This window comes from Denticeps clupeoides, chromosome 11 (genome assembly GCF_900700375.1).
Source record: "Denticeps clupeoides chromosome 11, fDenClu1.1, whole genome shotgun sequence".
Lineage (NCBI taxonomy): Eukaryota > Metazoa > Chordata > Actinopteri > Clupeiformes > Denticipitidae > Denticeps > Denticeps clupeoides.
In genome coordinates, this window is record NC_041717.1 from 5,863,592 (window position 1) to 6,002,443 (window position 138,852).

Genomic DNA, 138,852 nt, shown 5'->3' on the forward strand with positions numbered 1-138,852 from the left:
TAAGGACCTAAAAGTAGCACAGTGTGATTCAAAGCCAGTGCCATGTAACACAAAAACAATTGTATTATAAGTGAAAGTGAAGTACTGCAGCACAGCACACAGTGACACAACGAAATGTGTCCTCTGCTTTTAATCATCACCCTTGGTGTGCAGTGGGCAGCCATAAAGCAGCAGTGTGTTGTGTTATTGTTGTGTATACAAGAAGGATGCAAACTTCCCCCCGGCCTCATTTGAACTCTGAATGTGTGAGGTGTTAAAAAATGTGGGTGGGGCAGCTGTTGGGGATTTCAAACTCCTTTCCAGTATCAATACAGAGAAATGGAGGAGAGTTTACTATCATGCACCTGAGCATGGAAAGAGTTGGGCCTAAATCAGCGGAGGAAGTACGTCAGGCCCAAGACAGGAAGTGAAGGGTGAAACCAAGACCACAACTCTGCCGGAAGCTGCAGTGGAACTAAAACCACAAATAATTCCTACAGCCACTTAGGGCCAAAGACTGAAGTAGTGATAGAAGAGGGCAGATCAAGCATATCCCATAATATTGTATAATGATTACAAAGATAATATTAGAAACAGATGGTGTAATTTAATGTCAATATCTATAACTGGAATTTATTGCATAAATAGCCACTTTTGCAATTTTTCTTATTTACCTCAGAATGGTGTATGCAATGTAATTTACATAGTATTGGCCAGTATTTACTGTATGTAAATAATATTTTCATGAATGTCAACATCAATATTATCAGAATGACATCTGAATGATGTCTTACAATTTCTTACAATTTAGTTTTGTTCAGTTTTGCTCACTTGAACAGACCCACTTAACGTCTTTGCTGTGAAAGTGTTGTCTTCAGAGATTGAAGTGAAAGTGAAGTGATTGTCATTGTGAAACACTGCAGCACAGCACATGGTGACACAACGAAACGTGTCCTCTGCTTCTAACCATCACCCTTGGTGAGCAGTGGGCAGCCATGACAGGCGCCCGGGGACCAGTGTGTGGGGACGCTGCTTTGCTCAGTGGCACCTCAGTGGACTGACTTGGTAGTGGGTCAGCCTTGGAGAAGAATATCGGCTACTGACCTGCAGCTTTCCTTCAAGCAGAACCTGGTATCGATACTCCCGATGTCTGGAAGAAAAGGCGTGGATTTGGAAGAGGCACTTTGATGTGCTGATGATCAATGTTGGGTGGCGGTTTCATTGACCCTTGGTGGTATCTCATCATTGCAGATTGTGCGGGGGGTCTTTGTTCCTTTGGTGGTTAAGCCTGCATTGGTTACCCTCCTTATGGCCCCTGTATGAACCCTACGAGATCATTGATCACTTGTTGGGCTTACGCTTTTGTTTGTTTTCTCAGACTTAAGCTGCCTAAGCAGTCCAAGTTTCCTCTTCAAGCTGTTTTCTCGTTTCTTTTGTGGTCTAGGGATTCTAAGAGATTCACCACTAGCATATCAAATAAATGTGAAAGGAATTTCACCTGAACTGGCTAAAAGTATATAGAGAGCAAAACTTTACTGCAGTTGAAGGGGCACTGGTTGGCTGTTCAGATTAGAAAATGAGTAATTAGTAGCTAACATCAATGCTGGGGCACAGTTTCACATCTGTTCACATGAACTCACTGTTTCAGTCTGTGTAAGAAATATATTGACAAAATGCTGCTGGGAATGTCAGCTATTTAAAGTAGTATTTTAAATACTATTTACCTTGACCATGAATGACATCACTCTGCAAACTATATAACACAACGCAGAACGGAACAAAGTAGGCCATTTTTTTTAATACCAAATCATCTCCCCAACACCCCTCTTATGAACCTCTTTGCTATGTTCTATCATAGTTTTAAATGTGAATTACAGCCATTTTTTTAAGAATTGCTAAATGTGTGATTTAACTTTTTCATTTATATTACAAGAAATCTCACATAGGAGTGATTCATGTATGTAAACCACACTAATGTCAACATTAGTGAAAGAAGGTAGTAGACATATGTCTGACTGGAATATGCTGGGTATAAAATTTGGGATGCAGGATAAATACGGCCATTCCCACCATCGTCTGGCCTTCACTCAGCAGTAATTGAAGTGAGTTGAGAATGACTGGCAAAGCTTTTAAGAAGTTATCTGCAGTAATGGCAACACCACCGCTCTGTACAAAAGTAAACAATTGGCCTCTGAAATATCATACTGTACTCTGTGTCTGTAAAATGCAAAATATTGGAATTTTACATTTAAGGCATTTATCAGATGCCCTTATCCAGAGCGACTTACAATCAGTAGTTTAGTGTCCTGCTCAGGGACACAATGGTAGTAAGTGGGGTTTGAACCTGGGTCTCCTGGTTCATGGGCGAGTGTCTAACCCACCAGGCTACCACCAGCCCAATTTAATAATCTTGCACTTTTTTGTAATGAGAGTAAAGATTTTTGAACTTGAAAATACAAATAGTCCTCGGGATTCAAACATTTGTGACAGGTGTAACTCTGACTTGGCAGTTTCATTATATAAAAAAGACATGCTCTGACACATCCCTTGATCACCTGTGAAAAATCCTTTAATTATTAAGATGCTTAATTTATTCAGACAATTGTAATTAAATTGTCACGTGCGGTAGCCTAACGGTAAACACAGAGTGAAGGGTTTACTTGGCCCGTTTTGAATTTGATGTTTTGTGGCAGAATACAGTGTGGGGCCCATGAAGAAATCTTCTAGGTTTGTTCTAGCCTTCAGCATGTTGAGCAGGGAGAGTTTCTCGGCCATCTGTCTCGTGCATGTCATCGGCGGAGACTGCTCAACACCGCTTCACAGCTCTCTGGGAGCAGCGAGATGGGAACAGGCTTCTGTCAGAGCCGCATGGAAAATGAAGCGGGCAACAAGTAGCTGAATGATCGCACACATCCGCTCTATAAAAAGGAATACGTTGTCACTGAAAACCGCCACGTGGAAAGTTGGCTGCTGGGGCCGCAGGTTGCCGTTGTTGAATGGACGGTTAAGATTTTGGAGAAAGATGAAGACTTTGGGGAACAATGTTGCACCATTAATTTATTTTTTATTTTTTTATAATAACTCTTTATCTTGTCTGAGTTCGTTTATGGACCCCACGTGCGTGTCATCAACCGAATTATGGAATGAATAAACTCTTCAGGAATGAAAACACATATTGATAGGGCCCAGTTGTTTTGCTTATGATTTAAATACAGCTACTTGGATTTGCCTCATGACCTGCTTTAATGCAAATCCTTTAGTCCATGTTTGTGTGAGCCCTGTATTATTGCAATAACAGGCATGTCACGACTGTAATATTTAATGGATCGCGGTTGTGTTACGTGTATGCCGTCATTGAGAAAAAGAAGAATAAACTGTCTCGAATTATATACCTTCCAGTGAGGAAAGATGTGTCCCTTGCCGGAGGCCATCATAACAACAAGGAAAAGCCACCGCTCTGGAAAAAAAAAAAAAAAACAATCATTTGAATACGCATCCATGTTGCCTTTGTGTTCTTTTTTTCCATGCTGAGTTGATAAGAATCGTGGGACGAGGCCAACCTTCCGCGGAATCCCTGCATGTAAACAGGGAGAATCCTGGTGGAGGTGATGTAACCAACTTTTCCATGCCTGTCCCTCGCACCCAGGGAAATATTGGCAAGACTAGGAAATGCAAATAGCGGCGGCCAGTCGGGGCGGGGGCACACGCAGGTGTTTTCCAGTCCCGGTAGGAAAGTGCGCTCCAAGCTACTAATCAGAGGGAATTCTCTCGTTCGTTTGCATCCCTAAAACAACAGCAACAGGGGTGAAAAGGAGCGAGTCAAATGGTCCCCGTGTACATTCGCGAATCCTTCCGAATCAGTACGTAATGTGCATTTTCTGGAATTTCCTTCTCTGCCTTCTCTTCTGGGAGGAAAGTGTCCGACTTTTTTAATCACAGGAAACAACAGTATTCACGTTTCAGTGATGAGAGTGATGCCTTCACCGCTCTTCATTTAACCGGGTTGGTTAATTACCACGAACATCTGTATGGGCTTTACACGTGATGTAAAAATAACACAGGCCCACACAGCGAGGCACACCTCCAAGGTCGTGGGGTCACGTCATCACACGATCTGACTCGTTTCTGGGAGGAGTGTAAATGCTCTCCCCGTGTTGCCGTGGAGTTCTTCCAGGTTCTCGGGTTTCCGCCCACCATCCAAAGGCACGCACTGTAGGCGGACTGGCCACTCTACATCATCCACAAGCATATCACTGCATATCATACCGTGGATGACTGTGTACGTGACAAGGGAATTTTGAATTCCATATGTGTCGGTGTGTGAGTGAATGGTGGCGACCCCGCCCTGTGCCTGATACATGGTTATGCAATGTGAGTGCGGGAGAACAAAATACATGCACCACATATACAATTTAATATTCATTGTCATATTTACAATATAATAATGAATCACTGATGGCTTTAAAATGAAATGATATGGCGTTATATTGGCATTGCACTGCACTCATACACAGTGTGCATACAGTACTGTAGATTGTGGTGAAGTAGAATGCGATTTTACTGTGGATAGTTGTATGAAACCAGACAAACCTCTGGCTCACCTACACGCATCGCTACCAAGTGCAGCGATGAGCCAGCGGAGTCTCCCTTCGAGGGTGTGTTTACTGAAGCCCCCCAAACTCTCAGCATGAATCAGTCCTTCACCCACACACACTATTTTCAGTTCATTAGGGGAGCCTTACTACTAATGCTGTTACACCATGCCTGTGTGAGTTTCCAGGCCGACTGCTGTCAGACAACACTTTTTTTTTTTTTAATTCTTCTCTTCCTCTGAGAGGTCGGACGCTGCCAGATCTACTAATACTAATGCATCGGGTGGAGCTGAAGTCTTAGGCCCTATGTGTTACTGTATATAAGAGCTAACTGTATATAAGATGAGAAACAATTACTGATATACATCAAGTTTTTGTGTGTGTGTGTGTGTGTGTGTGTGTGTGTGTGTGTGTGTATATGTCACTCAGAATATATACAGGGCAATGGTGGCCTAGTGGGTAAGGAAGCGGACTTGAAACCGAAGGTGGTCCCCGTCCGCTGTTGAGTGATGCAGAGGACACATTTCATGTGTCAATGGTGCAGTGGTGGCCTAGCGGTTAAGGAAGCGGCCCCGTAATCAGACGGTTAGAATCCCGACCCGCCAAGGTGCCACTGAGCAAAGCACCGTCCCCACACACTGCTCCCCGGGTGCCGGTCATGGCTGCCCACTGCTCACCAAGGGTGATGGTTAAAAGCAGAGGACACGTTTCCTTGTCACCGTGTGCTGTGCTGTGAATCACTTCACTTTCATTGTGCTCTGTATCACAACGACAAATGACGCTTTCACCTTCCTTTGCTTTCAAATGAAAATGCATGATTTTCACTGATACGAGGTTTTATAGGTTACACAAATCCTTACGACGGAGAACGTAGTCCAGCAGTTCCAGTCGGCGGTGCACTGCGGCCTAATCTCGGCGTACGTATTGCATCAACTTCCTCTGGCTGCTCATAGCATGCGCATGTTATTCTGGGTTTAAAGGGGTTGCCTTTTAAAGCGGCTGTTTCTGAGAGACTCCAGCCCAAAACCGGGATCATCCCGCTGGTCTTCTGGAGGCCACAGAGTTGGACTGGGACTGTTACCATGCAATGACGATATTAATAATAACCCACTTCTCTGGCTTTTAATGTAGTGATCTGTCGCTGCCAATCCAATACCCACGGTGCCTCACAGTTAAAGCGTCTTTCTTGAAGTTGTTGTTTTGCAGTGGGCCTGTAAAAGCAATTACAGGAAGTGTGTTTGCGCCGTTATTTAATTGCTCTAAATCCCCAGCAGTATTTGTAGCCGCAGACAACTCTTTTTTTTTTTTTTTTTTTTGGTTTCTTTCTAATCCGGGCCTGGCGTTGTCCCCTGTTTAAAGTGTCCCTTACAGAGAAGCAAACCCGAGGGCACGAGGGGCACATTTGTTTAATAAAAAAAGATGAGATATTTTCTCTCGGGACCCGTGACGTGTCGCCCCGCGGTTCCTTTAATGGCTGCGGGTTCCGATCGCTTTTCCACTGCGCCGCTTGCTTCACCGGAACCTCGCACACCAACCGGAGCGCGTGCGGGGCGGGGCCGGACGCGCGCCTTATTTGGAGTTTCCACTTGGGCGCCGCGGGCCAGAGCCGATCCCGCGGACTTACCGCGATATTTACACGCGATTAGCTCCGACGCGGACAAAAAAAAAAAAACGCACATTTTCCATAATTATCATCATTTATAAATCACGTCTCCAGACACTGGGTGCGCTGTAAACCTAGACGCAACAACCTGGGGGATTTAAAGAACTATTGATGAAGAAAAAAAAGTTTACATCGCGGTTGCCTGTTGCTAATAGATATATTTTTTTCATATTTAATCTATTTTTTTACATTTTTCCAGTGAGTGGATACCGGCCATCGTCATTAAACACACCGCGATCCATCAAAAGTAAGGAATAAACACGCGAGACGCGCCGCTCGCGAGAGTGTTCCTCCCGTGGACCGTTCCACTACGAGGAGCTTCCACATGTGACGTGGCCGCGGCGTCGCGCTTTGTGTGTCCATATATGGTCATCTACGTCACGCGCGCGCTCCGGCCCCCTATTTAACGCGGGCCGAGCGCTGGAGTTCCCTGGCCGGGCGACACAGCGACGCGGCGCCGCAGTCGTGCGCTCACCTGCACGCTAACACGCCACCATCATCACCACCACCATCATCATCAACAACAACAACAAGTTCAAAGGTCGCATTCATAAACTGACGAGTGACATCAGGCACCTTCATAAATAAGAAGAAGAAGAGTTCGTATTTTTCCTGTTTTTATTTTTTTTTTTATTATATATCTTTAAGCCGGAGGTTGGATACAACGTCGCACCGGACGGACTTTTTTTTTGGTATTTTCCTTTTTTTGCGCAGATCGGACCAGCGGGGACGAGACCGCGGTGCGCGGATCGCCGCTGCCGCCGCCGCCGCCTCCACTCCGCCGGTAAATGACCGACGGCGCGACTCTGCTATGACCGGCAAACTGGCGGAGAAGCTCCCTCTTACCATGAGCAGTCTAATAAACACAATTCCCGAGAGTCTTTACCCAGAAGAGGACATTCCCACGCCGATGAACATTTTCACCAACACGGATACTATTTCCCACTACTCCCAGATGAACACAGGTAAGCGCTCCGGTGATGGCGAGCCGCGTTGTACTGGGCACCTGTTCGCCTGGGAAAGTCATATTTGTGGGGTGTCGGGGGGTCACGGCGTGGCCTGTCACCACGTGATCGGAACGGGGAGAGGTCGTGGTCAGGGTCCCCGTGTGCGCGCTGCGCAAACTTCGGCCGGTCCAGGTACGCGCCGAAGTGAAATAATAATAATAATAATAGTAATGATGATAATAAAGAAAAAGAAATGTCCCGCGATTTCCCCATGCAAAACCCACGCAGCGCGCCGGGAAAATACGTACACAGATACGAACAGATTCATGTCATCGTGAAGAAATTATGTTAAGCCGAAATACGAGGGTTCAACTTTTTTATCATTTTTTTTATCTTTTGTCAGACCGATTAGAAACAGTGGAAGTGGAAATAATTAAATGACCGTGTTACGAGTTGGATGGAAATGCGCCACCCGTCCGCGTTCGCATTTATTCCGATTTCTCCCCGTCTCCAGTAACGTGGGAGCTGGAGATATGTGGCGGTAGAAAATGCCACCGACCGTAAATAATACTGACAAACTATACATTTGGACCCGCTGGCACGTGTTCAGTAAACGCAAAAAATAAAAATAAAAATCTGCATTTGCCAGCTGTAAAGGGAATTATCTGGTTTTAGCGCAGGACACTGCGGCCATCTGATTCTGATGTGGTGTATTTTTAAAAAGTAAAGTCATATTTACTCGTACATTCATGCAGAAACACATCAATTCTAAAAACATATATATATATATATATATATATAATGTATATTATCTATCTAAAATTAGGTTTCTTTGTGATCTTCGTTTCGTAAAACATCTAAATATCTAAAAACATCTTTTTTTTTTAAATCACACACATGTTTCTCTGTTACCCACCATTTCATACATTCCATGACGTGACACGATTTTAATAGTGTCAGTAAAAATAACTTTAATTTATCCACTTAAAGGCAATGATGTGTAGCTCCACGTGAAAATCATTATAATTAAATGTAATATTTTTTGGGACGTGCAGCGCCGTGCTTACAGGTTGTTCAAATTCAGCTCACCCTGTCTGGAAAATGAGCATCTACACAATGAAGGTGGCTGACAGCGTGCCATTTCACGTACAGAATGGACGAGAGCCCTGCCTGCAATTTTGGTTTTGTTTGTTTCGCAGTGCAGCCCACCACACATGGCTTTTTTTATGCAGTAAATGCATAAACAGACTGTAAAACCTGGCTGACTGGGATCATCTCTCCATCTCGATGTCTCATCAACGCATTTCACGCCACTGATACCTCAATCACATCGCCGACTGGGAAACATTAGGCAACTCCAGTAGCCCAGAGGTGGACTTGGCACGTGGCGCGAGACTACGGCGCCCAGTCGGGTTTTTAGAGGACGAAACGTGGACCACGGCGAGTGGTAGGCGGTAGTAGCCTAGTGGGTGACACACTCGCCTATGAACCAGAAGTCCCAGGTTCAAATCCCACTTACTACCATTGTGTCCCTGAGCAAGACACTTAACCCTGAGTGTCTCCAGGGGGGGGGCTGTCCCTGTAACTACTGACCGGTGGATAAGGGCGTCTGGTAAATGCTGCAAATGTAAATGTCGCCCCGCTGTGAAGAAATCCGGGGCTGCCGGTGCGGTGTGGCCGTCCTCCCGCGGGACGGGCTGTGGCCAGAGCGCTGGAGGGTGTTGAGGGACTTTGATTTACGCGAGCCTGTGGGAACGCGGGGAAGGAGAGGGAGACGGGGGGGAGGGGGGGTTCGAGCGAGAGGGAGCAGGAGCAGGAAAGGAGGGAATACTCGCTGTGCTCCTCCACTCGCTCCAGAAGTTTAGCTGTCAGAGATCAGATATGCTTATTCAATCAACTGAACGGAACCGTGCGCTCCTGCTTTCCGGAGTTTTCTGAGCGGAGTTGAGTTTGTGACAAAAACCAAGGGACTCAAGTTAAGGTCTTTTATTTGTTTGGTCATGGTTGTATTGTCATTTTCACGTTGCTGTTCTGGTCTGTTTGACTCTTCTGCTGATCGCCTCCGTATGGATTTCTCTCCCTTCTGTGCAGATAATATCATGGATTTGGGAATGGGAAGCGAGAAAGGATCGGCGGAGATTCAGTACGGGTCGGGCTTCCAGTCCAACCGCAGTGGCCAGACGGTTACCTACTTGGGGAAGTTCGCCTTCGACACCCCTGCGTCGGGTGGAATCAGCAGCTCTGGCTGGTGCTCCGACAACAACATCATCAGCCTGGTGAGTGCCGGGATCCTGGGCGTGTCTCCGTCGCCCGGCACCATCACCACGCAGACCTCTTCCTCCGGGGCCAGCATGGGCGGCCAGTCCTCAGACATGGAGCAGGTGTACCCCCCGCTCCCTCCATACTCCACCTGCAGCGAGATCTACCAGGACGGGGTGTCCTTCCACCACAGTCCGGCCACCACCACACCTCTGGCTTACCCGGGCAACGACTACCACACCACCGCCAAAGCCCCGATGGACGGTAACCTGTTCTCCATGATCCCAGACTACAACCTGTTCCACCACCAGGGCGACGTCGGCGTGATAGAACACAAACCGTTCCAGAGCATGGACCCAATCAGGGTGAACCCGCCGCCCATCACGCCGCTGGAGACCATCCGGGCCTTCAAGGACAAGCAGCAGATCCATCCCGGGTACATCGGCGGGCAGCAGCACGCCCCCCAGCACCACCAGCCCACGCAGACTTTAACCCTCAAGCCCATCCGGCCCAGAAAGTACCCCAACCGGCCCAGCAAGACGCCGGTGCACGAGCGGCCCCACGCCTGCCCCGCCGAGAACTGCGACCGCCGCTTCTCCCGCTCGGACGAGCTGACGCGCCACCTGCGCATCCACACGGGCCACAAGCCCTTCCAGTGCCGCATCTGCATGCGCTCCTTCAGCCGGAGCGACCACCTGACCACGCACATCCGCACGCACACGGGCGAGAAGCCCTTCTCCTGCGAGTTCTGCGGCCGCAAGTTCGCCCGCAGCGACGAGCGCAAGCGGCACGCCAAGGTGCACCTCAAACAGAAGGACAAGAAGCCCTCGGACAAGGGCAGCGGAGGGGCCCCGGCCAGCCACAGCTCGCCCCCGAGCTCGTGCGGCAGCGGCGGGGCCGCCAGCGGCAGCATCATGACTGTCACCACCTGCGCGTAGGGAAGGACTTGACCCGACTTCTTTCTCCGTCACCGTCCTTCCGTCTCCTTTTCTTTTACGTTCCAGATTGTATCCTTGCCTTTATTTTTTTAAGGTGATCTCGCGAGATCTTTTATCAGGGGCACGGGGCTTTGTTGAGGGGCGGGGGGCGGACCATGGCACTTCTTCACGAGACAAATGTTGCCCCCGAACTGCAAACTGCCTTTCGTTCTCAGAAAATGACCGGTCACGGGTGGAGCCCATGGTATTCCCGTCAGAGCAGTGAAATCATGCCAGATATAACGCATTGTAATCGTGCCACTGCTTTTGTTCGTTCGTCTGTTCGATTTCTGTGGATAGGTTATATAGCTTCTTTTCATTTTAGCATTTTGTCTTGGTTTTAGTTTTTTTTGGTTTTATTGCTCTTGAATGTGCCAAATATGTTGAAATACCACAGCCAAGTTATCACACTGATTTCTGGAATTGACATGGTCTGGAGAATTACTGTGTTTCGTATTTTGGACATCATTTATCAAGAAGCCTTCGGTCTGACAATACCGCCATATGAATAAGGTATTTTATTACTATATTATTTCACATTGCTGTCAGTGAGAGATGAATGCCTTTTAGAAAACACAGATTTTACCCGTGCAATAGCAACGATATTTGTGTATTGGTGCATGTGTATTTCGCACGTCAATATGAGTTTAGAATAAATCCAGTGGCCTTAAGCATTCCCAAACCGATCTGACAAGTGGTCTAGGCCAAAGTTTGCCATATTCTGAAGGTCTTTCTTATTCTTTTTTCCCTACTTCATGCCTGCATGCATCCAGCATCACTAGCACAGCGTGCACTGCTATTATGTGGTTGCACCAGCAACCATATAATGTTATTCACGGCCAGGTTCAACCAACAAAGGGGACAACTGCCCTGCGAATGAGACATTGTGAGCTGACATCTTCTGAGCAAAAGTATCTTTGTTGCTGTTTCTTGGGTCACCGATGTCAGTCAAATTCTATAAAAGCCTGATATTAATTCCCTGCTGGTTCCAATGATGCATATCGTGTCTCTGGTGAACATCTGTTGTACTGTCCACAGCCTGTTTTGACACAAGCCCCCGAAACCTGAGAGATCGCCTCCCGCCTAATGCTGCAGATTGACTGGGTTTTAGCTGGGTTTTAACTGGAGAACCATTGTTTGTGTTTGTGTTGACTGAAGCCTGCCAACCATATGAATGCCAATTGAGATGTTTTTTTTTGGGGGGGGGGAATGGAGAAAAAGCAACTCAGGTGTGGTGCACAACCTTTGAAATAACTTTCATTTGATATTTACTAGTTCATGTACTGAGGACACTTGGAGAGATTCTGAATATTATAATTAGACTGAGAATCATTTTTTTTGTTGTTGTTGTACAGAATAGACAGGTAAATTGCTTCTTTTTTTTTTTACTCAGAATGTAAAATACAATGTGTTCAGTATTACATTGTGTCTGTGTGTGTGTGTGTGTGTGTGTGTATGAATGCTGACGTGTCCATAAACACACTCACATTTTTACATTGACTGAATGTTTATGAAGAGGGTGTCCATTTCTTTTCTTTTTTTTGGAGAAAGTTGTCTCTGTACATAGTTTGACTATTACTTGTGAGTTTGTGTACAAGAGATGGAGCATTGAGGCAGTGTGACACATGCTATGTCCTCCATCATTTTCAAATATAATATAATTTGTGTTTTAAAAAATGCTTTGGGGACACACAAAATGATGTGTTTATAAGACAAATAAAAAAACACGTTATTTAAAAAGAAAGTCTTGTGGAATTTTGATTTCAGGTGTGGTGTCACAAATGCATCACTGTGCCACTACATTACGTCATTATGTCAAGTATTAGCACTTGAATGATGCTAGTTTTTAATATACATGTTTGATACTATTTTTTTTGTAATTATTGTTTATTTAATTTATATTTCTGAAATGGCGGAAACATTGTCCTCAATGCTCCAGTCCAACAACTGGCTGTGATTTAGACCCCACTGACCATGACCTGCGCCCCTATTGCGTGCTGATATAATTATTTTAAGAGCCAACTTGATCTGATTTAAATGTTGTCATTGTCGTGTGTTTTAGGGCTTTTAAACCCGGCTGCTTACTTGTCACCTCGGCGGCTCCGGCGCGGGAAAGTGTCTCAGGACGCGCGCGTTGAAGTCGCGGGGTTGCCAGTTGCGGCGACGGAATCAAGCCAACCCAGGCTTGCAAATAAAGGTTCAAAACGATAAAAAAAAAAAAAAAAAATCAATTCGAAAGCGTGGGCGTGTGTGGCGACTACGTGTTTGTTGTGTATCCAGTTCGGAGTTTGTATGAATAAATATTCACAGACAGAATGTATGCACGGACCGGCTTTAAACGCCAGCCTGGCGAGCGCTTGCCCAAGTAATCTCGCGAGATATCGCGGGACGTTTCTGGCGTTTCGGGGTTCATTTGGGGCCTAAAGCACCTGCGAGGACTTGTGTCGGTCTGCTGTCGTTTATTTTTCCTGCTTTTTCTTTTCTTCTCCGCTTTTTTCCCACCCTCCACCTTCCCCTGCATTCCCGAGGCCAACAGTCACCACCAACGTACAACCACTAATCCCCAATTTCGCAGCAAATTGAATTTCATCACCCTCCTCCCCAATACTGGTGTCTAATGAGAGCTAATGATAAGGTATAAACGCCTGTTAGTTTAGATAAAGAAGATTGAATGGGATGAAATTGCAGCGCTGGAGTCTATCCAAAATACTTTAATGGAAGAGAAAGGCAACGTTTATCTGGAGACTGAAACTCGCATCGTCCGTGTTTGTAGCACACATTGATCTCAGTGGGTGAAATGCTTCATCCGCAACAATATTGGAATTGGCCTACGGCAAAAGAGAGTTTTTTATTTTATCTTATTCTATGTAAGCATTGCCTAGCCGGATTTAATGCGAGGGGGGGTGGCCTTTAATGTCAATGCCGTGCACGTTAGCAAGCGTTTCCGTCCAAATCTCCTGCAGTAATTGAAGGAACAAAATCCTTCAACAGACAGGTTCGCCTCTCAGGTAGAAGGGGCGAACCTAATCTATATCAGCCAACACGAACGATCTCAAAGGATTTGGTGTTCACGCTAGTATGGCTCCTGGTTAGTTGTGTTTTGGCCAGTTTGGTCTGGAATGATGTCTTTATTTCTGAGGCTCGTACTCCGAGACGTGCGCAAAAACAGCTCCTGGCATCGTTTTATTTCTTTATTTATTCGCTCTCTTTCTCATTCTGCCAGGAAGGATCAGAAAGAAAGGCCAACTAGCGGTATTAAAAATAGCCTATAGGCTGCTCACATGGATCATATGGCCGGGCCCTGTAGAGCTGCTGCGAGCCTGTGCAAGTTCACATTTTTGATTTATGGAATTGAACGCGGTTTTGAGGAAAGCTGTGTTTAGCACGCCTGCTGAAAAGGTGGATAATGTCTTCAGAAAAGGAAGAGAAAAAAAAGATCTCTCTCTGGCACCCCAGAGCCTGTACTATGTAATTATAATATAAGCCTGGAGATACTATGATACTATGTGCACATTCTCACTGATGTAGCTCAGGGTTTAGCCCTCCTCGGGTTTTTTTTTTCTTTTTTTTTTTACAAAATTATAAATCTCAGTTTTAAATGAATGGGTGAATTCAAGCTGTCATCGGGTCTCTGAGAATTTCAATAGATCAACATCAGTATTGCACGCTCTAATATATATGCATTTAATGCGCCTCTATATATCTTTTTTGATCACTCTTTGAAGGTGAATGTAGAATGTTCCAGAATAGACTGGAAAAATCGGAAAACCAAATTATATGTTTCATAATAACAGTGATAGGTTATGAGAACAATAATTAGCATAATTTTTCAGCTCAGTGTGAAACGATTCCCTGCAAAGAAAAATGTCCATGCATTGAGGACTGTATTGTACTGTTCTATTCGAACTGAAAATTGCCTCCTGTACTTCAGCAATTTTCTGTCCCTAGGAGTTGTGGTTGGTTCTTTTATTATAAATCAATAGATCTATTCCCTGATATTTTTTTGATCTCCTGGCTCCATTAGAGTACTGCATTTAACAACAACAAAAAATTAGAATAGGCTAATGGCTGGGTACTTTTAGATTAAATGAAACTAAACGAACTAAGTATTCGTATGTGCTTGAATGAAACACAGAGCACAGAGTTGCTTTGTTAATTCCTAATTACTAGTGAAGAACTATGCTTGAAGGATGGAGAATATCAGTGTTTTTCTCGATATGCAATATCAAATCCTACTGTACTTATGGTGGCATGATATATGAAAAATCACCTGGAAAATGAGCAAATACCAAGCAGTGGGGTCATACAAGCTGTGAGTGACCAAGGCCCACGACTGTGTGTGCAAAGTTAGTGCATCTTTCAGAAACCATTGTGCTTTTTATAACTGTTGGGCTTTTTCTGTTGTGTGTGCATATTTGTACACGGGAGTGTGGGAGTCTGAGTTTTTCTTTCTTTCTTTCTTTCTTTTTTTTTTTTTGTTATTTTTGCAGAAAACGTGACAGTTCTCACCACACAGCTCTGCTCAACCTGACTGTTCACTGTTGGGCTTTGACCAGCAGCCAGTCTTGACAGCCTCATTTTTGCCAAATTGGGTCGCAGGCTTGGATGATTAGGAACAATATGTGCCGAAGACAGCACAGGAGCAGCCGCATGTAAATGTGACCTCAGTCAGCACTGCAGCTCATGCCTGGCCTGCTCTAGATGTCTGTGTTTGTTTAGTGTTCAGGTCATTTAACTCATAAAGTAAGAAAACCTGAGACTTCTGTGCACGCCCTTGGGCACCAATGGCAGGCAGCTCAACCTGTTAATTAGAAAAGATGACTGATTGAACTCACCAAGTTTTACATGAGAGGTAATTACTTGATGGCAGGTAAAGATGAAAAAGAAAGTGTTCTGTGCAAATTTGGCACAATATTGTTCCATTTGAAATGTATAGTTTTTTTCCTCCTGTTTGCATGTCTGCATGAGAATGTTTAGAACAACAATTCTAAAGCATTAACCATATGGATTCATGGTTGTGCTGGAATACTTTATTATGCATGAAAAATGACAATAAATACTGACAATTACACTGGCGTCATGAACAGGACAATTTGCATAGGGTAAACTTTGAGATTTTGGGATAAAAGGTTTTTGAAATATGACACGTCTTTTTACATTTTGTGGGTGTTTTTACATGTTTTTTTACTACCTTATAATAAGGTCCTAACAATTCTGAACATTGTTATGAAATATTACTATCCTTTTGTGGATGGAAAATGTGTTCCCCATGTTATTGAGTTGAATCTCTCAGTTGTTGTAATGCACTTGTTATTAAGCTGTAGAGCACTTGAATAAAAGAAATGAAACATTGTATTTGTGTACCATTTGCACTGTGATAAAACAAGAAATATAAGAAACTAAATATATTGTGTTGATAACAATCATCTCCGTGTCTTTTACTAAAACAAGCCTTTTCTACATTTTTCTACATGAAGTATGTTTATTTTAAGCCTACAGACATGAATCATTTCCCATATTCTGTGTTAGTCCTGTTAAACACTAGGCAAACAGACATCAATAATTGAATAATTATTTGAATGTAGTCCATAATAATAAAAAATAACATGTTTTATTTGATGAAAAACCCCTGTGGCTATCTAATGCATTAAGAGGATTGTGTGGCCTGCTACTTATTAAATATGGATGATCTATATTACAGTTTACATGTACATAGTGACATATATGTATATTTATATTTCAAGCTAGCAATACACTTTTTTTATACAACTGGGCACCCTAATTTATTACAGTTTACTCATGATTTATACCAGCGCTGATATCTAACATTATATTGCCTTGCATGCCATTATTAATGTCATTATTATTTATCAAACTACTAACAGAAGGCGCGCGTCAGCTCTCTGCGTTCCGTAGCCTCGCCTGTCTGGTTTAAATCCCTCTGACCTCTGACCCCCGGTGGAACTCCGCTGCTTCCTGAATTCTGCCCGGGTTCCCAGGAGCTGCTCAAGGCGATGCGTTTTGTGCAGAATTCGGCATTTCTCGAGTACCTGGGATAAAGTTGTTTTTCATAATGAGTTGGTACGTGTTTGCAGCTTTGTTATATGGAAATGCTTTAAAGCGGTACGCTTTTGTTTCTGTTTATTTACAGTTAGCAGCTGCTCGCTAGCTAGCTCACCAGTTAGCCTTATGCTAACAGCCTTGTCACTGACTGAGGCTAGTTTGTCTGAAGCTCTAAAGTTAATTTAACCTTTTTGATAGGGAGTAAAATATCTCACGCTTAATATACTTGTGAATATTATGCGTATCTGTGCTCAATCTTTTAGTTGTATCTGTTTTTCTATCGTAAAACTCTGCTTGTCGAGTCTGTGATTCGGTTCATCAAGGAATGAACTTTTTTCTTTTATGCGCCAAGCTGAGCCATTAGTGCATTTGATAATCGGGGCCGGAATATCAGATGTATGTGTAGATGTGGTATATCAGATGTATGTGGTCAGCACCACCAACTTGGTGCTATAATTCTTTTCATCTGTGTTTTGAAAGCCCTGTATACATGTATACGTGTACATAGGTGGCGTGTTATAATGTGGACATGGTGCTGCTTGATGCACCTCCTGATAATAACATAAAAACCCCTTGCTTTTACTTTTCATTTACAGATGGATTTATGTAAACCATTTTTATTTTCCTCATATGTAAATTGAAGTGATTGTCATTGTGAAACACTGCAGCACATCACACGTGTCCTCTGACAGGCGCCCGGGAGCAGTGTGTGGGGACGGTGCTTTGCTCAGTGGCACCTTGGCAGGTCGGGATTCAAACCGGCAACCTTCTGATAGTGGGTCTGTTTCCATACCCGCTAGGCCACTACTGGCCCATGTTATATGTAGCCATGTAAAGATTTTATGTGTCCACTGTTTAAAGTCGATGCGACCTTTTTCTTTATCAAAGCGTGGTGTTTATTCGGTGGCTGGATGGCTGATCTTCAGCTTTCAGTAACCATCCCCACCGCATTGTGGATGACATGCAGTGGCCTTGACCCCTGTCCTTCCATCACCAAAAAGTAATCATTTCGTCAGTGAGAACAATTGAAAGTTTGTGCCAAATCTAAAAGATTCCTATGGATTTTCTTTCGATATAAATGAAAGTGAAGTGATTGTGAAACAGTGCAGCACAGCACACGGTGACACAACGAAATGTGAGCAGTGGGCAGCCATGACAGGTGCCCGGGGACCAGTGTGTGGGGACGCTGCTTTGCTCAGTGCCACCTTGGTGGATCGGGATTTGAACCGGCAACCTTATGATTACTGGGCAGCAAAACTTTATAATGCCAGACAACAGTGTGCAATCTGTTTATTTTTCCACTTATTAATAAGCACTACCAATGGCTAGGATTGTGTTATGATACCAACATCTTATGTCCCAATAGTGATATATATAGTGTATATTACAATACAGTAGATTGTCTGTAAATTCCATTAATTCATGTGTATTGGAAAGGACACACATTTCAATAATATGCTCAAAAAGGAATACCACTTCATATGTGTTTTTGTTTTATTTATTATGAAATACCCAAAAAGCATGCCATGGACCTGTGAAGTAGGTGCTTCTGCCATTTTACTGTATTTACATCTCCAGACCAAATTAAATAATCGGACAGTTTGCAAGATTGTCATAGGACTCTTAAAATAAGCTTTCAACTGAATATTGGTTTCAATTCAAATGAGTATTTTGTTGTGGCACACAGGTTATGCATAGTGAATGAGTCAGTTTATGATTTTGGCAGACTGCAAATCTGCATCATTAGAAAATAATGGAAATGATTTGTGAAAATGAGTCAGCTTGCTAGGGACTTGCAGAGCTGAGATTCAGCAGATATTTCTTTTGTTGTTCAGCCGTGGTGACCACAGATTACTAGATCTGTGCAGTGCAGAAGATATGCTAAGTTGTCAATAGTCATTATGAACCTCCAACGACCTCATTCTTCCAATTAATGTTCTGTCCTGATGACATTATTTAGAACGAATCGCGTCATAGGGGACGGAAGGTCTGTATCAGACTTTTTGGCATTTTGCCGAACGCTTTCATTATTTCCATCTTCATTGAGAAGACACTGTATGAGATCCCCCATTTACAAGTGTAAAAAGTGACAAGCGAAAGGTTGAAGCTAGGCCAACGTCACAGCCCAGCAAGAGGCTCCGCAGACCGCTTCCATCAGCATGCACTGCTACCAATCCGCGGAACCAGTCAAAGGGCCCATTATGGATGGAGCTGACCGACAAATTCCACCAGGGCCCTTGCTATTGGCCTGTGACGCGGGCGCTTTGACTCAGGGGTCATGGTGACAACAATTGGCAACCCCATCTCCTGAAGCATGGCTCTGTGTTCCACAGTGATAAGATCCGCCTTTCTAACCGATAGCACACAACTAGAACTTCCGCTGGAGAACTGTCCGCTTTGCGTGACTCATTTCCGCCGTTCTGCTGCGTAATTGCTTTGGTTGGAAAGACTCAGGGCTTTGTTCCTGAAGAAACGCCTGCAAGCGGAGAATGATGTATATTCATGGTGGACTGGGTGTGTATGTTGGGGTGAGTGGAGGTCAGTGGCGCTGTGAAAAATCGTTTTGCATAATTCCCTATAAACCAGGGCTTGTCTCTGGCCTATAAGTCTCGTTCACAAATGATAACATGGTTTGTGTAAATAATGGTATAGTTTCTGAATTTCCAAAGAAATCTTTCAAAGTGCCAGTATATTTCTTAGGCTGTGAACATCTGACCTTTGTAAGTATTGCTTAAATACATATAGGGCAGAGTGTATAGGGTGTTGAATACTTCATTCATTTCTTTGACTGGTTTGTTTATGACGTGGTGCTGAGAGGACTAGAGATCACTTTTGCCAACTGCCAAGCAAACAAAGGAAAAATGGAGGCGAGTCCGATCATGTGTTGCCAGGTTGGGTGGTTTTGAATGTGATTATTTTGGGAAGAATTGCTTGTTGACAGTAGGTATTGAGAAACCAAATTCTTACTTGTGTTATGTAGTTACTACACAACTACACCATGAACCCGCCGAAGCCACATCTGGCTACACTGGGCATGGGCGGGGAGGGGGAGGCAGGCACACACCAAAGGCCAGTTTAGAGTCACCAATCCACCCAGTGTGCATGCCTCTGGGCGGTATAAGAGCATGCAAACTTCACACATGTAAAACCAGCGCTGGGCTTCAAACTCACAAAAAAGCCTCGGGGGTGTGAGGCCATGACGCTGGCCTCAGCGCCAGCGAGTGGCCCATGTTAAGTAGTCATGGCCGTTAAATCTGATCGTTTGAGCTGTTGTATGAGTTTTTTTTTTTTTTTTTTTGGTGTTTAGCAACAGTCGTGCATCTGGCCACACTGCACTACTTTTGTGTGTGTGTGTGTGTGTGTGTGTGTGTGTGTGTGTGTGTGTGTGTGAAATATTGAGGAATGGGGAAGTGTGACTGTCATTGCCATAGTCGTCTCCCATTTTAAACATAGTTTATAAAAATATAATTCAACTTCATTTTCTGAGTATCGGAATTAATGGCTGAGGGAGTAGTTATTTCCTCCTCTCCAAGATGGAGATTGCTAGTAGCAATGCTTTCTTGTTATAATTGACTCAAGTCAATTTGATTGTACTTTTACATTTATCTCCTTTATATATATATATATATATATATACACACAAATAGAATTCTACTTTCTTTCTTTCATACAATTTCATTGCCATCAGACCTTGTGGGTCCTCCCTCCTGCCTCCTATCACCTCTTTTACCGCAGCTGGCTGTTTACTTCATTCTGTACGCAATCCAAATTTTCTCTATGAACTCTTTTGACTTGTAGTGTGTGTGTGTGTGTGTGTGTTCATTCCTGTAGGAGCCGGCTTTGCCACATTCAAGTGCCTATCATTCATGCTTACATTGGCTGGGTAGGGCCACGTAGCCTGTATCTCCAACCACCGCCGGACCTCTGCTTTCTCACACATGCCTGTGCTTTGTACTGGGAAGCGGCTCTGTTCCTCTGATGTTCGGAGTCCCGTGTGGCCCTGCAAATGAGTTTTTCTGTCTGTAGTTCAGCGCAGGCTTCCACTGCAAAAAGCCAAGATGAGCTCACTGCTCAGTTCTTCAGCAGATGTTCGGGAGTGCGCTGACCATAAATGACCTTTACGCAGGGCCCTTTTGCTCTCGTCTTGGGTTTTTTTTTAGATGAAAAGTAAATCAGTTTGAATGTTTGGTCTTACTTGGCAACTCATTTAGATACTTTGGGACATCAGCGAAAGAACGGCATGAGCAGTTGATGCCTCACAGGCTTTGCTCATAGCTCTGACTTCACACACGTTTACCCAATTGGTTTATTTTAAGCCAAAAGGAAGATGACTTAGGTTCCTGAATTTGTGCCTGGGTTTCTCAGTGGCCATGATACATGGTCAGAACTGTAATTAAATGATTAAAAGGGGACTTTAATTGCACCTTACCTTCAGCTACCTGCCCTGGCTTTGGCCAGCCGGCGCCACGGGGTGACATTATGTCCAAGCATTTATAGCAGCAGCAGGCATGGCCTGTTCCATCTAATGTCTACATTTAACATGTTCCCTCATTCCAGCCAAAGATATTTCATTAAAATTGATGTTCCACCATTAGGCGTCGTCCTCAAGCTCCAGAAGCCGTCTAAAAAATAAGACGTGTTAAAAATGACGCAATGGTGCTTAAAAGTCCAGCCCGTTTAAACCAGAACACTTCCAGTAGAGAACAGCAGTAGGCTGACGCTCGACCTAGTGACCGTGTGGGAAGAAAAGCAATCTACGGATGTCATTTTAGGTAAAAGAAAGTTTGGGTGACTAGCTGATGAGTGACACACAAATATTTCCAAGGCCTGATGTCTCAGATTCTTCCAGTGTGATCGTATGAGGATATAAACAAAATATATCCTGCATTAATCGCCACACTTTTCGATTCAAATATTCAAAGTTACAAGTATTCTGTTCTATATTTATGCTAATCTATAAATATCTAAAACAACGTTTAAACGGTAGATGTGGTTAGAAATCGTGCAGTAGTCCTGCTTGAACGAAGCATCGGTTCGTTCGTGTTTATTTGAGTAGTGGTATGTGATTTTCTGTGTCAGGGCCATGAGATCAGGGCAGGCAGAGAGTGACCGCACTTGCGAGATGAGCGGGCGTCTGTAAAAATACATATCCCAGTGTGCGAAGGCACATCTCTGATGATTCCCACAGTCGAACCCCCTCTACCCATCAGCATTTCTCTGGACGCTGTTTCAACTCTTATCATTGTGGGCTGTAATATCAAACATAATTACATCATATTTTAATTATTTGAGTGATGCGATTAACTTGCAATAGCTAGTTAGAGATGCAGCCCCCCCTGGAGCATCTCAGGGCTTAGCGTCAGGGACACAGTGGTTGTCAGAGGGGGGTGAACCTGTGACTTTGCTGTCATTTCTGTGTGCGCGATGTGCCTCATTTTTTCTTTCTTTGTGAATTGGGAAGCTCTGTGAAGCACTAGAAATAAGGAGAGGTGGTGTGCGCAGACATGGACAACAATAAAACATTCAGAACTATGATGTTACAATATGCTGGAGATTGATTAAGTGGACAGTGGGAATTCCCTTAGGTCTATCTGAACTGTTCAGAAACCTGAGGTGATTTTCAGGGTTTTATTTAAAAAAACTAATATGACCATCTGATCTCTGACACTCCCTGTCTCTTTCCCACACTTATCACTCTGACGTGGTGAACAATGTATTTCTGATTAATAAGTTAATTTATCAATTGATGGCTATGGCTGATTGAACTAATTAATGCATTAGGATCAATTAAAGCCATTGACACATCTGCATCCTCACAAGGAGAACAGAGGCTCATGAAGGACCGGAACAGCAACACACTGGTCTCTGTCATGGTTTTAAATATACATTATAGTTAGCTTTACTATTCAGAAGTAACGAATTGATTGAAAACTGTGTGATTAATTAATTACATAAGTAAAAACCAATGAAAGTGTATCAAACCATTAGAAATGTGATAAAAAGAGAAAGAATTATTAGGCAATAGTCCCCTGACGTGATAGTTTCTTTCAATGAACTTTCCTTGGGGGGGAAAAGTTGTCACCCATTGCGTCAAGAAGTAAAAGAAACAATCGCGACACGCCTCCCTCCCTCTGTCAGCAGACTTGTGATTTACTGATTATAATTTGGCTTCAGCCTGAGTCACCAGCCGTGGAGCCGAGGAATTTCTTTTTTTTTTTTAGTCCATGGCTGTGTTGCTTTATCTGTGGTTTGAAATGGGTGATTTCATCTCCGTCAGGCATGGGCGAGATGGCAGCGGCCTTGAATACAGTACATTTTTAAGCTTGACTTGATAACAATTTGAGTTCATTTTTCTTTCATGCACTGTTAAATTAGAAATCCAGCCCACTGTGAGAATCATTTTTTTTTTTATTCCCCACCTTTTTGGGGGTGATAAATGGCCCTTTTTTTGGTGATAATGGAGATTAAGCCCATTTTCTACCCAAGCCACCCGTGAGTCGACACACCCTTTGATTGATCTGTCATCAGAGGCAACAAACAGTCGCTCGTACGCACGCCGCGCCTCTTCACACCCTCTCCCTTCCACCTCATTAGTGAAGCCACCTTGCTGGTGACACAGCTGCCGTCCCAGCGAGTCTGTCTGCAGTGGCCGTCCGTCAGACTCCGGGATATTATTAGTGTCACGTCAACGGCCGCGTGTTTTCCTCCTCGCCCGTTTCTCCGGCTCTTCGCGGTAATTAAGAAACAACTTGGCGCTGGGGACACGGTGTGAACGATTACTCCTGCTGCCTACTTTAAAGGGAACTATTTGATTGGAGAGCAGTAGGTTTCGGTATCTCGTTGCCCAACGCATGGTGTAACTGGAGCTCTAACCGTACAAGCAGGTCTGGGGAGAGCCATGGTGGTGTGTCGTCAACTGGCACGTATTGACAGATATGCAGCGTACGGGGTGGTACCCTGAAACCGATGACTAACTGAGGGCTTCCCCCGTCTTTTTGCCCTACGGCTTGGCCAAACATTTGCCAAACTTAACCCCCCCACGCATGCCCTTTAATATAATGAACTCCCTTTGTATTATGGTGTGAAAACGCGGAACCAGTCCAGGAGCATTATTTAGGACCGGAGGTGCCACTGTGCCGTCCTTTATAGGAAGGTGTCCATCTGTGCCAAGGAAGTGGTCCAGAGTTGATTGCAGAAGGGAGGAGGAAGACTTAAAATAACCTGAAAAATGACAGTGGAGACAGGTTTCTGGAGTCCACGCTCCTGGGTTTTGTCAGATTTTTTATTTATTTATATTTTTTGTTTAAGATCACTCACCGAAGCAAGAACATGTGTGGAGACCACACCGCCAACGTCCAACATGGTTTTATTATACATCGGTATTATAACCACACATGGGGCAGTGGGGGCAGCCACTTCTAATTACGATCACATCCGGCAGAAATTGTCTCCAGATGTGTGCAGCGGTGACAGGAAGTTGCTCAGTCTTGTCCACAATGATCAAGTAGATCCTCGAAACTTGATTGATAAGGGGATTGTCTCATGAGCATTAAGGTTTAGTGATTCTCATGAAAGTGACATTTGTCTCACAGGTCTCACAAGATTTTTGTGTATTTAAAATAAAAACTGTTGGAAGATTTTAGGGTCATTTTTCATTTTATTCAATGAAAATAATATATTGTTATAGTTTATTGCAATATCTTTATTCATGTTGGAAATCAGTGGTAGCTGGAAGCTGTTCATGAATTTAATATCTCCATAAATAAGAAATATGTTGAGATTTACAAACTACTGTTACTGTTATTTATTTGCACAGTTGGTAAACATGTATATATCACTGGTCACTTTTTAACACTTCATTTTTAGCTAAAATGTATATTTTGTGTCCTATTTATTTATATATTGTATTCCATGTGCCGCATCAGTTTTTTGTAGTCTATTTTTATGTTGCACTGTTTAAACTGGAGCCACGTCTTCTCGTCTCTCTGTATATCTGTACAATATATAGAAGAGATGACAATAAAGTTTACTTTGACTTACTTTGACTTTGAAATAGTGAAGGCCATTGTCAGCAGTGATAAGTCTAGAGTTCCAATGAAATGCAAATCTGTCACTTTAAGAGATTTATTGATTATTAGGAAATCATTTCATCAGATTTAGATTAGTTTAATATCTATTGCACCACCAAATGTGGCTTCAAATACATTATTATTTCTAACTTTTAAATTTTGCAATATTCTGTATTCAAATTCATTTTTTTTTTTTTTTTTTGTAAAATTAAAAAATACTGGAGGCATGTTAAAAGTAATAATACATTTAATTACTAAGTGGATGACATTGACACACAAACTCAAACTGAAAATGTATTGATTTGACGTGATTTATGTAAATGTTAAAGCTTTTAAAGTTTTTTTTTTTTTTTTTTTAAAGCTCTGGTTTGTTGGTCCCATCAGACTTACTTTCAGGACCTTGTTCATATTAAATATGAACAGGGTTGATGCCTGTTTAAACCATGTTTATCTTCATGTAGGTTTTCCTTACTTGCGAGATATTAATTTTTCTCTCTCTCTTTTTAACAATAGGTTATTCAAGCCTGGACAACCAAAGAAACAAATAGTTTCTAAAACGGTAAGTTTTTTTTTCTTCTTTGGTTTGAAAAACAAAAAGACATGTAATCTGATCCCCCCTTTTCCTTAAATCAAAGTATTTCTAAAACAAAGCTAAAACCGAGACTTTTCTGTCCATTGACTTGCTATTTGCGGGTTTGCACAGACTTGGTATTTTTACCCGTTTATTGAGGAAAGCTGTCTCGGTCTCAGTGTCAGGGAGCTTCGCTGCACTTTTTACTGTCTGTAGAAATGTTATGTTAGAAATGTGCCTTTCAAAATGACGTCCCTTTGCTGCCAATACAGCGGTCACACAGCAGTAAGGGTTTGGTGGCTTTGGATCTGTACTTGGGCCTGACCAGAGGACTTGCCACAGTCATCTTTTAAAGGCAACATGCAGACAAGAGACACTGGGCCGCTGACACATCGGTTACGAAAAGCACGGAGTTCGAAAACCTCATGGCCTTAAGGTTGACCCCGAACGCTCTCACCGAAAGTCCAGTCTCCCGCTGAGATTTTTCCAGATGCCTGGAGAAGAGCGGGTTCCGCTCTGTCGTCCGTCTCCCTGCCAGTGAGTGGGTGCCATCCTCTCCTGGCTGGGGTGTGACCACATCCCCTCTAATCTGTCTGTGGGTCCTTCAGACACGGCCCCGGAACTGTCCCCCGGCTTCCTGTTTCATCACAGGGCCCCCGGGCCCCGGTGAGTGGGCCGGCGAGTGGCCGGACGGGTGGCCCGCGCCAGCTCTCCCCACGGCAGCCTGGCAGCAGCGCTCGGCGCTGTTTGTTTGTTTCTCCCCGTTGCCCGCAGAACCTCAGGAAAGCAGACCCTGCCTCGGAAGCAGCGTGGCCCTCTGCAATTACTACAGCAGCCCTTCTGAGGGGGCTGGGGGGCGGGGCCTGGGTGAAGCAGGGGCTCTAAATGAGAACAGCGCTGAGCAAATTATAGGAGCTCGAAGGAAATGCCAACTGTGTATGGACATGGGGTCTGGGGACATTTCGTCTTTGTTTTGTGTTTATGAATTCATACAAGTATACAGACTTCAGAGAAAAGTTGAGGCTGAGCGGAATCTGGATCGTGTTTCTGGTTCTAAGAGAACCTGCAAATATGGGGCTCAAAAGTTCTTTCCTTTTCTTGTTCCGTCCCCATTCATTCTGTATGGTCACCCCTGACTCGACAACAGATTGAAAATACATAAGCGAGGATGTGGATGATGGTCCCCGCGATTTAACCTCCTTTTTGCTTCCAAATGCCCCCTCCCCTCGTAGGAGGTGGATTGAAACTGGAGCACTTTGCCCACGCGTTTCTCTCTTAAAACAGACCCTTGTCAAATGTTCTCATTTTTCTGTTGTCTGCATGTTCTCCCTTTTCACAGGTTGAAAGGGACTTTGAGCGAGAATACGACAAGCTCCAAAAGTAAGTTGACGCGTCTGATGCCGCCTTTTTTTGTTCCGTTTCTGGTGGTTTGTGTATCATTAGTTTCAGAGGAACGGACCATCTAGAAGAACAACACCTGTTTTAACAAAAACAAGAGCGTCCATTATAAATTCTCTTCCCCTTCGTCTTCTTTTCCATTTGAATTGCCGCCTTGTAGTGGGAGTGGTAGAAAGGTGGCCCTCGAGCAGAGACCCTCTGTTCATCCTTGACTGTGGGTGTTGTCAGTGAGCCTTTGGAACAAAAGGGGTAGTCCTTTAAAGGCATTGGCCGGGACCTTTCGAAGCGTCCCCTGCTGTGTGTCCTTGTAGTAGAATGAGTGGGCGCAGTGCGGCGCCGCGGAGTTGAGGTTCTGATGCGTAGGAGGCCCCGCAGACGGAGAACGATAACAATGGGGGCGGGGTGTTCTTTATGAATGGGTACATACGTATGTGCCGAAATCAGACGTGTATGGACAGCTCTGGCAAACACACCCATGATGATATCGGTTTTACTTGGCAGGCTTTTTTTTTTTTATTATTACTATTTCTATTCACCTTTAATAAATATGGTTGTATTCATGTACAACCATGTTAAATACATTGTAACTAATTAATCACACATAATGCTTTGAATGAATTGCAGTTAAACCTCAAGAATAAAGCTTTCTATAATGCATATTTAAAACTATGACAAGTGCGGAGACAGAAGGTGTGATAGGGAGATGATCTGGTCACCTTCCAGATATCAAAATAAAATGTAATGCAAATTGGTTTTCTGAATAGTTGAGTCGATAATGTGCCTAAAGACGCTGTGAATCGTAGGTCACATGGTACTGGAAATGGTACATGGTACATGGAGGAAGAATGCAGATAGACTTCCATATGCCTTAGTGACCATGTGCCTCCATTTGATAATAGTAGGTAGATACTTTGTTCCCATTAGGGTCAATAATGTCGATTTTTGTTTTTTCGCGTCATACGTCAGACTGTTCACAGGATGCTGCTTAATGCAGCTACTAATCTATAACAGCACTTAATGGACTAATTTTGTCATCACTTAAGTGTAGTGGTGTCTAGGCCAGGCTGGAGGAATGAAACAATAAAGTGGCAGCCTAGCCCAGGACAGGGAGCCGACAGGAGCGTCTTCCCTCAAATTCTTCCATTAGCACCTAGTGCAGCCACACTTCTTTCACCTGACACACTGGTAGACAATCCCGGCCTCATAACCTCCCCTTCTCGCCACGCCATGCACTGTTCTCGTGAAAAAAATATAGATCTTTTTTCATATTTGTGGTGGGGGAAGGTGAAGTGGGGCGTGGTTGGTGGCGGACCTGTCTGAATCGAGTCCCTCAGATGTGCAGTGACAGCCGTCTCAGGGGAGCTCCTAAACAGCAGCTCGTTTTCCCCTCTAATTGATATAATGAACGGCCTCCCTACACGATCCAGTCTCAGTTGTGCAGTAATTGCCGTTGTTAACACCCACGGTGCGAAAGTGGTGCGGGATCGAGAAAGACCATGCCAATCGGCCCGCCTTTCTACCCGGTCCATACATCGCACATTCTTTCCGGGTATGAATACATAATTGTGTTTGTTGTGATTTATACAAGATATTATTAAAATGTTACTAAACACTAATGCTTGTATCAGAATGTATGGGATTTTTTTTTTTTTATCCACCTCCTGCTCCATTTTTTTTTTGTTGTTGCTGATATCTGAGATGTGTTCTTAATTGTATCTGTCGTAATGAAGCTTGTCTGCATTTCGGGTGCCAAGTTGAATCTTGGTGTTGGCATGCTAATAAATCCTAGAAAGCTAGTTGGCATTAGCCAAACATATGCAGCACAAAACATGTCTGATTACAGCTGAATCTGGTTTTATAGCATTTCCAGAAAAATACCTGTTGTGGATAGGCAAAACCATTATGGTTACATCCAAAATTCATAATGTCTTTCTTTCATTGACAGGTTGGAAGACCAAACAAAAAAGCTACACAAAGATATGAAGAAAAGCACAGAAGCTGATATTGGTATGTCTGAAATAATATATTAATGATGCTGTCATTGCTGAACGTTTCAACTTAACGTCTGTTTTTTCAGGTTACACCTTTTGGTTGTTTTCTCAGTTATTGTACTGTCTCTTATTTCTGTTTAGATAAAAAAGCATTGTAATCACCATTTGTATTTGCACTTATCAATTCTAAAACGTATTCAGGTCAAATACTCAAATTATTATTACCATAATTCAGTAATTAATATGTTAGATTTGCCCTGCAAATCTGTTAAATGTCCATTTAAATTTGCCCAAGTGAAAGAAGTCTTTGGTAACGACATGTCCTGTTCAAAACCCCTCAGCGTCCACGTTCTTATGATTGACAGAACTGATAGCAGAGGGTCTCTTCATTTCCTTTGCTTTATGCGCCACAATATGGGCTGCCCTATTAAAGTAACAGAACTGTCATCTCTATCATCATAATTAATGGACGCCATCTGTTGCACAGGTCCGTCCTCCACCAACTGCTACCGTACGCAGTTTCCAGTTACGACATGCCAGCGCACCGAGCTGCGCTCACTTTCACAGAGCGATTCTTCACTTGTGCTTTTATAGAAGATGCATTTTAAAAAGTAACTTGAATAGACACTTCTGTACACATTACAGTTTTTAATGATGCCATCCAACTGAAGGATGAAATCTTTTCAGTTCCGACTAATCTGGACCTGAATGTATGTTGAAGCCAGCAGCTACATTTTTTAAAAATGTAGTTTTACAGCTTTTTTTTGAATAATTGCATTAGAGGTCATTTTTAGGTCATGTGTGATTCTCACCATCTCAGGTGGTTTACTGCTTTAAAAAAATGTGTGTGAGAGCAGCACTGTTCTGTCAATCAATAATCGACAGAATAAATACATTCATTAAAATGTGTGTGGATACATACTGTACTCTAATTGTCTTACTGTGCTGACCTCCCCAAAATACAAGCGTTTAGGCACTTTTAATTTTGGACAAAATATATATATATATATATATTCCAAACTGTCGACGTCTGTCTGTCTCCTTTTTAGTGCCAAGTTGCTTTGAGTGCCCCCCATACCCCCCATCCTTCTTCTTTGGAGTTTGATTCATTTTGTTGGTACAATTTTCATCTGATTAGCGTTGCATGCTAACCTGAAATGGCAGGAATGGCGTTTAATGGTAATTGGCTTTGGCACTGTTGACAGATTCACAGCGCTTTTGTGAATATTCATTTCCATCATCATACCCACCCATACGCTAATGTAGTCTTATAAACTTAGACTAAAAACTTTATTTTGACCCCCGCAGCTTACCTAGTCTTTCCTGCCACGAGGGTTTTAAATTTAAAAGGAAAATACTGCATTTAATTTTACATAAAATGTTTTATCATTAGCTTTTTGTCTGCCAGTGATTTAGCCCTTTTTATACAGCTCAGGATGTCTCTGACCTTCGTGACGCTTGCTTAAATAATCAGCGGACAGTATAATGGGATTTCTCCAACAGCACTACAGAATACGGAAAAGTATTAGTATTCCTTAGGATCCCATTAGGAATTCCAAATGTGGATTTAGAGAATTTCACTGAATCTTGAGTTTAGTTTCTCATCTCAGTCATGTCTGCTTGTCATCTGTTGCAGCCATGTCCAAGGCTGCGGTGAAGATCTCCACCGATCTGTTGAACAACCCGCTCTGCGAGCAGGACATGGCCTTCCTGGAAGCCATGACTGCCCTGGATACATCCATGAAGAGGATGGATGCCTTCAACCATGAGAAGGTGTGTTCTCTTCTGACTGATGACTCAAAGTTCCTCAAAAACCGCATCAGAATTCCTTAAAAAATCAGAACCGGAAAACATCTTTACTCATAAGTGTTCTCCCCCCGCCATGTTTTTTTGTTTCTTTTTAAGACGCAACCTTTACACCCTGCTGGTCCATTTGCTGCTCATCTGTGCTGGAGATGTATATCCGATGTGTTTGTGACTCATTCATGGTGTTTAAAATAACACGTTGTATGGAACGTCGTCTCTGCTCACTGTCACAGCCCATGTATAATGGGATCGGGGTGTTCCTTCCAGTCTTCTCCTAATCCTCTCAAGCCTCCTCTGTCTTCCCTTCCCGTCATGGTTTCTGGTTTTGTCATCTCTTTCTGCTCCCCATATTACTTTGCCATGTTTACTCTCTGTGTTTGATTAAAATCACTGCTGAAGGTAATTGCAAAGGGAATCATATTAGCATGAGTGCAGAGAGTATCTTCGGGGCATCGCGTCGTGCAACTTGTCTTTTCTTTTTGAGAAATGGAGTCGCTGGGGGAATTGCGCCAATCCAGGAAGAGAATGAAGAGGAGTCAGTCAGTCGTCTTTCTGTTTGTTCACAGCATAGAGCTGTGAGCGTCTTTGCTTAGGTTTACTTTAATTAATCGCACTCCGGTCTCAGCTGCCATTATCTGTTGTGCAGTGTTGCCGTTTCCAGATTTTGGACACAATTGCCCGCAGTGACGCTAAATATTGGTAAAAATGGGATTTTAAGCTTTCTGTTGATTTGTAGGAGTCACATAAGAGACCCACAATACATGGCCATCATTATAATGATTAGAATTCTACACAACGTACAAACTAAAGTCATCTATGATCTCAGGGATTTAAAGAGTCTGACCCTAAACTGCCACCATCCTTAAACAGACATGCTTTTCAGCCCGAGTTTCTTACTTGCTTGGATATAGAACGTGGATTTTTCAGTGTCAGCAACCTCGCGACCCGTGTCGTTACGGCATAACGTGATCGTGTTCAGGATTGGACCACCGTATGTACTCTGCGTGCATGCATTACCGTGTCAGTTGTAATTTTTTTTTACGTTCTGATTGTTTTTCTCCCTCTGAAGCTAGATGGTGCACGGGCGACAGAGAAAGGAATAAATGAACCTGAATCTGGAGCTGATCATAAGGTTTCGGGGTTCTTTGTGCCTAGCTTGTGACAAAGCGTCTATACTCATTGCTCACGATGACAAGAATAGCAGCAATTCCTTTTGTATGATCATATTGATGATGAATACCTATTTAGCAATTAGCTAAATAAGAAAGGTCAGTTGACCTGTTAATTCCAATATTACTCCTGAAGTGCTGCCATGTTGTTGTTGTCCAGTCTCTCCTCAACAAGACATTTTGCGGCTTTAAGCACGTTGTATTGACCACACATAGATGTACAACAGCCGTGTAAACGTTGTTTTTCTCCTTAGTCGCCGCTGAATTGGTCTCGTTGGGCAGATTGGGGATGAGTAACATTTTTCACAACAGGCTTTCCCTGCTCCTCGGTCCTCAGGCTCCTAATTGAAAATCTGGCCCGGCAGCTGAGGAGAGCGCTGGCTCGCCGTTCCTCCGCATTTAACAGAACGCTGCTGCACTCATGGAGAGGAAAAATGTGCTCGGCTTGAAGCCTCTTCCGAGCGCCGACTGCTGCAGAGCGCGGTGTGGCTCAGAGCCCCGAGGAGCCTGAAAACTCTCCGCCTGCCAACAGCTCGCGTTCACCCTCTCTGGCCCTCACCTCTGACAGGCCGGACGCAGGCGGCCCTCACAGCAGAGAAGTGAGCCGCTCTGGCCGGGCTCCGCTCGGGCAATTGGCAGATCTCGGTCTGGATTCGGATGTAAAGCGAAAGGTCAGATGCTGTAAACACACGTTGATGAGACGGACTGAGTGTGCTCACCCACCCCCAGCCCTTTTTCGACACTCCGTCTCCTCATTTCGTGGGGGGGAACAAAAGGTGTGCATTGTCTGGACGGTGTGTGGGAGGAGAGGTGCCAGCGAGCGCTTTAGATTTTAATGTGAGGCTTGGCACCTCTGCATTGGACCACGAGCCCACGCCCTTGCAGGTATGGGGGCGGATCTGTGAAGAATTGCATTAACATCCACTTTGGACCATTCAGTGCGTGCCACTCTGGGTCATCTGCATCTCATGGGACAACAGTTCAGTTGACTTTAGTCAGTTCAAATTCTTATTGTGGCTAATAGCTTTCAATAACAACCAGTGAGTGGCATTTGTGTTTTTGTCTTGGAATATTGTGTATTATCCAGTATACACAACCATTCAGAAGTTCTTATTCATTGGGTCATGTTGTGAATGGATCTGGTGGCTGGAAATGTTTGCTAATTATGGAATACCTGCAGACATCAGCAACAATTAGTCTCAAGTTCCAATGGAATTATGCTGTGCTCACTAGTGCAAGTCTGCTTAAAAATTTTCCACGTGAACACATTCCAACTTGGAGCTATGATCAGCTTATACGGTGTAGAGTCATGGGTGCATCAATCAAATGTAGGACAGCTACAAACACACGCATGCACAACATACTGAGGTCACATGATCAAAGTTCGAATTTACGCTTTTTTTTGTATAAGCCGATGACGTGACTAAAGTCTAAAAACTCGGCCGGAAAAAGGAGATCTGGTCACCGTAACTTAACGGTGCTGTGCTACCTCTACACAACTTACTTATCAACTCAGAGGTCCTGATCATGAAAATTTCACATAGCGAGATTATTTAACGTTAATACGAGTTAAATAAGCCTGTCTATGGTCACGTTCTTGATAAGAGAGAATTTCCTTCCAAAAATGGCCGTGATCGTTTCTGCGGAGCTGAATTTTGGTAATGCCTCTACTCTCCCTGGCTGTGCACCGGCCTGCGTTTGGCAGGGGACCGACTGACTAGCTGAGAGCGAAATAAAACCATGGCCGTCCAATCCAGCACCGCCGTGGCCAAAACAAGAGCCAATCACACCAACAGTGGCCACGATGATGATGATGATGATGATGATGATGAAATCATCAGCGTGTGCAGCGGTGCTTTTCCGTGCGCGTCTGCGCTCCTGCCGAGGCTGCGGGGCCTGCGGTAAGAGCCGGGGCCCGGCGGTTGGGAGGGTATCGATTTCTCGGCGTGCGAGGCGTGGGGTCTGAGTGTATTTTTGGGAGCTCGGGATGTCTGGATGCCCTCTGACCTGTGACTCACTCTGGCTGTTGCTGGAGCACAGGCCTCGGGCTCCGCCGGGCTCTGGAGGAAACCTTGCCGATTCCCGTCCTCGTCTTTCTTCTCGCTCTCCGTGCTTCCCATTTTCTCGCTCGTCCTCCCTCTCTCTCTCTCTCTCTCTCTCTCTTCCGAGGGGGTCAAGGGAACAGCATCCTCCCAGTATTTCCTTTTTTCTTGGTTTTTGTTCCCTTCCCTCTTCCCTCCCTGCCTGCGTGTGCTCACCTCGGTGACATCACATTTAACGCTGAACGCTCCTCCCGTTTCTTCGCCGACTCTAAACGATCGGCGCCTGAATTAACGCTGCTGTGTTTAAAACGTGAACCCCCCCCACCCCTCCCAACCCCACCCAATCTGCAGATGGTCAAATTATGCATAATGAGCTCCAAAATTCCCTTTGTCCCTGCTCCTTTGCTGATCTACCTCTGCAGTAATTAGAGAAGTGTTCATTAGCCGTGCGAGGTTGGAGCTGTCAGTTAGCATCGTTCACCCCGCGCTCGCAGCCGTACCGCTTCCCCACTCGCGTTGGGAAATGACAGAAGCTTCGTTATTAATTGTGTGGAAATTTGTGACTGCGAGGCTTGGTTTTGGAGCTGGAGGCCTTGGAGTGAGATGTTCATTTATTCATTTACTCCACGTTATCAGCCCAATTCCGTTTTCCCTTCTTTTAACCCCCCCCCCCCCCCCCCCCCCCCAACATCCTTCCCATATTCTCCCGTCAGCTCCATCAACGCTAAGAAGAACGCGGAGAATATAAACTGTTATTGTTAAAATGTTTGTTTGCAAAGAACTTTCATCTCGTAAGGCAGCCCACCCTCCGCAGCGTTTGAAACCCGGCCGGGGCACGGCTTTCATGTCCGTCCCCAGATGCATCCGTCCTTTTGTATCACGAGCTCGATGAATATTCAGGGCCGTCTCCTCGGGGCCTGCGTACAATAAAAGAGTCAACGTCACCAAAGTTTCTTCTTCTCCGCTGTACCCCCCCCCTCTCTTTTGTTGTGTGAAGAAGATTCTGAGTGGGGGGGCAATTGTTGTGCATGGGGTTATGGTAAATACTGCCACAAATGAGAAGACCAGGCTGGGAGGGGATTTTTTATTTTTTTTTTCTATTGATGAGTTTAATCGCTTTTGTCGTTCATCTTCGTTTCAGACGAGCTTCTTGATTTCAGAGTTTGTGCGTTTTAAACAGTAAATGTGCTGTGTTGTATTCTACAGGTGAACCAGATCCAGAAGACCGTAATTGACCCTCTAAAAAAGTAAGTTTTTATTTTTATTTAATTTTTTTTGGCCCTCTACCTGTTGACTGCATGCGCTAAACTGGTGTCTCCGTGGTGACAGGGACAGACACGTTTCCGCGCGGCAGGGTTAGACGGTGAATGGGAGCGGTGTGCGGCGTCGGGGCCGGCTGAGCGAGGCGGAGAGCCAGTGAGGGAGTGTGTCTGGAGGAAAGTTTGTTTGGCAGCGCACCACCCCACTCGCACCCGTGAGCGCTATTCCATTCCTGAGCCCGTCCCGTCCCACCAAACCCTCCGGGGAGGGGCCAGGAAGAGGAAGCAGGACCTTAACGAGCACTCGGAAGACGGGTGGGATCCGCACTCGCTGCCTCAGCCACTCCCTCCAGTGTGACTTCTGTGTGTGTGTGTGTGTGTGTGTGTGTGTGTGTGTGTGTGTGTGTGTGTGTGAGTGAGATTTATCTTCGGATGTCTGTACAAGTCCATTTATCAATCATATGATATGTCTGTGTTTTTTATACAGTGTGTGTGTGTGTGTGTGTGGATTTTACAGGATTTAAAATCCCCCTCCAGTTGCCTTCATGTGAACGGCACGGCATGGGTAGAGTTATGTCGCTCTGTGTGTGTACACATGCGCCTCGGCGCTGGTGGTGGACCAGTGACAGGATGGAATGGTTCTAATTTCCTCTTCCTGGTGGGCGTCAGGCGGACGTGTGGGCCGGCTCTGAATATGGCAGCAGGCCCAGGACTTCCTTTTAGCCAAAAGAAGCCCATTGGCTAAGGAGCTGGATCTGCTCGGGACAGGCAGTACAGAGAGGAGGACCGGCAGAGTTAATAACGCTCCCGCCGAATGGGGTGTGACAGACAGGAAAGTGACCTGGAAAATAATGTCATTTAAGACATCTGAAGAGGCCGGAGGGGAGAGTGTTGAATAACAGTCCTCCTTTAAGTAGTAAGTGTGGCTGTGTTAAGAGTCCCATTGTCCTTCCCGTCCATATGTACATATTCCAAAGTCAATTAACTGATCACACTTCAAGATACCTTGAGAAAAAAAAAAAAAAAAACAAATTCCATTAGTGCATCAGTATGCGCTTAAACCTGTACTTGCTCATTTCTTCCCTTCATACTTTATTTATTTAACTTTGTCACTTATTGGTTTTAATGTACGCTATAAGAAAGGGCGCTGAGCATTTAATGGACGAGACATCCTCAGATCTCTTAATGGAGATTCTCAATACAATTGTGTGTATGTGTGCGTGTGTCATCATGCATGTGTGGGTGTGTACGTACGCGCGTGTGTGTGCGCTCCCGAGTGCTTTTTGTTTACGCGTGTACGGTATTTTGTCTATGCCGCTGCAAAAACACTCTCTCAGTGCGTGGTGTTATCATGTGGATAACACCACACACACACACACACACACACACACACACACACACACACACACACACACACACACACACACACACACACACACACACACACACACTCGCCTCCTTTAAGAATTCTTTTCAGTTCGTGTGAGGTTTTTCTGTAGATTTTTCTGTACTTTATTGCCACTGACAGATGAGGCTTAATGTGTTTTTTAATTTGTGTAATGCTAAACCAGTCTGTACCGGCCAGCCTGCCCACACCTCCCTTCTCATGTGCAATAAATAAAGGTCATCGGGTGAAAAATCACTCCGGCAGGTTCTGGCGTTGAGATGCCATCAGAATTCTTCACCTTACGGTGTTTTTTTTTTTTTTTTTTTTTCCTTCTTCTTCTTCTTCATTCTTCTGTCTTTCTTGATCTGGTGTGTCTGGTTTCTGGCCTGAAAAGCAGCAGGCGTGTTACAGCAGTGCTTGTTGCCGCCGCCACCGCCACCTCTCCTGTAACAAAGGAGCCCGACAGGCACAGACAACACGAGTAGGTCAGAGGTCGATGCGTTTTCTTGGTGCTCTTTGAAACAGGATGGAAAGCGCCTCTGCTTCTGAAATGATCAATTCTGTGTAGATAATTAATCGAAGGATGCCGAGAGGCGTCCTAAAGCAGTGCTTTTATTTTAAGAGGGGCGGATCCCTGGTATTTTTTCCTGCTCGGGCTGCTGGTGGTGTGTGTCCAGACGAGGCCTCGGTTGACAGGGTCGTCTGTGGCCTGCCTGCCCAACCCGCTCATATAACACCACGTGCCCCCCCACTCCGCGCCGATGCTATTCCCGTCCTTCCGGCCGGCCGCCCACCACACCCAGACCTGAGACACCCGGCCCACGACCGGCCTGCTACTCCAGACGAGACCAACGCGAAATTACACCGCTGACCGGTCAGCGGCGGCCGGCACAGGGATGTCCAGGGAAAAGGACGAGCAGCCAGCGCTCGCGCAACCCCATCATTACAGGGATGTGCGGCGCGAGGAGGAAATGCCGTCGCATGTTCCCCCGTCGCGCCGTCATACGAGAGTGGATTTTTTGCAAAGTAAGACCGAAAGACACAGGGCAGGACCTGGCTGGACCTCGAATGAGTTCTCATGCTGGGTATTTTTAAGTCCCTCAATTCTAAAAAAAAAAAAAAAAAAAAATCCTGGAGGGTTTACTCGTTTGCAGTTTTAAATGGTGAAAAATGGAGACAGAAAGCGCTAGAATATTCTATGACATGGTAGAGGTGCTTGATTTGAACTTGCACTAATTTTCTTCATTAGATAACCAGATCCACCACCATTTTTCATTTTTTCAGCAGGTACCGTGCTCCTCCCACGTTTCATCCCAGGCTTTAGAACCATGGAATGCAGTTTTTTTTGTGTTGTGACTGTGGCCTTCCTTTAACGCAGCAGAGTGTTTACTAGACAGTGTTCAGATGTGTCTGATAGTTGGGACTGGTTTAATATTGTGTCTGTGTGGAGGGGGTTTTATGGCTTTGGGTTTATGGTTAGGTGGTTTGCCGGTTGACGTTGCCTGTGTGTTTTGAGACGTGTTTTACAGTGTCGTGGTTCAGGGCCACTTTTTTTTTTTTTGGTGGGGTTTACTCATGACCCGGTTATGTAACTCTCTGGCGCACACTGACTGGATGCTGCTCTACAGTGTGGGGCTGTTAGCATGGAGGAGGCATCAACCCCGCCACAACTGGGCCAAAGTGATTTTATAAACAGAGGGAGCGTGGGCCGTGGGGCAGGGCCCTCTGATGTTGCCACGCTGATACAGGGCCGCTCCCTCCACTACTTCCTGTGGGAAAACAATCCGTGGCTTGTCTGAGCAGCGAGCCTGGGTTATGTCCCCCCCCCACCCCTTTCTCTCAGCCTGGGTAAACTGTGATGTCATAGGCACTCCTCAAAGAGGGAACGTTGAAAAATGGCCGCCCACGGGACAAGGATGGGCTGTAAACAGTGCCATGGCGCAGGTCGGGTTTGGTTTTGTTGATCAGTACCCTGTTGATTAGTCACTGATTGGAAACAGCAGCCTTGTTGGGATGTTAAGGAAGCCCGGATATGGTTTGTCCTGTTGTGTGGACGTCTGGTTTATAATTTATAGTAGTAAAATGACATTTTTAAAAAATGAGTAGTTTGAAAATATCATTGATTAGTTTTTGATAGAAAACAGTTGAACATTAATATAGCACCTGACTAGATATTGTTCATGCTGTAAATGATGGTGGTATCTAGAAATGGCTGTTAATGACATACATTACTTGTAACTTTTTGTGTGACCATTCGTGTTTTTATATATATATATATATATTTGTTTGTTTGTTTGTTTGTTTGTTTGTTTGTTTTTTCCATTGTCATTTCTATATTTCTATTTGAGCCTACACAGTGTATAAGTCTGGATTTCTCCCCAAGTCAGTGTTTACATTTTGTGCATCTTTATTAGTTTTAGTCACAGGCACTGCTTTATTTAATTGAATAAGAATACAGAATAAAATAATCATTGACCTCTGATGTTGTGGTGTTTGATTTGGTGGGAGTGGATAATTGTTTTGTCATTAACATAGAGCCTACATTCAACCTGAACACTTAATACATTTTAGTGGGGATAAAAACAATCATCTTCTCTTGCTTGGAAGACAAGATGGAACAGAAATAACTTAGAACTAAATAACAAGTCCATTGTAATTATTACAAAGATTTAAACAGCATTGTGAACCTCAATCACAGCGTCTCAAATCAACCTGTTCAGTGTATTCATATGATAATGTAAGAAATGTAGTTATACAGCAATATGATTTTGGAAGCGTCTGCCCTATTTTATGATAATTTGGTTCTAATCAATATGCTGATGTATGTGTTTTGCCCTGAATTCATGATGTGATTTGCGCTACCTGCTTTCTGTTTGCTGCGTTCTTAAATTTCAGTTTGGATCAATAAATTACCTTCAAAATAAATATCTTCATTTCTGATAATCATGGCCCATGGGACTCTATAAGAGTGAACTGACTTCACGTGACATCACTGGCTCCCAATAAACACAAGCTCTTGAGCAGTGCGTTGGAACAAAGTCAGTCCCAGGATGAAGTACAGACTCCTGTTGCTAAGTTACGCGCGATTGTTTCCTATTTTTAGTACAGGTTTTTCACCCATAGATTATATTCAATCATTTTTTTTTTGTTGAAACAATAAAAAAATAAAAATTCAACATCTTTGGCAACTTGTGCTTATATAATTAAGTAATAGACATTCAATCTGCTTGTTAATTTATCAGGTCATAGAAATGGCTTAATGCCGTGAAGAAAAATGTGCTTTGAAAATATTGTTCAGATATTTTTCAGGGATCTTACCTTATTTTATATATACAAGATAAGAACAGGTCACCTTGTTGAGAAAAAGTGACATTTATTAATTCCTCATCTGATAATTTCAGCCTAATTTCTTTGCTTTGTTTTTAATATCGTCTCTCCTCTTCAGTGTTTTATTAAGCCATGTTTTCTGTGTGTGGTGTTCCTTTTTTACTTGGATCTTTCAAACTTTTACTTATTTATTTACTTACCTAACTTCAGGTGGTCTACTTTGTATTGTAGATCATATTTATGTTCACACATTGGGCTCAATCTAAGATGCATATGTACACAAAAAAAATCTCTTAAAAATGACATCACGCTGCATTACATGGAACGATTTTATGAGTTTTCTAGAGCTGTTTTGCCCTTGGGCAATATGTGCGTTGGGAACATTTGAAAATGTCATATAATTTACCGATCAGAATTCTTGAATATTATTCCTACGTGCTTGGTTTGATGATTTTGATGTCCATTGATGTCCAGAATAGGGTGGGGGAATAGGGTGTGTGAAAGCTGTCCATTATTCCCATAGGAAACACTAACCCTTTTAAACTTTAAATAAAGTTTATGTTTAGTTTGACAAAGGGCTGGGTTGGTTGTTTGGACTGCTCGCTAGTTATCTTGAGGAGGAACTTTCTTCATTCTATGTTTTTTATAATTGCTGTTACTTTAACGAACATTCTGTGTCGTATAGTGCAGCGTAACTTGATAGACATCAATTTGTTTGTTCCACAGGTACTCAAGTGTGTTCCCGAGCCTCAACATGGCAGTGAAGCGTCGTGAACAGGCCCTACAGGACTACAAGAGACTGCAGTCCAAACTGGAGAAGTACGAGGAGAAGGAGAAGACCGGCCCCAATGTGGTCAAGCTGCACCAGGTACGTATTTTCTGCCCTGGCCCATTGTGGGTTGTGTTTAGTGTCAGTTCCACTTGAATGTGAATCCAGCTGTTTGAAATTCGGGTTGGTCTGTTGTCCTATGCTGAATGTGACATCTGAAAATGAGCTTGTGCTGTGTTTTAAACATGTTCATTTGGTCTAAAAAATATGTATGTGTGTAAGCATTTTTTTAGACCGTAAAAAAAATTTAAATCTGCAGAAATGTGTAGTTGAACATGAGTGAAGCGTCTCGGGCGGCTAAATCACCATCATTACTCATCCTCTGTTGTGATGGAGGCCATTTTTTAAAAGACGAGCAACAAGTGAACGAGGCAGCAGTGCTGACTGGATAAGAACAAAAATAGTCGAGCACATGCACACATGTATGCTCCTTCACCCACGCCAGATCGGCAGTCTTCACTTCTGAAGTGCCTCTGGAGCACAAGCACAGCAAAATAATTGGGTTTCGTTCAGAATAACACACACACACACACACACACACACACACAAGGAGGGAAAAACCTGCCCATAAATATTTGTTCACTAAGATCTGTGTATCCAGGCCACATTCTGCACACATTTATACACTCACTCACACACACACACACTCTCATACACAAAGCTTACACTCAAACACACTCAGTCAAGTGCATACACACACATAGACAGTTGGCCACCCACACAAATTGAGAAAGTGAGCATTAGAGAATAAAGTATGGAGGACGTTTATAGCCATATGGAGGAGAAAACCGTGACTGAGTATTTAGAAGCAAGAACTGTGTCCACCATAAGTTAAATGTTCACCATCTCTCTCTTTATCTGCCCTCCGACTCATAATCGTTTCTGCAACGGTGCTAGTAGCCTAGTGGGTAACACACTCGCCTATGAACCAGAAGACCCAGGTTCAAATCCCACTTACTACCATTATGTCCCTGAGCAAGACACTTAACCCTGAATGTCTCCAGGGGGACTGTCCCTGTAACTACTGATTTGAAAGTTGCTCTGGATAAGGGCGTCTGATAAATGCTGTAAATGTAAAACATGCCACATCCTCTATTTTATTCAGCCCTACTCACACACACACACACACACACACACACACACAAACACAAACACACACTTCCCACATTTTTGTGTCAGTTTCACTCGCCCTCCTCAGCTGTTTCAACCATGTGTACCCACACACACTCACTCCAGTCCACTCTGACCAGCAGAATTTCAGCAGAGCTCATCTGCGTTCACAATCTTATACAAATGACTTGCTCTCCGAGGGCATGATCTGTAACTATCTGCATCACATGAGACATTTCAGCAAGAAAAATTGTGTGTTTTTTTTGTTTTGTTTTTGTTTTCTTTCCCTAGGCAAGAGAAGAGTTGCGTCCGGTGAAGGAAGACTTTGAAGTGAAGAACAAGCAGCTTCTGGATGAGATGCCCAAATTCTACAACAGCCGCATTGACTATTTCCAGCCAAGCTTTGAGGCTCTTATACGCGCACAGGTAAGCAGAGACCCTGGTACCTTAAACGGAGGAGGCTGCAGTGTTCTTTTTCATCAAAACAAATGAAACGTTATTTAAGACTAAAGCTTATTCTAACGAATGTTTTAACCTATAACTGAGACAAGTTGCCGTCAGTCATTTAATTTTTTTATTATTAGTCTGCAGGATGTTTTATAATATTACAGTAAATAAAATAAAAATAAATCAAATAAAATGTACATTTTTGTGTTCCCCCTGTGTTTGAGCAGCTAGGCGGGCGCATATCTCCATTTGAAAATAATGTAAATGTTTTAGAATTTTTCTGTGTAATTCTTGTGACCCACACAGGAAATAAAAACATTTATTTATTTATAGGTTACTATTATATAGATTAATCACAGTTTTTCACAGCCCTAAAACAAACATGATGTTGTTAAACTGATGGATATATTGATGTGTTGGGTATTTTGAAAAGTCTCTCTCATCTGTCGTGCCAGTCTGAGGTGGAGGAATCAGCAATCCTCAGGAGTCTCTACCTGTACCTATATTTAAAACTTTGTTTGTAGGCCAAGGTGTAGTGGTAATAACAGGAAATGTGTTGAGTGAGGTTGGGACCCGAGCCCAGTCGTCTGACTGTAACCTGCTCTGTGTGGGTGCCTGGGACCCTGCCACTACCTCCTCAGCACATGGAGCTGGAACAAGCCTCTAACGAGCTTTCGCCTGAGAGACGTCACAAGAGTGACCTCATGTCACATACAGGATGTGGGTTTTCTGGCGGCCAGGAGAAAGTTGTTGAGCCTGAAGACCAAGGATATGTGCTTGTTTTACACATACGATGTTTCTCCACTGTTAAATACGTTTTACAAGGTGTTTAAACAGGGCTTGGCAGGAAGCCTTAATATATAAATAATATTACGTTTGGGAATAACAAGGCATTCATGACATAATAATAACCAAATTATATAGCACCTAATCTAGATCATCATGTCATTGTGAGAAATTCATTATTATCCAGACTTACAAGTGATTGTGAGCAGCGGATCATCTGGACTTGGTGAGTAAGCCGGTCGGAGCGGAGCATGTGTCGCCGTACGGCCTGTGACTGGTCAGATGGAGGTAACGTGAGTCACTGCTGAGAATCGCTCCCTCCAGAGAGTTGGCTGGGCAAGGGGCTGGTTGACAGACTGTGGCCCTCAACACACCAGGCCTAATGGTGGGGCAGTGTGTGACGAGGGCAAAATCATGGCTGCCGTGGTGTAGCGAGTCACCAAAGGTCGTCTGTCTGTATGTCCGAATTCGAGTGAGTGAATGAAACGTCACCTGACTCAGCCAAGAACCAATCGAACAGCACCGGGCTCGTCAATGGCACAACGAAAACTGTCAAGATGAGTGAATGAGTTCATTAAACCAGTTAGAACATCTATCAATAAATATTACTCTAGCTATCATAATTCTAGATCGTGATAGGTTATTCCAGATAACCTACTGTGGTCTGCTAAAATTATGTCGTCACCTAATCCTATTTGTTTAGTAGGATTAAAGTGAGGTAACAGGAAAAGGAGAACGAGGAAGTGGGGCAATGCAAGTGAGAGTGGCCTGAGGATAAAAATGAAATGACTTTTTTTTCCACATTATTTAAGGATACTTCCTATCATCATCATCCAATATTAATAGAGAATAACGTTAGAAAGTTTTTTTGTTTAGAAAATAATTTAGCTTTATATGCATCTGCTTTGTTTAATGAAGTCAGGTTTAGTCTTAGAAACATTATAATACGTATTTTACATTGTCATTAAACACGGTCCCCACATAGACGTGGAATTAACTGCGCGTGTGACTCCTGCGGATTCCTCTCCCATTGAGCTGCTGTTATCTGTAGTGCAGAGAGGGAAAGAACGCTGCGCTTTGCCACCCACACACCTTAATCACACACCAGTGCTGCCTTTTGAGCTGCCAGCCTCCACCAGAGCCCCACACTCCACACGGCTACACGCCGCACAACATAGGAAATTGTGTACTATGCTGACCAGGATTCAGTCCAATTACAAGGGATTCTTTTTTTCTTCCTATATCCTTTGAATCTTACCTTGAGTGGCGTCCATCATCCAAAGGACCAGAGTCACTGAATGCTTTGTTATTCCCAAAGGCTCAGAGCTTCTGCATTTTAGTCCTTGTGTGAATGGTCTATCATCAGGACATGCAGCTCTGTGTGTGTGTTTGTGTGTGTGTGTGTGTGTGTGTTGTAGGCTATAGCTTGTAGAATGGTGAATCAAACCATCTCCTTAACCACAATGCAATGCGGTGTACACTGACTGAAAGTGCGGAAACAACCCAAGATAAATGGAGCGACAGTCCTCCCCCTTCCCTCCACATACACACAAACACACGTGTCTTACACCACACACACAAGCACATGGGGTGGCAAGACACCGAGGTCAAACTCAGGATCCCACATCTGCACGCTCTCTCTCTCTTTCTCTCACTCTCTCTCTCTCTCTCTCTCACACACACACACACACACACACACACACCTAAATCTTTGTGAGGCCGCTGTTATAAATATGCAGCATATGTGTTATAAATTAGTAACAAGCCTTTTGTAACTAAGCTTTTTATCCTCCCAATTTCAGAAAAATGTCCTTAGATTTTTTTTTTCCCTTGACATTTTGTCCATTCCTGGCCATGTGAGGACATCTGATACCCCTTAGATACAAGGACACACACACACACACACACACACACACACACACACACACACACACACACACACACTGCAGGCAGAATCAGTCTAAGACTTTGCTAGGATTTAGTCCTAACAGCTCAGGATCTGGTTATGCCTTTTTTCTACAGTGAGGTGTTCATGTAGAAGACAGTAAAATTCTGGCCTTTGAGTTTACGTTGAGGACAAGTCTTATACTTTGACTGATGAATAAATTCAATATTTTTTATTTTTATAACTACTTCATTATTTTCAGAATACTTTCAATTTGATCTAATATGATCTCTCAAGATTATGATTTTAAAACAATGATTTATTTATTTTTGTTATAGTGTGGGTAAATGTGAAGTGGGGGAGGGGTGTTTTATTCCTATTGCCGAGACCACAAAACTCAACTCTTAGAGAGAACATAATGATCATAAAGTGGTCCGACCCCTGATAGACCGGACAGGTCTGTTTTGTGTTTGTGTGTAAACACAGAAGAAACATCCATGGGTGTTTCCACTAACTTTTATATCAAATGTGCCATTTGAACTCCATTTATACTACAATAATCCAATATCTTGTAGACCTTTTGATGTGGTTGTGTACACACACAACACAACACAAAAACACACTCTGACCACACTCTGCTTAAGTGGTCAGTGTTATTTTAAGCCTGAATTTGTTTGTTTTGACCTTAGATCTGTGATTTGAACTGACAATTTTACAGTTATTTTTTAAAGACCGACACACACACACACACACACACACACACACACACACACGCACACACACACGCACGCGCACACACACACACACACACACACACACACACACACACACGCACGCACGCGCACACACACACACACACACACACACACACACACACACACACACACACACTGTTGGGTGCAGTGTGAATTTTTAAATTGTGACCACAAATAACAATTAATAAAACTATATGTTCATTGAACTAATTAGTTTCTTTAATAATAATAATTAGTACAAAGAAATGTATGAATGTAATGTATTAACTATCTGGGGTTGCCTAGCAACAAATCACCTAAGAACCTATTATCACTACATTAATATTGAGTATATGCAGTCACAGTTGTATTTTATTACTTTTACCTTTTAAATGAGTGTCATCCAGTCATATTTTATACCCCCCCCCACTTTGTTACTATGCATATAAGTGGTAAGTAGTAAATAAAATAATCTAGCTTTATTATACAGTGCTCAAAAACGAACACTTACACAACATGTAACTGTAACTCCCAAGTCAATAACACTTCTGTGAAATCGAACTGTCCACTTAGTGCTGTGGTAATTTCACTCTAGTGGCAGCATAAGACGAAGTCTACAAGGTAGTGCAGCTCATCCAGGATGGTACATCAATGTGAGTTTTGGCAAGAAAGTTTGCTGTGTCTGTCAGCACAGCATCCAGAGCATGGAGGTGCTACAAGGAGACAGGCCAGTACATCAGGAGACGTGGAGGAGGCCGTAGGAGGGCAGCAGGACCACTATCTCCGCCTTTGTGCAAGGCGTCCTGCAAAATGACCCCCAGCAGGCCACAAATGTACATGTGTCTCCTCAAACAGAGTCCATGAGGATGGTTCTGCTGCCTGCAACCTCCTCCAGCATGACTGGTTTGGCAGTGGGTCTGTAATGGTGGGGGGTGGCATTTTGGGCATTTCTTCATGTGCTTTCCAGAGGTTGCCTGACTGTCATTAGGTACCGAGATGAGATCCTCAGACCCCTTGTGAGACCATATGTTGGCCCTGGGTTCAGAGTGTTTCAGCAGTTCCTGCAAGACGAAAGCATTGATGCTATGGACTGGCCTGCCCGTTCCGCACGTCTGGGACATCATGTCTCGCTCCATCCACCAATATCCACGTTTCACCACAGACTGTCCAGGAGTTGGCAGATGTCTTTAGTCCAGGTCTGGGAGGAGATAACCTCATCAGGAGCATGTCCAGACATTGTAGGGAGGTCATACAGGCACATGGATCAGCCTGTAGTGTGTTTTTCCACTTTAATTTTGAGTGTGACTCCAATTCCAGACCTCCATGGATTGATAAATTTGATTTGCATCGATCATTTTTTGTCAGCACATTAAACTATGTAAACAGCAAATTATTTAATAAGAATATTTAATTCATTCAAATGAAGGATGTCTTAGCAGTGTATTACTTATCAATATAAAATTGCACCATTCAAAATATGGGCCTGTGCTCAGTATGTAGTTGCAGTTGATTGTTTTAGCTCCATTGTTCTTATGCAAACACACACAGTGGTGCCCCCTGCTCTCGCTCTCTCTCTCTCTCTCTCTCTCTCTCTCTCTCTCTCTCGCGCTCTCTAACTGTACTCCAAGCGCAGTTGCATGAATAAATATCGAAGTGTGTGTGTGGGTTTGGAGGGGCTGTATTTCCCAGTGCTCTCATTCTCGGCCCACTCCTCTGGAGCCTTGTAATGTGATTAAAGTGTATTAATCATCAAAGCAACTCTCCCGGGATCCTGACTCACGGGCCGGGGGAAGAGACAGGGGTGGGATGTGTCAAAAAAGCTTTCAGCCAACACTCGCTTTCTCTCGTGCAGATTGGAGGAGAAAAGGCAGGGTCACTACCCACTGAAGTGCACAGCCTCGTCTTCTCACTGCGTACGCTACGCTTCTGCTTTATTTCTTTTCAATTTTATTTCATTTTTTTTCTTTCCCCTCTTGGTTTATTTGAGTTTTGTCCTCAGCAGGTGTTAAAAAAAAAAGTTGTCATAAGTTTGAAACGAAACGCGTTCTCTGTGTGTGTGTGTGTGTGTTCCTCTCCTCGTTCTCAGGTGGTGTACTTCACAGAGATGTACAAGATCTTCAGCGACCTGACTGAGAAGATCGACCAGGCGGGGCTGACGGACGAGCAGCGGGAGCGGGAGAACGAGGCCAAGCTGAGTGAACTGCGCGCTCTCTCCATCGTAGCGGATGATTGAGAGATTTCTTTTCCCCCCTTCGTTCCTTCTTCAGCTGCTTCTGATTCACTGTAGGTCCTGATATTGTGTGAACCAATCATACTTGACGTCCAGTAGTTTTTAACTAATTTATTTACGTCTTTGTTTTAGTCTGTGACATTAAATTATTTTCTACGTCACGGTGACCTTGAAAAGCCATCAGCAGAGTAATGACGAAGCCAGGCCACGTCCTCCAGCCTTTTCATTTGAAAACTGGCTGAAGAGGGCAACAAGTAAATTGAGTCTGGATCAACGTCGCCTCACCGCTGTCTTGATGTGGCGATGAATCAGACTCTTCTCCCACAAGAAGGGGAGTCTGGATCATAAACGCCTTTTTTCGTCTTTAGCGGCTATTACAAGCATTAATATTTCCTTCTACATTTAGCGCCTGTAGGGAGCAGCCGCTGTATCAAATCGTGAAGAATGTACTAGTGCTTACTGTAAAAGGTTGACGTGGGAACGTGTCTGTAGCCGCCGCGTCACTCGGCCTGATTTCTGTTCTGGATCTCCAAGTTCAGGAAGCATCAGACCGGCGGGCCGCTTCTCACCCCGGCAGCTCAACAGCAGGCTCTTCTGGCACGAAAGGCGATGCTGCAGCGCCCTCTACTGACCATTTTAAACATTTTGCTATTTGTTTTATCATTTTCATATTTTCTATGTGATAAAGTGAATTTCTTTTTAATTCAGCCATAACAGAAGCCGATCATAGTTACACACCAGGACCAAGACCCCGTTTGTCCTATTGTGTAGTTTTCTTACACTGTTAATTGCCAACATTTTCATTGCAGAAATGTTGAACTGAAGATTGTGAAAATGTCGTGCCTTGAAGTGATGTTACAGCTTCCCTACATGTCAGAAAACTGACTCCAGAGTGTGTGTGTGTGTGTGGTTTGTTTATTCAAATAGCTGTTCCACTTCTGTCATGTTGTTAAGAACTTTTTCAATCTTGTAATAAAACTAAAATTACTTGAGTTTTGTTCTTTGTAGGTTTTTCTAGACCCTTTAACTACAGTTAAGCCAACTACACTATCACTTCCATCAGCTTCAACATTATTTTAATTGTATGAAAGAGAGACAATGCACAGAATTCAATACTAACTAGTGTCTTTAGTTCTGAGTTTATTTCAAGAAAGATAAAACGTGAACGATCAACATTTCTACACAATTGCTTATTAGTCATGTGAATGGATGTCTCAAGTCTTAAAAATTCTCATTATTTACAAGTTCACAGTTTTCACATCCACTGTGGATTACACAGGCTCTATAAATTACACCAGGGTAAAAACAGACTCATTCATTACAAAAGACAAAATAAAACTGAGGTACAAACTAAAACGGTGGAGAACAGACCCCCCCCCCCCCACCTCCAAAGTAGCTCTGTGATGTGGCTTAAGCTTCACACAGCGGCAGTAAAAGGTGTCTCATCCCATTAGAAGTAATCGGTTCACATCCATGGACCTTATGGATCCGAAAATCCTCCTAAAGGTTTTTCAGTAACTTATTTAGATATATGTGAAACAATCCAGTACCAGGCTGATGGGACGGGAGAGGGTGGCTGGCGAAAGTCCGGTTTACAGACGTCTAGTTCCAGCGTGCCAGGAAGTCTAAAATGGATCTGGCTAAAAACACTAAAGCAAAAAAAAAAAAAAAAAAAACTGGGGTGGAGGGTCTGTTATGACTCCAGCCAAACACAGATGAGATGGGAGGAGAGGAAAAACGTGCCAAATTAAAGCACCTATAGGGGTTTCCAGAAGCGATGTGCTGTTGTAAAAGACCCCGTCCTCTACGCTGCAGCCTTGCTGTACATAAGCGTGATCTGTGGCTGGAAGAACCTGCGGAGGTCGGCTCGGCGGCTCTTCAGGGTGGGGGTGAGGAGGCCGTTGCTGATGCTGAAGGGTTCCGGATGGAGGTGAATGTCTTTCACCTGAGCAGGGAGAGGTTCCACGTCAATATCACAACCACTGATCAGGTGTTCATGGGTAATTAATATTAATCAACTAGGCAAATGAGTTATTTACTGTTTCCTCCGTGCTTTTTGCCTACCTGTTCAAAAGATTTGAGCCCCGCCTGCTTCCCCACCAGAGTCATGTCCTCTAGCACGGCCTTCTTCACGTCCTACACAGAGCAACAGTTTCAGTTCGAGATGCTAATAATGATGAAACGGATCCAAAAACAACATTTTTACATATAATAAATTAATAAAAGTAGAATTTGAAATAAATTGTAAGTCAACTAACCGGGTTCTGACAGAGCTCCTCACAAGATCCCACAATCCCACGGTCTTTTGTCCAATCAGTGAACACCTCTGGATCTGGCACCACAATTCCAATCAGATGAGACTGGGGGGGGGGGGACGAAAAATCAGTTGTTACACAGAATCATGGAAACCATGCGGTTCTGCGATGTACACAACACCAGAATGATGCGCTGGCCAAATAATCATCATCACAGTATTAAACAAACCAGGATACTTTCTCTTACTGCTCCACCTACTGGACACAAATCTACAGGTCACGGGGGCCAAAAAAAAAAAATGTAAAAATGAATTACTTCCCATCTAATCAATCATTCATATTTAGTTTCTCATTAATGCACGTGCGCCCCTGTAATGGGGGAAATCCTCACAGCCATGTGGCGCGTGCGTCAGACGATGACTTGCTTTAAATCTACTGTAATCCACTCGCTGGCGTCTGCTGCGTCACTCACGATGAGCCACAAGCTTTCAGGCAAGACAATACTTTTATTATTTATAATTAAATCACTAATATGGCTTTGCCATTCACACAAATATATATGTTAAGCCAGATCATTTTGAAATGAACCAGGTTAATGTGATGCACTGTTATTTTAATTAATGTAAAGTGGTGCTTTATTAATGCATTGTTGTAATATTAATTAAAGGTTTTAATCTCATTATAAAAATGGTAAACTATACATTTCATTGACTATTTAAATATTTTCATCATTTCAACATTAACACCAAGATTCAAAATATGTAAACACATATATTTACACATGGAAATATTACTAGTTTTACTAATGACTAATATTACATTTTAATGTTATTAATTCATTTCTCAAACTTTTTTCACTTTTTCATTGAATTTGTAATTAGACTCAGCTAAATCAGCACTTGACAGAGTATTAAAGAAAAGTTCATGATGTAAAAGATAACAGACAGAATTATTAACATTGAGTTTTCACCGTATAACGTATGGCACATTTCTGCTTGGTGTGTGTGTGTGTGTGTGTGTGTGTGTGTGTGTGTGTGTGTTACCTGCAGACTGTCTCCATGTACAAACACCTGCAGCACAGGAACACTGCGCATGTAGACGTTCTCGATCTTCTCTGGAGCGATGTACTCGCCCTGGGACAGTTTAAAGATGTGCTTCTTCCTGTCGATGATACGGAGGGTCCCATTCTGATGGCAGGACAGGCATTTGGAATTATTACCTTGAGCATCACACATGCAGGTTATTTTACTGGTCAAGATATAAATAAAAAACTCTGAAATACGTACAAAAGTCACAGATGATGTCTGTATAAAGAATAGCACGTTCTTTATATTCTTGCGAATCCCATTTGAAACACAATTATTGTATTCCAATTATCGTCAAAAAAAACAAACTCGGTTTGGTGAGATTTGGTCGATCTAATAATTAGATCAGACGATGAAAAGGTTTGTTGGTCTGGAGATTCAACACCGAATTCTCCTGAGCTGTACACACCATTACATCTCAGAAGACAGACAGACAGACACTCACGGGAAGCCACTGTCCCACGTCCCCAGTGTGGAGCCACCCGTCGCCGTCCAGCGCCTCTGCGGTCCTCTCCTGGTCTCGGAGGTAGCCGCGGAACACACTGTGGCCCCGGATGCAGATCTGTGGTGAGGAGTGTAACAGTGAGGGGGTGCGGGGAGGTGCGGGAGAAACAGGACGTGTGTGCAGGGATCTACCTCTCCTTCTCCGTTCCTCGAATAGTAGCTCATCTCAGGAATATCTGACAGCTTCACCACGTTACACGGCAACGGCGCCCCAACATGACCTGGTCAAATCAACAACCATAACGGTGAACACAGTAAAGGACTGGGAAATGTTGGAAATGAACCATTTCATGTATGCATGTCACTGTGAATGTCACTGTAGTAAAAACACACATCTGATGTGTCTTCACCACATTACTAGAGACTATACACCAGTTACATTTGAAAAGTCCATTTGTTTGAGGGTGATATCATGCATCTGTCCATATGAACTAATGTGGTTCCTTTGTAATCATTTCTAGGGACTCTGTGAACCCAAATCCACAACCAGTCAAGACTAAAAAAACCCGCACTAACCTGCTGAAGTTCCCATGTAATACAGAGAGAATTAATGACGTCAAATAAACCAGTCATTATTTAAACTGTTCTCAACTTGTCCTTCGCTCACCAGCACTCCAGTCTCCGGGCATAGAGAAGGTGCAGCCAGCGGTGCATTCAGTCTGTCCATAACCTTCGAAAATCTACAGAGTGAGCAAAAGGAGCAGTCAACACACTGTGTGCTCTCACACACACACACACACACACACACACATTCCTACATCTAACAGGCAGAGCCTCTCACCAGGCAGCCCAGTGTGGCCCTCAGGAAGGACAGGACGGTGGGGGAGATGGGAGCTGAAGCAGTCAGGATGAATCGCAGCTTCCCTCCCATGCTGGCCTACAGAGGGAGGGATGAAGATCGGTATTATTATTCAAAACTAATAGAAAACCAGGACAGACAGCAGACGTCCTGCATTCCCAGTTACGTTCTTAGTACTTTTAACCAATTTAAAATGTTATTATATATGTACTCCAATCTGACGGAGCTGCACCCATGCAGCACTGGAAACCCAGAGGTGCTGCACCCCATGGGACTGACCTGAATCTTGTTGAACACCAGTCTGTCCCACAGGCTGTCATTGCGAACCACACCGCTGTTGAGCTCCGCCTGCTTCCTCCTCACCGCGTAGCGCAGGACCGCCCGACGTAGAGGAGACGTCACCGATCCCAGGATCTACAAATCACAGTTAAGCTACAATGCTAATACTGTAGGACTTCACACCGGGTCAGAGGTCGCCTGTGTCTCGCTGTGATTTTGCCGACCTTGTCGTAGATGCGGTTGAGTAAACGTGGAACCACCGGGAACAATGTGGGCTGCAGGGTCTTAATGTCGTCCATGAGCAGAGAGATGTCCCCCTGGTAGAAGCCCACACGAGCACCGTGGCAGAACATGGAGACCTGCGGGCACGCACACACACGCACACACACGCACACACCATCATGAACGGCTGTCAACACCTTTAACCCTTCACTGTGTGAGTAACATGTTGGCCACACAAAAAAAAAAAAAAAAAAAAAAAAATCATTCAGTCTTTTTCAAAACACCCGCAGGTAGTAATTTACCAAATTAAACATTTCAGCATTAACAGCATATAATGATAAAAATAAACCATCATCAATTTATAAGTTAAGAAATTTGTAATTAATTTCTCTGACTCACACATCCCACAAGTTTCACATTCTGTCCCAATAATCCCCCCCTCCAAACCCAATGAAAGCCGTGGAATATTTAGCAGTGAAGACGTTGTGATGTTTACCTGGATCATGCGCTCAAACATGTGAGCCAGAGGCAGGTAGGAGATGGAAACGTCCTCTTGACTAATTTCAAAGTAACCCTGGATGGGGAAGTGGAAAAAAAAAAAAAAAGTATCACGCTGTACTGTGAAAACAAGAATAATAAATGGAAAGACAGGAGGTGGTGTTGGTGGTGACTGATGGTGGTGAGGAAATGCTGCAGGAAGGACCAACCTCCAAGATCTTGATGACTGAGGAGGTGTTGGAGGCGATGTTGCCGTGGGTGATCATGGCCCCCTTGGGTTTTCCTGAAATAAGCATGTGCAGCCGGAGATGAACATCAAATCAAAAGCACTTCCTTCACCAAACGGTTCCCTCCGGCAGAAGCGCCACCAGGACACCGGTTCACCGTCCTTATAAAGCTTCAGCATAATTCCCACTCACTGTTATTTTCCAGCTATGGAGGCAGGAAAGGCGACTTCATCTTAATTTAAACCAGTTGATCTCAGACGAGCGTGAAGAGGATTTGCACAATGTGACGGCACCACACAGTCTCATGGCAGCACGTCAACAGAAACAGGAACAGACCAAAATATGAACTTTTCTGTCTCACTTCTGTCACTGGACCCTATTTAAACATCCGACTGAGAAAAAGACATCCAAATATGATCATAAGGAGGATCATAATAGACATTCATACAGATTTTGAATATAGAGGTCACCCTCAGGTTGTTTGGATCTAGACAGAGTGTTAGTCTGATTCTCAACCTGATCTTCATTAGGATTATGTGATCAACCAAAGGTGAAATTCTCTGAACAGCCTACAAGCACTGAGGCTCTTACAGTTGAGTTTTTATTTATTATCCACCTCACTTAAGCTTGTTCATACTTCAACAGAGAGGCGCTAATAATTAATAAATTATGTCTGTATGTATGTAGAGATACCCTGCAGACTCGTCTGGGTTTACGCTACCTGTAGTGCCACTGGTGAAACAGACCACTGCCAGGTCTTCTGGATTGGGTGGCTGGAGGCAGACAAGACGCGTTCAAGACAAATACATAACACAAACTCTAATCTCTAACTGGTTAAGAAAGAGAGTTTGGAGAAACCTACCACAGGAGCTTTAAGATTCAGTCTGCCCAGGTCCTGTAAGGCATGTAAAAAAATTGACCGATTTGCCCAAAACTGGTATTTAAAGCTTTATAGAGGAAATGGCCAGTCTGTAGTGAGGCTTTATGAGACCAGCAGAACCACAGCTCAGTCTTGAAATCTGTATCCAGATTTTATGTAGGACATGTCCCAGGCAAATGACTTTTTTTATACAAGTGCAAATATGAAGGCCACTCCAAATTTCATGTTTTTTTCCGTGAATGTAACAAACCATGATCTGGTCCAAGTGTAAAATCTCCACGTCGCAACTCTTCCCCTTGTCCACCAGGGCGGTGCTGAAGGGGTTAAAGAGCACCAGGCAGGACAGATGTGGCGCCACACCCTTCTCCTTGTGGGCCAGGAGTGACACGGCCTTTTCTTCTTTATCACAGAGCACCAGCGCCAGCTCGGCTGAGAGATAGACACAGAGGAAAAACAAAAAAATAATAAATTAAATTATTCACCTCACCCACATGAACAACAACACAAAATAAAAATCACCACAGTCCTGTCATCTATTTACAGATTTTAAGTTTAGTAACATGACTGGCAGTTAGTGTTTTTCCCCATTCCCCGTCAGCAGGAAAACAGCTCACGCCAATGTAGAAGCTACAGGGAACCGCTATTTATTTGGTTTCTTAGCTCAGCTACACAGGTCAAATGTAGATGTAGGTGTACTGTAAATCCTGAGGTCAACTTTGACCTTACACTAGTACAAACCTGATGGGAATGTGACACCTGAAGAATATATGTATGTAACAAACTGGTTATGAAAATAGAATTATTTGGGGGAACACATGGGTAAAGGTAGTAAATGTGAAGATGACAGATCAAGTCATTGTTTAGATTAAATATTTCACAGAAATTACAAACGCATTGATGGAAGAGGAGAGATCGCCACTCACCAAGGTTGAGTATGTGCACCATAGCCTCCTCTCCCAGGGTCTCATACAGCGGCACCACAGCCATGGAGAAGGTGTAGCAGGCCAACTCTGCAATAACCCACTGCGCCCAGTAGGGGGCGTCAATGCAACAGTGTTACACAGGAACTCCCACATGCACTGGTGTAGTCAGAGTGAAGGGATCAGACATGTGCAGCACCTCTGGCCTGTTCTGTGCGAAGATCCCCACAAACTGCTGGGAGTTTGGCTGACAGCCTTTGGCCCTGAGTCCAGACCCCAACACCTGCGCCTGCTCCTCCACCTGAGCCACCAGCCCACAGACACACACACACACACACACACAGACACAGAGATGAAGAATCAAGCTCTTATTTAGTCTTATTTAATTGTGGCAAATAATATCTCCATATTTACACTTAATGTTATGTGGCATACTACACTATTATTAGAGAAAGTTCACTCCTCTCATTTGTTATGTTTCACTGAGAAATACGAGAACTATTTGACCGCAATTGTTGGCAGCCCAGCGTTTAATACTTTGACAATTTATATAGCATGGCATCTGACACTTCACAGAATCTAATCTAGATCATCCAGGGTCCTGTGTACTCTCCTCTACACTCGGGTCAAGGAGATTGTGTTGGACATGACAGAACCTTGATTTTGTGATCAGTTAAACATTGCAAGGTTGATTGGGAATGGATTTTGGATCATTACTCTATTGGAAGATCCAACGACGACCCAGTTTTAGTTTATTGGCAGATTTAGATTAAAAATATTGGGGTACATGAGCACATCAGAACCTAGAATTTGGCACAAACACTTGGTAACCCCAGAATTATACCAGTTATTTATTATTGCCCTAATAGTAAGGCATTGAAGACGGTAACTACTTTACATCATTTATCAGACACCCTTATCCAGAGCGACTTACAATCAACAGGGACAGTCCCCCTAGGCACTAAAAAAAAGTATTTGGCAGCCACCAATTGTTGTTCCACTTAAAAAAAAAGTCTTTCATTATAAGTACACTTGAACTGTGAGACAGAATAAAAAAAAAAGGAAAACCATACAATAAGTATTTAGCACCTAAAAACAAGCAATAATTCTGTCCCTCACAGACCTGTTACTTCTCATCTATCCTTCACTCCTTACCTGTACTAATGGCATTTGTTTGAACTCATTATCTGTATAAGACACCGGTCCACAACTTCAAACAGTGAGACTCCAACATCCACCATGGCCAAGACCAGAGAGCTGATAGAAGGGCACCTTCTATCAGTGAGAGCATTGAAGATAATACGTGGCTGGATGTTCCAGCATGACAATTAACACACTGCCTGCGCAACAAAGGCATTACAGTCTCCAGACCTCAATCCAATATAGAATCTGTGCCCAGCAACAGCCCCAAAACATCACAGCTCTTGAGAAAATCTGCATGGTACAATAGGCCAAAATACCATCTACTGTGTGTAGAAAGACATACAGGACCTATAGCCTGTCTCTCACTGTTGAAGTGTATCTATGTTTTAAATTAGAGCTCTCTAATCTTTTGAAGTAGGACAACTTGCAGAATTGGTGGCCGCCAAATACATTTTCACCCCATTGTAAAGAGCAACACACTTTCTTTGCCATTTGGGTAGGGGTGGCCTAGAAGGCGAGGAAATGGACCCGCAATCGGAAGGTTGCCAGATCAAATCCCAAGGTGCCACTGAGCAAAGCACAGTCCCCACGCACTGCTCCCTCTTTGCATAAATATAAATTTGTTTGCAGTGTAATATGAACGTATAGAATGTTTTATAGAACAGGGTACTCTACGTCGTGTGTAGTTACACAAATCGTGCAGTTCTAATAAAGTACTTGGCTTCTCAAACCTGAGAAAAGGACCGCCTGTATTTGTGGAACCTGTAGTGCTATTGGTAGACTTACTTTTGAGAAACAATAATGGAATTAGTCCAGCATTAAAGTCAGCATTAAATTTTTACACCCCAAACAGGAATTATCATGACTATAAAATGTATTAACTTGAGATCATGAATTTAGTAAATTGTATGAGGAAGGCAGTGAGTCGTAAAGAGAGAGATTTGGGGTGAGGGCGCTAACAAGCTTTCTGCATCTCTGCTGGGTTGACTCTGTTTCTAAAATGGATGATATCTAATTGACTCTGTCGCACACTAGTGCAGGAAACTGACTCAATCACACCCAGTGTAAAATCTGCAGCCATTCTGCACATATTGTGCCTCACCTCTGTGTAGGAGATCCACTGGTAGGGCTCTCTGGGTTTCCTGAATCCGAGGCAAGGTCCATCACCTAGGTCATCACAAAATAAGCATGAATGAGAAGGTGTGTCCAAACTTTTGGCCTGTACTGTATGTATAAAGAAAAAAACATAACCCATGAATATCTTTAAGATTAATGCCGATGCTGTTCTTGCGTATCCATTAAATGATTTTATTTAAAAAATAGCTGCAAATTAATCAATGAACTCAAACTCTTTGCTGCACAGGATCACTGGTATTCAGTGTCTTATAGAAGTTTCTCCTCCTGTCTGATTCATGTCCGAATAGAACTAAGAAATTGCCGTTGCATAATGACAGGAAATTACACAAAAATATTCAATTTTAGTGTATCAACAAAAAACAGAGTTATACACAGCAGGTGCCCACTCTCAGACTTGCCTGCTATCCGCCGCCCCCTTTGAAACATGTCATAGATGGTCCTGGTGTCCTCATGGTAAAACTCTAGCAGGGTTTCATCCTTCAGAAGAGCTGAACGTCTACAGCTGGGGTCACCCTGAGATCAGGAAGAGCACAGAAAGTTAAACACAATCTAGAACCTTAATTTGTCTCCTTACAGACAGGCAGGCAAACATGAGCAGACGATCAGGAGGAATTTTGTGTTGGCTTTGGGTTGCTGCTGTTCTTGCGCATCCATTAAAGGATTTTATTCAAAAAAATAGCTGCAAATCAATGAACTCGAATTCTTTGCTGCAAAGGTTCACTGGTGTTCGGTGTCACATAACCAAGCAGAACGTTAACGTGCAAACCAGTTACGAGTGAGCTGTGTAACCTTGTGGTGTCCAGAAGCTGTTAGTCCACATTACAGTGGCCTACTGAACAGACTGGAAAGGACACATTACACGAAGATAAGTGAAATGTCGGCTAAATTTAACTGCAGTGATTAATCAATTGGATCAATCGATAAATAATGCAAACAATTGATTATCAATAAATATTTAACATAGTCCCTAATTTTAACTAATGCTGAAACATGATTCTTTGCTGTCAGAGGAGTGAAGGAAGAAATGGCCATTAAAAAACATCCTTTGTTAGTTCTGCTGTGGGTGGGTTAGGGTCAGGTGGGTAGGATACCTGCACAGGAATGGACTGGGCCTGCAGGTCACATGGCGGTGCGATGGGCCGGGGTCGTGTCACCAACCAGTAAGCCATCAGGGAGGCGAGAGCTCCGAGCCCCAGGACAGAGGAGGTGGCCAGTGAGAGGCTGGAGAGGGCAGGAACAGACGGGAGGAGGCTCCTCAGGTCCTCCAGCTCTGGAACCTTCACGCCATCGGCACCGGGCCGCAGGGAGCGCAACCACTCCTGAAAATGCATGGCTGGAGAGGGACACGGCAACTTTGTAGAAGATGAAAAACAGAAATAAAACTTTTCAAATAAAATTAAAAAAAAAAGATCTCAACCATCCATGTAACTCACCCTTCTACACAAGAGCAGAAAGCCGAGACCCAGAATCAAGACTGAACAACAGACAGAAAGAAACTTTGTGGACCAGATGGAAGTGAGTGAGAGGGAGACACACACACACACACACACACGCACACACACACACACACACGCACACGCACGCACACGCACGCACGCACCAGTACACAGCATTCATTGGGGCGATGCGAAGGGGAACCCCTGATTGGCTGAAGGAGAACAGGCGTGAGGTTACTCCCGGCCAGTCTCGACGAGTGTGTGCGCACACACACACACACACACACACACACACACACACACACACAGTCAGTAATAGAGAGTCGGAGAAAGAAGAATGAAAGGCGGATGTGGAGGACGGGAGAGAGGGAGCGATGGTGAGGGTACAGTCGGCGTGTTGCCGTGGCGAGATGGGGTGAGGGGGTGGTCCATCGAGTCGACCAACTCGCCACTGTCCGTGCCGAAGTGTGCGAGATAATAACAACACAACATTGATGTGTGTGTGTGTGTGTGTGTGTGTGTGTGTGTGTGTGTAAGATCCCAGCATTCCGGACGTTTACCAGCCCCGCGCCGTTCCCTCCTTCTCACACCGTCCCCCAACTCATCAAAGGACCATTCTGCCTCAACCCCCCCTTCCCCTGCCCTCAGTCAATGGAATTTGCCAAATAACCGCCACCCACCCCCCCACCTCCCACCCACTTCCTCTCCACCCCCCTCCTTCTTGTGAAAGTGCCGGGACTAAAGAGAGAGTGATGTCACCACCAGATCTGCTCGTTCCACCACCAGCGCGGTGACTTTGCTCGGTTCCACCACGTCACTTCTTCTCGTCCCCAAACAACCCCCAACACTTCACTAATGAAAGAACCCCCCCACCCCCCACCAAAAAAACCACTCTGAAGCTGGGACCAAACAGAGAGCAGAGCGAAGCGACAGACACGACAACAACGTTCAACCACGCTCAACCAGGAGGGAAAATAACCGCGGCTTCCAGCAACTTCCCCCAACCGCTCCTCCTCATTCACCATTCCCTCCACCTTCCCCACACACACACACACACACACACACACAAAACCATTCATAAAGAGCATTGTCACACACAGACAGGCACCATTGTGCGCCGCTGGCACTTACTCGCTAAACAGAGCACAAAGAAAAGGATGGAGACAGAGGCCATTACTCAGAAAGGAGGATAAATGAACTAAAGAGCAGCGGTGCACCTTCACACACACACACACACACACACACACACACTTTCAGGAGACACAAACTCTACTGAACACATCCAACCTGAGTGCTGAGTGAAATTCGAGAGTTGTTACAGGTAGTTTAATTGCCGGTATAATGATGATAAACCCACCAATGACAAATTCACGTGTGTTAACTCACAAAAATCCATACAACTGATATTGTGCAGCCTTAATATTCAACCAATACCTTACATCTATAATTAGTAAATGGCAACGAGGAGAAGCGTGTAATGGCTTCCCCCAAACAGGACCCCACGTTTAACAGCAGAGACGGTGATTGCCGACCCACCCAAGCCAAGATCGTAAACCATTTGAATCCAGATCCGGACCGTCTGGGATTCGAACTCACAGCCTCGGAGGCGTGAGGCCATACATGTAGAAATTGCCCAGCCCTCCGGTTACTAGGTTACTCCCTGATAAACGCATCTTTGCACCACTTGTGGTGTGTGTCAGGCAGAGGGCCTTGGTTGGGGCGGTGTTGGCAGGCCTGTGGTAAGGAGGGGACGCGGCTTTTGAAGTTTTTTTTTTTTTTTGGACTCCGGATCTCAGACAGACAGGGGTCACTTCAGAAAAACAACAGGTTTTGAGTAAGAGAGAGAGAGAGAGAGAGAGAGAGAGAGAAGTGAGTCACCTGACCAAAACCCTGCGGCCAGGTCACCGGATTATCCAAATCTCCCCAACAAAACAGCCTGAAGCAGCTATCTAAAAAAGACGCGTCAGCCAAAAGCTGCAAATTCTCTCAATGATGCCGAGACACGACCTTTAACCCTTTATAATATGGGAGAACACGTGCGGTATTGTCCCGACTCCTCGGGCAGAGTACCTCGTACCAATCGCATGTTCAGTCCACGCCCATTAATCGGGGAATAAATAATCTGAACTCTTCCACCATCAAAAACCAATCTGGAACATTGGGCGAGAGGTCAAGGGGCATGGACACTGGTTTAGGGGTCGTGCTAGCGACCCAGGCAAAGACCGAAATGCACTACTGTTCAGAAGTTTAACGTCATTTATTTGGTAGGACAATTGTTTGATGTTTTTTATAAAAATTCTCTTAATGACGGAATATCTGAACACATGCCAACACTGTATTTCATTGTACAGCGCGAGTCAGTCGGAATATTAATTATGATTCATCTTCAGCGAGAAACAGGTCGATTTTTTATAATATGTATATTGTGTGATAAATAATGCTGTTTTAGGGAATATTATACAAATTAAAGTTGATTCACTCAGAACATTCTGATTAATTATTTCCGGCACCACGCAGCTTCTGGTTCGTGTTCTGGCGCTGACAGGAGATGACTGGACGAAAGGTACAAACACGACTAAAATGTGACGCTTGGTAATTTCAGGTTGAGAAGCGTGCCGAGAAAGAGCCGATCGGTTAACCAGGAGGAATTCAGTTTGGCTCCCATCTCGGAAGCGCAGTCCAAAACGGGCGCTTATTTCAGCCTAATCCTCCAAAAACTCAAAGCGCCACAAACATACCGATCCATCATGGCGACAGAGCAGGACTTCAAACTACATCGTACAGCTGCAATTACAGCATTTACCACACGCCCTCGTCCATCCTCATCCTCAGTCAGTAGTTACAGGGACAGTCCCCCCCTGGAGACACTCGGGGGACACGATGGTAGTAAGTGGGGTTTGAACCTGGGACTTTGTGGTGCCAGCCTGTGGTCCTGACCTGCGAGATGTTAAGACGTCCTCGTCCAATCGCAGAATCTCAATTTCAGAGTTGAAATACGACCCACAGTGTTTGAACAGATAAAGTGGCAGCGAGATGAGAAAAGAGGAGAGTAAAAGGGCAACAGCACCAACCTGTATCTGATGCCCTTTCGGGGATCAGAAATGCACGGCGGGGGGGGGGGGGTGGTGGCACGCTGCGCCGCACAAGGTTACGAGTTGCACGATTTCCACACTATTTATATCCACGTATAACATGCAACACTGGGAACTTCATCAGACCTTCAGCCTCCTGTTTCCTTCACAGACACGCAAGAACGTTCCCCACAGCCAACCTGAAGGAGGGCAGGGACGCCAGGCCGGGACGTGGGGACTACGGGGTCAGCAGCGGAGAACGGTGACCTTTCAGCAGCACGAATCAACTAATAAAGCTCAGATGAACTCCACTAACGTTCTGACATGGTTCTAGGACTTGGTGAATCGTGCGTTAAGTTGTGAAAATCGTCATCTCGCAGGTCAGGACCACAGGCTGGTAGACGCCTGCTGGGTGAGACACTCACCTTTCAACCCGAAGACCACAAAGTCCCAGGTTCAAACCCCACTTACTACCATCATGTCCCTGAGCAAGACACTAAAACCCAGAGTGTCTCAAATCCAATCAAAGTTAATTAAAGCAGAAATGGCTGATGGGACCAGATGTGTTTATATACACACACCCCCCCCCACCCACACACACACACACACACACACACACACACACACACACACACTCTCTCTCTCTCTCTGCCTGTCTATGCAGGATAAACTGCACCCTGGCTGCCGTCCCGTCCTCAGCTGCGCATTCCTGGCGTCCCGGCCGCGTCGTCCCGGTGTCCCTTTACACCGAGTAAAACTGTCCGCGGGGACAGAACCCGGCTGTGCGTGGAGGACGCCTGCCTCAGTCCCCCACGTTCCACACCGAAGCTGAAAAAGCCCCAAGCCCACGGAAGCGGGTTCTGCAGCAAGTTGTCCTTTGCGTGTGAATGATGTGAACGCGGAGCACGAACTCTGTTAGTAGAGTAAAAAGTACTCGAACGCTCCGCAGCAGCCTCACCTGAGTCGACGCCCGGGACGGCCGCCTTCCTCTCGGTAACTTTCCCTCTGCGGCCCTGCGCGTCCCCGCGCGTCCCCGCGGCTGCTGGCCCCGCCCCCCGCGCAACGTGACGTCACACGACGTTCATATTTCAGGGAGGCCTATATATCTCATGCCTGGAGACCAGACTGTACACGATTTTATACACAAAATCTGCATTTCACAGATCATGTCCCAACAAGTCCCAACACTGTTCAACAATATTTAATACTGACAGTTCCAGTTTCATGATGAGAAGTTGCTGAAAATGTTACATGAAACGCGGTTCATCCTGGTTTTTACAAAGTTTGTAAGAACAGTTTTGTGCATTACAGGGTATCTTTACAAAGAGTACAAGACATTATAAGATCATGATACATGATTTTTTTGCTCGATCAGAAGTCTTTGTCCCAGTCTGACAGTTCATTTGTGGAGTTCTTGTGGTCAGCAGCGTGGGAGGTGGACTTGCTGTAGTCCAAGAAGTGACGGACCTAACGAGAAAAGAGGGGACGTATGAGAATGCGTGTCGTAATAAATGTGGAAGTAAGTGTCAAGGATTAGAATTGCATACAAAGTCTATCTTACACAGGGCGTGACTGGAGAGCTCAAAGCTTGCTTACGAAACGCCTCCCAGTCAAAACCTTCAAACCACCTGCAGCACATAACCGAGGCCTGAATAAAACAGGGTGATCAAAATTTCAAGTGACGCAGGTGAACAATTCCAGGTGTCTTACCTGTGTCTCTGGACATCCTTGACCCCGTTCCTCAGGTTTCCAAGTCTCTCTGAGGGGTTTTTCCTGAGAGGGTTCAAACAGATGAAGGTCACAATACGATGATAAGAACCAGAGGGCAGCTTTTCTGGGCTACCTTCTGACCAGAGGTGTGGATGAAGTTATGTTTAGGGTGCAGTTGTACCTGCAAAGCTTCCTAATAAGGTTTCCAGGTATCTTGCTGATGGATTTAGGGAACTCCGATGCATCCAGGCCCTGGAGGATGGCTGTGTAGGTTTTCATTTGGTCAGAGCCTGAAAATGGGGGACTGAGAGGCCAGAGGAAAAAATGTCTTTCTCACACTGTATCTTCCTGCTACATTTTGGTTTTACTGTAATACAGCAAAAAAAAAATTAACATTGCTACACCTAAAAATATTTTACACTGAAGTACAGTACAGGCCAAAGGTCTGGACACACCTTCTCATTCAATGTGTTTTCTTTATTTTCATGACCATTCTCACTGAAGGCACCAAAACTATGAATGAACACATGTGGAGTTATGTACTTAACAAAAAGTTGAGACCTGGCCTCCACAGTCACCGGACCTGAACCCAATCCAGATGGTTTGGGGTGAGCTGGACCAACAAGTGCTAAACACCTCTGGGAACTCCTTCAAGACTGTTGGAAAACCATTTCAGGTGACGACCTCTTGAAGCTAATCCAGAGAATGTCAAGAGTGTGCAAAGCAGTAATCAGTGCAAATAAACTAGTATATAAAACATGTTTTTTCACCTTTTCTTGTTAAGTACATAACTCCACATGTGTTCATTCATAGTTTTGATGCCTTCAGTGAGAATCTACTAATGTAAATGGTCATGAAAGTAAAGAAAACGCATTGAATGAGAAGGTGTGTCCAACCTTCTGGCCTGTACTGTATTTTGCACCCTTGGTTCTTAAATTGTGGTATGTGGCCCACCCTCTAGTGGTTCTCTGACACGATTGTTCATATTAACAGCTGCAGTGTCATTCTTTAAAGTGGTCGGAAGTCTAAGTAAATGGAATGTAAACCTGTTACTGTCCAAGGTGGCACTGTTACACACATTTGCTGGTGTCACACAGTTTCTAGTGAGATGGGGGAAGTGGCCTTGAGGCCTTTTTTGACTGACATCTGGCTGGTGTCATTTTGGAGACGGCAGACGTGTGCTGCCAGGGTGAGGAAGGTTGGCTACCATTTCCTTTTGGCAAACAAATTGAGGCCAAGATGAGGCTCCAAGGGTGGCAGATGGCTGCTAAATAATTTTGTCACCATGAGCATACAACCCTCTGCACAAGAAGGGTAGAAGATGTGCACATTCTTTCTGCTGGTGCTTTTAAGACGTGTATTCACTCCACAGCCTGGCTTCCAACGTCACATCTGCTCAACGCAGTGGGTAAAAACCGTCGCTATCTGCCTGCTATGACGCCGCGTGGGCCACCGCTATCTGATCTGTTCAATCAATCTTTTAATGATGGCTGATGAGGACGCTGACTGTGATCATTAATGCAGCCCTGCTCTGAGCCCACAGATGCACTAGATTCCTCCATAATTCCAGAATTTAATGAATGTAAGAAATCTTCTCAGGGATTACAGATACACAGACAAATACAGATATAAAAGTTTATCAAAGCTTTTAAGAAAATGACATCGCTGCTGAAGTTAATCTGTTGTATATCAGAATGTTCTGTTCTCGCTCTCATTAACAGCAATAGAAATTTCTGATGTCTGAAGAAAACGGCCAGTCGAAGCTGATTTGTGATGAACCCAAGCCATTGAAATTGGACAACTTGTGTTCTGTATGATGGCCTAAGATGCATTACCTGGAAAATGGCTTTTGTGACTGAACAGAACAAAATGGCTTTGCTTTACCAGAGGAGCAGCATGTTTTCGAGGGGAATTAGCCAGATCTGTCCTCAGAAGCCCCTTGTCTTTGTCCTTTTTTTAGAGATACAATGTGAAATTGAGCCGTGTTCCTGGAAACCTACTCACTAGTTCAGGGTGGTGGGAACTGAATCCTTTGGACTAAATGTTAACAATGAAAGGCACTAAAGCATTACATACATTTTAGATGTTATAATAAACCTGGCTTTCCAGCTTTCATTAAGCTCACACCCTTTATTAGACCCTTGAACAAGAGAGTCCTTTGCATGGCATTGCAAATTCAGAAGAGCTGGAAAACCTAAAAACCTGATACTCCAGGACCAAGCTGTTCATGTCCAGTACATGGCTGCCGAGTCTCTTCTGAGGTTTTTGGGATGCAGGGAATGTTCAGCCCGACACCAACTCAACATTCTGCGCTGGTTCCCACCGAGTGTCTCGGGGGCTCGCTGACATTAGGAGAATTCTTCATTTGTCAGCACTGATACACCATTGTCACCAAGTAAGATGCATGTCTTGTGTATAACAATAAGTAAGCAGAAGAGTGAAACAGGCTCTCTGCTGCACCTTTATGCGTATAGAAATACCATTTACTAATGATGTGCTTTTTCATGGCTTGTATGGCCCTTTATTAATTCCTAAGGTCTGGAAAAGATCTGAAAAAAGTACACCCTACTTTCCTTGAGTACGTGGAAACATATGCGGAATTACAGTGTAAAGTTGTAAATGCAGTGCAAAATCGTATCTTTTTTCATGTAAAATCTTTTTGGTTACTTAGCAAGGTGAATTTGAACATATTCTAGCTTTAACTTTATTTATTGCATAATTTCTCTTGAAAAAAGAAGCCAAATAAGCACCTTTTTCAGGAGCAAAAACACAGCATTTCCTTTCAATGTGCCTCAGTGTGCCAGCCTTACACAGGATATGATGAACAAAGGTGTTACACAAAAGTACGGCCTTTCCCACTTTTAAGGTTTATCTCCCTCATTGCTACCCCCCTGATCTGTTGTGAAGTTTTTCTGCTTTTCTCCATCAACCTTTCCTCACATCGTCTGCTGCACTGTCTCTGCGCTGACAGAATGAGGGCTTTGTTGAAGAGCAACATGCAATCTGTCTCTTGGGCCCAGCTTCTTAAGGGTAAACCTATCTCCCTTCTATGTCAACCCTTTCAATCGGAGAGCCTATTATCCAGTTGTATAATGACAGGGGAGCAGGCTCTGGTCGGTCTGAGCACTGATTCCTTCAGAGGAAACTCACACCAGCACTGGACGTTTTTTTTTGTTCAGAAAGGTTGCTGTACACTGAATATGGCAAGTGTGTCTTCAGAAATCTGTGGTTTTCCTACAGGACCCATCTACCTGAATGGAGGATCGGTAATTTATTACATGTCTGTGTCTCTTAATTTTTTTCTTTTTACACAATGAAGGCACCTACTGATTATAAGGCTGGGCCACAGATGTCTGACAGAGGTTGTGTTTTGTACCTTCTTTCCTATAGACTTGTCTATACAGAAACATTGGAGGTCAGAGAAAAGTGATCAATACTCTTAGATATAATAAACGGTAAAGGAAATTTTAAAAAGCAGCGCTAAACTTTAAATTTAGCAAGACAAAATGGTACATATGGTACTAAGTGGGGTACTTAAAAATGTATTTTAGGGAAAAGGTTAATGGTTTCTAAAGGGGAGGACCCAGGCACAGGTGCTTAAACAAAAAACGGTTTATTGAAAGTGTGGGATGAACAAACATACAGGAATCTACTTTGATAAAGGGGATGGGCAAACGAGGAAAGGAAAACTCACACGGGGGGACACTCCACATGAGAACATCTGAAAAACACAGCAACATCGTGGACACACACCCCAAGACACCACATCAAGACCCAGAGTCCCACCGACCCTGACCATGACCGTACCAAGTGGTCCATGCCAGCCCACCGACCAGACACCGTACATACATGCACAGGCACAAGCGCTCGCTCACACAACGCACACACAGTGACAGAACATCAAGACCGTTAACCACGAAATTAACCACGAAATTCTTCTCACCACACTCTCTGATTTAGGAGTCACAGGAACCGTACTAGATTGGTTCACCTCTTATCTTTACGACAGGTCCTTCAAGGTATCATGGGGAGGTGAGACATCTGTCCTCTATAGGGTAACCACAGGGGTTCCACAAGGCTCTGTCCTTGGCCCCCTTCTATTCTCAATATACACTCGCTCACTTGGTCACATCATCCAATCACATGGCTTCTCCTATCACTCTTATGCTGATGACACCCAGCTCTATCTGTCATTCCCACCAGAAGATGCTACTATAGCAACAAAAATTTCGGCCTGCCTCTCAGACATATCGGCATGGATGTCTGAGCGACACCTCCAACTCAACCTATCCAAAACCGAGATTCTGATCTTTCCGGGCAACAATTCTCCTCAGCAAAACCTTTCAATTCAAATTGGATCACTATTGTTAACACCCACGGCATCTGCAAAAAGCCTTGGAGTTTGGATAGATAACAAACTGAGTTTGAACCATCATGTTGCTGCGATCTCCAGATCCTGCAGGTTCACTCTCTACAACATTCGCAAGATTCGGCCTTTTCTCTCACAACAGGCTACGCAGCTCCTCGTCCAGGCAATGGTCATCTCCAAACTCGACTACTGTAACTCTCTCCTGGCTGGAGCCTCTGCAGTCACCATAAAACCACTCCAGATGATCCAAAATATGGCAGCCCGTCTCATTTTCAATCAGCCAAAATACACCCATGTTACACCTCTTCTTACCTCCCTCCACTGGCTCCCGGTAGCTGCTCGCATTGAGTTCAAATCCTTGATGCTTGCCTACAGGGCTGTAAATGGAACTGCGCCCTCCTACATCAACACACTACTAGCTAGATACACTCCTGCACGCTCTCTCAGATCGGCAAACGAAAGGAGACTAAAAATTCCTTCTTCACGGGGTCTCCGATTCCAATCATGTCTGTTCTCCGTTGTTGTCCCTGGCTGGTGGAACAACCTGCCCTCCTCCACACGACTAGCCGAGACTATCACCACTTTTAAGAAGAAGGTGAAAACCCTCTTATTCCAAAAATATTACAGACAAATCTAACACTTACACACGCACATGCGTACACATTGCACAAACAAATACAAAATGTATAAATACATTATAATTTTTCTTAGTCTAGCACCCAACAATCTCCGAGCATGCTCTTCACTGACAAGTCTAAGCCTTATCAGGGCTCTTAGTTTGTAAACTCGATATTCTATAGAAATCGAACGAGAATTGCTGGTGTCTTCCTATTGTAAGTCGCTTTGGATAAAAGCGTCTGCTAAATAAAGTAAAGTAAAGACCGAACCCGGAAATTCTGGAAGGGCCGGGGCCTGCACCGTTGCCCCGGTGGGGCAAAGCACTGTTACATAAACAAGCTTTTATATAAGAATTACTGCCAATTCAACTGAGATACAAAAGATAAAAGTGAAAGTGAACAATGAGAGTTGATGTGGAAAACCAACAGGGAATCACTCTTTTAAATGAGTAAAAAACTGTGTTTTAACATGAATTTATAAAATTTTGCTGTGAATTTGTAAATGAACCTACGGTCTTATCTTACCTTCCACTAAGTAACTCGTGAATGAAGACACCCAGGGCCCAGAAGTCCACCGCTGCAGAGTGTCCCTTGTTCAGGATAATCTCAGGAGCCATGTAGCCAGGGCTACCACAGAAAGTCCAGGTCCTCTTTCCACAAGCCACAACTTTAGCGCAGCCAAAGCCCATCTGACAAAAAGCATGAACACTCTTCAGGTTTATTTTTTTATTTTCCTACCTTTCCAGAAGCAAATATATATTGGAAAACGGTGGTTTTCATCCTGGTTTTAGAGGTTCCCCGTTGACCTTTTAACCCGCCAGATGCTTTGTTTGATTTTCCACAATTGCCTGACACTCCCTCAGCATTCTGGGAGGAGGCCCGTGAGGAAGCCCTTGCTTTGAAGGTCTTATTAGGTTTCTGATTAAAGTTTTATCCAAGGTGTCCCTTGCTTTTTTTAGAGGTGGAAATGTTCAGGTTCAAAGAGTCGAAGAGCTTTAATGTTGTCGTTAGAAGGAGAAGGCTAATTTAGCCGGCTGAACACACATCTCAAATGAAATCTGCCTTCCGACTTAAGAACTGCAATAATTATTCAACTTCTACTAGTGAGGCCTACGTTCCACCAGAGAATATCCTCCTGTCCATCTCATTCTAGGGTTGCTAAACGGCGGGTCCTGGAGACCCACTGTCCTGTGCAGTTTCACTCATCAGATAAGCATCAAGCCCCAAGATCTCCGGAGAACCGTGCAGGACTGCTGCCTCTGTACACAGTACCAGCTTTGCATATCCATGGTGGTCCAAGTGAACGTTTTCCGGCCTCACGTCCCTGTGGATGATGCCCCGACTGTGCAGATAGGACAGCGCTTCCACAACGCAGGCTGAAAAGAACCGCGCTGAGCTTTCATCAAGCGCACCGCTGAAAAGCACAAACACACACAGTTTAGAAGTTGAAAAAGAAAGTAATAGATGGCCCACAAGATTTAGTACAGTAGCTCTGTTTTAGCGCAAATCCCCATTCACCATCCCCACAGCTAAACGTCCAATCGCTGTTCCTATGCAAACGCCCTGCTGTCAAGTTTCTCAGCACACCGTGCATTTTAAAGCCAGCTCTGCACTCGTGCGTTAATGCCTTGAGCTATTTATAGTAAATCTAATTCATTTTTGTAATTCCCCCTTTCTAACATGCAGCCATACGCGCCGCCGCCTCTTATTTCTGCGCCCCAAATGGCCAAAGCCGCTTTTTTCAATATCACCACCGATGTGGGTTTTTTTTCCGCATGAGAATTATTCGTACAGTTTCATCTGGGTGTTTATCCAGGAAACGACCAGGAACAATCACACAGCGTTACTTTCTCGATCCCACAAGCACCCCGGTCAGCCTGTCTACTGTATAGATCCGGCTGGAGGACCCAGACACAAAGTAAAGTTCACTTTCCACCCCAGCAGCTCACAATGTTAATGCTGTGCGATGAATCCTTTTTTTGTTTTGTTCATATTGGAAATAGTGAGATGTGTAAATATCTTCATAAAAGTTGTTATCTATTTTGTTGATCAATATTAAGTCTTATTTTTTTAGTTACCACCTTGTCATGTTCAGGGGGTTTGTTTTGCCTCAGTGGCCCTAAACTCAGCCTTCAAAGTTGGACAGGTCTTGGTGTAGAGGCCTGACAAAGTTCCGTGAGAAAAACAGTTCTCCAGAGCCAGCCCCCACCCCACACATTTCCTGCCTCTGTTGCCACCTTGTGCCCCCTTCACATTTCTGTCTGCCCCCTCATATATGCCTGTCTAGAACCGGCCCTGTGTGAGAGGATCCAGCAACTGGCTAATGAACATTTTACTGGTGTGGTGTGCTGAAGCCAATGTAACCCACGATACAAAAGGAACAAAAGTCATTACAGTTCTTCAAAATTCTCATCATCACAGTAGATGAAATGACCATTTCTTTACTCAGCATAAAGTAGAGAAGAGAGAAGAGCACCTGTCTCTCAGCAAGGTCCAAAGTTCTCCTCCCAGACAGACCTCCATTATCATGTAGACGAACTTAGTATCTCTAAAAGTACAGCACAACCTGGCAACAGAACACAATTCTATTAACACACTGTACACAAACGCACAAAGGCAAATGAACACTGAAAAAAGCAAATCAGCCAAACAAAATAAACTGTTCTGTTTCAATGGGGGTTATAGGATTGACAGCGAAGCAACTAGAATTTCGGATATCTACACTTTAATGGATGTAAGAAAAGTGTGTGCAGCATGACAGCCATTTAGGAGTGAATTTAATCAGGGTGCCAAAGCGTGCGTTCATTCTAACAGTGTACAGTCGTGGCCAAAAGTTTTGAGAATGGCACAAATACTGGTTTTCGCAAAGTTCGCTGCTTCAGTGTTTTGAAATCTTTTTGTCTGTTGTTTGTTTGGTGTGTTGAAGTAGAATTTCAAGCATTTTATAAGTTTCAAAGGCTTTTATTGAAAATTACATCAAGTTTATGCAAAGAGTCAATATTTGCAGTGTTTTTTTCAAGTTCTCTGCAATTTGGGTTTTTTTGTTTGTCCACCTGCCTTTTGAGGATCGACCACAAGTTCTCAACTGGACCCATGGACCCAAAATGTCAAAAGCCACTTAGTTATGACAGTGTGGCACGGTACGCCATCGTGCTGGAAAAGGCCAAACTGTTCTTGGATGGTTGGGAGAAGTTGCTGATGGTTTGGTACCATTCTTTGTTCATGGCTGTATTCTTGGATGAGAAGCAGCCCCACACATGAATGGTCTCAGGATGCTTTAATGTCGGCACGAGACGTATAGCGTCACCTTTTCTCACCAGACTCGTAATGGCTTCACTTCACTTATTTTACTTTGATTTTCCTGGAGAGAAGTGGCTTCTTTGCTGCCCTTCTTGACACTAGTCCATCCTCCAGAGGTCTTCACCTCACTGTGAGAGCAGATGAACTCAGACCCGCCTGCTGCCATTCCTGAGCAAGCTCTGCACTGGTGGAACAATGATTTCAAGCATCACCCCCCTTTTAATTAACCAGTCTGCTATTCTAACTCAGTATGATCTCCTGCCTATGTGCTCCTCAACACTCTCACTTGTGGTAACGATAGCTGAAATGACCTCAGCAGGTCCATTTGTGACATTAAAACCTTTTCATGGCAAAGAGGGACTTAACAATTCATCTGATCATTCTTCATAACATTCTGGAGTATATACAAATCGGTATCATAAAAACACAAGCAGCAAACTTTGTGAAAAGCAGTGTTTGTGTCATTCTCAAAATTGTGGGCCACGACTGTAAGTATGCTATTGGGAAACATCCCCCACCCAGTTGCTGTAATGGCCTTCTAGAAATGGTTCTGGACATACAGGGCAAATTTGCTCTGCTCCAGTGGACATGCATAGCAATAAAAAGCGTGCATTTCAGGCACCAGGTTCCCACCTGACAATGAATGGGCTGTCAGACTCCATCATGATTTTTCTCTCATTCTGGAGACGTCCCTGTTGACCAGAGCTGATGGCAGAATGTTTTGGCACAATCTTGAGCGCAAACAAGCGACTAACATCGCCTTTTAGGTGCACCTGGATGAGGGGACGACAACACATATACCAACAAAGCATCAAAATCCACATCATAAAACCCTTTTACCCTGAAATGCATCAGACCTTAACCTGGACACACTCACCAGCTCCACGCTGCTGAACTGGCCCTCACCCAGTGTACAGATCACTTGGAAATCACTTAGTGAAGCTCCAGAGGTGAGACGAGAGCTTTCCTGTGACCTGTTCATAAAGAGGATGATAAATACATGTCATATACACATTTTCAGATCTGGTGATCTCCTGAATCATATTTATTTGTAAGACAGTGTCAATAGTCACAACCTTCATTTTGTTTGATTCAACCAGTTCCCCAAGACAGACCCCTCTGATCCCCTCTCTGCACATTGCCATTATCTCACTCACCCAGGACACAGAGAGATATGATAACCTGAATTATCTGAAAATAAATAAAACATTCTGTCTGAACAAAATTCGTCATCAGCTCTTTATCCTCCCCTACTGGACAACATCACATTTCTTCAAGCTCCAGTTTCTGCTTCTTCAGTGCTCCAGACACTTTTAGGCTCATTTGTAATAGGTCTCCCACATAAACGTGTGAAAATGTCTTCAGAAAGACTGCATTTGCTGCAGATGAACATCTCAGGTACGCACTCTTATTACTCTGAAATCTTTAGTGCTGGGGAGAGAGATCAAAATGAGACTACTGCCTCATTCTCCAAACAGCTTCTCCTCACCACAAGTCCTACGTTTTTCTCTTCCTTTTGTACGAACACAACAACAGAGCACCTTGTTCATCTTTCAGACCCCTTCTGCTTTACTGGATCAATTTCTTCGCTCAGTTCCATCGGCCAGGCCCTTTACAAGCTGTTTGTTCAAACATCGGTGCAGAGCTCTTTGGGGATCTCCTTTCTGACCCCCTTTTAAACTGTGCCATTTACTCAGATGATTGAGCTTTTGGAACCTTCTCAATCCTCTGCACAAATGTTTCCATACCATAATCATGATCGCTGATAATGCATCAAATGCCATTTTTCTCACTTAAAACCAGCTTCACACACACAATAAAGTATGAATTTTGAAGATGATAAACACTAAACATGAACAAGAAAGCAGTACCCAATATGCATGTCAAACAATTCTGCCATCACTGAAATAATACTGTATTCAGCATAAGGTTTAAAACATAAAAGGTTTAAATATTGAAAGAAAACGAAAAAAAATGAACCTTAACAAGCCAGAAAATCTTGTTCTTTCAATGTAAGAACAGATAAGTTGAACCTGAACACACTGGCAGATAATGTGGCCTGATTGTAGTAGCATTTTCCTTGGTTACTTTTTCTCATTAATTACAATGATTTTATGCAAACACTGATGGCATACTTTGCCCGAGAGCCACCGTTATCGCCTGCCATCTTGCTGTCTTCGTCCAAGCTTGCCAGGATTTTCTTAAAAGCCCTTAAGAACAGAGCGAGAAGGAGCCCAATGAAAGTGCGACACAATGTTCAGTGCCTGCACACAACTTCATAGACGTATGACCTCACTTACTCTCTCTGCAGAACCAGGCAGGTGACACTTCCAACAGCTGAGACACTCACTGTCCTCATGTCCTCTCTGGGAACAGAGCACATATTTGGACATTGACATCTGCAGACATACAGTACAGATGAAGATGTGCCACCTGTAGTGAAAATCATCAGCATTTATCTCACAAAGCTCTCCAGCGTGCGAGGCTCAGACATAATTTGCTTTGAGAGCCCACTGATGCCTACTGTGCGCTTGATTGTGTATAATTTGGAGGGAATTTGTCAGCCTTTAGTCTGCACTCTTGCCAATCAGCAAAAAATCAGTCGGGGAGATGCCGCTGATGAGCCGAAAACATTTGGAACAGGCTGGGGACATCTGTCAGTAAAACAGACCCGGGAGCCAGGTGTTCTCCCCAACTGCATTCCAACCTTCACATCTACCCCAAAAGTGATGCTATATAAATCCATCCATCATCTGGACCCCTATTATACCCATTTGGTAGAGTCTGTGGTCCTGACATGTCTACATATTACAGGTGGGTGACATGAGTAGCCACCCTGGGTGACATTGTGTCAGGTGGAATGGACAAAAAATTGCAAACATTTATTAAGGTTTGTGTGGTCAATCTCTTACTGAAGGGAAATTGCATGAAGATTTCTTTTCATGACACCACTAGTACAAATCAGCTAATGTTAGACATTCTGTCAATATCAAAAGAACTACAGTGGGCATTTTAATCTGAAATGTCCTGTTCCAAAAAAAAAAAAAAAAAGTTGTGACCTTTTGACTTTGTCAAAAAAGTATTTTATGTCACACTGGATCTAAGTTGATGATGCTGTTGAAAGAAGCTACCTGAGCACCTTCTGACCCAGCTGTCTTCTGCAGAGAAACATGTCAGAGTTCTGTATAATCCATCAGTTCCTCAACCAGTCGAAGCTGTTTTGGCCACAAACAGAGCTATGACCTCTCGAGGTTTAGACTTCACAAGATCTATAAAGGTATCTTGTGGTAACAGTATATTCTGCGCTAACCCATTATTAAAATCCGCACACTTAAATATGGTGTTGGGCTAGTAGGATTGAACCGAATATCCTCTTAATGATCAAGTGAGATGATGGTAACATAAATAAACTAAATTCTAAGTGCGAGACTTGTGTAATGACGTGTTATTCCTATCTTTCGTGACTTTTGTGTTTAGGATTAAATGATGGGCTTGATGACACTAGCATGAGCCTAACAGCTAGATGACATCAGCATCGGTGCTTCTCCTGCTCCACCATGAGACATTACACATGACCAGCCACCCACAGCGGCAGCTGAGATATCAACAGGCCGGGCCACTTTCATCAGAGGCAGCTCAGATTCACAGATAGTCCACCATTTCTGGTGAGCCTCCTTCCCTGTCTCTCTGTGTCCTTGTGTATTGTTGCTGTTTCCTCCGGGACCATTAAAGTCTCCAGAATCGAATTCTTCCATCACACATAATGCCAACTTGCAAATTTGCTGGAAGACCAGCTGCAAGCATAGAGGAACGTCCTCAAGCCAAAATCTGTCTCAAAGATAGACGGTAATTGACACTTGTTTCAGGGGCGTCCCAAGCATTTCAGGGCAGAGAATACTGCACGTTTTTCACAACTTATCAACCTCATTTTGTATTCTTACCAATAACATTATCATATGGTGAATTTGAAGTGATTGTCATTGTGAAACACTGCAGCACTGCACACAGTGCCGTGTGTGGGGACGGTACTTTGCTCAGTGGCACCTCAGCGGCACCTTGGCGGTCTGGGATTCGAACCAGCAACCTTCTGATTATGGGTCCGTTTTACCCACCGCTTTTACAGTGCGATGAACACGGACTTCACAGACTATCCCTTGCATCCGAAAGTCATCTTAAGAGAACTCGTTCCGGGTTTCGTGTTCTTACCCCTGCAGAGCTCTCTCTCCGAACCAGTCCCCTCGGCCGAGAGTGGACAGGCACACTGGCTCCTCTGCGACTGACGGTCTCTCGGTCACTCTCACCTGAAGACAGGCAGCTGACGTAAACACACCAGCCCAAGGAGACGGATCGTTTTTTCATAGTGGTGCCTTGGAGCTGTCGTTCCCCCATCACATTTGAATTTAACATGAAAAGAGTCTTTATTTAGTCCCAACAAACGCTCAAAGCTACAGGGACACCGCTGATAAATAAATATCCTCATGACTGGCAGCTGAAAGAAAATGCATTCAGTGCGTCTTGTTGCTTGGGCTTACCTCATACTCTTCAGAAATACACCTTTTAGTTTTGTGTTTTTCTCTTTAAATCAATATAGTTTTTCCTTATTTCCGAGTCCTGATTACATTTCCTGTTATAGCACAGTTTCTCCCAGTTGCAACATCAATTCTTTTGCTTTAAAAGGGTTCCTATATTGCTGTTATATAAGAAGACAAGGAAATAAAAAAAGAAATAAATCTGTAATGAACAGCAGCGTTGCCCAGAGGAGCTGGTACTGATGTAGTTTTGCAGGCCTCACACAGGACGGATTTGCCGGCTGTCCTCTGGGCTCACCTGGCCTTGGCTGACAATGAAGAAAGCGTCTCCTGGGCAGCCATGTCGGATGATGTAATCACCGTCACCGAACTGAGACTGAGTGGGAAGCCGGGATGCAGCGGAAAGCCAAAACGCACAAACACAGAGAAGGGGGCGGCACAAAAAAATGACCACGATGTGTCTGGTGAAGCACAGCAGTGCAGAGCGAGGAAATGTGGTCCCTACTCAAGTCATTCTTCAGTCAGTAGATTATAACACGAAGTTTGGCCATTCTGTACAGGCTATAGCATATGTGAGGTTTCAATGTGAATTTATTTTTCACTCGTGACTTATCGCCAGCCCAACCCTAATCATCAACTACCCCTAAAACATGTGTTTGACCCAGCATTCATTTAATCTACTAACAACAACTAAAACACTAGAGAGTACTAGAATAAGACCACCCGTTAATAAAGTAACTAACCTTTAATCGATGAATCGATGCTAACAAATCAAATCATTCAAATGAAAATCGAAATAAAAATATATGTGCATCATTTCCAAAACTGTAAACACTGTTTGTATTAATAATCAACATGAGAGACATTGAAGTGAAGGCAACATACCTCCTCCAATGCCTCAGATGCCTTAATCAGACGCTCCTCTGATAAAGACCTTAAGAAAGGCACGCTGCAGACACAGAGATAATGGAGATGAGCAGACTGCACCCAGCGTATAGAATTTGCCTCCGACAAGCTATTCGGGGCCCGTTGCCGAGGGCCAAATGAGCTGGTAGAGAGAGCTGTAACCCGCGGTGACGACCTGCGCAGCAGTTCCAGAGACTGGGAGATTCTTAGCAGGCCGCTCTTCAGCATAATGGCTCGGAATGACTGTCGGTCTATGGCCCAGAGTCGGATGTTCATTAAGGCTGTGGGGAGAACAAGAGAAAGACGAGCGGCCATTTACCACATTTTTTATTAAATAGATGGACTGCAAAAGGTGGTAGAAATCATTCTGAAAGATATGTATGTTATTAAAAAAACTAAAAGACTAAAACCAAAATAGCCATAAATAAACTGCTGTACTGCTTCCAGATGAAGAGACGGAAGATATCATTTTATTCCTTTATATAAAGAACAGTTCTGAATAAATAAAACTCTAGGCTTTGCAAATGCAGCTCCTTCTAACTGATATGAAAATATGGTGCAGTGGAGCTGCTATTCATTTCATAGAGAGATTTATTTACTGCATAGATGTACAGTATATGTCTCCATCTCTCCTACCTTCCTTTTTTAACCCCATTCTTTCTATTTCCTATCCCCATGAACTGAACAAGAGAAGAAAGCAAACTTGTGCCTGAGAGGTGGTAAATTAATAATGAGCTAAATGAATAGGTTCTGCAGGGCATTGTGGAAATAACACTGCGGTCCTGCGCCAGCCATCCATCTCTGCCGCGTTTAAGCACCACTTTTAAATTAAAGCTTTTTCTGCCTCACGCTGATACAGAAAAATGCACATGGAAAAATCTCGATTACTGCATGAGAAAAAATAAGGCACGTAATAACTGAGTTCCTGATGGATCACTGCAGCAAGAGGCAAGGATCTAAACAACTGCATTTACAGTAAAGGCCAGAAGTTTGGACACCTTCTCATTCAATGTGTTTTCTTTATTTTCATGCCCATTTACGTTGGTAGATTCTCACTGAAGGCATCAAAACTATGAATGAACATGTGGAGTTATGTACTTAACAAAAAAAGGTGAAATAACTGTAAACATGTTTTATATTCGAGTTTCTTTGCTCTGATTACTGCTTTGCACACTCTTGGCATTCTCTCGATGAGCTTCAAGAGGTCGTCACCTGAAATGCTTTTCCAACAGTCTTGAAGGAGTTCCCAGAGGTGTTTAGCACTTGTTGGCCCCTTTATCTTCACTCTGTGGTCCAGCTCACCCCAAACCATCTGGTTTGGGTTCAGGTCCGGTGACTGTGGAGACCAGGTCTCCACTTTTTGTATATTCATAGTTTTGATGCCTTCAGTGAGAATCTACCAATGTAAATGGTCATGAACATAAAGAAAACACATTGAGTGAGAAGGTGTGTCCAAACTTTTGGCCTGAACTATATGTATACAAGACAAATGCTGGTATCCCAGTGACTGATTATTGTAAGCTGTTCACCCAGCAGCCTGTAAATAACAACCATTGAAAATCTTTCCACCTTGTGTTATAGGCATCACTTTGAAATGCCAACATCTTCCTCATCCACCTTATTGGATGTAATGAAAGACGAGAGCAACAGGAAATGTTAAACATTTTCTCCACTTTGACCAGTTCAGGAATTTGTTGCATGAATGCATGCTCCGGCAAATGTGAATTCTTCTCAGGGGACTGTCATTGATGTCTTGCCAAGCATTGCATTCCCTATTCTAGTTTAATTAGCACTTTAATGAGTTCATGTGCCTGAGTTTAAAAACAGTACAGCCCCAAAGATAAGCCGACCAGGTTGATAAATGATCAGTTACAGTCATTAAATGGCTATAATTACCTTTTCGAAGTATGATGTTACTTACTTAAAAAGTCACATTTTTCCAGGCTTGATTAAAACAAAGATACAGAACAAAATTGCATTTTTGCTGATCTTCATCAGTTTCTCAAATGAAGAGGTGCGGGAGAGCGGAGAAGAAGAGGTTGCCAGGAAGAGACTGTCATCTTGGATTTGCCACCATCAATGGGCGACAGTGATGTATGTACAGACTCTCTGAACGAATCTGTCACTCCACAAAGGAGGGACACGATTTCAGGTCACTGGCGAGGGGAAGGGTTGCAAGTGGTCAAAAAGGGCTGAAAGGATAGAACTGCAGGGAGGCCAGGGAGAATAGAGGGGGTGATAAATGGAGAACGGCTGCTGCCGGGATACAGGCAGAGCGAAATAAAGGGGAAGGTGATATTCTGAGAAGATAAAAGCGGCAGACAATCAAAGCAGACGTTCTATAACAAACACCGAATTGCCGGGGACGGACAGATACGGAGGAGCACAGGCAGCGGGCAGAGGCAATGGAAACAGACCAAAGAAGAAATGCGTCCCTCGCATAGTTTCATTTCCCTCCCTGACATTTCCCTCGCAGTATTCATGCCTCCGAGAATGAAGGAACATTAACGACTCTCGCGCACGTCGCCAGGTCACGGTGGCCATCGTTCGTCACTGACACAGAGCCAGTGCCTTTATTTTCCCACGCCATCTGTCAGCTTCGTCTGAAGAGCCACCTGGGTCTCTCCTGAAGGATGGTAATAAAAATGGGGGCAGAAAGTGCTGGGTTGGATCCGGCATGCGCTTTGGTATTCCTGTGGCAGGTGTGGGATGTGTGAGGGGATGCGGGTCGGGGAATGTTTCATTTTGCTGGTCTTACGCGGGGTGTGAATAATACACTGGGCAGCGCAGGTTCTACCTCACACACTCCGCATGAAAAACGCATTCATTCTGGGCTTTCGCTGTTTCCCTGTCAATATTTTGATACCATATCCTCAGGTAGACCAAAAGTGTTTAATTATTAAAGTGATGTATGATAAAAAAATTTTTAATAAAATAAAAAACACCAGAGAGCTACATAGGGATTGCGATCTTCAAACAAGCCCTAAAATATGGTTTATCCAAATATAATCTAAATCAACATAAAAAAGTTAAATGAACAAATCTCATAATGTTTTGCATTTTCAGATTTAATCTTGCATTTAATCATTTGCAATTCATTAATGAATGTCATGCAATGTGCAATGACCGATGCCCTTAGAACTTTGAACAATTTTAATTGCAATGTAATATTGCTCAAAGCTGGATATAAAAAGACACAAAAGTATCATTTTTGCATAGTTCCAGCAGCCACAGCCTATAAGATGAATGACTGGGTACATGCACTTGCATCAAACTGCATTGTCGGGGCCTGACTTTGCAGGGGGATCCAGCTCCATGTTACGGTCCGGAGTTATGGCTTGAGTTTGTGAGTTTTACCTCGACCATGCCCTGCCATCGTGCGTTGTGTTTGTTGCTTGAGTTTTACCTCGACATGTCTGTATGTGGCCTGTTTTTGTGGGTCCTGCCCTGCCCTGCCATCGTGCATTGTGTTTGTTGCTTGAGTTTTACCTCGACATGTCTGTTTGTGCCCTGTTTTTGTGGGTCCTGCCCTGCCCTGCCATCGTGAGTTGAGTTTGTTGCTTGAGTTTTACCTCGACATGTCTGTATGTGCCCTGTTTTGTGGGTCCTGCCCTGCCCTGCCCTACCATCATGACATGCATTGTAAAAATTACAAAAGAAGCCATAAAAAAACGAGAAACACTATTACTGATTTTTACCCCTTCATCCTGGTTAGACATCCATCCCTCTTATCTCCTCTTGCTGGTTACAATGATACATGGTGGATGACTGTAACCACGCCCTGCACGCGCATCAGGGTACTAATCTGCATTGCATTTCCGAGACATTGGTACCTTTGACTGTGGTTGTCCACGTGTGGCTGTGAAGGAGGGCCAGATCTCCAAACAGCTTCCCTGGTCCTATGGCATACAGCCTCTGGCCAGCTTTGGACACTTCCATCTTCCCCTCTGTAAATGTAAACATATAATCTTCAACAGATAAAACCATTGATGAATGGGGACCCTAACTGAGGGTTTGAAGGAAGACCACACCTAAAAGCCACCCTGTTCATTTCTACCCATGTATTAAAGCCACTCTCTAACACATGATCTCCAATCTCTTCAGGAAAGCCCTTTTGTGAAAGTGAAGTGATTGCCATTGTGAAACACTGCAGCACAGCACACGGTGACACAATGAAATGTGTCCTCTGCTTTTAACCATCACCCTTAGTGAGCAGTGGGCAGCCATGACAGGCGCCCGGGAAGCAGTGTGTGGGGACGGCAACCTTCCTATTATGGGTCCGTTTCCTTAAATGCTAGGCCACCACTGCCCCTTTTGTTCTCACCTTCCATAAATCCAACACTACAGCAGACTAGCTGTATTTCTAAAGGTGTGGTTTTATTTTTAAAGTAAATTGGTCCACAAAGAACTTCATTCAATAAATAAATACATTTGTTTAACAGGAAAATAGGAACTATTTTCCACTTTAATACATGATCAGACTATTGTAAGAGTAAATATCATCCTAGTGTTCTGGATCTATACAACCTGATCAGTGGTGAGTCACATTCAGCAGGCCGAGAGGTGCGAACGCTGCCTCAACACGTGTATCATGCCTCCTTAGGACAGGTTCATCACTGAGTCGCACTTTGTGCTTCTCCGTCTCGATTCCTGTTCTGTGTTCCTCTGCAATCTCAGGCTGCATCCCACATCTGCTCAGCACCTCATGAACAACAGAACTGGGTGGCAGCGCGAATGTCGCTGTCACAACGCAGAGGAACCCCCCCCAGCACCTCTTTCAGCGGCGTCCTCGGTGGGACAAGCCTCAACCCACTGCCTGTCAGATGTTTCTGAGGAGAACTGTAACGCCAAGTGATGCAGAAACCATGTTCCTCCTTCCATCAGTCCATCGTGTTTGAACGCTCTACCTTCACCCTTCTCAGATATGGACGTCCTGCACGCTTCCCTCTCTGAGCAGGTTCCAGGCACCTGAACACCAACTTGACTCGAGTCGGGTGGAGCTGGCAGATGTATGGGCTGAGGAGGGTGCTTTTGGGGGTTATTGTGTTGTTGTTGTTTTTTTTTTATTACTATTAATGAAATAGTAATAATAAAAAAAATAGGCTGTTCATAAGATCATATGACAGTTGCCAACAGCGCATTTCCAGAAGCATGTGGAGCACAGCACGTACCAGGCCCAGATGTTTCCAGAAATGACAGTTGTGGTCCATATATGAGGATTACATTTACATTTACATTTACATTTAAGGCATTTGGCAGACGTCCTTATCCAGAGCGACTTACAACGTGCTTCCATGTTACCATCGATGAAGAGATCAATTCTGGTTCACCAGGACCCCCAACTATGAATACAATCTTTTTATTCACTCTGTTGTAGTTTCTATACATAATTTAGACAATAAGAAGGTTACAAGTGAATCTAAATATTCTCTAAGGAGGAAGGTCTTGAGCTGCCGTTTCAAAATACTCAGTGACTGAGCTGTTCTGACCTCGAGGGGAAGTTCATTCCACCACCGAGGGGCCAAGACAGAGAAGAGTCTAGATGAATGTTTTCCTTTTACCTTCAGAGGGACCAGGCGAGCAGTACTGGAGGCTCGGAGTAGACGAGGTGCAGTGTGAGGTGTAATAAGGGCTGTGAGGTAGGATGGTGCTACTCCATGTTTGGCTTTGTAGGCCAGCATCAGTATTTTGAATCTGATGTGTGCAGCTACTGGGAGCCAGTGGAGGGAACGTAGCAGAGGGGCGGTATGGGAGAATTTGGGGAGGTTGAAGATTAGTCGTGCTGCTGCATTTTTTATGAGTTGTAGAGGTTGGATGGTACTTAGAGGTAGAGGCAGTGAGACCTGGCCTACAAAGTTCCAGCTAAAAAATAAAATTGCAGGTGCTGCAGTATCGCCGAAAAAGAAAGGACAGTCTCTTAAAACAGCTCCCGAAATAAGTGAAGGAAATTGAATTAACAAAATGACAAAAATCATTTTAACCCTTCAGTGGCTATATGCAATGTTAAGTGAGAGTAGCTGTGAATACGAGGCTGATTATAATCTTCATAAACCGTGTAATTACCTTCAGCAACGAAGGCGAGAGAAGCCTTGTCGCCCTCCTGAATGACACAGGAGCCTTGGCTGACGGTTGTGGGCTGCATGCAGTCCACCATGGCCAGGATCTGGCCTCTCTCCAGGTGCTTTGTGAAGCCATTCTCCAGAAGAGCGGTCTTAATCAGCTCCTGTGACCTGAGGAAAGAGGCAGAATGGCTGAGGACACCCCCTATCTGTCACGATCGCTATACATGTGCTCGACTGCCCCGGGCCCGGTGTCACGAAAGCGCGGATGAATCACCCCGCGCCGAGAATCTCATCGACTTTTGTGTCACAATGAGAGTACATTTGCCCTGGATGTGCTCTTCAGAGTCAAGATCGTGTTCGGCGCCCTGAAGGCCCTGGTTTGCTTTTCGCTGAGAAATGCATGAAGGACGGTGTGACGGCATTAGCCAGGTACACAAGTTCCCTTACTCTGGGCTTTTCCGGTGGCTTGTCAGTGCGATCCGAGAGAAGTGTTTCTGCTCGTGGTCGATTGGCTCTGTCCTTATGGCTCTCCTCTTCAGCCTCTGCGAAGAGTTATGCAACGCATAGCGTCCTGAAATGGACAACACAACACACACACCCATGAAACCAATGGAGAAGAGCAACAAATCTCCTTTAATTTCACACCTTCAGTCATTGTGAAAGGAAAATGTATGATTATATAAAGTGTGAAATGAAAGAATTTGTTTCTTTTCTGATGTGGAAAGAACACTAACTTGCAGAATTAAAACAAAATCAAAATGTATAAGCATAAAATGTCCTCCAAAATTAGCTTCTGTTCATTCTTTTAATACAACCGTCCTTGAAGCATTCAGAATAGGGTTCAAATTTTGCATGTGGAGTGAAGAAGTAATGAAGAAAGAACAGATCTTTGCACAGTTCTACCTAAAGCTACTTTTCTGGATTGTTCATGTCTGAATATCAGAGACCTACATTTAGGAAAGTTGACTAATATACAGCATTATAATTATATAGTAGATGGCTCAGTGGGTAAGGAATCTGACCCATGATTGGAAGGTTGCTGGAAGGTTGCGGTCGGTTCGAATCCCGATCTGAGCACCTCAAGGGTGATGGGTCAAATGCAGAGGACACATTTTGTTGTGTGCTGTGCTGTGTCACAATGACAATCACTTCACTTAATTATGGAAAATAGCCTGGGATACCTGCAGAGGATCCGGAGGCGCTCAGCGTGACCCGGAGACGGTCCAGCTCCCCTTGCAGGCGGCGGATGAGGTCGTCCTTGGCATCCAGCTCCAGCTCCAGCTCATCGATCAGCGTGTCCCGCTGGCGGAGCTCCTCGATCTTCAGCTGCAGGGCGTACTGGAGGTCCCTCAGCGTACCCATTACCTGCGGCCAGGAGAGAACAGGACCACGGGCGGTGCATGGGGCCACTTCACACCTGGCAAGTGTACGGAATCCACACCAGTTACCGCAATCCGCAGTTTACGTGATTTTTAGTCCTTTATCGGCAGATATTTAATAGACACAAACAGGATCATCAAACCTACAACCACAAAAACACCCCACATCACTGGTCCTGGACTAGTGGGTGTCAGAACACTTTTAATTTGTGCAGTCTGTAATAAACTGGTGTAATAATAGTGTTGTTAGCATTGTCGCATACCAAAAAAATACAAATAACGTTAATTATTCAAATTAAATATTTCTTCTTGGAAATCCTTTAAATCTAGAAAAAAAAATGTTTGCAATGCTGGTAAAGGAATTCTGTTTATGCTGATGATTTAAAAACTTCCTTCTTACCTCTGCTGATGTGAAGCCGACACACCTGCCTTCGCGCTGAGCTGAAAGACGTGAAAACGGGAGAATTTACAAGGAGAAAAATAACTAATAACGCTGCAATAAACGATCATCGTCGACATTTACTTTGCGGATTATCTGCCTCGTCGTCGCAGGAGAAGGCGGGAAACGCGGACCGGTTCCCGCGCTGCTTCATCCGATCAAGCTCCTCGTGTCCAACACGGATACAGACTCTCTCTCTCTCTCTCTCTCTCTCTCCCTCTCTCTCTCTCTCTCTCTCCCTATGTCCCTCACTCTCTCTCCCTCTGTCCCTCACTCTCTCTCCCTCTCCCTCTCTCTCCCTCTGTCCCTCACTCTCTCTCCCTCTCCCTCTGTCCCTCACTCTCTCTCTCTCTCTCTCTCCCTCTGTCCATCTCTCTCTCTCTCTCTCTCCCTCTATCATACACACATACATATATAAGCACATACACACCCACATACACACAACACACACACATACATACACAAATACACACACACACATACATACACGCATGTACACACACACATACAAACACGCACATACACACACACATATCCTCAATAGAAGCGAATTCCTGTATTTCATCTTATGACTATTTTTGTACTAATTTATGGTGCTTATGAAGTGCAATACAAATAAACAAGTCTTGAAGTGACAAGCATCAGTATGCATTTATCATGGGTGACATAACTCTACTAAATGTATTCATTTAAAGAAGTATAAATTGTACACGACAAGCTATGTGGGCTAGAAATGTCTAGAATTTTCCACAAGCAATTTCACCTACTAATGAAAAGAATATTTTCATTAGTAGGTGACAAGCATAAAAGGTAAAGTTTCGAAATGTTGCATCATCTGTATGTAGGGCTGAAAGTAACCTAAATACAAAAAAAGACTGACTGTGAATGTAGGTTATATTTCTCCAGGCCTATATAACTATGGCTTATAAGATTCAACACAACTCTTGTCAAACAGGCCTTTTAAAACACGGCGTAGTCGCAGCCATTCTCGGGAATAATAAGTGGGATACATCCATGTGGTAATGTTTCCGCGTCATGTTCGCAGGCACCGGAGTCTCGGCTCTGCTGTCGTTCCCAGCGGGAGGAAATGAAATGAGGGCCCTGTCATGTCAGTAGCTTCCAGGATAGCTTCCCTCCACTTTGATCCCATGTTAATCTTTAATTCAGTATTAATATTCAAGGCGTAGAACCCGCGCCGCTCCGGAATTCATGAGAGCATGTCAGCTGTACTGAATCAAATTAGAGCCCATCGATGGAGCCAAGAACATCTTTCACAGTCCCAGCCCAAGTCCCCATTTTGTGTGTGTGTGTGTGTGTGTGTGTGTGTGTGTGTGTCGCTGTGTAATTCCCTAATATTCATGATCTGGTGAATGTCGAGCCAGTTTATTTTATACAACACATCTGGACGCTAGCTGCTTTTTTTGGGATTACTCCAGGTGTCTATGCTGATGTTCAGTTCGTCATCCAGATTTAATTAGGTTTAATTAGAGATAGTATTTACTGGCTAAATTGGACAGATTCTACAGCACATATCCAGGGAAAACATCAAGGAATTTCTCGATTGAAAGACGCTTTGGGACCAGGCCTAGGCTTAATCCATCAAACGGAAAGTGATCGATATAGATGATGAGCGAGCTAAAATGTAAATTTATATCGCACGAGAGATTGTGATGAATGAAACGTTGTGAACGCGGAATTGCTGGAGTGTTTTCGGAGCCGCCTCACTCCGCAAGAGATGAATGAGCGATCGGCCGCTCCACACCGCGCATGCGCAGCGTCGCACTACCGCGTCCGGTGGAGGAGTGTGCGTGTTTATAATGGCTTGGTGAGAGATATATATATATATATATACCTGCGAATGCTTGTCGGACCTACTGAATGACAAAATGATCCTTACGGTGAAGCCGCTCCAGGGGAAGGAATGCAGCGTGCAGGTACGGCTTTTTGTCGCATTTATACAGCCAGCGTCAGCTAGCCGACTAGCTAGACAGCTAGCATACGGTTCACTAGCTCGCTAAAACGGCGTCGGTTTGGACATTAAAGTCCCGTCGACCCCGTGCTCGCCATTGGCCTTGAACGGAATGCCCGGCGTATTTTAGCGTATTTTAATACGAGTCTGTTTCGTGTGGCGATGCTGTCGCCGGGGAACGTCGCTTCGCTGCTGCTGCGGCGGCGGCGGCGGCATTTGAACCACTTTCGTCTTTGTCCGAGCAGGTTGATGAAACGCAGTCCGAGGTCACGTCTTTTTAGCCGGCAACGACAGAAGGGAACGTAGCTTCTGGCACTGGTCGCACAGATTAAGCACAGTTGTGACACTGGCCGCGTTTAGAAGCGGTTCTCTGAGTGACGTCACAGCACCACGGTCTCGAACCTTCTCCAGTCCTGGTCCGATAACTTCTTACAAAGTTAAACCCTTTCTGAGCTCTCATCCTCTCTTGGTACTTTCATATTATGGATTTACAGCATTGGTCAGACGCCCTTATCCAGAGTGAATTACGGTCAGTAGTTACAGGGACAGTCCCCCCTGGAGACACTCAGGGTTAAGTGTCCTGCTCAGGGACACAATGGTAGAACGTGGGGTTTGAACCTGGGTCTTACGGTTCATGGGCGACTGTGTCACCCACTAGGCTACTACTGCCATCAAATTTACAGTGTGGGGCGTGGAAATATATCCGCACCTCATAACGGCAAATAATCTTTCACAAAAACACACACTTGTCTGAACGTTTAAGGGTCATGCAGTGATGACGTTTTGACCAGGGATACAATTTGTTGTCGTTTCCGTGGAAGCAGGGAAGGAACAGGGCTGCATAGACGGCAGTGACACTGACAAAATATTACGTTAGTCTTCAGATGCTCCGTACTGGAAAAGAATGGAATTTTGCAATCGATAATGGTCCTGGGGGTGGGGGGATTATCTAGTCTCCAGATTTTCTGACGGCACCAGTATTGGTGGGCCAATATGGCCATGTAAGGTGTGGTTTTATGTCCCTTATCAGTGGGACGGTGTTGGCCTAGCGGGTAAGGAAGTGGCCCCGTAATCAGAAGGTTGCCATGAGCAAAGCAGCGTCCCCACACACTGCTCCCCGGGCGCCTGTCACGGCTGCCCACTGCTCGCCAAGGGTGATGGTTAAAAGCAGAGGGCACGTTTCATTGTGTCACCGTGTGCTGTGCTTCACAATGACAATCACTTAATAATAATGTGCTTTTGCTGTTTAAATCTGTTTATATGAAGTTACAAATGCATAATTGAATCCCGATGTTAATAATGTTCATTATACGTTACCAACCTGTAGGTCACAGAGGATGAAAAAGTGTCACAGGTCAAACAGCTGGTCTCGGAGCATCTGAACATTCCCCCAAATCAGCAGCGTTTGCTCTACAAAGGGAAAGCCCTTGCAGGTAGGCAGCAGGCACGATACCTCCTGGATGTTTTTTGGTTTCCTGTCCAAAATGGAGTCTCTCACCATTTGGCTTAATCCTTCAGACGAACACCGGCTCAGTGACTATTCCATTGGTCACGAGGCCAAACTGAACCTAGTGATTCGGCCCGCTTCAGAGAAGAGTGCGGGTATGGGGGTGACCGGCGGCGGTTCCGGCAGCGGTGCCGGAGTGTGGCACTCACTGTCCACTGTGCTCGCGAAGCATTTTAGCCCGGCAGATGCTGCGAAAGTACAGGAACAACTGATCAAGGTATGGTCCACGGGGCGGGGGAATAGTGGGCTCTCTTAACCAAAAACAATGACCTATAGGGCCATGGGAGGAGCATTTATTATATCCTGATTGGGTGCCACCCACAATGCCTGTCCTGGATCAGATTCCCCACCCCCGCTTTCAAGGAATGGCGCAAAAGTGCTCAGTAGGCATCTACAGAGGGGGTAAAATGAGTAGAGAAGCTAGTTTGCAGATGAGGTGAACTTGTGTGCCATGGTTTTGTGTCTTATTCGCTAAGGTTTTACATGTTCTGGTTTTCTCTAACCTGCTCTGGTGATTGGTGGAAAAAGAGAAACCATAGGAACTACATTTCCCATCATCCCTTGTCTGAGCTGCAGGTACTGGTCTGAGGGTAATAATAGCCGCATGTTCAACGTGCGCCTTTTTAGAGGGAGGATTAGAGGGAGGAACAAAGCCTCCTCGTAGAGCAGCGTTTCATGGTCCTGCTCACGGAGAGCCCCAGGTTTTCTTTTTTGTCTTGTTTGTGACATTTCCCCTGAACCCTGCCAATTTGTCACAGCAAATCATATGCTGCCATTATTACCCTTAGATCAGCAACTGCAGTTCAGACACGGGGATGATGGGAAATGTAGTTCCCATAGTGTCGCTTACACAAAAACATAGAAGCTTTCTTCTAAAGGCCACAAAGCCTTCTCCAAATCTTTATCCAAGAGGAACATGGTGTGCAAAATTATGAAGTCCTGTTCAGTACTTTACAATATAAGCTCTATAAAACCATTCTTGCTCTTGATTTGTGTGAAATAGTCATAAAAGTGCTTCCTAGTCATGCTTTTCATGTTCTGTTCCTTCACAGGACTACGAACGCTCCCTCAGGCAGCTGAGTCTGGATGATATTGAACGTCTGGCAGGGCGCATGCTCCACCCAGAAGCAGAGGGCATGGACACGTCATTCATGGACTGAGCAAGGAATGAGCCGGCGCACGGCCAATTCCTAAAGATTAAAACCAGACTTTTGACAGGGGTGTTCAGTTTTTTTTAAGTGGATATTTGTTTTTTCCCCCTTTCTTTTAAGGTTTGGAATTATTAACAATTAAAAAGCAGTTTTATACATATAAACAGCATCATATTACTGTTTAAATTATCAAGCAGAATTCTGCTGACATCTACTGAGAAACTCTTGTAAATATCATGTAAAGGACAATAAAAGAATTAAATATTGTAAAGTATGTTTATTTGTAGGTTCTCCTCTAGGTTTCCTGTGGTGACTTTGATGCAGTGGTAGTGTATCATCATGCGAACAAATAAAACGGCACATTTTTTTCTTTGTCACTTTAAAGAATTTATGTTTATTGATTTGGCATATCTTAAAAAGTGTGGGGGGCGGGAGAAAATGGAAGTGTGGGGAGGGGAGAGGGTGCAACCACATGACGCTGAATGGATCGCTGTGATTATACCCAAGGCATAATCCACTGATGCATGTTTCACTGTACAGTAATCTACCTCACAGACTGCTAATTTACACCATGCAAATACATACTGCATCGTTTCAACTACACCTCCCCTTTAGTCCAACACTGAGCTCCACCACGCACCAGAAAGCAGTTGCTCGAATGTCACTCTTTTACCTGCTCCACAAGGCTCGTAATTACGTTTAAATATATATATATATATATGTATATATAGAATTTATTTTATCTGTAAAAAGCCATTCTGGGCTTTGCTTGGGCTGAATTGGGCTCGTGTTTCACTTCCCCCGCAGTATCGTTCACACTTCCCCACCAGTGAAATCTGAAACTAGCAGCCTATCCCCCCACCACCAGTGACATCAATTGTTGCTTTTATTTTTTAATTTGATTTAATTTGTATTATGTATGCAGTAATATAAGGTCCTTAAAATGAGTAAGCAGCAACAGCAGCACAGAATAAGCAATATGGAGAAATGGTCACAGCGACCTGGATAGGGAGGGAGAAACAGCAATAATACTTAAAGAAAATGAAAATATATGTAAAAAAAAAAAATAATAATAATAAGATGTGCAGAAGTTAAAGCATTACAGCAAACAACGTTACAGTATGGAACGATTAGCAAGGATTAACAAAAAAATAAGAAGTTAGTACACTTGTCAAGGTGGCAAGGTTAGACGCCAGCTGAGTTTGTTTTACGATGGCTGGAGATAAATCCCATATTTGATGGACAAAACAAAGTCAGAAGCTTGATACGTTGCTCTGCCTCGTACGGTTCTTCCATGCTATCCTGTGAGACAGGCTCTTAAGAAAGAAGAGAGGGTGGAAATGGGTGGTTTGCGTATTTCACCCAAAGTCTGATGGGGCTCTTATAGCTGGGTGGGCAGTCCACTGGTAGTGTCCCTTCAAGGTCAGGCCCTCTGGTCGTCTGCAGCTTCCCCGGCTATCGGCACGATGCCTCAACAGCTGCAGCTGTCGCTGGCGGAGGGGGGCTTGTCATCCCTCAGTTTGATCTGGTCTGGGAAATCGTAGGTCTCCACCTCGGACTCCTACAGTGAAGCAGGTTTAACGGTTTAAAGCCCATTTGACATAAATGTAAAATATGCCTAAAGCAACTTGCAGATAATCTGTACAGAGTTACGAGTAAAGCCCCTTAACTCTCCACTGCTGAGACCAAGGTTGCCTGGAATAATTAAAGAGACATAGTGGAAGCCATATTCTGAAATCTGTAGTTCTCGTCTTCTTAAATTTCTTTTATCATTTTGCTTTTTAATGGCCGAAGAAAAGAAAACAATACAATATTCTCCTCAGCCTAGTACATCCCTAGATAAGCCATCCCTATCTATATTTTATTAACGTCGCCATATTCTATACCGAATTTTTGACTAATGCACTCATTCAGACTGAATTAAATGAGTCTACCTGCCCTTAAATGAGAGATAATTGAGCAACGCATAATAGAAGGTTTTCTCCCACTACAAGAGCCAACCATGCTATTTTACTCGAAACCTGCATGCTGTGGTCAATCGTCACATTCTGCTGATTGAATTTTCTCGGGAGGTGGCCCACAGTCTCCTCTTTAAAGCGCATCAGTACATTTATAAATGGATGAACGGGCCTCGGAAGATCAGGGGGGAGGAAAAACGATACAGAACTCAACCAGCGTAGCAAACAACCGGGGTTAAACAGTCGAGTCCTTACATCCAGTCAATTAAGAAATAAGTGAAAACAGCCCGGGGCCACGGTGGCCCCACGTCCTCCATGTCCCGCACAGAGTAGCAGACTTAAAGCACCCAGAGCCGAAAAGAAAAAAAAAGAAAAAGAGTCGGGACAAAAACTCATTTGTGCGAACATGATCTACCCTCTTCCCCGGTCCTGTGACCACTGGAACTGTTTATCATAACAATCACCGATCATTCTTGGCTGGTCGTTTTACATTAAAGTATTCTCATCTTAACCCAGTAAAACGTATGCTCACGTATTCCTTTTGCCATATTGACCGTATGTGATTTGTTTCGTATGTGCAGTCATATAATCAGATGTACACGTAAATGGACTGGGGGCATTGGGGGTCTAGTAGTTAAGGAATCGGCCCTGTAATCAGAAGGTTGCCGGTTCGAATCCCGTTCCGCCAAGGTGCCACTGAGCAAAAGTCCCCACACACTGCTCCCTGGGCGCCTGTCATGGCTGCCCACTGTTCACTCAGAGTGATGGGTTAAATGCAGAGGACAAATTTCACTGTGTGTGAAATTTGTCCTCTAGTCGGTCCTCTAGTCGTGTTAAAAGGAACAACGGTGGTTCCCGTACCTGCTTGAGTGCATCTCGGGCGATCGTCTGGAAGGCCTGGTCCACGTTGATGGCCTCTTTGGCACTGGTCTCAAAATAAGGGATGTTATTTTTGCTCTGACACCAGGCCTGGGCCCGTTTGGTTGTCACCTGTTACGTTAAATACATGGAAACTGTGAATATAATATGTACTGTATACATATTATTAAAAATATAAAGTTTACCCGCAGACCTGTCTATTCTCCAGATCAATCTTGTTCCCAAGCACTACAAAGGGAAAGTTCTCCGGGTCCCGAGGGCTGGCCTGGATCAGGAACTCATCCCGCCAGCTATCCAGCGTCTTGAAGGTGTTCGGCGCGGTCACGTCATACACGAGAACGCAGCAGTCCGCCCCGCGGTAGAACGCCACACCGAGCGACTGAAAGCGCTCCTGTCCGGCCGTGTCCCAAATCTGAGATGCAACGAGGCACAACTGAGACTGTGACGGTTCCCGTGTCGAGAACGTGCCGTGACGCGCCGTGTGACACCACAAACCTGCATCGTGACAAGCCGGTCATCCACCATCACTTCTTTCGTCAAGAAATCAGCTCCGATCGTTGCCTTATACTGATTACTAAACTTCTTGTTCACATACTGGTTCATCAGAGATGTTTTGCCCACTCTGAAAACGACAGAGCAGAAGCAGAAGCAGAGGCCATGAAGGCCAATCATTAAGAAATCGAGCCAATTAAGGAAGGACAGCAGCGGCCATCGGGAACCAACATTCTGCAGACGTCCTGACGTGTCACAACTCACCCGGAGTCTCCCAGGATGATCACCTTCAGCAAAACCTTCTTTCGGGAGGCCATGGCGCAGCCGCGAAACCTGCACGAAACCCACAGCGTTCTTAAAAGCAGGACACGCGGAACAAAAACGGCCCCACGCACCGCGGCAGCGTCGATAAAAGCCCCTGCGAGCCGTAGTTCTGGCTCCGTGCTGGCGGTTCGACCGGTTCTGGTGGAAAATATCCGCATACCGCTCGGCTTAGCCGGCTAGCCGACCAGCTAACGCGCGGCGGCAACGACGACCAAACGTCGTTTTTACGTTGTTTTCGCGTTGTTTGATAACCTACGCGGACCGGCGCCGACACGTACGATTAACGCTCGACGTACGAGCCGCCAAAGCCCGCACTTCCACTTTCGCCAGACCTGACAGCCGGCCGAGGCTCGCTCGGGCTCCGGGCTTTTCACCTACCAGCCTCCGCGTTCGGGGGGGATACGAGGGCTCGTAGATCCGCGACGGCTGCTCGGTCACACCGTGTCGGGCCGAAGGAGGCTCGCGTCCGGGAGGGTTATGTTTCGTGCGACGGGCATGCAGTGTTTTCGTGGGAGCGCTCCGTGCGGAACATGGCGCTGCGCGGTCACAAGGGGTCTGACGCACCGCCGACCTGGACGGGGGCCGGATGGGCCGCGATTGGTTTGTTTTGGACGCCGCCAATATGGCGGAGCGTTAAACACGTTACACCCCGCGACGGACGGATCACTAAAGCAAAACGCATTCAGACGCGCTGCCCTTTTTACGCCAAGGTAGTGAATATGACACGCGATGTTTTTTATTTAAATAAAAAAGGATGATCACATTCATAGCTGCACCGAGCCACGCCTAGCACGGTATCGATTTCCACCGATCCTGGACGAAATGCAATCATTGCACGAGGTCTCCAGATTGCTTTATTGCATATATTTACTGCGTGTATTGCAGGTTTCATTGTCATGCACAACTAACAATGCAACATTCTTGGTGTCACAGCCATCCCAACTGTACATGTAAACATTTGAGTAGGAAAATTATAAATAAATGTCTGCAAGTACATTGAGTTGTATACATAACTTTATATACATGATGCCTTCAGTGAGAATCTACCAACGTAAATGGTGATGAAAATAAAGAAAACACATTGAATGAGAAGGTGTGTCCAAACTTTTGGCCTGTCCTGTATATAAATATAGATGCATGTTTTCAGCATAAAGACTCCTTAGGTTTTAAAAGGGATTTTGTGTTTCTGTGGGAGTAATTCGGTGTGTATTGTGGAATACGACAAAAAGTAAACCATATACAATTACGAAGCGATTTAAGATGATGTGCAGTTTTTCCTATAATTGTTCCTTGAATGCCCATCCATATACACACACGTCAGAGGGTGGGGCGGGAAAACAAAAGTAAAACGTTCCTCGAGCTAGACCAATCAAATATCACATTGCGAGTGACGTCACACCAGCCCAGCGACCAACCAGCGCGCAGCGCCGTGATGCGGGAAACGCCCATCTTGCTTTGACAGCTGCCTTTGCGCCGAATGGAACAGTGAGGTCAGGGATTAGGCGTTTACGCGTGTGAAATAATGACCAACTACGTGCCGCTGTTGTTTAGGGCAGGAATGCGCCGTGAGTAGCGCTGTTCTCCGTTTGCGAAACGCCGTCTCCGGGTCCGCTGGTAAGGAAATGCCGCTGTCTGGCCAGCTAGCTTACAGCTAATGTCATTTTCTCGCTTCCCCTTTGCTAGCTTATTGGCTAACAACAGCCTAGCGTCTTTGCTACCTTAATACATCATTTTAACTTATTATCTTAGCATGTGAATATTAAAACTGTTGGGTACTAATGTTCGCCTAAAGCCCATTTTAAATATATGTTACTTGAATGAAAGCTTATTATTTTATTTGCATAATGATGAATTCGACGCCTTCTGTGTTCAAATTGAAGTTTATGAGGATGAAATAGCAATGGTCGGTTTAAGATAAAGAAATTAAGACACGACATAAACACGAACACTGCAAATTGAGATTGGTCTGGTTCCCCTACACGAACAGGACTTTTCGGTGCGGCATTCCATGACCAGATAATATCTGGTGCTGCCAGTGCAACTCATCCACAAGTCTCCTGGTGTCTAAGACTCGGGATCCCACCGACCGGGATGGTTTTCCCGATCTATATGTGCAATTTGTTTTTCTTATATTTAAAGTGGTGTGTTAGAATAGTGCAGCATACAGTTTCATTATTAAAGGTGTTGACTGCATGCGCTTCCTAGGCTGAATGATGGAGACCCTAATTCCAGTAATAAACAGGCTGCAGGAGGTCTTCCTCACTGTGGGAGCGGACAGCATACAGCTGCCTCAGATTGTGGTGGTCGGATCACAGGTTAGTGTGAACCAAATGGCATATTCACCTTTCTTCTGGACAGTTTTTTTTCCTGATTATCCAGCGCTCAATGCAGAATTTTTCTCATTCTCATCACTTGTTTTGTGGCATAGTGCCTCCTCCTGTGCGCATTTTTGAGAACTAAAAAGCCACCTCATGTCTATCACATGATCTGTGGTGCTTCCTGAGGGCTAAACTGAAAATAGCTCAAGTGGCAACCACAGGAGGTTGGAAGAGTATGAGCTGCAGATGTCGTTTTGTTTAATATGTGTTATTTTTTAATATGTATTCTGCTCTTTGCATCACCGCCAGCCATGACTTGTCATCTTTTTCCCTATTTGCACAGAGCAGTGGAAAAAGCTCTGTGTTAGAGAGCTTAGTGGGCCGGGATTTTCTGCCCCGGGGGTCAGGAATAGTTACGCGACGCCCTCTGGTGTTGCAGCTGGTTCACGTACCCCCGCTGGAGGAGAGACGGAAACACGACAACGGTAATGAAGCTGCAAATGAGTCCGTGTTAAATGACTGTATTGTAAACAATTTTTTTGACTGCTGTATCTGATTTCATATTCATATGCAAAAGTAAACAAAGCCTTGTGGATAAGCACTCACAAATCATCTTCACAAATATGTAGTGATGCGTGTAACAATGGCCTGTGGCAGCATTTATATAATGGATCTGATAATGTAATTCTCCACATACTCTCATTGATTACACACAAAAAGATAATGGTCAGATATGCTTATAACTTCAGTAATTTAAGTACACAGAATATTTACCCCAATAAAATACCTTGCATTCCAGTTTCAAGAGCAATGACTATATGGGTATCCCTTAATTGTATTGAATAACACAGTTAACAGGTTGCAATATCTGAATTTTAGAATTTGTGCATGAACTCTTTTACTTTCAGTAAATACTGATTAGTATTATATAATATTTTGTGTCTCTTTCCTATTCTCTTCCTTTAATTTCCTTAGGAAATGAGTCAAAACGTAACTCCCAAAACAGCTATCCAGGTCTCTATATTAGTGTTTCTGCATGGACTAACATCATTTCCCATCTTGCACATGTGTATTGTGTCTTTTCTTTTCTGTTTTTTCCCCTCCATTTTCAGAGCTATGTGTACACTCCTTAATGATTCCTCATTTTCCATCAGACGCTTGTTCATTTTTCCTCAGCTCTTTTTTCTGTGTATACTGACCGTGTCCTTGGTCTTTCAAAGGGATCAAGGCAGAAGAATGGGGCACATTCCTTCATTGTAAAAACCAGGTATTTCTTTACCTTGAGTTATTGTGCATTGGCCTGCTTGCAGTTATTCTTCATCTTTGTCAACATAATACATACTGAATTTGCCCTAGGATGAAACGTAGCATGAAATCTCAATGAGCCGTAATGAATCATATTGAAAGGGGGCCAGTACTGCCAGTCAGTGCTTTTGTGTGCACTTTATAGATATTCACTGATTTCACGGAAATACGCAAAGAGATACAAGAGGAAACTGACCGTGGCTCTGGAGATAACAAGGTATGAAAAGAGCAGGTTTTTTTCCGTGTTACTTGGCCATTTTTTATCCGTTTATATTCAACCTTCTACTCTCGCTTATTTCTCAGGGAATCGGCAATGACCCTATCTACTTGAAGATATTCTCCCCCAATGTCCTCAGTCTGACCCTGGTAGACCTGCCTGGAATCACCAAGGTATAACAAACCTGCTCATTTATTAGTATGAACTAATAAATCATTCATTATTCACACCTGATGTTAACCTTTCCATTAAGTGAAGTGGTCATGTAATTAGCAGCTATTAAGGCAGAGGTATTAGTAACAGCTATAACAGCAAGGGCACCATTAATCCTTTTTATAATATTTTATTATAATTCAAAAGTACCCAGGTCCTGGTATGGCTAGCAATAAAATATAAGGATATAATTATAAAATATAATGACACTAAATAATATTGCGATTATTTATATATGAAAGACATGAAATAGAAACAAATAAAGAAAATAAGAAAGTAGCAGCATGGATACGAGCATTTCATTATTGGGTGCTGCTCCAAGTGGAAAAAGGAGATAAAATGGCTGTTTCAAGGATGCTAGCACATCACATCCTGCTGAAAGACTGTTGCTTCAAAATCTATCAAGGACTTACTTCAAAGAATTGTTCAAGGATTCATGCGTGTGTCCTTCATGTTCTGGATAAGTCTGGATATTTTCAGTGATGCCCACCTGCACTCAAACTTGTGAGCTGAACTCACAGTCAGACACTTAAAATTAATAATCATGCCAGACCTGCTGCCTAGCCCCGTTTTTATTGAACTATTGTGCTTATTTCAAATGAGCTGCCCACTGAATATCATAAACATAATTTTTTTTTTTTTTAATTCACTGGTTCACAGACACCTCCTTATGTTGGTTCTGTTAGGTGTCATCCTAATGTTAGGGGGGGGCCATGCTTCAGAAAGACCTCGCTTGAAATGACCCATCCAACCTTGGCCAAGTACACAAAACTACACTGTGGTGTATACAAGTGTATTATCCATAACAGAACTAGATGTATGATATTTGAAAATAGGTTTTCACTAGCCTGGAAGGTCCTATTTGATTCAGCCTGCCGTATAATAATTTACTGGTGCATTTCCTAGTAATTTATTATAAGATTTATAATTTATATTTTATTATAATATCCGTAGATATACACTAAAATGGCCCTTTTTTCATTTACTGGCTTGTTAGGTCCCAGTTGGTGATCAGCCAGAAGACATAGAAATTCAAGTGCAGGAGATGATTCTGTCCTTCATCTCCAACCCTAACTCCATCATACTCAGCGTCTCTCCGGCAACATCGGACCTGGCCACGTCAGACGCCCTTAAACTTGCCCGCGAAGTAGACCCAGATGGTGAGGCACATTCCACTCTTGCTGTTCACCTGCCTTCCAAAATCAGCTTTATTTTTTTATTAATCAGGAAGTCTTCATGTTGTCTTATATCATTAATGCTGCTTTTTTTTAGGCCGTAGGACATTACTGGTAGTAACCAAGCTGGACTTAATGGATGCCGGAACCGACGCCCTGGAAGTGCTGCTTGGAAGAGTCATTCCAGTACGGCTTGGAATTATTGGTGTAGTGAACAGGTTTGTTTAAAGTCCTTTGAGTTCAGGCTATTGAAATCTTATGTGTTATTTGACAGAGACCCCTTCAGCAATTCATTTCATGAATTAACTGTATCACAGTTCTGAACATTAAATGCACTGTCCTTCCATGGCTACTTATCAGTCAAATGAATGAATTAGTGATGAGCGAGAGAAAGCTCACGCTGTGAATCGCTAGAGCTCGGCAGTGGGAGCCCTGGAGGGAGGCAGTAGCGAGCAGCAGAATTTAGCTGGAGCTGTAACACTCCACTTCTTCTGTCAGTTTACATAGAAGATTTAATTTGATACGCCTTCAAGACAAACCTCTTAAGTCAGCGGTATCTCTGTGCTCCCTCGAACAGTGAGAGTGGGATTTATCTGTGTGGCGTAAGATCACAGTGAAAGACTTTTTGCTTTCTGCTGGCAACCGGGTATGTTTCATTCAGTAGCTGCCTTTGCGAGATGAGTAGAATGACTGTGGACAATACGCTGATAACTTCTCTGTGTATAAATATGTCTGTGGTTTGATAATCAATTTTTGATGGACAAAATCGCTTTATACTTGTTGTCATTCAATTCAACACAAAACTGCTACGTTAATCTCAGTAAAACCACAAATGGTGTAACGAACGTTATGCAAATAATATTCGAACATTGTTTCTACAACATATATTATTCTTAATAAAAAGTAATTTGTTTTATGCACATACATACATACATGATCTCAGAATGTAGTCATATAATTTAATTTGTCCCAGTTTACACACATCTGATAAAAGAACTAAAATGACATGAAAGGGGGAACAAGCTCATGCTCTCTGTTCTATTTTTGAAGGAGCCAGCATGACCTGAACACTCGCAAGAGCGTCCCAGACGCTGCCAAAGACGAACAGGCCTTCCTGCAGCGCCACTACCCATCCCTTGCCTCCCGATGCGGCTCACGCTACCTGGCCCGCACCCTGAGCCGCCTGCTCATGCACCACATCCGCGACTGCCTGCCTGAGCTGAAGACGCGCGTGACTGTGCTGACCGCGCAGTACCAGGCCCGTCTCAACAGCTACGGCCAGCCCGTGGAGGACCCCAGCGCCATGCTGCTCCAAATCGTCACCAAGTTCGCCTCCGACTACTGCAACACCATCGAGGGCACAGCCCGCCACATCCAGACATCTGAGCTGTGGGTTACAAACATGAAAAAAACGTGAAAGGAAATGGCAAATTAATTATTAGATAACTGATTGCTTATTAATAAATGTATCATTCACATTTTACACACTACTCTATTACTTGAATTTGCTGGCTTATTGTTATAAAGTGTTTTAACAAATTTCAAACATTTAGATTTATAAGAAAGTGTAGTACTAATAGTTAAGAGTACTTTAAAATGATAAAAAAATGAAGTGAAAGTAAAGCATTAGCTTCTACTCCTATTGGAGTTGTAGTGCAGGGTGGTCCATTTATATGGATAGACCTTAATAAAATGGGAATGGTTGGTGATATTTACGTCCTGTTTGTGGCACATTAGTATATGTGAGGGGGCAAATTTGTCAAGATGGGTGGTGACCATAGTGGCCATTTTGAAGTCGGTCATCTTGGATCCAACTTTTGTTTTTTCAATAGGAAGAGGGTCATGTGACATCAAATTTATTGGCAATTTCACAAGAAAAACAATGGTGTGCTTGGTTTTAACATAACTTTATTCTTTCATGAGATATTTACAAGTTTCTGACCACTTATAAAATGTGTTCAATGTCACCAACCATTCCCATTTTATTAAGGTGTATCCATATAAATGGCCCACCCTGTAGTTGTAGTGACAGCCGTTTCACAACCTGTTTGGAGTTATTGCGTAGAAGCAATTCTTTAATATTGGAAGAAAATGATTGAGTAAGTAGCTGGTGATAATGATCAAACTGTTCCTCTGCAGACGCATGGCTCTAATAATCACACTGCCACTTGGCAGCCAGCCGTGGCGTCTGCGCTTAATTACCTGCGGATGACATATTTTGCACTCGAATGGGAGGCAGGGCGGAAATGTCGACTCACGTGTCCTTTCTCTCAGATGCGGAGGGGCACGGATTTGCTACATTTTCCATGAGACATTCGGTCGCACGTTGCAGTCCATCGACCCGCTGGGTGGCCTCACTGAACTTGATGTCCTCACAGCCATAAGGAATGCCACGGTAATGAAAATGTCCATAATTAAAATTCTGATTTTCTCAAGGGGAACTGAACAAGACACTTTATTCTAGGGCCAGTCAGTTTATTGCATTACATTGACAACGCTTTCTGCCTCTGATATTTCATTTGCCATGTGTGAGCGAGACAGAGAGAGGGGGATGGGAAAATGGAGAGAAAGAGGTTTCTTGTGCCTAATGAGGTGTACAGGTCTCATTCTTAGACATATTCATCAGAAGTAAACAGCTGTTGCAGGAAGACTCATTATTCTATGTAGGACTGTAATTATCCAAAGCATTTTCAATATAGACTTCTGCCAATATTTTTGGTGATTAATGGTGTAATGGATTAAGTAAAAAAATATGGCAATTATGACTACTTGTATTCTTACAGTGAGTCGTTTGTTCATGAGCAGATTTCAGATGTCCTTACTGACATTCCTTTTGTATTCATTTTGTTGATGCCTTCTGCCATCTCCCTGATCATCTATAATACATTTCTGTGTTAAAACATTTACTGAAACCCCATTTCAAGCTATCTCAGCTCTGACTTTTCAGCTCTCCGCACTGCTGCCATTACAAAGCTTCCCACTCCCCCTGTAAACGGCCAATGGTAATGCCACCTTCATTTAGAAGCTAAAGTAGCTTTCACCGCAATATGGCAGTTGACATCCATCTGAATGCAAACTTGAGGCAGGGGGACACTGCAGCAGTCGCTTTAATATCCTACAGTCAATTGCTGGGTCGAATAGTAGCACTGTCCCGGTGGGGAAAACATTCAGTGTTGATTGCCTCAGTAAATAGCGGCCTATCGGAACATAATGGGCATCCAAGTGCTGTGGGTTTAGATTACTGTCACCAGTGGGTTTGTTTTTCACACGCAAGCGCCTTTGTCAGCACATTTTCTATCTGCAGTCACAGTAAATGCAGCATGTAGTTGGTCGGTTCATTGGAATTCTTGCATTTGACATTTCCAACATATTCTAAATCAGGGTCATTTGCTGCAAACATGCAACACACTCGAAGTACAGGGTAGATGTTTCATCTTGAATTTGCTTTCCTTTTATTTGACCTTCCTTCCTTACTATTTGATCTACATTTGCAACTGTTCCTTTTACGGCAAACATTCTCACGGCTCCAAATGTGTTGGCGCTGAGCCGAACTGTGCTGGTGGTCTCATCCCTCTGCTGCTGTTCCTGCGTTGCCTTAGGGACCGCGCCCTGCGCTCTTCGTACCGGAAGTCTCCTTTGAGCTGCTGGTGAAGAAGCAGATTAAGCGTCTGGAGGAGCCCAGCATGCGCTGTGTGGAGCTGGTGCATGAGGAGCTGCAGAGAATCATCCAGCACTGCTCCTCATACAGCACTCAGGTAGTACTGTGCTGAAAGCATCTTACACATGCCACACCACCTATAATCAAACTACATACAGAATGCCACGCCGCTCCACATACATAGACTAACAAACACATCCAATACACTATGGTAGCTATGTGTGCATATATTTAGTTTCCACATACACATCATCTTACACATTTTTTAATACACTCATCCATATTTATATATTTTCCAGATTGTTTGTGTAGTGTACTTATACTGCATAATGTATTCTATTTATTTATTTTTAAACTGTAAACTGAAAACTGTCCATTTTCAGCGTGGCAATGCAAATTATATTTTAATACTAGTGTCATTAAACAGTAAGTGGTCATTACAGCCTCATACAACTACGTATAAACACGTCCTACATATAATCAAACATTCTTATGACCAATAACATCAGCAAGCAGTTTATGTAATGTACCAAATGCGATCCTCTGGATGTCCTAGACCTACAACATTATTGTACATTATTCACTCAATACAAGACAGACTTCCAAGAAAGTCCAGCAAGCTCCAGGACCGTCTCCTAAAGATGATTCAGCTGCAGAATCGGGGTGCCACCAGTGCAGAGCTTTCTCAGGAATGGCAGCAGGCAGGTGTAAGGGCATCTGCACGCACAGGGAGGCGAAGACTTTTGGAGGATGGCCTGGTGTCAAGAAGCCACTTCTGTCCAAGAAATTCATCAAGGACAGACTGATATTCTGCATGGACACAGGGATAGTACAGGGATAGAACTGGGGTAAAGTCATTTTCTCTGGTGAAGCCCCTTTTTTCGATTGTTTATGGCATCTGGAAAACTGATTGTTCGAAGAAGAAAAGGTGACCCTTCCATCAGTCCTGTTTTGTGCCAACAGTAAAGCATCCTGAGACCATTCATGTGTCCTGAGCATCCTGAGACCATTCACCTGCTTCTCATCCATGGGAGTGGGCTCACTCACAATTTCAACTAAGAATACAGCCATGAATGAAGAATGGTACCAAAACTTCTCCCAACCATCCAAGAAGAGTTCCAGCATTTCCAGCATGATGGAGGCCAAAGTGATAACAAGCAAACACTGATTATGAAGGAATGGGTTGCCATCAGTCAGGATTTGGACCAGAAGTTGATTGACAGCATGCCGGGGCGAATTACAGAGGTCTTGGGGAAAAAAGGGCCAGCACTGCAAATATTTACTCGTTGCATAAACATGATGTAATTGTCAATAAAAGCCAAAAAGAACCAAAAACCCAGCAGCAGCAAACTTTGTGAAAACCAGCATTTGTGTCATTGTCAAAACTTTTGGCCCTGACTGTACATCATTTCGGCAAAAGCGGACATTGAGCCATAATGGATGGCGGCAGATGAGCTTGATCAGCCGCAGCATCGTGGCTAGGCCTGTGTTGACGCCCTCATTGGCATTCTGCTCTCTGTGAGGTTATCGGTGCGCCTCTCCTTGCCTCCACTGTTTACCGTTGTCACACATTATCACCTCTCTGCACGGCCTGTGCCTCTGCATATTCTACAGCTTAATTATAAGAAGAGCCATCTGATTGCAGTACTGGAGCAACACTTACTCCCAGTGGTGTTCCAAAAAAAAAAAGAAGAAGATTAACAGTAACTGGTTCAGAGAACTTATTTACTCGGAATACCGGGTAAAGATGGGGACTTTAGATGCATTCAGGTGACATGTACCAAAGATCATGGCCCATGACTCTGATATCTTATCTACTCATTTGTGATGACACAGCACCACTGCGCATTCTAACAACTGTTTAACAACTTTGTGGACACGATCAACATAAAGTTAACTCCTGACCCTTGACCTTGGTTTTTGATTGGATTTTTTTTTTTTTTTTTTTTGGTGGTTCTAATGAAATGCAACACTGTAATAAAAGTAGCAACTAATTTTTTAACCACTCTCTGTGTTCCCGGGAGTCTTTCCAGAGCACAGTAAAGGAAAGGATATGATTTATTGTTGTTTTGATGATGCCCTTCCCACATGAAACTGTGAGGATGCATATTTGAATTGGATTTTATGGGGATATATGCCTTGCCTCATCCAGAAGATGCCACCACTGCTGTCCATTCCCTTCGTTTTGACACCATAATGAAAAGGCCCATAACAACAGAAAATAAATGAAACATGAAAAAAAAGCCCATAATAAATCTATTAATACACATTATCAATAGGATACAAAATAAACCAAATAATTCAAATAACCTTTCAATAAATAATAAACAAATACATCAGTGTCATCACTAGCTCTATTCTTGAATTTATTTATAAATAGTATATATCTTCATGTCATTATTGCTGGTATATTTTAATGTGACACACATTTAATTGCATGTGAAGGATTTGTCTGCTACTGTATTTTTATTCTCCATGCTTATCAGTGTCATTTAATGCACCTGATGTGTCTGTGTTCCTCAGGAACTCCTACGGTTTCCAAAGCTCCATGACTCAATTGTGGAGGTGGTGACAAGTTTGCTCAGGAAACGCCTGCCAATCACGAATGAAATGGTGAGAGTGTGTCTCCTGTCGACGTGCTTATCTTTTCCGCTCCACCTTTGCTGCCTCAGCGCCCTTTAAGCTGTGATTTCATTCCGGGTTTATGCATTTTTATGTTCCAGGTTCATTACCTGGTTGCCATCGAGCTGGCGTACATCAACACCAAGCACCCAGACTTCACAGACGCCGCACAGGTGTCTGCATCAGTCAACAGCCAGCAGGTATCTTCATCCCTCTCATCCCTCTCCCGGTGTGTCACTCCTCCCCCCTCGTTCTGTCTCACCTTCATTCTCTCACTCGCCCGCTATTTTTCTCAGAAGCAGCACCTCACTCTTGTCACCTTCGCTCTCCTCCACCGTATACGTATATTCTCTCTTCGTCTCTCCCAGACTGATACGCTGGATGGAGGGAAGCAGTGTAAAAGTGAAAAGGAGGAGAAAGTGTCGCTTCATCAGCCTGTGTCTGCCTTCAGCAGCCCTTCCAAAGCCGTCAATCTCCTGGACACGGTGAGAGGGCCAGATATCGGCGTACCGGCTCCGGTTCACATGAATGCATGTTTTCATGCTGAAGGCATAAACAGTGCTGCAAAATGAGGAGGATTCAGATCTGATGCACGCCCGTCTCTCCACGCCAGGCCGTTCCCATCTCACGCAGGCTGAGTGCTCGCGAGCAGCGGGACTGCGAGGTCATCCAGCGGCTGATCAAGTGCTACTTCCTCATCGTGCGCAAGAGCATACAGGACAGGTAGGCGGGGTCTGGGATCAGCAGGACGTTATGTTCACTATTGTTTGTCCAGAAAGGAACATGCAAATAATAACTAATAATAAAAAAATATTCTTTAAGATGCAAGTTTAGAAACTGTACAACAAAAATAACATCTCAATGTATTAACCAAAAACCATTTACTCATAAGCATGTTTTTGTTATTGGTAACGTTGCCGTATTTGACATAAAAGGGGGCGGGGCTTGTGTGTAACTAGCATCCTATTTTAAACCGTAAGTCATCTTTTCAATGGCTCTTCCTATGACATGTTATGTTATTTTGGCAACTTACGTAAGGTAAAAGATTTGTTTAAGCTCATTTCACATGCATTGTACTTATTATTCTCCCTCTAGACATAAATCTAATCGTGGCAGTAAAACTGGCTAATTGGAAAGTGGCAGAAATAATAAAAATAATAAGGCTGATTAGTAAGATTTTTGCCTTGCCGTTGTAAAACTAAGTCCTATTAATAAACTGTTCCCTGAGAGGCTGAGAGTGCTTTCGGAAGAGAAACCAAATTTGGAATTTCTGTCACAAATCAACAATTCTCAGATGCTTCTATTGAGATGTGAAGTTGAGGTGTATAAAGACATGGCGACTATGAACTCATCTCATTGTCCTTTCCACATTAATCACATTTTATTTGTTTTTATCTCTGTCCCCTTCATTGCAAAGTGGAGTCAGGTTCCCTGCACTAAATGTTGGGTGTTTTTGGATTATTATTTTTTTTTTTTTCCCCAACACCCAACATTTAGTGCAGGGAACCTGACTCCACTTTGCAATGAAGGGGACAGAGATAAAAACAAATAAAATGTGATTAATGTGGAAAGGACAAAGAGATGAGTTCATATTGCATTTTGCAGTACAGCTTCCATTACTAGTGCACCAGCAGACCAGCCAGTATCCAAACACCCACCCCGAAAAAAAACTATATATACAGACACAAAATAAGGGGAAGATGAACACTGACCAAAAAGAAAAGGCAGGGAAAAAAAAAAAAAAAATTCTAAAAGGCTTCAAAAATAAAATAATAAAACTAATAAAAAATTAAAAACATTTTACATTACACACTGAAATCATATTTACAAAAGGGGCAAAAAGAAACCAAAAAAAAAAAAAACAAACGAACTAAAGACTAGTCCGTTTTTCTTTGTGTGTGCAGTGTGCCAAAGACAGTGATGCACTTCCTGGTGAACTACGTGAAGGAGCATCTGCAGAGTGAGCTAGTGGGGCAACTGTACAAACAGCCCCTGCTGCAGGAGCTGCTCATCGAGTCTCAGGAAACGGCTCAGCAGAGGAACGAAGTGGCTCAGATGCTGGAGGTGGGTGCGGCTGGTGTCAAAAATGAAAAAGGTCTTTAATTAAAATTATTTTTTAAAACAAATTGCTTGCACTGTGTATGATGGCACAGTGTATGTTGGTTCCAAGCAGTACATAAACTTCACAGCCTGCTTGGAATTTATTGCCGTACACTAAGCGGCAGAAACATGCTGTTTTAAATGGTTTTCGAAGGTACTAATTCTGTATGGATAAGTTCAAGTTTTGTGAGTCCTGTCTCAAAACCGAAGCATTATTAAGAATATGAACTTCAATATATATTGTGCAATGTGTACACTTCATATGAAATTAGAAAAGTATACAATTCTGTCTAAAATTCTCCAGAAAACGTACAGGGACTACAGATTAAAAGCAGAGGTATTGCTTTGTGTATTCTATAACATTTGTGTATTCTAAAGTCGCATCCTAGCTAGGAAAACGTTACGTAAAATTGAAATCAAAAACTGTTTGCTTATTAAGTATTTCTAGGGGCACCATTTTGACATGAAATGTCTGGTCTTGAGTTAAACATAAAAATAATTTTTAATTCTTAAATGAAACTTTGTTGAAACCAACAGAGGTTGTGGTCAGTGCGATGAGTGAGGACAATGTGTGAAAGTGATTATGTGGAGCTGAAGGCAGGTCTGTGAACTGTTCGTGAGCGCGCTTATGTATATGTCGTTGTGTAACCTCATGAATAGGTATGATTCACAGCCATAACAACCCCCCCCCCCCTCTCTCTCTCTCTCTCTCTCTTTCTGTCTTCTGCTCTCTCAGGCGCTCCAGAAAGCCAACAACATCATATCAGAGATAAGAGAGACTCACCTCTGGTAGTCAGATGGACTGCATATTCTGGAACTCATGTTTACCTGCACACACGTCCTGTGTGTGTGTCTCTCTGTGTGTCTCTGTGTGTGTGTTTGTGAGAGAGAGAACATTTCTATGGATGTGTAAAGTATGCAGAAAAAGAACACTGGCTGCTTACCATTACACAACCAGCAGCTATACATTTTCACACACAGTCGATGAGAGCAGACAGCTGGCACGGTCACACACAGACACACCACTGTCAAAGCGCCCATGCTTCATTAGCGGTCAGTAAACTACAGTTGGTTATGGACCGCAGGTTCACTAATTACCCCGCAGGTCATTAAAACGTCCATTACTATGTGAAGTCAGCTGACAGGGGATCATAAGCAGCCACTTTTGCCTTGGACCATGTTGTTAAAAGTGTGCCAGAGCTCTCGACCTCTGGGACCCAGTGCGTCCCTTTAGCCAATATCGAACAAAGACACTCCCAACGAATAATAATTCTGATTCATCACCATAGAGCTGTGGGGAAATTGGACCGTTGAGGACTGAAGGTGTACATATTCATTTTCCAGGTGTCGTGTATTTATATTGCGGCGCTAGTTTTCTCTTTGGACGGGTATTCGTTTGTGCTCATTGATTAAGTGTCTATTTAAGGAAGACCGGGTAATAGAATAGCAGTCTAGTTGAGCAGCTATTTTTGGTCTGAAAGCATTTTTATCTTTTTTTCTTCTTCTTTTGAAGAGCCCTTAATGAGCGTAGTCAGTCATCATTAGCTCGTCTGTTTCTGCTCTGATATGAAGTGATTTCAGACGGAGCCGCTGCGCTAAATCGCGGAAGGACACGTTGGAAATGGAAAACCTGCCACTTCTTCTAGAGACCGATTGCTAGTGGTAGTCACTGAGCGAACAGGGACTGATTTATAAAAGTGTTTTTAGTTTAGACTTCCTGAAACAGAGCAAAGAGTTTGCAGAACATGAGACTGTTTACCGTACGTCGTAATATTGTCCCTTTTTTTTTTGTGAAATATTTATAATTGCCAGTTGTGAGCGCGAGTCTTGCACTAGTTGTGGTGTTGGGTTTGTGGGGATGTTTGTGTTGTGCTGGGCGGGACCGTTGAGGAGGACATTGGTATTCAGGACGGCTCCTGCGAGCTCAGAAGTGCTCCTTCTGCACCTCGGGGGATCAGCAGGAGGCCACGTGTTTTAGCCGAGGTCACTCCGCAACACCGACCCGTCCAACTCTGATAAATGGACAGGTGCCCGGGAAAGGAGACTGTGTGTGAGTGGGTTGTGAAGCATGCTAATTTACGCCAGCCCTTGTTTCACGCGTCCCGTCCTGCCCCTTACTTGTGATCTCTGGCTGCCTCCCCCCTTTTGTGCTGCAACTGAGAGGAAATGAAGGACACAGGGCCAGTAGATGCGGTGGCTCCAGTAAGATCACACCCACCTGCACGTCCGCAACATCCACCCGACTCTGGAGTAACGTTCTATCTGTTCTTACAAGCCAAAAGTCCCAGTGCATCTTTGCTGTGTTTTGTTGGGGCAAATACATGAAAATGAAAGCACTGCCTTTAAAAGGACGCGGTGAGGACAGCGTTGCCTCTTGGGACTTTCTTAAAATACGTTTATGCATCTAATTGTGTGTGTATGTGTGAGTGTTTGTCGCCTCGGGGCGAATCTGCCTAAGAGAGAATGTATGTTTTGTATAATTAGTCATATATATGTTACATATCAACGAATTGCCTGAAAGTGCTTGCCTGCCAATTTTGTGTGATCCACGTCGTACCGTCTGTTCTAGAGAAGAGAATAATTAAAGTCCAATAAGAACACCCGGCTTTGGTCTCTGGTGGTTACTGCAGAGCGAGAACAAAAGAGCAAATTAATTTTTCTGCTTTTTTTTTGCGTGTGTGATGTTATGCTTTTATACTGAACCCTTATGCAATTTTTGGAAAGTGGAAAAGTAGCACACCTTGAATGCTAATCGTGCTTCTGATCTATCCTATTCTACTACAGTGGCACCAATGAGGAGCCAGCGTTGACTCATTGCCTTTCGAGAAGCAACCTGCATCTCCGCAAAATTGAGAACGTAATGTTGGGCTTACCAAAAAGCAAAACGAAAAAAAATAATAATTTTGCTCCTCTCATAACCTCTGACACCAGATTATGTTTTTAGTTTTAAATACATTGCTGTGAAAATTCTCATGTTCCTTCATGTATCCAAGCATATAAGATGAAATAATCACATTTTACGGAAGACAGATGGGTGGTGGCTTATTTAATTTATTTTAATTAATTAATTTATTTAATTTATCTGAACAAAGAAGATGGAACCAGCCAACCTGGCATTATCTGCCAGTTATGTGCCGATAAATCTGCATGACATTTGGTATTTTAAGCACTTGTTTGAATGAAGGCCTAAGCAGCAGAAGGCTCATGCATAAATCCGCTTCCTGGGACTGGGCTGTATCTTCCGAGGAAGTTGCACCGATTTCCTGATATGGAAATGTTTACAGCAGAAATCCGATTTAACACCCCACCTGTAATACATGGGGAATCAGCATGGAGACTACTGACATGTGTATCACATTTACAGCATTTATCAGATGCCCTTATCCAGAGCGACTAATGAGTTTATGATGAGTTCACTTTATACGGTTTGCCTTGTATTATACTCTTTATTAGAAAAACCTACAGGTAAAATAAAATAGAACAGAAGCTAATTACTTGAAATATGAGCATCATGCTTAAATTGGACAGAAATGGCAATAAATAATTAATAATTATAAGATGATAAGAATCGGTTGTAGGCTATTCTGACAGCTATCAGAGTTTACTAGAACACAATAATAAGAGCGATCAATCCATTAGCCATATCACACTGTGGCCCCTATCTTCAAACTGGCACGAAGCGCTGCGAACTTCTGGATTTACATAAATAGAAAGATCCACTTGGTAGTTATCTTGAAGAAGAAAAACGACCTACCATTTTTGTTTGGTGTATAATTATTTTTCTCATCCAGTACAGGATCTTTAACGAAATGGGCATTCACACGTGGATCATTAAACAAACAAGGCCTTCTTTCTTTCTTTTTTTTTTAAGTCCCGAGGGCGCCTTACACCAGTGAAAAGCTCCAGCACCAGTATTCTTTTTGCTCCTTTTTCTTTGGCATTTGTAGTCATTGTCTCATAGTTTTATAACGTTGCCATCATGTTCATCCACTGTTACGAAACCTTTTACTTAAATCACTGCATCATCACTGGTGTAAAATAAGCTTGGCCTCATCACCTCCCACTGTGTATATTACATATGTGGGGACGCCCACAGCCTCCTGCAATGACGGAGGAAGTGATGGCAGACGGCGGGGACCTAACAATAGACCGTCTGGCCCGCTGGGATTGGCTGCGAAGAGAAAAAAACAACACACACATTCAGTACCGATACTCCATACGACGCACGGCAATTAATCACGCCAGACTCACGCACCATCACCCGCGGCGAAACGGTTTCTATGGAAATGGCATTGCGGCCGCACGCAAAACACACACAGCCGGGCCAGCGTGACATGGGTGACACACGCCATGATCCTCCAATGACTTTACAAGCCTCCATCGCACCCCTGCTCTGGTGAGGAGGACCGAATGGCGGCCAGAGCCTGGTGTCTGGTTCAAATGTCACTGGTAAGCCATTAAAGCGGCAGCAGAGTTCCGTCCCCAGACACGGCGAGGAATATTCCAGAAGGAGCACGCCTCCTGCACCCTGCTCACCCACATCCGGCTATTTTTATCCTGTTTCATGTCTATTTCATAAAGCTCCCCAGGGACGGCGGCGCCCAGCCGAACTCCTCTGAGAGCACCTCGGAGCGAGATCTTTGGACCGAGCATTTGCTGCCCTGCCCCTCCGACTCTCCAGAGGAGAGCAGACTCTGCCAGGCACATCAAAGGTGTGACTCTCTCATGAGAAGAATTGCAAACAGGCCCAGACTGCGGTCCTCACCGCGCCTGAAAAAGGCTCCTGAGACCAGTTTCAGCTCAAACCACGCCCATCCGCAGAGAATTTGCTCCAAAGTTCTTGGCCCAGCTTCCTTAAACAAGAGAAATGGACCAATCAGCTTAATTGTTCACTGATGCTGACTCAAATCAGCTATCAATTCCGATCAACGAATGTCAAGAAAGAAGAAACCATTCCAGTTGCAGCAAGGCCACAGCAGAGTTGGATAACAACCCCAGCAGAAAAAAAATTAAAAAATAAACGTATCTAAACTTTTTTATTGACTGTCGGTAATTATTGACAGACAGTAGCGGTAAAGGCACTTTAATGGAAGCTGGTAGCAGGACATTTCAGAGAAATGTCGATAAAGGCAGAATTCACTCGGCTGTCCTCGACAATTTCCCCCCTCAAACGCATCCATCAATAGTCGGCTCCTTCTTTGCGGGGCTGCATTTGCATTGATTGGTTTAACGTTTGTGCCGAGCCATTTCGGCACTTTCCTTTAGATGATCGTCGCCCATCCGGGCTGAAATCACGTATCAGAAAATGACCGAACAATTACTGAACTTTGTCACCTTGGCTCCGTACCAGAGGGCCCTCAGTCAGTGTGAAGTGTGACTTTTTAGGAGTTTATTTATTTCCCTTGCAAGGTGGAAAGCTCAGCATTTTCTCCTGCCAAACACCATCCTTTCATCCGTCCTGCGGTGCGGCCCTGCTGCCTCGATGCTCGTCAAACACCGTCTTCAACTTCCAACTAGCCGTTGTGAGGGTGCAGCTGGGGGAAAAACGGGTCAAAATGTCTGTTGCACTGCATTACGTGTGTGAACGTGCTACGGAAATGCTACAAACAAGTAAGCAGCTTCCATTTTCCTCCTTTCCATGAATTCATTAGTCTTGGGTCTTGGGTTGAGCTAAATTAAACTGGCTTCATAAATAACCAAGATGCCTTGAAGATCAGGCTGTATTTTTTACATACTAAATTAATTGACTTAATCTTTAATTGTAGTACTGATGTAAAAACTAAAACATTCTGCTATCTAATCTATGGTCCTTCCATGTATAATCTGTATTAGAAATAACTTCATGCCCCCACACTAGAAGGTAGTTGAGTGGATAGTAAATGTATGTTTTATTCGGGTATGTTTGTGGCAGAAGGTTCCTGAAAAATAGTAATGATGGCTGAATTCATAAATAATGCCATTAATAATTTATCCCAATATATTTTTTAGACCTGTCTTCAGGTTCTGTGAAGCATTAATTATTATTTATTATTGACTGTCATCTACATTCAACATCTGCATAAGATCACAAAGCAGATTAAATATGGCAGCAGATGTATTCCAAAAGTATTCTCTTGTTTTGAATAATTTTTCACTGAATTTGTCACTGACAGAAATACTAAAAAAACATACCTGACTAACAAACATACATTTCCTATCCAAGCAACTACCTTCATGTGCCATCAGTGTTGGGTCATGAAGTCTTTTATAATATAAATTGTACACGGAAGAGCCATAGATCACAGAATCTCAGGGGCCCGTCGTTTCAGGGGTCACAGATCCTGTCACAGAAGCAAAGTTCTCCATAACAAAGGGCGACATTCAAATGAGTCTGTTCTCTGCCAAACTGCATTGATTTCCAGGCACCTTCTGCAGTGGATTCACTTGCTGGGATTCGTGTGTGGAGGACGCTGACGGGGCGCGTGTGTGACACGCCTGCCAGGCGCCGCTCACGCTCGCCAAAGCGGCACTTTCTAATGGGAAAACCTGGCAGGCATGTAAATGTCAGGCTTTTCTGAAGCGCTACTGTTTAACATTGAAATGAACTGTGTCTGGGGAATGTGTGTGTGTGTGTGTGTGTGTGTGTGTGTGTGTGTGACAGAAAGGAGGGGGTCACACAGCCACGGAGTTGGTGGATTGGTTGTATTTGACTGGAGACAGTTCAATTATAGCCGCACCGTAGCAGCTAAATAAGTGTCCTGAACATCACTGTAGCGTAATAAATAACATGAGCACTTTCAATTCGAGTCGTAATTCATTCTGGAAACTTAAGGCAAGACCTTGTTCTGTCACCTCAGGCACCTGCAACGCCTGTTAGAGCCGTAGAAAAAAAGGGCCCACAAGCCACACGGTTCGGATCTCATTATTAATGAACGCCGCCGTCATCCTTCTCCCTCCATCAGCTTCTCCGTCTCTCTGTGTCCCTCTCTCTCTCTCTCTCTCGCTCTCTCACTGCTTCTTTTACACACACATAAACACACACACACACACACACACACACACACACAGCCTGGCAGGACTGTACCATCCACCTGCTCTGGAGACATTATGGGGGTGAGGATCTGGGACTATTCTCAGCCGTGGTCTCGTGCTGGTTTCGGTTCAGTGTCCAAAAGGCGATGAAATCCGACCTTCTCCCACTGAGAATCTCGTCCATGCTCGGATGTCCCCGTCTCCACCCCCTGCGGGGGTCGGGGTCGGGGTGGCCGGCCGGCGGGGCTCCCCACAGATGAGAAGGCATTGGGCCGGGCTGGAGAGGAGTACGAACAAAGCCGTGAGAGGAGAGGAGGAGAGGAGAGGAGAGGAGAGCGCAGAGTGAAAGAAATCAGAGCAGCACTGCCTCTGTCGCCAGGACAACCACTCACAGAGCGGCGAGCGAGAGGAACAGTTCGGGAAAGTGAGCGAGTGCACGGAGAGGGGAGGACACATGCAGTTATTAAAGTCGGGTCCGGATCTCATGAAGTCCTGAGGTGTGGACCGTAAAGAGTGGCGATCTCGGAAGGATCTGAGGAATACCTTCACAACCTACGTCTCAGAAGCCCTCAACTTCCAGCCCTGGTAAGAATGATGGTTCTCTTCCTCGTCTTCAACTCGCCGCACTTTGCTCTGGGTTTAGAGAAGGTCTGCTGGAGCTGACGGCCATAACGCGCGTGGAGCAGAAACATGAGAGGAAATGGTTTGTCCCCTCTGACCACTCCGGTCAACATGCTCTCCATACCCACATGGTCCTGCATTCCAGGGCGCAGCAGATAAACACCCTCTTCAGCGCGGACACCTTGACGGCAACAGGCTGACAAGCCCACCAGCAAATGCCATAAATAATTCATTATGGTAAACAAGGAAAATAAAAAGCGTGTGTTGCCTCGTGGAAAGGGGAGGCGTCCTTTCGCGTCCTGGACAAAAGCACGAAGTTGAAGGAAAAGTGAAGGGGACAGAAGTGCGACGGCGTGGCGGCGTCCTCCCCGGGGCTCTGGGCCGAGATTAACACGCCTTTAAATCCCGCCGCACGCTCTGAACGTACAGCAAATCTGCAGGTGTGTGTTAATGTGTGTGTGTGTGTGCGCGTGCTGGGTAGGTGGTGGATGTCCACGCTGAATGAAGGGATGAAGTGGAGGTGCAGAGATGATAAAAAAAGAAGGAAAGGAGGGCTGGTGGGGAGGGGCTATTTTTAGCTGCTGTCTGAAGAGAAGGTTACGGATCCGGCTACAGACAGTGATGGAGGGGGAAAATCCTGAATTAGGATAAAGAAATAAAGAACAAATTATTCCATTAAAAAAAATGTCATCAAATCATCTCAAGCACCATTTGCACCATTTTCTTGCCCCAAAAGATAAAATAGGCTGAAATATAATGAAAAGTTGTGGGATGTGTGTTTTTAATAATCCGTGTCTCTAAGCGGGTGGAAGATTCCCCACAAATTCATCAGAATAAAGACAAACTTCTGATGGCAGCACCGGGGCTGGTTCCCTTCGCCCATCACCTCACCTCCCATTCCAGAGGCTCAGCATGCAGGCCGGCATCTTCCTCCCAGAAGATGTTGACTTTACGAATCTCATTGGATATGCAAATCCTGGACTAAATCAAAAGTAACCCGTTTCGCCGGCACCCCTCCAACATCAGTTCATCTTCAAAGTCGGAGGAGTGTAGTCACCCGCCGAAACGTCCAGGACAGTTTTCTTCCCTCCTGTGCCGCAGTAATTATTTATGCAAAGTCTTTGTGGACGTCCGTGGCTTCAGGTGAGCATTTATATTAATCTATGGATTTCACGGCAGGAGAAACAACACGGCTGATATGCAAATTCACATCTGTTTTATCTCCATTAATTAACTGGTCACAAAGACTGAAATAAGCCCGGCTTAGGAACCCATCTCAGGGCATTAGGGCATTCAACACGTCCCCAAGGTGGACGTGCACTTGTTTTTCTTTCCGACAGAAATAAAAGACCTGATTTTACTCCTGCCTCCACCTCCAATCCAGTCGTGTATAAAACAGGTATTAAAGGCGCAATGTGTAAGGTTTGGCCAGCTGGAAAATTGGTAGTCCAACAAATAGGGGGCAGTATATCACCGGAAATCTGGGATGTCACAGTTTGGGAGGGTTTTTCAAATGTGCCCTTCGTTGCACAGGTTAACTTTGTTTCCCGAGTGTCCGACTTTTCCCATCATTTATCACATGGACTTTCTGAACATAGCTGTTGCTGCAAAGAAATTTCTTCATGAACCACGCACTTCAGAAAAGGCATAAACAGATCCCAATATCGGATTATGATTCAGGACAACAGAGTATCTATGTGTTGAAAATGCATTATGGTGCAGAAGTTTTAGTCAGGTGTAAAAAAAAAAAAAAAAAAAAAAGCTCTAAACTAAAAATGCTTTCAAAAATGAAATTATTAATTGTTTAGTTTCATCGATTAAAAAAAATGTATTGAATGAACGCAAGCATAAACTAAATCTAATCAATATATAGTGTGACAAGCCTTTGCCTTCACCACCACTTCCAGGACTCCTAGTCCTTTACACTGAACATAGTTCTTCATGAGTCTGGCTGTATGTTTTGGGAATAGATTTGGATAATGAAACGCCTACCTGATGGTTCGGCATGATGGATAAGTATCTGCCTTGAACTCTTTGTCTGGGAAAGACCTTGCCGATGCAGTAGAACTTCCCTGCGTCCTGCTGCTGTGCACAGTCTCGCCATGCTGTATGACCTGTGTCATCATACAAAGTCCCTGCCTTTGTGCAAGTGTACCGATAAGACAGGATGCCCGCTTGAATGCAAAGGGTAGTAACACCAAATAATCATTGGCATTTTTCTAGATTGTAAAAATGATCATTGAGAATATCATTAAGTATTCTTAGTTTACAGCATTTTTTCACTTTTTTTTTTTTTTACAGCATTTATTTCAGTTCTGCGTAGTACATGTGTAGCAGGATTTTGAAAAGATTTTTCACACCCGATCATCTTTTTCCACCGCTATGGTCTGGATTGTGCTTTTGTCATTCTACATCTTTGGAATGAAAGTGCTGTCTTTAAACAATAAAGTGCGGGTTGGCGGTCATGGCAGGAGACCCGAGGAAACATCATTTGCACCATTCAGCCCTCAACAGAGTGCCACAAAGGTTAACAACAAAGATCTGTTGGTGAACGGTGATCATTAGAATCCAATATGGATTTGGAGAGCAATTAAGTGATTTGGAAGGCCACTTACAGGATAACAGAATGAAGGAGTTCAGAAAGCCCTCGGCTGGAACCTACGGCTGGAACCCACCTGAGATGCAGTCAGAAAAACCGTCCCCTCGACGAGAGAATGAACTGCGAATGTAGCACACCGGGCAAGCCCAGGCCAGATTCCGGGGTTACTCCTTCGTCTGGGACAGACGTCTACAGAGACAGCCAGGCCCGGTGCGTCTCAGCGCTCGGCTGGACATGAGCTGGCAGTGATGCAGCTCAGGTCCGTGTCTTATAAATATTGTATAGCAAATCCATACTGTTATCAAATCCAATTCTCTTTGCTCTGGGAGAGAGGGCTACGTTACAAGAACCTGCGAAATGAGGCGAATTTGAATTCCGCCACAAGCGCAGGAGAGATTATTGCCTTTCCACCGTTAAAGTGCTCATTCAATATCTCGGCGCGAGCGACACATTACGGGCGGAGACGTCAGCGGGCCCAGGACGAATGGCGCGTTCTGGGAAACACGCCATTACACAACATCAGATGCTGCGTTCGAGCACGGCACCATGGCCACCAGCACGCCGCTTCCGATGGCCGTACGTCACGGCACAGATTATCTCAGGCCCTACTCTCCGCTCGAGGCGCGGCAGCTCAGGCCAGGTGTGGTAAGTAGCCGACGGTGCGGCTTTCAGAGGAATGAACGCTTTGGCAGGAATGGAGCCTGACGAGAGGGCAGCCCTCAGGCCTCTCCACAGACAGCCGCAGTTTCCTTTTTAGCCGTGACACTTGGAGCGATTTGTGGGAGTGCCAAATATGATAACATGATCTACCATCTGTGCCACTGTGTTCACGTTGCACACGTTGATGTTCCTTCTGATGTTCCCAAACCTACACAGATCCATTCGCCGGCACAAAGACGTCTACCTACGTAGGCAGCGAATTACGAAGGCATCTGAAAGGCGGAGCATTACGGCAGTAAATGACTCCCCCTGACACCCACCGCTGTAATCTGTCTGAGGCCCGCGGCTCGGCGTCTGTTGGTCCTCAGCCGCGCACTCACTCATCCGACCAAACGGCCATTATCACGGAGAGCGGAGAGCTGCTGCGCTGAGCGGCGTGTCCGCGTCAGGCGGCGCGCCGATCAATTCTGGTCAAGTGCAGGAGAGGCCAGCGCCATGCCTCGCCCCGCAGTGGAGATTCCAAATTCCGATTAGGACAGGCATGAGTGTTGCGATTTCAAGGTTACGTAACATTGTGAAATAGTCATTTGTCCACACACACACACACACACACACACACACACACACACACACACACAAATGCCACATTAAACAAATAAAGTGGCTGCACTACATTTAAACAAATAAAGTGGTAAATAAAGTGGCTGCACTACATTTCTCAGCACCGGCCACCCACAGGTAGGTAATGTTTGAGGCTGCATTTAATTTCCATCCACTGGGTCTCATTCAAACATTTACGACTATGCTGAAATCGGGAAATGTTTAGCATTATGTATTTGCATTATTGTGCTATGTTGGATGATTTGACTGTTTAACAGCCCGGGGGGTCATCATGGGCGGGTCTACCCACAGTTCATCTCATCTCAGGCTCATGGCAGAGGAATCTTAACACTGCTTCTATTAAACTATAGAGTTATTGCTCCTGTTTGGTTTTTTTTTATGGGTGAGACACATTCAACTATCACTTTTACTTTTCACTTTCGGGGCAGTGGTAGCCCGGTCCACCAAGGTGCCACTGAGGTGCCACTGAGCAAGGCACCGTCCCCACACAATGCTCCCCGGGCGCCTGTCATGGCTGCCCACTGCTCACCAAGGGTGATGGTTAAATGCAGAGGACACATTTCATTATGTCACCGTGTGCTTTGCTGCAGTGTTTCACAATGACGATCACTTCGCTTTCACTTCACTTCTTCACCGCATGTTGCCTGTGATAAAGAATTGTAACCCATGGTGGCTTGAGATGAGATGAACAGGTAACCTCAGGCAAACTGTTCTTGCAGTTGCTCATATGACTTGTATTGGGGAACCACTTTGCTATCAATTTGTTCTTGACTTTTGGGCAATTATAGTAATTTTAGGACGTTTTTTAGTTTTAGTTCATAAATATATATGACCTAATGTTCTCCTGCCGAAATTCTTAATTCAACCATGACGCCCTTCAGCTTCCCTGCAGTCATGGCTCCTGCACGCACACAATCCTTTTCACCAGAATACTAATCACTTAACCATGTGACCATCACTAGCCACACCCATTTAACCCCCAGCAAGGTAGATACCATGCACTCCCATCCAGACTTCATGTTAACACACGTCAGATCCAGGACTTTCAGTGTGTTGCTTACACAGAGAGACTCTTCCACAAAGAAGGTTCAGTGTTTATGGGCCACACCCACAAAAAATAAACTATATTTATTATAATAAACTGCTTGTAATATACTGTTCCTCTGGCATCACAGCAACATAACATTCATTGACCCTTCCATCATATTCTAGCAATCCAGAAGACATCTCTCTGCCACCATCATATTTAGAAGGGTGTTTTTGTCATTAAAGTCTGTGTGAAGTAAATTCAAGGATTTGGATTATTCAGGATTTTCTGGACGCTTATGATGCACGATGCACTAGAGCCACCATTCAACATGACCCCGCCCCTAACACCTTATCGCTGTAAAAGCTATGTTGCAATAGCATCAATGGCTCTCCTACTCCACTGTGATTTATTACAGCTGCCAGGCCGCTCACAGCACCGACAGAGATAGTAGACGGGGCTCAGATTCAGATTCACAGATTATCTACTGTTTCCTGTGAGTGGGGCAACGCTGACTACCCACCCTCTTGGTTTGGTTACGCGAGTTCTAACTTGCAAAAACTGGTAGAAATCAATGACTCTGGCGATGAATGAAGCCGGCTGTCAGGCAGTGTCACCTGGTTCCAAAGTAAAGCCTGGCTCTGAAGGTTCAGACATGTACTGGTCCCATAAAACCTGCTAGATGGAGCATCAGTTGAGGTTTGAGGTTTGAGCTCCTTCGGAGGACACAGACGCAGCATTTCAAGGCAATAAATACTGCTCATTTTTCATGATTTCATAACACATTTCTTTATGGTGTGATCATCTCAGACATTAAATGTGAACATTTGTGCAACAAATTGCCACTTTCGATGTATTAATAGCCTCAGGTGTCACTCTACTGTCCTTTGTCACCTGGTTGAGGATTCTGTGCTATGCTACTTTGCCTCGCTTTTTTTTCTCGCTGAATGGCATGTGCTTTAGCGCCTTTTAAGAATCATTTTCAATCACAGAGGAGCCCAGAAACCTGCTAATTGGGCCACTTGAAAACGGCAATGTTAGGAAAATTAAGTGAGGATTTCTGCAGAACTGCATACCAATTATCCTCCAGAGGTCATAATTTAAGAAGTTCACATTCATTTTCGGTGACTGATACAACCATTTGTGGAATTAATAACAATAATGTAATGTGCTTTGTGTGATGTTTGTGTCTTTGTGAAAGCTAGATTAACATTAAATCACATTTTAGGAGCCATTTATGCTCTTTATCTATGGGCAACATAATAGTAGCTGTACCGACTGATTTTATTTTTTTCTTTTTAACAAACAATGTGAGCATTAGACATTTATTGCATTTATCAGACTTTTAAGTCTCACTGATGTTCAGCATCATAGCAACTTCATTATGCCACAGATTCTCCAGGCTCTATTCTAGAATGAAGGACACCATCATCGAATGTACATAAAACTCCTCCATTCCCTCATCTGATGTTGGTAACCTGGGAGATTTCACTCCCACTGGGATAAATGTGTTTCCTTAGCAAATATAGGTGATTGCGCTTGATTTTATTCAAATGACCCAAAACCTACAAAAGCAAAATTTCAAACGAATGGGCTTATGTTTGGTTTTTTTTCTCTCCAATTTCTGTATCACAAATGATTTGACTAAAGTACCAAAAAGATATAATTAAAAAAGTGACAAACCAGCCATTATGGTTACAAAAGGCCCTGCAAACAATGCTGTGGCAATTGCCTCAAAAGGCACCCAGGCAATTCCCTGATAGGCTGGGTAATTGGTGAGAACAGTAACCCTCGTGTGACCTCTTAATTACCAGTGATCAGTGCTGTGTGCTTTCCCTCCTCTTTGGAACTCCTCATTAGCCGGGGAGCAGTGTGAACTCTGGAACCCTCACCTCGCGGCATTGCATTACCTCTCCCTGCATCTCAACGGTGAACCCCAGAGCCGAACGATTCTGTCCTCTAATGTTGTACGGGGTCCACGAAGCCAGATGCTGCCCACAGCCGGCAGATGTTGGGGGATTTCTCAGCATGGTGCGTTGGTGCATCAGTTATCTTCACTGCGGCGACCTTCACAAGTTGCGTTGAGATGACCGTGCTTGGAAACCTCAGCTTGGATTGTTTTTGGTCAACATATCAAGCCATTAACATCGAAACAACAAGCACCGAGACCTGGCATGGTGATGCATGCAGCTACACAAACTATATTTTACAGCCCGGCGTGCTAGGGGCAGTGGTGGCCTAGCGGTTCAGGAATTGGCCCCGTAAGCAGACGGTTGCTGGTTCGAATCCCGATCCGCCGAGGTGCCTCTGAGGTGCCACTGAGCAAAGGACCGTCCCCACACACTGCTCCCCGGGCGCCTGTCATGGCTGCCCACTCTTCACCTGGTTAAAAGCAGAGGACACATTTCCTTGTGTCACTGTGTGCTGTGCAGCAGTGTTTCACAGTGACAATCACTTCACTTTCACTTTAACAGCATGCTAATTATGCTAATAATCAATGACAAAGGACTGTCACAGGACCTAAATCTAGCACCAACCCTCACTGAGAGACACCTCTTCTGAAGAAATACATCCAGGATATCTGGTGCAGGGAGATTCATCTCTGTCTGTCCCCTGACACGCCAGGGACCCAAAGCTGTTGTCTCCAGGAAGCCAACTGCTGTCACCGCTGTGGTCTGCGGCACCTTTGCCACTTGCATGCAGAGCCTGTGTCAGGAGCAGGCAGGAGGTGAGAACGGGGGCTGGCTGAACCCCCCTGAGATGTCCCCTCGCTGACAGCGTCGCGCTAAGCTCCTGTCAGATCACACACCGCTTGTAAAGTGCGCCGCAATCGCTTTTTAATTTTCTGCTCCCCTGCCAAGGCAGACGGATATCTGTGGCAATGCCATGACACACTGTCCTGCATCCAGTCAATGTCTGGAATTAATTACACTTTCACCACTCCCACTCACATCACACCGTTTCTTGTCTGGATCTTGAAATAGACTAAATAATTACTTTAACTCTTTAAGTTGCCATTTAAAGATTTTAACACAATAATCTATCTATCTATCTATCTATCTATCTATCTATCTATCTATCTATCTATCTATCTATCTATCTATCTATTTATCTATTTATCTATCTGTCTATCTGTCTATCTTCCTTCCTTCCTTCCTTCCTTCCTTCCTTCCTTCCTTCCTTCGAAGTATTGAAAATAGTGTCCATAGCGCATGGGGGACATTTGTAAATGTAAGAGTCACCAGTTCAGAATTCTTGAATTAAAGGACTAATAATCTTCATATTTGATGATTGTGATGTCTGCACCGTGGTATTATGAGCAATGAAAGGAGGAAGGAAGCTGCTGCCAGTTTTAGATAATTAAATATTAATTATTTGTGAAGAGTATGCATCGAGGACCCCTGGGTAATGGTAATGGTGCCAGTTGATGTGTTTTTAGGTACACATGTACCTAAACCAATCACATATCTGGTAACTCTGAATCATCCGTTATGAGAAATTAAGATGCAAGAGAGCTGTCAACCATCAGGCTACTCCCATTTTAAACTTTATAAAAACATAATTAAACTTCATCTTCTTAGAAATGACACTCAATCATAAATGGCGGTAGTGGCAGTCCTTTCTTCCTAATATCTAGTTTATAGATATTATATTTCATTCCTGAAGACACACTGGATGCACACATGACACAAGTGCCACGTCTATTACAGTGCTTTGAATCATGTCTCTCTTTTTAGTGACCTTCTCACACAACTCTTGACTTGAAAGTGTCTATTCCTGGTCAGTCAATGACCGATATAATGGCCCTGTCCTTCTTGGCAGCAGCAGGCATTTCTTTGAGCTCATCCTGGCCGGGTCCAACGAGTCCCCCGTAAATCAACCTGCTTTTTATCGCGGCGTTAACCTGCCGGCACAGCAAGCGTTTTTAAAGATTTAAGCGATGTGGGCTTTTGTGTGACAGGAGCTGCCATGGACTCAGAGGACGAGCCCTTGTTGTTGTTCCAGACGGTCGAGGGATTCGGCGAAGATGGAATGCAGGAAGATGAGGATGATTCCGAGGCGGCGAGAGAGGGGAGCGGGCTCGGGACAAGTCGGGCTTAGGGGGATATGGTGGGCCCTTGCCTGGGTTTACACCTCCCCCGTGGGCCCTGCAGGGTGGTTTCTGGGAGTCAGCTTCCTCCTGCCCTGCGCCCTTTCTGCCTACATGTTCCTCTACTGCCCCACTTTAGACATCGACCTGTCCTACAGTGCCTTCGAGGTGCGCAGTCACCCCTCAGCCCAGCGCTTTGACGCCCTCGCTATTGCCCTGAAGACTCAGCTGGGGTCCTGGGACAGGCACAGGCGGAACGCAGATGACTACGACTCTGACAGCCTGAGAGACCTTATATTGAACAAACTGGTCTTCCAATGGCACAGCCAAACAAAGGAACTATTGGAGTTCCTACAAAACGAAACAACAGGAAGCACAGGAGATCTGGAGGGCATGATAACAGAGGCAGACAAACACAAGAATGGAGAGCAAGATGGAGGGAACAGATCCTACACAACCAGCAAAGAGACGTCCGTGGAGCCACGCCACCATGAGTTCAGAAGGAGCCAGAGAAGCTTTGGTGAGGAAAACCAGGTCAGCAGGATCACTGGGCTACTCGTATCTTCAGAGTCAAGCCCTCTGGAGGATAGAGCTGGTGTTTGTGGCCCAGGGTGGCGACAATGACAACATCTTCACCCCAGAGCGGCTGCGCACAATCCACCACGTGGGAGCGGCTGCTCATGCAGCACCCCAGTTCCAGCAGTTCTGCTGGAAGCCCCTGGAGATCCTCAGGGACCTCCTCTGGGGCCGTCCTTCTGCTCCCTCCCAGTCCCTTCTGTCCTACCTGTTCCCCAGCGAGCGCGGTGGACGGATATACTACGACGGCATGGGCCCGGATCTGGCCGACATCCGCGGTGAGTTGGATGCTCCATGTAAATCTCATTTCCTGCTCATTCTGTTCTTCCAGCGTTCATTCTGCCAGGTTTGATTTGTTATTAATAGCGCAGCCACTTCCTCCTACAGCAAACAAATACTGCTTCAGACCTGAAAATCGGCGTCCTATTTGCATTATTTACATATGCATAACCCACTAATACAATTCCACCCGGCAAACTTTCTCAATTTCAATGCTGACAGCTCATATAATTTCATAATATATGCAATTTCCCAAAGTCATTCACATTGCATTCACTAGAGCCATTTCCGAAAACAGCTTCATTGCAAAGCCAGTGCTAATGTAATATGCGCACTCAGATGGCAAAATGTGGTTAATGTAACCTCTGTGTGGTCTACTAAATGAAAAAGCTGTGTTGAGACCCGCTTGTATGACATGTATTCTCCCCGAGTGCTGGGGAAGAGTTATTTTCGGGTGCTTCTTCTAAATCTTGGCTATTTTTCTATTTTTTGCACCAGGCGCGTTGAGTCTGGCCATCACTCACCCGCAGTTTTACTGGTACGTGGACGAGAGCCTGACCCCGGCCAGCCTCAGTTCCTCCCTCCTGCGCAGCGAGATTCACTTCGGCGCCCCTCTGCCCTCCTTCTACTCCCTTCAGGACCGGCCACAGGAGCAGAGGCGCCGCTTCAGGGACTTTGTGGTGCAGTATGCCGGCATCCTGGCCCAGCAGTCCACCAGGTCAGTCAGCATTCTTAGATCTGAATTTCCCCGTCCCAGAAAGAACAGAACTCCCCGAATGGGAGAGTGTTGATGGTCTAGGAGGTTGAACGATTGAATGAGGCAGTAGAGAGGCGACACTCAGGGTGAAACTCAAGGACACTTTGTTGACCCCAGAGGGAGTCACGGCCAATGGAGTAAGGAACCAAAAAAGATAACAAAATCCATGGCAAACATGCCAAAAAGAGTCTTGTGGCAAAAACAAGTAGCACAAGTAGATATTACATAAAGAACAAAAAAATCTTACCCTGGTACAGGTTATTTCAGCCACTTCAGAGCCATCAAACACTAAGTAATAACCAGGAACTTGAAGTCTCACCACAGTGCACCTGCGCTGCGGACCATGCAAGGTATCTCACCCCACATAAGACCAGATTATAATTCACTCTATGAAAAAGAAACTAATTAATTGCCAGTGAGCTTTCTGAGTGAATGGCTCATTCCTAGTTTATTCATGGAAAACAATTGAAAAACAATAGGCTTCTTATTGATACCTTTATCATGCACTTTAAAAAAGTGGGCTTCACACCTCCAAGGTCGTGATTTGCAAAACAGCAACAACTTCTTGGAGTGAAAATGTGATTCTGTGGCTTTTCTCAACTTTTTAGAAACGCCTACTGTTGCTGATTAACAGGACATCATCCTTCGGTGCAAAGACAGGGCCAATATTACTACATAAATCAATTTTAATAATCCAGCATAATTCAGTCCAGGCGTGATGCAGCAGGGATTTTCAGATGCAGTCCATACAACATGGTATATATTTCGCTGTCAAACTGAGGGAGCAGAGACCTCCTCTTCTAATTGGTTTTAATATAGGGATAATTAACCTAATGAATGGCTGCACCTGTACTTAATGCATATGCTGGGCTGAGCGGAATATAAGATGAACCCACCTTTTTCAAAGAAAAATGGAGAAAATGTAGGTTAATCAAATTTAGGAAATCATTTTAACATTGAAATGTAATGAAATAACAGACCAAGTTAAATAATGAAGCACGTGCACAGTAAATGAAAAATGTAAATAAACTATTATTTCTACCAGTGTTGTAACACTGCAGGCTTAAAAAACTCATTACAAAATATTGTATTTGGCGCCACCTAACAATATTGTCTTTTTTGTTTAGACAGGTTAATACCCCTTTTCAGACATATTTGAACAAAAATAAATAATGGACAATATTTGTAAGTCTGAATATTGGCTTATGAGTTATTTGTTTTTACAATATATTCCAACAACCATGCAAATACTGAAATATATTCATTTATTTATAATATATTTACCATGCCCAATAGTCTACGTTCCCCACTGAGTGCTTTGTGGAATCAGTACAATTTCGTTTTGGAAATGAAATGAGAGGAACCTGATTGATTTCCTTCTCCGGGCTGGAGATGCCAGCTACATCTCAGAAGTCTACCATGCCTTGTGTGGCAGGTTTAATTGACCAGGTGACAAATGGCATTCTCTTGTATCGGGTTCTTGTTGCCTTGCCATGTGCTGCTGTATCACACTGAAATGCAGGCTAGATGTTCATGTGATGAGTGTGATGACCTCCAGCATCCACTCAGTGCCAGAATGGCCACTTTCATTAACATGTCTCTGTCATTTATGACTTGTGAACTTTAGACCCTGTCACTGATTTTTGGAAGTCCAGCCAGTTCAGTTGTATCAATATGTCAAGTTTTAGTTTAACCTTCCTGTAAAATGTCGGGAAATTGTATGACGTACATTAATTACATGGAATCAGACTGGCTGGTCTTCAGAATCCTCAAAAATAACTGTGTGTCCTGAGTGACATTTTGAACCTCTGAGACTCGCTGATATTAAATTAGGTTGGTGTACTGATCACATAATTACTCCTTTAGCGCAAGTTCAGCAGGGGTTTCTGATCTAATTAAGATGAAACCACCAATGTGCTCTTGTCACCAATCCAGGCCGTTTCTTTTCTTTTTTCTCTCCCGACTCCGAAACGTTGTCCTTGACTCGTGTCTCCCTTTAATTATTGCTCTGCCTCCTATCTTCTTTGTCTTTAGCAAGGTGAAAGTTCTGTATGGCGGCACAGAGCTGTTCGACGATGAGGTCAGACGAACCTTCCACAGCGACATGCTGCTGGCCCTCTTCAGCGGAGCCTGCATATCCGTTCTGGTCTACATCCTCACATCTTTCTCAGGTGCCTTGGACAAAATGGGCATCTATTATATCCTCATATGACTGCTTAATTAAAGGGGGAAAGATTGAATTAAGAAAATCCACAGATGTAAATTGGCAATTAAAGATAAAATAATTACGCGAGGAGAAGTCGGCTTTATAAACACTCTGCTGGAGACCCGTCATCAGCGCTCCAGTAAGTGCACAGCAATCAACCCCCTCGTATAGTTCTGACAAACACGGTGCACATCCATTTTAAAAGCTGCTATTGACCCGCTGCTCTCGACAGAAATTCCACTCGACAAATAAATAAATAAATAAATAAAATCCAATATCCCCGTTGTGGCTGTGCCACCGCCACGACTCTTTTTCTCAGCTGCGTTGCGCGATATGTTTCTACGCGGCCTTGAGCCGGAGAGCAAAGGCAAGGTGCAAGAAGAACTCCGCATGTGTTCATTCACAGTTCTGATGCCTTCAGTGAGAATCTGCCAATGTAAATGGTGATGAAAATAAAGAACACACATTGAATGAGAAGGTGTGTCCAAACTTTTGGCCTGTACTGTATACTGGTAATTTGTAAAAAAAATAGACATGTTTTTCTGCCATTGCCTCTCCCTGCAGTGTTCTTGACATTTTTTGGGCTCGCCAGCATTGGACTCAGCTGCCTGGTGACCTTGTTTTTGTACCACGTGGTTTTCGGTGTCCGATACCTGGGCATCCTCAACGGGGTGGCTGCGTTTGTCATTATCGGAATTGGTGAGGTTCTGAATATTTAATCGAACGTCATCCAATCCTCATTCTAATTCATTAATTAACGCCATTTCTGTGTCTGTCTCGGTGGCCAGGCGTGGATGATGTGTTTGTGTTCATCAGCACGTTCCGGCAGGCCACCCACCTGCTTCGGCCTGAGCAGCGCATGATTTACACGCTGAAGACCGCCGGCCGAGCCACATTCCTCACCTCCTTCACCACGGCCGCTGCCTACGCTGCTAACACCTTCTCCCAGGTTACATTCACCTTAAAACAATTAATACATTACAACATTCATTCCTTTTCTTCATGGTTATCTGTGCTGGTGTCAGCTGACCTTCTTGTATGTGCTACCAGATCCCAGCAGTGCACGATTTTGGGCTGTTCATGGCCCTTATTGTGAGCTGCTGTTGGCTGTGGGTGTCCATTCTCATGCCTGCAGCCCTGTGCATATGGAGTCAGTGTGAGGCTGTCCAGAAGAACGCCTGTGTTAAATGGTAGGCTTTGTATTTTGCTTTGTTCATGAAACTGAATTACAATATTTAGTCACAGTACAATAGTTGCTGGAATGCCCACCTTGACCCTGTAGGGGTAACATACTCGCCTATGAACCAGAAGACCCAGGTTCAAATCCCACTTACTACCATTGTGTCCCTGAGCAAGACACTTAACCCTAAGTGTCCCCAGGGGAGACTGTCCCTGTAACTACTGATTGTAAGTCGCTCTGGATAAGGGTGTCTGATAAATGCTCTAAATGTAAATGTATGTATTGCTTTAGTGCCAGTGGAATTGTAATTAGTTGAGCAAAGTCAGATAACATCCAAGGTTTGGATAAATTAATACATGTATGAAAGTGAAAGTGAAGTGACTGCCGTTGTGATACACTGCAGCACAGCACACGATGACACAACGTAATGTGTCCTCTGCTTTTATAACCATCACACTTGGGGAGCAGTGCGTAGCCATGACAGGTGCAACCTTATGATTATGGGTCTGTTTTCTTGCCCGCCAGGCCACCACTGCCCTGTACATAACATCATAACCACTGGAAATTCAGTATCATTGATTGTCTGTGGCGCCAGGCTGTAGGCAGCAAGTGAACAACTTGTCCTTGAAGCTGAGGTCATGGCATCTCCAAAACTGCTGCTCTTGAGGGATGGTCCCAGTGCACAGTTGTTAGGGCCTACCCAAAGTGGACCAAGAAAGGAACATCGATAAACTGGTGACAGGGTCCTGGGTGGCCAAAGCAAATTGCAGCTACAATGGGCTCATCAGAACTGCTCTAATGAATAATATTTTCTTTTGCGTCATGTGGATGATTTGATGTGCGTACTGTTTACCTGGGGAAGACATGACAGCGGGATGCACTATGGGATCTCAATCCAGTCCAGCATCAGTGGCATGAGCTGGAAAAACAAGTCTAATCCATTGAGGCGCCACTTCACAATTTACAGAACTTGCAGGATCTGCTACTGACAGCTTGTTACCAGATACCACAGCAGATAACTCCAGAGATTAAGTGGAGCCCATGCCACGATGGGTCAGGGCTGTTTTGATGCCGAAAGGAAAACCTACTAAAATACCGGGCAGGTGGTCATAATATTAAGGCCAATCGGTGCACGTAGGTAATAAACCCTCTAATTCCCCCTACAGGTGGGGCGCCTGGATCTCGACCAGCCATGGGCCTCTGTCGGACAAGGACGATGATGTCCCATTATTGTCTGTGGATGCGGAGCTTGGTGAGAATACGTTTGGGTCGGGTGGGGCGGGACTTTGCAGCAGGTAAATTGAGTTATTATGAACGCCGTCACCTCAGCGGTACGTTTATGCTGCGGGTGCATGTACTCAAGGTCAGTTTGTCTGGTGTGGCCTTTATGAGTATAAATGCTGGGACTCCACGCCTGAGGGGGAAACTCATCTGAGACCCACACTGCTGAACAAGCACTTCAGCGCAGTCTGAACCTCCCACCCACATGGGAGTTTAAAGCACCCCCCCGTCTTTCTGACAGCACCTAATCCCGCCCCCTCCGCTCTTTGTTCTCCTTCCCGTCTCGCATCCAGACGCCTGTGATGCCGAGGCAGACACCGCCTTGCTGTCCCTGACAGTGGAGCCGGCGACGGGTCCGCCGGAAGGGAGGAGTGTGGGGGTGGTGAGCTCCTGGCTTCAGAGGCTGCTGCGGCACTGGGTGGCAGAACCTGCGGTGGGGAAACGTAAAGCAGTCATTGGTGAGATATGAGAGCTTATTAACACTTGATAAGGCACAGCGATTTACCTCGGAGGTTTCCGCAATAAAGCACCCGGTGCTGAGGGTCTGGCTATAAAAAGCTGGCTGGATCCTGCCATCTATTTACGGCACGATATTCTTCTCCCCCTGTTTGCAGGCGCCTATGTTCTGGTTCTTCTGGCCTCGGCCTGCTGTTGCTGTTTATTACGTCCAGCCAGTCATGCCCCTCTCCTTTTCCGTCAGGATACCAACCTCCAAACTCTACTCAATCTCCGTGGCAACCTGAGTGCTCAGGGCATCTCTTGCCACACATGCTCAGGTAAAATGTGCTGCTAGATTCACTTGAATACACTGAAATGTCAGCTAATCTTATATAGCAATCAGCCACAATATTACAAATACTCACTATGCCCCATTTAACAACTTAAACAGCACTGACCCACTGAGGCATGAGACTCCACTAGACCTGTGTGGACGTACGGTGGCCATTGTGGGGTCACACCTCTGTGGATTGCATTTTTCTGCACATTCTACAGATGTCCGATTTGGTTGAGATCTGGGAAATTTGGAGGACAAGTCAACTCCTCAAAATTATCCTGATGAAAGAGGGCACGTCATTTATGCTCAGCTTTGGTTTGAGTTCTTTGCATGTGTGGATTGGACAGGTTGTTGCTGATAATTGTCATGTCTATAGCACTTTTAAAAGATTGGTGACATATTCAATACTCATTTTACTGTACTTATTTGTACCTATGCTAAAGGCATTTTTGTACCTATGAGAAAGGCATATGCAAATTGATAATAATTAGGAAATATTTTTGGCCAGACTTTCCATATAGATTAATTCATCTATTCAGATAGACAAAAGTGTTTTTAATATATATTTTTTCATCTATGCTTGACATCTGAACTGTTGACATCTTTTTCATCTATGCTTGACATCTGGCTGTAATTAAAGAAAATTAGTCCCATTGAGATGCCCTCTGCTCTACCCTGAAGGTGTGTTCATGGAGAGACCTCATTACCTGCACAGAGCTGCTCACCACATGCCCACAGTGTCAGGATTTTCAGCCCCAGAGGGTGTTAACATTGTGGCCAGCACAGTGCCTCATGGCCCATCCCACCCTGGATCGAACCCTCCTCACACAGGTACCTCAGATCATTTATGCATCAAATAGGTTGCTTCTGCTACTGCAACATCCTGCAAACATCCTCTATTGTGATTTATAGCATATTTACGGCAATTCTCATCAAGAGTGTATAATTAATCTTTACATTTCACCTCAATGAGACTGGAGACCAAAAGAAACAAGGAGCTGTTCACAAGCCTGTGGAACAATGGTGCCCAACCTGGTTCCTTGTGACTGCTGCAGTTTGCTACAGGATTTTGAGTGGCCAAAGCCATGTCTCAATTCAGGGGTCAAATCCTGTGGAGAACTTATTTCAAGATTGGATGGGACATAAGAGGCTCAACAAGGCTGTCCCATAATTTCATTTTTCAGAAGTTTGGCTGGTTGTTGCAAAGAAATCTAGACAGAGGTAAACACAATTAAACTCTATAACACGTATATGTGAAATGTACAAGATAATATAAAATGTGAAAAAAGGATATTTATATTATATATGACAGAATTTCAGGACACAGATGTTACAGCTGGATATCTGTTCATTATCCTTAAAATTAAAACCAGGGTTCATCACATCTGGATCCTTTTTAGTTTTCCCTGGTAGGTCCTGATTCTGAGTGTCTGCGGGTACTTCACACCGGACTCATTGGCAGAAGAAAGCTGGAAAACCAGCAAAAGAACTTGCATTAGATGGTTGGAAATGTCCTTCAAGAAAAAAGGGGGTCCACATGGTGGGAGGACTTTACGATTAAGCCTCCGGATTTAGACATGACTCACAATCTCCTCAAGTTTTCAGCATATCTCTGTGCTGCAGGGGTGTTGAGGGGGTCTTTTTTTGGGGTGGGGGTCACATATAAACTACATTGCATATATGTAATTTCAGCGTTTTACTTGCAGGTACTCTGCTGACGGTTTACATGTCCAAGCTGGACATGGGAGCAGCCGTTACGCTGTACCGCTTCTCCCTCAACTCCAGTGTGCTCACGCCATGGACGCCCCTGACACCCGGGCACGGCGAGGTGCCATCTTTTCAGGTGAATAGGATTCCTTTTATTGGAACTTAATTTGTTGCAGCTGAATAGTCACGTTTCATTGTACTGTAACATACAGTGAATACTGATAACCTTACAGTACAGAGAAAAATACTGTCCCACACCCTTACAGACACAATTTAAAGACCGTACAGGGTTTATCAGAGACCCATTTATCAATGTTCTGTTCCTTACCTAAGGACACTGTTCATCAGATCATACAGATATTGTAATAAAAAGGTGCATGAGTGCATATAAATCAGACTGTATATCATATAAGATATAGAGGAAGCCAGTGACCTGCAAAAGTAACATCTGTACACAATACCTGCAACAGGCCTACAGCGGTCCCCATAGCAACTTCAGTGCCAAGATGATCGTGTGTGTCTTATGCCTACCACCCTCACCCCCGCTGGATGATCACCTCCTCATGTGACCCGCAGCATGGCTGGAGGTCAGAGTTCAGCTTTTACGTAGCGTCTGCTGCCCAACAGCACAGCCGGTGAGTGTGTGAGTGTGCATGTGTGTGAGTGTGTGAGGGAATGACAAAATAATGACAAAAGACAAAGAGCACATATAACATTTAGGCAGCGAGGAGAAAAACAGAAACGAATGTTGCAGAGTTTAAGGATGCAACTCGGCCGGCAGCAAAACATTTTTTCCAAAATGATGATGGCTTGGGCTGAAGTATAGCAGTCTTTTTTTAACCAGCTTTAAGTATATTTAGGATGCTCACTCACTCACTATCAATAACCGCTTCATCCATATCAGGGACCCAGGGCGGGGTGTGAGCAAACACCATTCACACACCAATAAGGTTTTCCAGTTCACCTAAGAGAACTTGGCCAGGTTCCGGATTCACAATCTTAGCCGTATGGATTGTGGCTGATCATCACTTGACAGGAGCCAGGAACCAACCAGAATCATCCACTGTGGGAGGTTAGGGGCGGAGCCATGACAATAAACAGGGAAGCATATAACTGTTCAGTGCACCCGTTGGTATGGCCGACTGTTACTGACCCTAGGTCAGTAAGGCAGGTGCTGCCCCATGTACTATGCTAGGGGTAGATTTGAAGGTGAGCGAGGGACAGCAGCTTTTTTGTGTTCTTTGCGTTGGCACCGTCTATAGGCCCCTGACCCTCTGGGCTTTTTAATATTGCTATTCAATAATTGTACCTTCTTTTATTTGACCTAGACCAGGCACGCAACACCAACATAAATCAATGTTAAATTCAGTGTGTAAAATTTACAAGTTAATACAAGTAAAATTAAGTTAATACAATGAACATACTGTTAATGGATTGAAATCATATTGTTATAACTACTTTAATACATTCAATTCTTAATGCTCGGTCAAAATCTATATGATAAAAGTATATGATAAATGAGCTCAGACTGTTAATAATACACAACTTTTTCACTGGAGATGTTTTTGTGTTCTTTTCCAGGAGGCTGTATTTTGCACAGCACAGACTAAGCCCCCATCCCAGTCGAGTGTGTGAACAGCCCCCCGGGTGCATGATCGGCAGTGGGCCAGACAGTCCGACACAGGGAAGCTTCTACGTCCCTCTGGGTGGAGGTGAGGCTGAGGGACCATGTACAGGATGCTCAGTCCTGAAATCTGTTTAAATGGAAATGCAATTTGCATTTGTTTTATGCCCCCCACTTCAACTCCACAGCTGAAAAATTTAATGTCTGTGGAAATAATTTGATTTTTTTTTTTTTGGACCAGGAGTAGGTGGAATCAATGCAGTCAGTATAGCGTCGCATGGAGTCGGTGGTCAGAGGTTGTTTTCATCGAGCCGACCCTGCAGTGAAGAGGGGTGGGAAAGATGAAGGGAAAGTGCTTGTAGCTCAGTTTTTGGTGTAATGTGAAACTGCTTGTCTTTGCTCATTGCTGTGTTTTGGAGTGGAGGTTTTGGGAGAGGATGCCCGAGGGAAACTGTTTGTGTTCAGTAAAGTGCTGACTGCACTGATTTGTCTGCACTGATTTGAGTTTTTTATGTATATATATATATAAAAAAAAATTTAAGGAGCCCTTAGATCATTTTTGAAAAATTGCTAAAAGATGAGTTTGGTAACGCTCCCCTGCTAATTTTTGTCTTTAGATACTGCGCAAGCCAAATCATCCAAAACCTCCGGCTTTAACCCCTGTGGGGGTGGCGAGTGTGGAAAGCCTGCGGTGCGCCCCCTGGTGGACACTGGAGCCATGGTCTTCGTGGTCTTTGGGATACTGGGAGTTAACCGCACTCAGCTCACAGACAACCATGTCATCGGGGATATGGTAAGTAGGTATTAAAAATGCATATGCAGTGGGACGGGGTCGTTCCCCTCGCTGGCATTAATGAGGTGGCTTCTGAAAAATTTCTCCAAAAGGGCAGTGTAATCTATGATCCAGATTTTGACCTGTTTGAAGAGATCGGCCACCTCTGCCAGCTCTGCAAGGCCATAAGTGCCAACACACAGCTGGTCAAGCCTGGAGGAGCCCAGTGTTTGCCCTCAGGTATGGAGAACTAGGCGATGGGTTTCTGTAAACAAGGAACAAGCGTCCGGATTCTCATGACGTTCGTGTTCGATGTCTGTCTTTCTGTCCATCTAAGGCAACAGCCTCTCCACCTTCCTTCCCCTACTCCACCCAGAGTGCCATTCTCTGCCGGAGCCCAACCTTTTGCCAGGACAGCTGTCCCATGGAGCGTTTGGGATGCAGGGTGGCAGAGTGCACTGGATATCCATGGCCTTTGAGTCGGTGAGAGCTGTAGCTGTCATGGCGACCACTGCGTTTCCCATTGTTGTTTAGCAGACCCTCCAGCATTTTGCCAACTCAACCGACCCCTGAGATGTGACAGTCCACCATACATCATGCCACGTTTTTGCAATTTCACTGCAGAAAACGGCTTTCTAAAAAATCTGGAATTTCAGGCAGCAACAATATTCATATAAAATTTCATAGTTCACAGGTTGCAGCTGCTAAACAGGGGGGTGATAGTAGCCTAGTGTGTAACCAGAAGTCACAGGATCAAACCCCACTTACTACCTGCTACCCACCTACCTACCCCACTACTTTCACTTGTGTCCCTGAGCAAGACACTTAACCCTGAGTGTCTCCAAGGTGACTGTCCCTGTAGGTCACTCTGGATGGGCGTCTGATGAATGTGGTAAATGTAAATACATGCAGCCACCCACAGCACCATTTACTAGCGGTGAGTTTCTGCTGGTGTGATGATTTTTACAACATCATTAGGATTAAACCGATTCTGTGGTCAGAGAGTGAAGGGATATAAGATTCCCAACATACATTTTGAATGAGCAACAACAGAGCAATAGGCAATAACTACGTGTTACAGAGCAGGTATCTTTAACTAAGTAGATATTGTTCACACTGTCTTCACCCACTCTTCTCTCACAGACTACCTACAAGGGAAAGTCTTCTTTCCAAACCCATTCTGACTTCCTCCAGTGGGAAAACTTCTTGCAGGAGCAGCTGGCATCGCTCCCGCAATCCTCCTCTCTCCAGCGGGTTTTCAGACGTGCGAGCACTGGAAGCATCTTCATGGAGATAATTGGCAAGTGGATAGATAAGAAGCAAAAAAGAATAATGTGGGGGGGGGGTCATGCAAATCATGCAAACCACTGCATTTGTTTAAAACACAAGGGTCACCAAACCCCTACTTATAAAGACAACCCGATGTGTGGATTTTCATGGGTCCTGAGCACTTAACCGAGTGCCTTCTGCACCAAAGTGTGATGTTAACCTTGAAGATGCGACAAAGAACTCAACTCCAACTCCAAAGAACTCAACTCATCTGCCATTTTCTTCTGTGCAGGTGTAGAAAGCGCCCTCTACAGTTTGCTGCTTTCTCTGGTGATCTGTATTGGTACAGTGGCCATCTTCACGGCTCACCCTCTCCTGCTGCTTCCCATCCTGCTGAGCATTCTGGGTAAGTCACAGATATCTGCACACTAAGCCTGAGAAAGATGCATTTTCCTCCAAGATGATTAGCAATAAGGGCTTGGATTTTAAAAAAATATTACTTTGGATGTCAATCATCCGAAACCAAATTAACTAATTAGTCCCACATTTTATGCTGAATTAATCTCATATTTAAAACTTTGATAGATAGTGTGGAAAAGAGGTTCCGACATAGAGTGAAAGGGAGATGATGTGGTAATATAAATAAAACAGCCTGCAGAGATTAAATAAAATGTAAACATATTTTTCTGCATATTACTTTCCACCTAAGAGCTTATTCAGATGACGTGGCCAAAATACAAAATATGCTTCCACAGTAAAAGTAAATAAAAAGCAGCTGTGTTAGTTAATTTTAACACGCTATTTATATGTATTTACCAGTGACATTTATGTTAAGAGCTATTATCCACAGCGACTTACAAGAGGGCTTTAAAATGTCCATCACGGAAATCCCTCATTTGGTTTGCAAGGCCCTGATCTGTAAACACCATTAGCTTAATAACACAGTACCAGACATTTTTTTTCTTCTTTCAAATAAATATACGGAATACGTAAGACATAATTATGGATTAATGATTTGTCATTAATAATAATAAGCATTATTTTTGGCAACCATAATATTGGAGAAACCTTAACCTTAGTTGTGAAGTCTTATTAGTATTCATTGCCGTGTAAAGAAGAACATACACACACACACACACACACACCCACACACACACACATATATATATGTGTGTGTGTGGGTGTGTGTGTGTGGTGTGTATATATATACACACACACACACACACACACACATATATAGAGAGAGTGTGTGTGTGTGTGTGTGTGTATATATATATAATCAATATTTTATGACAGTTTATGTATTTCACCTTGTGTGTGAAATCCTTATGAAAGGCTGTACCTTGCAGAGAAAAATGCACACCTTGCACACTCCATCAAATTTTGACTATTTTTCTTTGCCATTTTGTTTGCTTGGCATTGCAGTAAGTGAGAATTTTCAAGCTAAGGCAGCTGGCAGGTATTCCTAATGTCATCATTAAGTATATTTGTTCCACAGAAAAATACACTTTCCAGCAGTTAGCTGAGTGACAGTCTGCATCAGAGTCAAGCCAACGCACTCTTCACCTCAGGAAGTGCAGCCATTATCGCAGCGAGCAGACAGGCAGGGCGCTGCTGACTGGGTTGTGGTTAACTGTGCAGGGGTCGTCTGTCTGGTGGTGGCCATCATGTACTGGCTGGGATGGGAGATGGGGGCAGTGGAGGCCATCTCTCTGTCCATCCTGGTGGGCTCATCTGTGGACTACTGCCTGCATCTGGTGGAGGGGTACCTTCTGGCCAGAAGGACCCTGTCATCTGGATCATCTGCTCACATGCTGGTATGAATTTAAATGAAAACACCCCGTCTTTCCTTTCCGTCTCCTACGCTCATCCTGTTTTCTCCCCTGGCTCAGCAGGCGGCTTTAGACTTGTTTGTAGTCGCTCATTGATGTGTTAATGATGCTGGAGTGATTTCTTTTGAAATAAATATATATTAAAAAGTGCTTGTTGCCATGGAATCAGTAGACATTTACTTAAGGTAATGAATTTTTTTTTTCTGTGGATGTTGAGAACAACTCAAATGAGTGGATGTGCAGCTCATATACAAACACATTTTCTGTATAATTACTGTGTAATTGTATTTATCCACCAGTATATGCTAATCAAGATGACATCTTCTCCATTGCTTGAGCCAGTCAACATGCAGACATTTACTCAATGTTTGATTAATTCGCAGGAATTTTCACAATTAAAACTTCTAAAAGTTCCCTTGTTACTCTGAGCTGTTTTCTTTAAAGGGCTATTTAAATAAATCTGTCGCACATGCTGGTGCTGTACGTTACTATGTCGTAATATCTTACTATATAGTAGAATAGCATTAGAAAACTGTTCTTTTGGACTATAAATTGTCTTAGGTTTCATAATGTCAAAATTATGATCCAACTGCAATGAAAAACATGCTTTTACCGTTGATGGTCCTAAACCAATGAGATGTACTGCTAAGGTTTAGGTATTTTTAACTATTAATTGATTTGAAGGGTTCCTGTTCATTCAGCTCAAACTTTGTCTTTTAAAATTGAATTATAAGTACATTTTGGCATAGCTTTCACTACTGGTGTACATTTAATTTTCAGGATGAATCCA

The 138,852-nt window shown here is 44.1% G+C and overlaps 7 protein-coding genes and 1 pseudogene across 13 annotated transcripts; 5 read left to right on the forward strand and 3 right to left on the reverse strand.

Annotated features, from left to right (window-relative positions):
* Window positions 1-6,576: 6,576 nt before the first annotated feature.
* On the forward strand, window positions 6,577-12,161 carry egr3 (early growth response 3). The gene is made up of 2 exons (XM_028996336.1): window positions 6,577-7,199; window positions 9,273-12,161. Exons 1-2 carry the CDS (start codon window positions 7,046-7,048, stop codon window positions 10,376-10,378), a joined length of 1,260 nt encoding a protein of 419 aa, XP_028852169.1. The 5' UTR covers window positions 6,577-7,045; the 3' UTR covers window positions 10,379-12,161.
* A 4,202-nt stretch (window positions 12,162-16,363) lies between these two features.
* On the forward strand, window positions 16,364-48,512 carry bin3 (bridging integrator 3). 2 transcript variants are annotated; one of them, XR_003751307.1, is made up of 10 exons: window positions 16,364-16,498; window positions 25,063-25,108; window positions 26,460-26,500; window positions 28,464-28,525; window positions 30,146-30,282; window positions 34,733-34,773; window positions 40,226-40,367; window positions 41,730-41,864; window positions 47,377-47,573; window positions 48,060-48,512. XR_003751307.1 is itself a non-coding variant. In XM_028997022.1 (9 exons), exons 1-9 carry the CDS (start codon window positions 16,491-16,493, stop codon window positions 47,521-47,523), a joined length of 759 nt encoding a protein of 252 aa, XP_028852855.1. In that variant the 5' UTR covers window positions 16,364-16,490; the 3' UTR covers window positions 47,524-48,512. The 2 variants fall into 2 exon arrangements, 1 of the variants encoding a protein (XP_028852855.1); XM_028997022.1 differs by having other exon boundaries at window positions 47,377-48,512.
* A 128-nt stretch (window positions 48,513-48,640) lies between these two features.
* acsl2 (acyl-CoA synthetase long chain family member 2) lies at window positions 48,641-63,014 on the reverse strand. 3 transcript variants are annotated; one of them, XM_028995154.1, is made up of 21 exons: window positions 62,935-63,014; window positions 58,561-58,802; window positions 57,868-57,982; window positions 57,435-57,499; window positions 55,389-55,490; window positions 55,193-55,292; window positions 54,520-54,698; window positions 54,252-54,284; window positions 54,111-54,162; window positions 53,372-53,445; window positions 53,161-53,238; window positions 52,667-52,801; window positions 52,443-52,577; window positions 52,146-52,241; window positions 51,972-52,044; window positions 51,497-51,585; window positions 51,306-51,422; window positions 50,819-50,962; window positions 49,779-49,880; window positions 49,585-49,656; window positions 48,641-49,465 (listed from the first exon to the last, which is right to left on the reverse strand). In XM_028995154.1, the coding sequence occupies exons 2-21, from the start codon at window positions 58,798-58,800 to the stop codon at window positions 49,325-49,327; spliced, it is 2,142 nt and encodes a 713-aa protein (XP_028850987.1). In that variant the 5' UTR covers window positions 58,801-58,802; window positions 62,935-63,014; the 3' UTR covers window positions 48,641-49,324. The 3 variants fall into 3 exon arrangements, with proteins under 3 accessions (XP_028850987.1, XP_028850988.1, XP_028850989.1); XM_028995155.1 differs by having other exon boundaries at window positions 58,561-58,821; window positions 62,935-62,974; XM_028995156.1 differs by lacking the exon at window positions 62,935-63,014 and adding an exon at window positions 58,903-59,098.
* A 147-nt stretch (window positions 63,015-63,161) lies between these two features.
* prkg1l (protein kinase cGMP-dependent 1, like) lies at window positions 63,162-85,494 on the reverse strand. 3 transcript variants are annotated; one of them, XM_028995688.1, is made up of 21 exons: window positions 85,372-85,494; window positions 85,249-85,289; window positions 84,651-84,834; window positions 83,917-84,040; window positions 83,471-83,637; window positions 81,241-81,354; window positions 77,583-77,688; window positions 77,387-77,450; window positions 76,800-76,877; window positions 76,179-76,273; window positions 74,273-74,338; window positions 74,108-74,182; window positions 72,850-72,946; window positions 72,606-72,745; window positions 71,149-71,238; window positions 69,945-70,086; window positions 69,198-69,361; window positions 63,868-63,990; window positions 63,687-63,749; window positions 63,538-63,604; window positions 63,162-63,443 (listed from the first exon to the last, which is right to left on the reverse strand). In XM_028995688.1, exons 1-21 carry the CDS (start codon window positions 85,439-85,441, stop codon window positions 63,348-63,350), a joined length of 2,166 nt encoding a protein of 721 aa, XP_028851521.1. In that variant the 5' UTR covers window positions 85,442-85,494; the 3' UTR covers window positions 63,162-63,347. The 3 variants fall into 3 exon arrangements, with proteins under 3 accessions (XP_028851521.1, XP_028851523.1, XP_028851522.1); XM_028995690.1 differs by having other exon boundaries at window positions 84,651-84,886; window positions 85,372-85,456; XM_028995689.1 differs by lacking the exon at window positions 74,108-74,182.
* Window positions 85,495-87,044: 1,550 nt separating this feature from the next.
* Window positions 87,045-90,185, forward strand: LOC114799785 (ubiquitin-like protein 4A-B). Its single transcript, XM_028996657.1, has 4 exons — window positions 87,045-87,221; window positions 88,584-88,689; window positions 88,775-88,980; window positions 89,816-90,185. The coding sequence occupies exons 1-4, from the start codon at window positions 87,174-87,176 to the stop codon at window positions 89,921-89,923; spliced, it is 468 nt and encodes a 155-aa protein (XP_028852490.1). The 5' UTR covers window positions 87,045-87,173; the 3' UTR covers window positions 89,924-90,185.
* An 87-nt stretch (window positions 90,186-90,272) lies between these two features.
* Window positions 90,273-94,160, reverse strand: rab7b (RAB7b, member RAS oncogene family). Its single transcript, XM_028996656.1, has 6 exons — window positions 93,946-94,160; window positions 93,508-93,576; window positions 93,247-93,373; window positions 92,945-93,163; window positions 92,734-92,862; window positions 90,273-91,475 (listed from the first exon to the last, which is right to left on the reverse strand). The coding sequence occupies exons 2-6, from the start codon at window positions 93,558-93,560 to the stop codon at window positions 91,386-91,388; spliced, it is 618 nt and encodes a 205-aa protein (XP_028852489.1). The 5' UTR covers window positions 93,561-93,576; window positions 93,946-94,160; the 3' UTR covers window positions 90,273-91,385.
* Window positions 94,161-95,000: 840 nt separating this feature from the next.
* On the forward strand, window positions 95,001-109,775 carry LOC114799188 (dynamin-1-like protein). 2 transcript variants are annotated; one of them, XM_028995582.1, is made up of 18 exons: window positions 95,001-95,181; window positions 95,773-95,882; window positions 96,229-96,370; window positions 96,861-96,899; window positions 97,106-97,152; window positions 97,336-97,407; window positions 97,494-97,580; window positions 98,618-98,780; window positions 98,893-99,013; window positions 99,846-100,184; window positions 101,070-101,190; window positions 102,395-102,550; window positions 104,977-105,066; window positions 105,177-105,275; window positions 105,444-105,560; window positions 105,689-105,798; window positions 106,980-107,139; window positions 107,912-109,775. In XM_028995582.1, exons 2-18 carry the CDS (start codon window positions 95,778-95,780, stop codon window positions 107,966-107,968), a joined length of 2,025 nt encoding a protein of 674 aa, XP_028851415.1. In that variant the 5' UTR covers window positions 95,001-95,181; window positions 95,773-95,777; the 3' UTR covers window positions 107,969-109,775. The 2 variants fall into 2 exon arrangements, with proteins under 2 accessions (XP_028851415.1, XP_028851416.1); XM_028995583.1 differs by lacking the exon at window positions 96,861-96,899.
* Window positions 109,776-114,517: 4,742 nt separating this feature from the next.
* On the forward strand, window positions 114,518-136,443 carry LOC114799631 (protein dispatched homolog 3-like; annotated as a pseudogene).
* The last annotated feature ends 2,409 nt before the right edge of the window (window positions 136,444-138,852 follow it).

Coding starts and splice junctions, on each gene's coding strand:
- LOC114799188 (XM_028995582.1), top strand. CDS start 95,778: ATGATGGAGACCCTAATTCCAGTAATAAACAGGCTGCAGGAGGTCTTC. Junction 96,371..96,860: donor GAGACGGAAACACGACAACG/GTAATGAAGCTG, acceptor TAATTTCCTTAG/GAAATGAGTCAAAACGTAAC. Junction 102,551..104,976: donor GCTCCTCATACAGCACTCAG/GTAGTACTGTGC, acceptor TGTGTTCCTCAG/GAACTCCTACGGTTTCCAAA.
- bin3 (XM_028997022.1), top strand. Junction 28,526..30,145: donor AAGCACAGAAGCTGATATTG/GTATGTCTGAAA, acceptor CATCTGTTGCAG/CCATGTCCAAGGCTGCGGTG. Junction 41,865..47,376: donor AGGCTCTTATACGCGCACAG/GTAAGCAGAGAC, acceptor CCTCGTTCTCAG/GTGGTGTACTTCACAGAGAT.
- LOC114799785 (XM_028996657.1), top strand. CDS start 87,174: ATGATCCTTACGGTGAAGCCGCTCCAGGGGAAGGAATGCAGCGTGCAG. Junction 88,690..88,774: donor CAAAGGGAAAGCCCTTGCAG/GTAGGCAGCAGG, acceptor TTAATCCTTCAG/ACGAACACCGGCTCAGTGAC. Junction 88,981..89,815: donor TACAGGAACAACTGATCAAG/GTATGGTCCACG, acceptor GTTCCTTCACAG/GACTACGAACGCTCCCTCAG.
- rab7b (XM_028996656.1), bottom strand. CDS start 93,560: ATGGCCTCCCGAAAGAAGGTTTTGCTGAAGGTGATCATCCTGGGAGAC. Junction 93,374..93,507: donor ATCATCCTGGGAGACTCCGG/GTGAGTTGTGAC, acceptor TGTCGTTTTCAG/AGTGGGCAAAACATCTCTGA. Junction 91,476..92,733: donor CCCGAGATGCACTCAAGCAG/GTACGGGAACCA, acceptor GCTTCACTGTAG/GAGTCCGAGGTGGAGACCTA.
- prkg1l (XM_028995688.1), bottom strand. CDS start 85,441: ATGAAGCAGCGCGGGAACCGGTCCGCGTTTCCCGCCTTCTCCTGCGAC. Junction 63,991..69,197: donor CACGAGTTACTTAGTGGAAG/GTAAGATAAGAC, acceptor CTGGCCTCTCAG/TCCCCCATTTTCAGGCTCTG. Junction 63,605..63,686: donor AAGGATGTCCAGAGACACAG/GTAAGACACCTG, acceptor TATGTGCTGCAG/GTGGTTTGAAGGTTTTGACT.
- egr3 (XM_028996336.1), top strand. CDS start 7,046: ATGACCGGCAAACTGGCGGAGAAGCTCCCTCTTACCATGAGCAGTCTA. Junction 7,200..9,272: donor CTACTCCCAGATGAACACAG/GTAAGCGCTCCG, acceptor CCTTCTGTGCAG/ATAATATCATGGATTTGGGA.
- acsl2 (XM_028995154.1), bottom strand. CDS start 58,800: ATGCATTTTCAGGAGTGGTTGCGCTCCCTGCGGCCCGGTGCCGATGGC. Junction 54,285..54,519: donor TACACTTGGACCAGATCATG/GTTTGTTACATT, acceptor CATGCCTTACAG/GACCTGGGCAGACTGAATCT. Junction 52,242..52,442: donor TGGTGTTCAACAAGATTCAG/GTCAGTCCCATG, acceptor CTCCCTCTGTAG/GCCAGCATGGGAGGGAAGCT.